This window comes from Diadema antillarum, unplaced genomic scaffold (assembly GCF_040938485.1).
Source record: "Diadema antillarum isolate AM-2024a unplaced genomic scaffold, OU_Dant_1.0 seq00000103_RagTag, whole genome shotgun sequence".
NCBI lineage: Eukaryota > Metazoa > Echinodermata > Echinoidea > Diadematoida > Diadematidae > Diadema > Diadema antillarum.
The window spans coordinates 1,118,757-1,262,935 of NW_027271190.1; the positions used below are offsets into that span (position 1 = coordinate 1,118,757).

The following is a 144,179-nucleotide window of genomic DNA, read 5'->3' on the forward strand; positions in this document are numbered from 1 at the left end:
TTTAAGAGAAAGGATTTCAACTTACGCTTAAAGGAATACAAAGAAGGAGAATTTTTTATTTCACAACTTAATGAATTCCAGAATCTAGGGCCTGTGTATATAAATGTATTCTGAGCCAATAATGTTCTCAGAAGGGGTAGATGAAACTCAGTAGATTGTCTGGTGGGATAATTATGGAAATTAAAATCCCCTTGCAAGAAAATGAAATCATCAATACGAAGTATTTTTTTTCAGTGAGACATGGCATCTCTCTCTGTAAGAAATATATGTTATGGGTCCTGACGCCCTACCACCTCAAATAAAATTTTCCATCTGTAGACTGTCTTCAGAATAGACACAGAAAGGCTGAGATAACCGATGAACACTTTCGATATACAATGTAAATTGAAAAGAGACACAATTATATTATTTTCGACGTAGGATATTGCTATTGACTGTTTTGTACGTAGCGACATTTTCCGTGTTCTCTGCCTTTCTTTGTTTTTATTTTTTTTTCATATATGTATGTAAATACAATTGTATTATGATTGAAAATGTATGTTCAAATGTTGTTGCTAATAATAAAAACTTCAATTTCATCAATGGCATGCACGCAAGTCATGTTCCTCTATTGTTACACCCTGGCGTAAAGATACTTTGGTATGTAATAACAAACTTTGTTCTGGCATGTAAACCTCGGAACAAGCTAGGAACATCTATAGATTCGACAAGAAGTTATCAGAGAATTCTATAATCCGTAATATTCTTTTTCGTTATCAAATTCTTCCAGAATTCTCCTAGTTGTACCGGGTGTAGGCAGTCAACGTGTTATATGATTTATAACTCTACCAGGCAAACAGAAAAAGCAAAACAAAAAACAGTTCATTATGTGCTAACATGACTTCTTCCCCTGACATGTCTCTTCTGAAATGATAAATGACAATAGAATTGAAACACTGAAAAAATATCTTTAAAATGGCTGTGAAAAAATTGTTCCTATCTTAGTTGCATTTACTTGAATTCCCTCTCATAAAGCGTACTGAGATCTTGCCTAATGCTTTTTGTGCAATGTAAGATTTGTATTTTGTTATCAACAACTTAAACAATTCTAAAACGTACTATTTTTACCTAATATCTTGATTGAACTTTGGCTCTCTATTGTATCAGTGGAATCTATGTGTTTACTTCCTGAATGAATGCTTTTTAGCACTAATCACGAGGTCAACTTTAAACGCCCATTTAAAGTGAATCCATGCAAATCGAGGAATTTGTTTTGCCAGTGGCATGTTCATTGAATATTCACCACAAGCTATTTGTGAAATTCGCGAGTTTATTAGGGAGTTTCCATAGGTTGTCAATATACAATGACAACCTATGAAAATCAGCTTCATCAAATCTATTGTGAGTTAAGACTTTTGTCAAATGAATGTCTTGGCTCACGTGAGGGAGATGTATTTGCAGAAAAGCCGTACTCATTTTGCAGATATCCACACCTAATTATGATCTTCATACAAGGCAAGAAATGAAACGGTAAATGATGAGAGAAAAAAAAACCCAAAACAACCTCATCATTGTTGAGGCCATGCTTGGGCTGCCAGACGAGTTTCTAATCTGATAAAGGGAATCAACAATGGGGCATTGTGTTAGGTGCACAGCAAGGACGTTTTAGACATCACAATCAAGCTCATGAATTTGTAAGCGGTGTGATGAACGTTTAAACAATGATACATGGCCACTCCAAATATAAAGGAATATATGAGAAGGGATATTGACAACGATGTCTACAGTGCATGAAAGGATTACCTCAATTACTTACCAAATGCGTTTTTCTTTCATGGGCCTTGGACTGTAACCATTTTTGTCGGGGCTAATTGATGAAGAGTGATGCCACTTTTCGAAGCTGATGAAAAGGCCCATTGTACAAATTAAGTTAATGAATTCAAGTTGGCTGTGAATAGGTGATTTTAGTGGAGGGCGCGGTAGTATTAATTACACTTTTGATATTTTTTTTTCTGCCAATGAATCTTGGACGCCCTGAGGCTTGCCACTACGGCGCCACTTTCCCAAAGTCCACGCGGCATGCGTACTCGTGCATTCGGTGGAATAAAACCCGCACTTGAATTAGCCCTCATAGGTACATGAGGTAAGCGAGGTTGCAATTACAAGAGGGTCCAGAGAGTAACCCCGGACAATACGCTAACATCCCAAATTATACTTCGGATGTGAACCATTTTGGACAAGCACCAAGGCACAGTGAGAGGAGTTCCTTTTGGCACCTGGTTGGTAAGACAGTTTTGCAAATCAATAGAATCCACTTATATCAGAGCCGAAGAATGAGGGGAACCCCTACCCCCATTTGCAAACCCTGTGTTGCATGAACTTTCCTTTGAATAGCTTATACTATCCTTTTGGTTTTGAAAAAAAAAATCTACTGATAAAACTTTTAAAAATGATTGTTCCCTATTTGGCAAAGTGACAAAATATGGTATCGTAGTATAACCCAAATTTAGTCGCATATCGTATATATATATATATATATATATATATATATATATATATGGGAGGTTGTCACACAAGTATTCTTGTTAGATCCTTTGTTTTAAACATTAATGTTTCATTTTGTATTGGAGGGATTTATCTTCTCCTAAGAGTAATTGAATAAATCTTCATACATCTTTGAAATTATAGACAGCCATACTATTTTCATATGCAAACTATTTGTATATACATAGAGGGAGAATCATTTGTATATGTAGTTGTGCGTGTGTGCATATATGTGTGTCTTTATAGACCTATGTGTATGTGGGAAGAGAATTTTCAAGTGGATTTGTTTACGAACAATTTACATCTGTGAATATGTATTTCTTTTTTTTCACGTTTAAATCCATATGTATATATTCATCTAACGAGAGAGAGAGAGAGAGAGAGAGAGAGAGAGAGAGAGTGTGTGTGTGTGTGTGTGTGTGTGTGTGTATTATCATATACCAGACATAGCCAACGCTAACTTTTGATAAATGTCACACCAATGTCATTACCAGCAACAAGGTGGGTTAACTTTTATGTACATATTCATATCATTTCCTGTAGGAACTTATTCAGATAGGTTTCATGACCATTGTTGAAACTATAAAATCGGCGTGAACACTGCACTGAACACTCAGTTTTATCTTGGAAAAGAAAATCTTTCATATTTTGTTTTATTATTATTATTATTATTATTATTATTATTATTATTATTAATTGTGAATTTATATTGCGCAGTTTTTATGAAATATATATACTCAACTGCGCATAACAATATGATAAGTTATAATCAAAAGACAAAAATAATGATAAGGTAACACGATCTAATTCTTAACTGAAGATCGTACAATATAATGAAATTAAAGGACTAATAATTGCATAATCATGATTCATAAAGGATATCTGATAAATGGGAACCATGCAGATAATGCACTTAACTGTGACAATGAGAAACTTACCTGAAATAAATGCATTTTAAGAGTATTTTTGAAACTGTCGATTAATGTTGTATGTCTGATTGAGGGAGGGAGGTTATTTCAGAGTCATGGTACAGCACTTACAAAAGCACTGTCACAGGAGGTAATTTTCGTCTTGCACCGTGGATGACTGAGGAGCATGGTGTCGTTTGAGCTATACAAAGTCTGTAAACTGGGTGGTTTTTATGGTGAGAAGTTCGCTGAGATAAGAGGGAGCCAAGCCATGAATGACTTTGAATGTAATAAGAAGGAGCTTAAACTTAATTCTCTGTCGTAATGGGTGCCAGTGCAGTTCATAAAGTAGTTAACTTACACGTGAAAATTTAGAAGAGTTGCAAATGAGTCTGGCACACGCATTTTGTACACGTTGTAACTTACTTATCTGAGATTCAGGTAACCCATACAACAATCCATTACCGTAATTAAGTTTACATGTGATGAAGGCATGGACCAATGTTTCCATACATGTACTACTGAGATATTTGCGAATATGACGAAAGCTGCCTTGCAGATCTTGGATATGTGTGTCTCCATGCTCAGCTGAGAGTGAAACCAGACACCCAGGTTTTTTGCACCAATAGGCCTCTTGACTTCAGTGTTTCCAATTGTAATTAAATTGAGATTCAGTTTTGACACTTGCCTGGGTCTTCCAATCATCATCATCATTTTGTTTTTCATAGTATAATCACTGAAGAGTTTGGATACGTCAAGGGAGTATGATGTTGGATCAAGTATTCGCCATCTGCGCTGTCATGGTAACTGGTATGTTCAATTTCATTTGCTAGCAATATTATTAGTGCTCTCGCAGTAATTCACAAACCAGCATTTATGGGAAGTGATATTCCCTTAACATAAATTCCAGTTCTTATCAAAACTTAATATTTGTTTTTTATTGGTTTTTGTCATCCCTGTCACAATTGGATTTTACGTTCCCCACCATTCAGTTGTAAAATATCATAAATAGAATACAGTAGCTGAAATACGAGTTACACACGTACAGTATTTAATACAAGCATTTTCCTAGGGCTCATGTGCAGTTGTTTTCAGTGAACTGTCTTTTTTTTTTTTGCTATTTTCCTCAAAAATTTTGTCCTGACTGTCCTGGATTTCACTAGAATGACACTTTACATGTTCGATGTGCTCAAATTTTGTGTACAGATAAAATCTACCCGAAAAGCAAGCTTCGCCAAATTAAAAACCGAGTTATTATAGGCATGTCCGTCTTGTCAATATGAACTACGCACGCCGTAGCTTTATGAGTGTTTGTTTGTTTGTTTGTTTATTCATTTATTTATCTATGAATGAATGAATGAATGAATGAATGAATGAACGATTGAATGAATGAATGAATGAATGATCGATTGAATGAATGAATGTAGAGTGTATATGTACATACATTGTATAAATGAATGTTTGTAGATTGCCATCAGCTCGGATGTGACGTGACATTTAAGAAATAAAACAACCTGAGTAAATAATCATTCTTCCCCATGTTCAAGTCGGCTTCGGAATAAAAAGACAACAACAACAACAACACAATGTTTGAATCTTCTTCAGAAAAGACGTGAAATAAGCAAGTCTACAGACATTTCCGATGTTTCACGAAACAGTGATCTATACATAAATTGAATTCGCTAATGCTATCATCGCCACACGAATCTGACATTAGTATCTTTAAAAAAGAATCAAAGGTTGAATAACATACTTTTACTGAATAAAGAATTGAGAAGAATTATCTTTCGCACCATTCTTCGATAACAAAGCAATGACAATTGTGTATGTGTGTTTGTGTGTGTACAATGTTTGTACGTATACGTACATAATCATTATCATGTGTGTGTGTGTGTGTGTGTGTGTGTGTGTGTGTGTGTGCGTGTGTACAATGTTTGTACGTATACGTACATAATCATTATCATGTGTGTGTGTGTATGTGTGTGTGTGTATTTATTTATCTGTATAAAAAAATACAGAAGGTGATCCGAGAGGATACTCGGATCACCTTATTAACAAACAAGCAATGCCTTATACTGCAATGCATTTGCTGTTAGGGGTACTGTTTACCATTGGATTTAGAAATGTTTGAGTTATCACATTTTGATGCATTGTGTAGGTCAGTTGTATCACGAAACACCACATCACAAACATTTCGCAATAAAGCCTAAAATAATGATATATAAATCACAATTTTCACAATAAACCATAACTGTATGCGGTTTATTCTACATACAGTTTTATCACAACTACCGTTCACATTTTGTATATTTAACAATACTTAGAAAATGGGGAATCCATCGGGAGTCGAACCCGAGGCATCCGGCTTGCTAGCCCGGTGCTCTTCCGACTGAGCTATAGAAAGCCCCTAGTTCAGTGTTCGTCTCAGAAACCCCAAATTCTCAATGCTCGAATGGTCAGAAGCTATAGCAGTGTGTTTACAAATGTGTGACAAACACGTACACACGTGAACCTGGCATAAACCCGAAGGAAAGTTCAACTTGGGAATAAATGCAAGAGATCACCGAAGTGATGCAGCTTTTTGAGTATGTAGCAAATGCATACTGGTTAACATTTTCACATTGGTTGTTTCTATCCCAAACTCACATTTGAAAGCTATTTTGAAGCGCTAAAACTGGGTTTTTGCTTCGCCTGCAAGTGGTAAAAAATGAAGAAGTGAAGAAAAACTTGAAAATCTGGAAATTCACTGAACAGGACTGAAAGAATAGTAGTGGTCTTAGTCAATGTTTGGGCCCTTTTCAACTCTGCCATTCATCTAAGCGACTAATGTATTATCAGTTGTATATCACAGTTTTTGTGTTTATATATTTCAACAATTTTCCTCTTTTGACTGCTTATTTTTCTATGCTTTGTCCGTTTCTTTTCGTGTTGCCTTTCAAAACGCCTTTCGTCGGAAGGTTCCCTTCTCCTTCGGCAGGGAGAGCTGGTGGGAGCGACGACCTGTTCACGAAGCCTCTTGATGAACTGGCGGCCCTCATATCCAGCGTGCACACGAAGAGTCCTGGCTAGCGGCGTCGAGGTGCAGCTGGTGCCCAAGCTTCTACGCGCCTTCTCGAACGCCACTCGCTGCCCAGAGGCCTGGCTGCGGAGACACCCGATTTGCCGAATACCAGGTGATGCTGTCTTGGTTACATGTACAACGTATTGTGGTTTGCAGTAATTCGTTTCCTATTTGTACTTGTTAGTTTGGTGGTGTTTTTGTGGATTTTCTTTTATTAAAGGGATGGTACAATTTCGGTTGAGATGGTGCTTCAGGTTTTCAACTTTTTTGAATGATAATTTTTGTTTTGGAGATAATGTGAAAACTTGATAAATACGAAAGAGCATGTTATTCTCAGTGGATTTCAAATTTTATTTGACGAAAATCGGTTTCGAAATAACCAAGATATCCAAAACAAAGCAATACTAATAAAAGGTGGCTCCCGCTTTTTATTAATTTCGCTTTGTTTTACTTTGTTTCTGGATATCTCAGCCATTTCAAAACCGATTTTTATCAAATAAACTTTGAATTTCTCTTAAAATTGAATGCTCCTAAACATTTCAGGAAATGGTTTCTATCTATCTTTTATCTTGCAAAAAGTTTAAAGCTGTATCCTTAACTCAACTCAACCAATACTATACCATACATTTAAGCTTTATCACCCATGCCATTGCAGACAAACAGAGAGAGAAAGGGAGAGAGATACTTGTGTGAAATTAGTATGATCACTTGCACCCAACTCTAATTCATTTAGTAAAGGTAGGGTAATTAAGGCCTTTGCCATTAATTCGATCGGGTATCACAGTTCGCTTATTGACAGTGTGCTCAAGGCCATGGATAGATGAGCCGTGGAGATATTTTTACTTTAGATTAGCAATGTTCACTGGTGCTCTACGAACAGACCTAACGAGTCCCCATCTTTGGATGTTTTTTTATTGAGATGTGGGGAAAGTCTAGGGATAATGTCACTGTGTCCTTGTTTCGTAAACATGCACTTAGCAGTGGCGGATCCAGGGAGGACCCCACCGTTGGGGGGAGGGGTGCGTGCGTCCCTCCCCCTTTAATTTTGTAAACGCGCCCCCTCTTTACGAAATTCCTGGATCCGCCCCTGCTTAGATCTATAACTCAGTATGTCAACCCCTTTCCTCTTGTAATAGTCAACATTAGTTGCTTCCCATCGCTTTAGAATCACCAAATGCAAGCCAAATCTATACTTTTCTTTCATTTTGTCCTATTTTCATCTTTGATTGTGAACACTTATCTAAACTCGTGAAACTTCTAAACTTATTGGGCATTATTTTGTATGGTGCAAAATTAGATATCTGTACAGTTCCGGTCACTGTTTTTGTTTTGCGATATTATTCAAAGTTAGCCTGTAAATGAAGATCATTTTCAAATTCAGAAAAGTTATAAAGGGGGAGGGAGGTGTGCGCTGTGCCACCTCTAAGATATTGGCTACTAAAATCAAAAAGAAGAAACAAACCAAACAGGAAGAATCACAAACCGTGATTTTTGGAATACCATCCATAAAGAGATCGATCGAAAGGGTGCTGGAGCACGAAGTGTAGTTCTTTAACCAAACAAGGGGCAATAGAACAGAGCCCTCCCCCCCCCCCCGACACACACACACACACACACACACACACACACACACACACACACACACACACACACACACACACATTAAGGTAAAGATGTGATCCCTGACATGGAATGATTTCTTGAGGATTAAAAGAAATACAATCACGTCCGTCGTATTGAATTGTACATTGTGAGATTAAAACTGAAAACAATGATATGTATGTAAAGGGGGAGAACTAAAGTGTCAGATGACGGAAAGACTCTAACGCGCAGACATTCCAACATTCTGTTCATCATCAGACTACACCATTAGCCGGCAAAATTGTCTCAACCGAAAGAAAGTCGTTTCAAAGTTTTACTTTACATCTAAATAATTGCAACAATGCAGCTGGAAGGATTTGATCATTCTATTTAGTTTCGTTTGGCACACATTCATATCTTATTTAGATGTAAACATAGAATGTAAATCGTAGTACTTTGTAGAGTTTGTAAGGGTGTGCTGGAGTATGTTTGAAACTACAGCTGTACATCATAATTTGAGAGGGGTTCGTCTTACATAACAGTTAAAGACATTAGTATACATCAGCCATTGTCATACTTATATCATACTGCGTCGCATCATCGTTAAATCGCTTAATAACAGTCAGAAGATATCTAAAGTAGACATATTTTGACAGATTGCAGGATTTTATTGTCACTCTAATCCCTTCACACGAAATTTCAGAAAATTTGCATATGTTTCCTTACTATTGGTTATGCAGGCAAATCGCCTGAGCGTGAACTCTGATATTATTGCTCTCTTCTTCTGCCTTAATGTGCAGATTGTGCCCTGGACCCCTGTCTTAATGGTGCGAGTTGTGAGGAGACGTTGGACCACTACATTTGTCACTGTTCAGCCGAGTTCGACGGGAAGAACTGCGAACAACCTCGACTGTTTACGGAGAGTAAGTCCGACACCGGGTTATGTGCAAGTAATAAGGGAGTTCACGGTTGTGATTTGCGCATATGCAGAACAAAGGTCAAATGAGAATGTCTGTGTAATTGCCACTGACTTTAAAATGTAAAGAAGTCTCAAGCAACTATGAGAATCTGAATTATGTCAGTACAATGTATGTGTTTCAGACTAAATTGGAATGTACAGGTGTAAGTCATTCATCAACACTGTTTAGCATAATCTCTCCATGCACTTTCTCAACATTGATTTAGTACAAGATGATATGCTTCAAGAAGGAATTCTTGATCACAACACATGTCCATGTTATTTCAAATTCTGTGGTGTAGGGGTCAAATGAGACATGCACTAAACATGAACTCCCTTATAAATGGCGACGTCTTGTTTTGACGTCATGACACACAAAAAAAGAAAAAGCCCCAACTTGTATGTTGACATAATATTAACACTGGTCTGCAGAGAGTTTTAATTCGTGTAATACCTCTCTTAACAAAAATCCTGTTCATAATCACTCTTGTTTGCCTATCAAGGTGCTCATATCTTTATCAAAAGTTTGAGCAAAGAGGCATATTTTGAAAGAATATTATACGTCAGGAATCTTTCGACCAGTAACTATTTCCCAGCTTTAGATAGGTGTCGTATTAAAACACGATATTTCAAACGTTACACATTTTGTGAAAAGTGTATCGAGATCTATATCAATGCATTTCAAGGTTGCAAGTTCTGTCCTTGATTCATGAATGACCAAGCTACACGAATATCTCAAACGGGAAATATTGTTATTCAGTGTCTTAAACGTCTACTGTTGTAACAGCGTGATCGAGCAAGTTTTAGATCTGCGACGAAAAATTCTACAACGACGCGGCCTCTATCCCGGTTGAATAATGGATGCACCTGCCTTACTCATGTGCAGAACGCCATTTTTTAGCCTAATAGCGTTCTCTTTAGCGTGCGCGTCGCAGATCTAAAGCTCGCTATCATACCTCACTACGGGACTGAGGGTAGAACGCAAACTGCTTCTGTGGCATGCAAGGATAACAAGCAGTGAAAGAGAGTAGGGCAGATCTTACTGTAATGGGACCAGTGCGTTATAAAGTATTGTGGTTGAAAGTTGAATGTTTGAATAAAAAAATGGAGACGGTGATATCAAGTGTACACTCATAATGTTACAACCCACACTAAACTTAACAAGTCATCGTGGTCTATTGATTTAACATTATGATCTTAATCTCTCATTCGGACGAGGACTTTGCAAGCACATTACATTCCTTAGAATCTCACATGAAAGTGAAAATAAACGCCCTCATGATGCTGGACAGTGGTAGTTAGGTCTCAGTCATTGAAGATGGGAAGACTTCAACGCTAGTTTGTTCAGTTTAGATCGGTAATAGTCAAGCCGTTAGAGGTTACTTTTATCGTACCCAACTCGATCGAATATTACGTCATCTTTGAAATAGAAAACTTCGTCTCCATATAGCTCACGACCTCGCCCGTTACGTGTGTTTACTGAATTATTGAGCAGGCGTCAGCACGCCACCTGCCGAAACTGTTGCAACACTTCAATCAACTGCCAACGTCACAGAGAACTCGACAGCTTCAACACACACAAGCGCATCGACCACAATGCCTTTGTCAAGGCATGCGGAGCCAACGACCGTAACCAAGGTAACCACATCACCACCAACGACCACCTCCTCATCCACTACCGCCAGCACCAACAGTGGACCTGGTAAGAGGGAGAACCTTTATATCCATCCCACCCATCCCTCTTTAGAATATTTTCTATTTCAAGGACAGTTATAGTTTGTTGATGTGAATTCTATTTCCAAAACATGGTGATTAAGATTAGTTAATTGAAGACGATCATCTTGAGCGAAAACAAAATTGATCGTTTAGATATGATTCAACACGTCACAGATGCGCTGTAACAAATACGACCGCTTGGAAGGTTTCAGAATGGCTTGTGTCCAAAGATGTTATCCTTCATGAAATTAATCTCGCCATTATTCTGATTTATCGCAATTTGTGTTGCATTGAAGTTTTGCAATAGAAACCATGCATTTTTGCGTCATGTTTGCCATCCTGCGTATATGACTCCGAAGTCAGGGACGTGTTACAGATGGAGAAAAAATGATGCTCTCCTTAGAAGTCATACTCGGTATACCTGCGAGAAATCATGAGCTTAACTACACGAGGTTTGACAAAGGATAGGATTCAGTGAGCAAGACGAGCGCTCTCACAGCAAGAAAGGCTCTCCCCTGCTGCAGTTCGCTTTCCCTCTTAATGTGCTGGCAACAATGAATGCATGTGCTCTGTAAATGGAGCAGCGAAGTAAAGTGCACCGTAAAAAAATACACTGACAAACTAGAAATTATGCTGTGACACGCTTTAGTTGCGTACTTTACATTGAAAAAGTAAACATGGTTAATGGGATATCATTTTACTGAGAATCTAATTCAGTATAACTTCATTTCGATTTGCGTGTTACGAGAAGGACGGGATGACTTGAATTCTTTCCTTAACTTTTTCAAATGAATCACAGTACAATATTTCCTTGCATTTGGCAATTTGCAGCTTGAGACTCAATAAAATGTGAAACTTTTTCTTTTCGTCTTCAAATTTCCTCTTAGTGCTTGAGCAGCGCCGAGAATGGCTTCAAAGGAAAGAAGACTGCTAGGAAAAATTTTGCAATGCTTTAGACACTAAACAATCCACGTGTTTGCATAGACATACGACTCTCTGGTGCAACGAAAATATTAATCTTTCGTATTCTATCCTAAAACATCAGACGGCTTCTCTCCGTCAAATCCTATAGCCTAATCTGTAGCAGCATGTCAAACAGTATTATTTCAAATAAATTTAGCTATTTTGATTTGAACTCTTTAATACGTATATAATGATATACAGTTACATAGGTTAAAAGAGTCAGCGTTGCATATTATTTTCTTCTGCTCTTTTGTGAAAGCCTCGACAGAAACACGTCGTTAAGTGAAGCAAGAGGACACTCACAAGACTGTCAAATAATTTGGCATATTTTCAGAGTTCTACTGTCAGGACGCGACGTGGACCAAGTTCGGGAAGAAGTGCTTCAAGGTATCGGCTGGCGGCGCCGCGGGAACGAAGGACTGGCACAACACCCAGTGCGGCACGGACTACGCCATCATAGCGGAAGTGACGTCAAGTGAGCTGAATGAGCTCATAGCCAACGTGCTCGTACCAGCCGTTCTGGGCCCCGAGGACACGACCGATGTCTTTGTGGGATGTACAGGGGCAGGGAAGTCAGGGTATTGGAACTGCCCACACTCGGGAGCCAAGTGGACGTATGGCGGCGAAGACGCCGGAACTAACGCGGGTTACTGGAGTAAGTTCCCCTCATCAAACTAACACCCTCTCACGTCTCCAACTTAATATATGTCTTCCCTTGGAATACTGTTAGTTCCTTATTCCCATCATAATGTCTGATATTTTAGTTCAGATTTAGTGTACGTTATAATCAAGTTTTTTTTTTCTTCTTCTTAGTTGACTATACATTATACATGTTAGTACAGAAACTACATGCAATATGAAATATTATTATTATTATTATTATTATCATTATTATTATTATTATTATTATTATCATTACTATTACTATTATAATTATTCATAACTGTGATTATTTCTTTAAAATCGGAATGAAAATGACACTCATAGTCATCTATTTAGATCGCTATATTCATGAAGACGTGTTTCGACCGAGAGTGGTAACTTGTTTCACGCCAATCGAAACGATGCCACAATGGTTTGTGCACTCAGATTCCGCAAAGGGAAGTATGAAGGCACGCCCGATATGTGAGTAGGCCTATTTATTTCAAAGAAGAATAAGAGACTGTCTATGGGGTACCTTAGAAAATAGAGGGACAAAAGGACAATATGACATATGTACAAGAAAATGAAAGCATCTTCGGAGGTAGGTCTGAGTATGGTGAAACCACGGGATGGCAGTCTCTAATTGTGTTATGGCGTCTGTATTTCGTCGAGTTGCCTGTTGAACGAGGTTGATTCTCTACTCCCGCCTATATAGCCCGCCAACAAATTGATGGTGGAATCAATCCAGGGACTCTATGCATTATGGTGATTAAGATAATGTAACACCCATCAAATGAAAAGTGTAAAACACAGATGAAAGAAGTAATCACGCACGGTATAAATTGAAACCGAGCTCCTTCCCCCAATCAATGTCAAAACAAACTTAAGATTTAGTGCAGCTGTGAATTAATACTATCGAACATTAAAAAACAAACATACACACACACACACACACACACACACACACACACACACATCGAAAAAACTGTTGCCAAGATGATAAGTATGATAATAAATGATGGATACGAAAATATGAAATATTATGGTGCTTGCAAAACAATGATTATGATGAAGGAAAATGCATACGTAATCACGCGACTAACACATTCTAAATTGAATTAACAGTTTGCGAAATTGTGCTTACGAATTTCGGTTGAAAAAGTGTTGATTAGAATGAGCATAAAGGTAATCTGAATGCTCCAAGATGAATTGGAATGAAGAGATCATAAAATTGAAATACCGAACATGTCATCCAGGACAAATTTTGCTAAACTGAATACAGTATAAAGGAATCTGGCTGAAAAAGGCGCTATGATATATAGCACAGCTTAAATAACCTCATTAGTGTCTATACACTACTGCTCTTATAGATGGTCCTGTCGTATCATCAATTCCCCAGTATTGCCTAAATAAAGATATTGATTAGATAAAGTATAGTGTTGGCGACGCATCTTGTCGAAGGATCTTATCACAGGACAGCAAAGAAAATGGGTTTTCATCAGGAAAACCCATTTTCTTTGCTCAAAGTTCTCACTATTTATTATTTGTTTCTGGTCAGTTTCCCCTTTCTTGTTTCAAAATGTATTACAAAAAGCTGCATCGCTTCGGCAATCCCTCGCATTTATTCCAAAGTTGATTTACATCCTTTGGGTTAATGTCATGTTAATGTGTGTGTGTGTGGCACACATACACCAGGGAGGTGATCCTCTCACCTCCCTGCATACACACACTATAGCTTCTGACCACACGAGCAAAGAGAGTTAAGGGTTTGGGACGAACACCGATCTAGGGCTTTCAATAGCTCAGTCGGTAGAGCACCGGTCTAGCAATCCGGAGGTCTCGGGTTCGAATCCCGATGAAAACCCATTTTCTTTGCTCTAAGTTCTCACTATATATATATATATATATATATATATATATATATATATATATATATATATACAATATATATATATATATATATATATATATATGACATTAATGCCATTTTAGGTTTTAATCTCATATATATATTGTATATATATATATATATATATATATATATATATAATGGTATTATTATCCGCGTGTTGGAATAAGAGCATGAAGACGATGAAGACAAACAAGTTGACAAGTTCACTGTTACCCTGAGGAAGATCCGTGCAAGGGTCGAAAATTTGGTTTACAAATAAATGAAGTTGGAATCTAATGCATTATGTCAACTTGTTTGTCTTCATCGTCTATATATATATATATATATATATATATATATATATATATATATATATATACATGATTCCAGTGTGTACAGAAAGCACGAGAAAGAACGGATTGTTTTTCCCTTTCTGTGTCTTTTTCCCCAGTTTCTCCCGTGCAAGGCAAAATTTGCTGTGTCTTTATAGATAATTAGCAACCAGAAATTTAGTTTGAGGAAACATAACGCCTTCACACATTTTTTAGCGGATTGACACTACACATTTTGGATATCATTATGATTGTTATTTTATTACGACATAATTGTCATTACTGATGTGATGATCCAATTTGATTTAACTTATTTTAATTCTACATGGTAAAATAAACACATAAATTTACCTATAACACACATTAACCTGGTCTATAGCCGTAGGGGCGAGTCGGAGCTTGTTTGGTGATAACGCAAAGTTAAAAGACTATATCATTGTTATCGAAGTTATCATTTTCATTAATCATTATCACTATCGTTATCAATCTTGTTGTTATCATGATTAATACTGTTTATTATATTATTACCAATTAACCACGTGCCCCCAGATTGGTACGTGGCTCAGGTGGGAGTGAATTTCGACACCCAGCCCGACTCGACCACCGGCATGATCGAGTGCGTCCGGATTCTCCGCGGATCAGGGTTCAACAACGGGTGGGCGGATACCCCCTGCGCCTCCTCCTACCCGTCTGTGTGCCAGGTTAATGCACTGCAAGTGTACTAACCCTCTCCGGGCCGGGCAGACCACGTCGTCTGATGGCATTTGTCTATTTAAACGTTTTGGTCGTTTCTTTTCGTCAGCAATCTCACTCTGTTTATATGTTCTGGTTCTGTGCGACCCATCGGTACTGAATGTGTAAAATGTGACATTCATAAAAAATTTACATCTTCTACACCTAACGGGCCAAGACATTCGTATACGCTCTATTCTAGGGTTGTCGTGTGGGATAGAAGAATGATGGAGTTGGACTATAGCTGACTAAAAAAAATAATAATAACAGATTAAAAAAAAAACCTGGGTAAAACAATAAAGGACAATTACGATCAGCGTATTTTATGGAAACAAATATGCACATTAATAATTAATAATTAATATCAAATGCTTGCAGTGATTGCGGACATTTACTTTGTGTAAAATCTTCATCATAAGAGGGCACTCTTTTCGCGATATATATATATATGTATATATATATATATATATATATATATATATATATATATATATATACAGGACCCTGTGTATATATATATATATATATATATATATATATATATATATATGGAATATACACGTATACATATAGCCTATATATAATATATATATATATATGTATATATATATATATACAGTTGAACCTCTCGTATCCGGACAAGTCGGGACCGGGGCTCATCCGGATAAGGAATTTGGCCGGATACGGGAGGCTCAATGCTTTATACATGTACCATACATACACATGTACTGATGTAGCCCATTGTAGTACCACATGTAGTAATGTGTATACTGCAACCTTTTCATTGTTACACTCAGAAACAGACCCCAAAATAGAGGTTCGTGTTTGCAAGAATGAAATCATTTTCTTGTATAAATTCTTGGGATGATTTACCTAAATAATTATCAAGAAATGTATCAAGTATATGTAATTCATGTGTGTTTGTGTAGGAGTTCTCAAGGAGTCGGGAATCCCCCTTTCCTCCCGTAATTATTATAAAAAAATCACGGCGAGATTGCGTCCGTATAATAGAGAGATCCGGATAAAGGGAGGCCAGATAAGAGAGGTTCAACTGTATATATATATATATATATATATATATATATATATATGTATATATATGTATATATATATATATATATATGTTTATATATATATATATATATATATATGAAATGTAATATGCATATAAATACACGTATACATATATATGATACATACATACACATATAAACATATATTGTTTGCTATATATGGTTCTACAAATATCACCAGGATTTTTGTTATGGTTTGATACTTCCGCCGGCTAAACGTTCTGTTGTAAAAGTGACTGGACTGACAAGTGGACAATTTTATCTACTGTAATATTGTTTTTCTCCCACAGATAGGAACATTGGAATTTTGGTCCTTGTTGCCGTGTCTATACTTTTTGAACAAACAGGGGAGAGGGCCTCAATGTATTCGAAATGAAATCACGTTATCATGGTTTTATAATGACCCCAGCTATACGTGATTGCAGTATATAAGAGCTAAGTGCGTTTGATAAATCACCTCTTTAAGGTTTTGATTCCACAACATGACTTTTCCGATATTTCTGTCGATGACTATTTGAACGAAATACTTGTCTCACGTTGTTATTCCAGTGATGCAAGGGTATAATAGTTTCAGAGTACTGGTAAATGAGAGTAAGCCAGAGAATAATAAATAGAGACTTCACTACTTTCAACAGGTTTAACAGTTTATCTTGTGTGCAATGTCAAATTACGATACTACATATAGATTACACGGTGGACAGAAGTATATCAGATAAAATTTCTGAATTAATGATATATTTTCTTTTCAAACTGGAGAGTTCAGTGTCTAAAGAAAAATATTTCCGTCTGATTTTCAACTGGGTCATCAAACTCCATAGGGCTGGTTGTTTTATTTTATATTCAATTCATTATTTTCCAGGTTAGTCTCCCTTTAATGATGTTTGAATAATCAAGGCTGAATGACATTTTTTGACAAAAAAAAAAATTGTTCGTAAAAGACACACATTTTAGGGTATTTGACGCATTCTTGAGGTGCCACCCAGTCTCGTAATTGAAGTCCGGTAAAGAATCGATCAAACAACAGGTTTTCCTCCTTTTCTATAACACACTTGATAGTCGAAAATGAGTTATAAATATCTATAAACATGATACAAACTTGTTGGAGTTAATTGAAAGGAGCAAAACCAACGAAGGTTTTATGCAGTTAGTCCAAACGGTAGGCCTATAGATACTAGTGAAGCTTTTGTTACCCCATAGCAACATCGTCAAACGAGAAGGGGTGAGATTTCTATTCTTGAATTTTTGTGTGTTTAACATTATCATGCTGATTCTATTTCACAAATGCCACAGAGCGAATGGTAGATTTGTATTGCGTAGTGCCTTTTCTTATGAATGTTGCTTTTAATGCGTATACAAAGAACGATAGTAACATTTGTGCTGTACTGTAAATAAGATACCTTTGACCGTTGTTTAAACAATCCTATTCAAGTACACAATTCACATATTTGACTGTGCTACCCTGCATTATATACGATGTTTAGTATATCAAAACAGAAGAATAGTATGCCATATATACCGATTGCTTTCTTTTGCCAGTTTGGTAGGGGTCATTCCACTAGACCGACACCCATTAGTCAAAAAGCCCACGAGTTCGACATTGAAAACAGCTGGTCCATGAGTCACACAGTCCATGAGTTCGACACTAGGCAAATAAAGCCCATGAGTTCGACACTAGATAAAAACAGCCCATGAGTTCGACAGATACAACACGGGGCAGCTGGTCCATGAGTCACACAGACCATGAGTTCGACACTAGGCAAATAAAGCCCATGAGTTCGACACTAAAACTAAAAACAGCCCATGAGTTCGACAGATACAACACGGGGCTTAATGTGTCGGTCTCGTGGGCCTCGTTAGCTGATAGTGCCAAACAAATGGGCTATAATACTCCTGAGCTCTATAGCTCACGGGCTGTATGACTTGTGAGCTGTATGACTCGTGGGCTGTATGACTCGTGGGTGTCGGTCTCGTGACGTGCTCCCGTTTGGTATTGAAGTATGACGTTAATAATATTGACCGGCCGTAGCCTTTCTCTCTCCCCTGCTCATGACTAAATTACTGTTTTATCAGAATAAGTATCGTATGTTTTTATGATTCTAATCTTTTTACTTTCGCAGTGTTTCTTCATGTTGATGAATATCACTGAAGTATATAACTGATAGTATAAGCAAGCTATTACAAAGGGGGTATTGGGTTAGATCAACGCTCTTTGTGCAAAGTTGGTCAAATCATTAAAAGAAGAGAGAAAGCAACAATAAGAGATCTTCATGGCTGCTATATAGCGAACAGGTGTAAATTACCATAATGTCTTAAACCGCTTATTTTGCAAATACATGCTCCTGGACAATGTACGTTGTACCAAGAGAGAAAAAAAAATCAATATATACTAAAATAATGAAATGTGTGTTTGCAAAGTAAACTTATAATGAATCAGAAAAATGTACAAGATTTGCGCGTCTTACCAATGGCATAAGACTAATCAGGAAAAACCACATACATTACGATGTTCAAGTTCAAATCAGTGAAAGATTCTTCAACTTGGGATGCCTGCAGTATTTTTTTTTTCTGCAACTTTTTCAAGCTGGAATAATCGATACAATGAATGATCAAAGCAATAAATGATGGACTCAGAGCTCTATACACTATGATTTTGTACAAAGTATTCAATATAGCATGCACATTTATGTTAGATGCAATAGTTTTAAAAAAAATCCTATGTATTATGAGGTTACCATCACTAATTACGAATAAACTTGTATTCAAACAAATATATATTTGTGTGTATGTAGAATTTTCAAAGCTATTATTTCATGTATCATGTGCTCTGATAATTGTTCATATTTAGCACATTTGTAAACTGAGTCTTTCAATTCTGTACTGCTGATCAGTCTTATGTACCAATAAATAAATAGATAAGAAATGAAATAATGAGAAATGGACATGTTGTAGATAAGAAATAGAAAATGAACCTCATTAGTATTGTCAAATAACAAAACATAATTCTATTGACAGGATTTTCAAATTTGCATGTCGGCATCTGTGACGCTATATATATGTATATATAATGTTTCAATTATATTGATTCGTCTAGCTTTCAAATTGATAGCTTTGCGTTTTACTTACGGGAGATGTACATCCTGAAATGATTAACATTCTCTCTTGGCAGAATTTGGAATAGTATTGTATCATGTAATGATCTCCATTTTCTTTTTCACTGTTTTTAGATGCTTTCAATCAACACATGTTATCATGGTTATGCTTGTGTAAAGATAGTTATAACAATGATGATAAAGTAGCAATGATTCTAATGTCAATAAATGGTAATTCATGATAACGACATTGTCAGTTTTAAATAGGGTAGCCTTTTATTTTTTTTACCATCACGTCTCTTAGCGGACCCTGTCATTAATACGTTTGCATTTTCAGGTATCCATTTGAACTCCTATGTCAAGAGGGACAGTATGGCCCGAATTCACGAAGGTGGTACATTATCTTTGTCCATGGTTTAAACCACAGTCAAAGACCGTAGTTTTGTATGGGGCGCCAAGTGTCGCATGGCCTATTTCGTTACGTAATCAGTCATTTCGTAGACGAAAAGATCATTTTGTTAACGAAATGGACATTTCCTTTACCGAATGACTGATTTCGTAACGAAATAGGCCATGCGACACTTGGCGCCCCATACAAAACTACGGTCTTTGACCATGATTTAAACCATGGACAAAGATAGTGTACCACCTTCGTGAATTCGGGCCATTGAGTATGGGTCGAGACATCGCGGTCAGTAAGCACTAAGTAGGTTTCGAACTCCGGACTTTTTATTTAAAATTTCTAGAACATTACTACCGTTTGAGTGTCACTGCTGTTCCCCCTCCCCTCCTCCACCCCTCCCCCCCCCCCCCAAAAAAAAGAGTCTATCATTCTATGATATGCTTTGTGGAAAGTTGATCTCTACACGTTCATTTTCATGCATTCTCCGCGATTCATTGATATTTTCTCCGTTTTGTCCTTGTTAGCATGGATCTTCACATGTGATATCATTTGCGATCGTTTCAACGAATAGCGTCTTTTCGACACGTTCGAAGTGGAAAATGTCCCTCAATGTGTCTTGAAATCATTCTCTTCCCGAGTCTTTGGATTCTAATTACACCTGTACGTAAAAAAAAAAAAAAACAACTCTACGAGCAATCATTGTATGCTCACCACTACCACCGCAAAAACTAAAATATTTCAACCAGAAATAGTCCTTATATTACCGAAGAATATATTATGGATGCGGTTGTAAGCAGTTCCCAGAATGGTACCATCACAACCTTCACAGTGCGGGTAACCTGGACAACTTATTTATGATGTCGACACGTTTATGGCGTTTTTGTAACCAACTCTCACTAATCACAAGTTTGTGATGCCTGTAATTTGGCTAAGTGCATCCCAAGCCTACATCAGTTATGAAGGACTATGGAACGTCATTCGTTTAAAAAAAAAAAGAAAAAAAAATCGGGAAAAGCTAAAGCAGACTTTTTTCTCTCTGCCGCCAGAGGGCGTGTTATGTGATAATACATGTATTTGTGATCACCATCGATATATTACTTACTGGATAAAGTACGATGCACGATGAAGAGCTTTAATTATGCGACGTGAACGTATACAAGACTATACTGTTGCGCTGACCGTTCTCCTCTCCCCCTGTGTCGTGTCGAAAAATAGCTTTAGATTTCTTAGAAGCAGGCCTACTTTTAGATACTGTCACTGTCTTCTGTTGCTATATCCAGTACAGTGCCGTGTAGTTACATACGGCACTGATTTAGTAATCTATCATATCGATAGTGATTACAAGGAGCCGCACATGAGGCGGACTTCTGTCCATGAGTGCGTACACTAACAATTTTACATGGCGTACTTGAACTTTTACCCCTTTTTTTGCGACTCCGCACTCCCTAATGGCTGCTCCTTAGATGCTCGTATGCTAGCATGCTTGTTAGGACTAGGGGTAAGCCTTGCGCCTCGCGTCGCTGCCTTTAATTCGTGATAGAGCAATTACGACGAGACGTATGGCAAGAAATCACTGTGACAGTAGTACCTGCGCATATGTATAAGCTCTTTGGGTAAACCTTGATCAGACATTTAAACTTATTACTGATGAGACGTTTGCATCCTGTAGCTCTACGAGCAACAAATTACTTCTAATCAGAGGCTTCTAACTCTGCACGAATAAAGAAAAAAAACTTGATCATATAGCTTTATTTCTGCACGCTCAGCACGAAACTACTGATCAACAATTCATAATAATTGTAGTGGAGTGCACCGCTGGTCAGTAGTTTTTCTGTTTCTGGAGCTAGGGTTAAAAACCGTTTGTCAGTAGCTAAAATTTCTGATCTCGACTTTTGCAACACATGGTGTTCCACAAAGCACCCAACCATTATGTTACTAGTAGATGGGTTTTTTTTGTCTATGTCGATTCAACGTTTCATTTTGCGCAACCTTGCAGAGGGTTGCTACCCAATACTACGGGAGATCGCTCCGTATTTCTTGACTTTAAAGGAAACTAAAACCCAAAGAGGAATGTGGATTGAATGAAAGCAGCAACATTAGTAGAACACATCAGTGAAAGTTTGAAGAAAATCGGACAATCGATGCAAAAGTTATGAATCTTTAAAGTTTTGGTGTTGGAACCACTGGATAAGGAGACTATTTGAGTTTATGACATCACGTGTGGACAACGATATAAAGAAAATGTTATAAAGAAAATTCAACATGATTTCATTTTTCTAGCGTAATGAAAGAGCAATTGACTAACCACTTTCAGAAAGCATTTGATTTGATTTGATTTGATTTGATAATGGTTTATTGAAACAAACATGCACAGTAGTAGCCCGAAGGCTAAATTATAATGCATCACATCGAGAAACGCATCAATTACATCAAACAACATACAATGTATGAATATTTCAGAAATGACAAATACCGGTTACATTGACATTAAAAAAATATGCAGCATCATATAAAAAAATAACCAATTCGTACCAATTATCAAACAAAATATGTTACTTGGAAATAATAAACAAAGTTATCAACGTACTCATACGCACACATATCCACACACACGCATTAACACACATACACATACGTACACATGCACATCACATCCACATGTCTGTACAGATAAACCCATATACTCGTCTCATGCAGCCGTTCAACTTTTGCATACACACTCACACATCAAACAGGAAATAATTATAATATCTTGCTTAATTATGATAACAATTATAAACAAACAAAGAAACGTATTAAACATCATGCTGATGAAGCTCATCTTAAACATTGAATACATATACTTTAACATTAAAGTTTTATATCAAAATAGTTGTTCAAACATGGAAAAAAATACATGCATCACATTATTCAGAACATACGAGTATTGCACTGTTGTGAATTGCAGGGGAAATAATAACTACCCTCAACATAATGTGTCAGTATTAAGTTGATAGAATGTGTAATTTTCATGGAAATTGAATTTTTGTGAAATTCCCTTTGTCTTTTCTTTATATTGTTGTCCACACATGACATCATGAACTCTATCCCTTAAAGGGGTCCTATAGTTTTGGTTGAGACCTAATTTCAGGTTTCTAACATTTTTTGATGAGATGATGAGAAACCTCTTATGAAATATGAAAGAGCATGTAATTCGATGAAGAATTCAACGTTTATTTGATGAAAATTGGTTTTGAAATGGCTGAGATATCCAAAAAGAGCGATTCTAATAAAGTGTGGGACCCACACTTTGTTTTACTTTGTTTTTGGATGTTTCATTCATCCCCGATTTTCATCAAATAAACTTTCAATTTCTCTTAAAATGGTATGCTCTCTACTATACCATAAGTGTTTTCTTGGTATCTCGCAAAAAGTTGAAAGCCCAATTCTCATCTCCACCAATACTGTACCATTCCTTTAACATGAACTCCTTATCCAGTGATTACAACACCGAAACCTTAAAAGTTAATAACTTTTGCATCGATAGTCCAATTTTCCTCTGAATCCTCTTTCACTGATGTGTTCTACCAAAATACTGCTTTCGTTCAATCCACATTGCTCTTTGGGTTTTGGTTTCCCAATAATTTAGCGGCGGAGGGCCGCGGGAAGAAACTCGTGCATGCAAATTTCGCAATGACGGCTGATGAGTCGAAGTGCCTAACTGAATCTGAAATTACTCAACATAATTATCCAGTAGGCTTTAGTAAAGGAGTAGATTTAGGCTTCGCACCGGTCATGGAAAATTGTAACAATCGCAGATTTCAAAAGGCCATCACGCAGACGCGCCTAGTTACGGTTGTCAATTCTAACAAAAGCAAAAGACCTTGATCTACATAATGCACAGCCCTGGAGATGAGTGGCGAGATGAGATCGAAGTAAATTTTAAAACATTGGTAACTGCATTTTCAAATTTGTTTGGGTTTTTTTATGACAGACGGGGGGGGGGGGGGGGCAAGTTAAATTGGGACCGATATTCTCACATTCATTTTCCTTTTGATAACACATTATGATTTGTCACCCTATACACTTGGCAGGCCTTATCCCTAATTAGGGTGGAAAATGTATTTATGTCTATACACATGCGTACAATCCTCCACTTTGCCTAGAACCTCCATACTAGAGAATCGTTAAACAAAAATCTCCTATGTACAAACAAGTATATATAGGCCCTACGTTCGCTTGTTGGTCAATTTTCAAGTTTGTTCAAGTCAGATTCAGTTGTACCCCTTTGGGGTGATGGGATGGGCGGTGGGGGGGGGGGGGACTATGGTGGATCTTATTCATATTCTTCAAAAGACACGTTGTCAATTTGACACCAAACGTGAGAGGCATTATATCGCAAGGATAGATTTCTTTGACTGGACACCATACCCCCCCCCCCCCAACACACACACAAACAAACACACACACACACACACACACACCACACCTTCCCGGAATCCCAAGGGGACCCGATCGGGTTGGCTGGCGAGGCGAAACGGGTCAAATTAGGGCATAATTTTCACATTTTCTTTTTCTTGAAAACATATATGGTCTAATAATATTTGTCACCAAACTTGGCAGGGATTATTACTTATATATATATATATATATATATATATATATATATATATATTATATTGAAACAAAGAAAGGAAAACTTACCAGAAGCAAATGATGAATAGCAAAAACTTTGAGCAAAGGAAATGAGTTTTAATCGGGATGAAAATCCATTTTCTTCGCTCAAAGTTTTCACTACATATATATATATATATATATATATACATGTATGTATATATATTTGTTTAAAACCAGAAATACTCAGACTAATACATTAGTGAATGTACTTTTGCGGTTATTTATGGTACATCCGGTTGCCGGTCCTAACAGCATGAAAAATGACAAATTGCCATTGTTTTCACTGTGATTCAATACTTCACAATTTGAAGAAAAAAAAAACACAAATCAAGTCAGTATTTAGTCACTCGGAAATTTACTCCATCTTTCATCCCTGAGGAAAAGGGGGGAAGTAAACCTAACATGATACATTAGAGCTCCGCAATTAGTACACGCTCACGTATAGCCTTTTGTCGAGGCCCTCTCGCTGTAATGGGCGAGCGAAGCGAGCCAAGCCAAGCGCGCCACCCCACTCAGCTGGGCTCTCTTCACCATACAGCGAGAGGGCCTTGACAAAAGGCTAGCTCACGTGCGGATTAGGGATTTCTTCCTCAAGGTTCAAGGAGTGATGGGTCCCAACCACCGAACTAAAAAATAGTGGAATGCGTGTTCACCCAGGAAATACGCAGCCACCAAAACTTGCTACCACCGCCATTTTGCTAGGTCAATTTTTCCTTATATGGAGTGCGGGCTGTGTCTCCGCAGCGCAAGACTATTGTCATGTACAAACGTGCATTGTTACGTCATAATCACTAGCCACTGGACGGCGTACTCTTGCTTGCGCGCGTATCAGTGGCCCAGTCTGACCGCGCCTTAGCGTGCACTCCATATAAGGAAAAATTGCCCTAGCAAGATGGCGACGCAACACGGTAATTTGGCTGCACGGTCTCGTGTATGTTGGGAATAGGAACACGCATTCCACTATGTTTAAGTTCGGTGGTCCCAACCACAGAACTCCATGGACCTACGTTGTAGGTCCATGAGAACTCTTACACATGTGGTCCCAACCACAGAAATCTATTCTGTGGTCCCAACATGCATGGCGCCCGCTCACGGCATACGCGGCATCACTTACTGAGCTCTTCCCGCCCGTCCATTTAGTGGAGGTCAGTGGTGATATCCCGTTTCCGAGCATGCCGCGAGGTGGTAGTATTATAAGCCCGGGATTGGAACACGATGTCATATTATTCTCGACCTGCTGAAAGGGATTGGAGACGTCCTGCCCAACCATCCGCTATGATCGGAAAGATAGGATGTGAACTGTACCTCACTCAGTGACAGTTACACGCTCCACTTGTATCGGTATCTCGGAAGGCATACGCCATTTCAGCATCCTCCTCATTCTTCGTTTTTCTCCCATGACTTCTCCTGGAGCTGAAACTTATTTATCACAGGTGAGAATATTATTTCATGGTTAAAGTTTTTCTTTTGACATGTTAATGACCAATTTGATCGGGATTTGGGGATGGTGGAACTGAGAGAGGGTAGGCCTAGTCTTCAGTTTGATTTTGATTGCGTTTTGCCAACCCCGGAAACTCGGCAGGGAAAGCCTGACATTTTGTATTCTTGTATTTTGCTTGTTTTCTTCGTTTATCTGTTATCACTTGTATTGTCTTGCAAATGCTGAATGAAGGAATGAATAAATGAATAAATAAATGAATAATAACAATAATAATAATAATAATAATAATAATAATAATAATAATAATAATGAACGATAATGATAACACACTAACGGCCAATATGGTGTAATAATACTGATGATTATCATAAAATGGTATATTTTCATTTCCATCCATTTCATATTTTGGTTTCTAAAATTTTTCATGAACAAAGAATATGAATATCTATATACAAACTATCGTGAAACTATGAGTACATTTGATTTCCTGAATATACATACTTATTATGAATACCGAGCAATGTAAATTGCAAATGTTTTATTAGATTTGGACATGGGCTATATAAAAATTACTTACAAATAGTTCAGTTTGAACTGAAAAAAAAAAATATTTATTAGTTTAATACCATTCTTTTGTACCTCTTAAGAAAGATTCAGGAGGTTTGACTGTTTGAAGGAATTTGGTATTTGATTTGATTGATTTTATTCTCTGTATGGCATCACTTAACAATTCCTTATTTTTTCAGCGATATCATCAAACATGATATAAGATAAATCTCATCTTGACTTGCTGGTGTCATTGCCGTCTTTTTAAATGATTTATCTTTTATATCTTCTCATTCTTTTGGCCCTTAAATTACCATTAACTACGGCTAAGTCATACATTCATTTGCTGGCCACAATATTTACCTAAAAGTCAAGTATTCTAACTGTGGGTTGACGCATAGATATACAAATGACATATGTTTCTGACTCGTTGTGAAATGTGGTACCTTGGCAAGCCGCATCTACAATCCTCATTATCTATATATAAAAAAAATACACGTACATTTTTTTCTTCTTGCACAATAGGTATACATCACCATACCACTGCCATTATCACTGATTACCTATACGATATTGATTATACTGCATCATGTATTCATAGGCCTATTGTATGAACATCAATGTTCTTTGTGTCATAGTACCAATGGAAAGAGTAAGGGAGGCTGCACAGAAGGGACAAGAGAAAGGGACAGAGAAAGAAAAAGTGGGGAAATCAACTCAAATGAAAAGAGGGATGAGAAATCAGTGTATCCGTAACTTATATCATCATTTTATAGACTCTGATCAGGGCCGGCGCAGTGTTTTCAAAAGTGTGGGGGCCCACTTCCGGGTTTCATGAGCTAACAAGCAAAAAAAAAAAAAGAAAGGCTCATCTCTTCTCCCCATCCACTTCCGGGTTTCTTCAGCTGACAAGCAAAAAAAAAAATTAAAAAAGAAATAACCTTACCGCCCCCATACTTCAAGATCCTTATCTATTTCTATTTTAGTGCCACTTACGTACTTCCGGGTTAAAAAAAAGTGTGAGGGCCCAACGTGATGACACCTTATGTATTCCTTTGTATGGTGCACAAAAAGTGTGGGGGCCCGAGCCCCCACGGCCCCCACGGATGCGCCGGCCATGCTGATGAAGTACGTCGGTCTAAGTTTTGCAGTGAGAGTCATTTTGTGAAAAGACATGTAAAAGTATCACCCAAATTATAGGGAATCTCTATACAAATCTTCTTCTCTAGGACCAGATGTGATAAAGTCAGTGCAATAAGTAAATTTCAAAAGATTGGTAACTGCATTTTCAAATTTGTTTGGGGTTTTTTATGACAGACGGGGGGGGGGGGGGCAAGTTAAATTGGGACCGATATTCTCACATTCATTTTCCTTTTGATAACACATTATGATTTGTCACCCTATACACTTGGCAGGCCTTATCTCTAATTAGGGTGGGGAAAATGTATTTATGTCTATACACATGCGTACAATCCTCCACTTTGCCTAGAACCTTCAAACTAGAGAATCGTTAAACAAAAATCTCCTATACAAACAAGTATATAAAGGCCCTGCGCTCGCTTGTTGGTCAATTTTCAAGTTTGTTCAAGTCAGATTTAGTTGTACCCCTTTGGGGTGATGGGATGGGCGGTGGGGGGGGGGACTATGGTGGATCTTATTCATATTCTTCAAAAGACACGTTGTCAATTTGACACCAAACGTGAGAGGCATTATATCGCAAGGATAGATTTCTTTGACTGGACACGATACCCCCCCCCCCCCCCCCCAACACACACACAAACAAACACACACACACACCACACACCTTCCCGGAATCCCAAGGGGACCCGAGGTCCCCAAAATCACACAATGGTCTTTTTAAATTTTCTTTAAAGGAAAATTTCACCTTCATAGACATGTGGTTTGAGTGAATGCAGCAATATTAGTAGAACACATCAGTGAGAGTTTGAGGAAAATCCGATAATCCGTTCAAAAGTTATGAATTTTTAAAGTTTCTGCTCAGTCATGGCTGGATGAGACGACAACTATAGCTTGTGATGTCACATGAGTACAACGGTATAAAGAAAGTATTAAAAAAAATTCACCTTATTTTCACTTTTCTCGCATAACAAAAGAACACTTGACTTCTCTCTTTCAGAAGGCAAGGGGAATAATATTATCCTTAACATATATCAGCAAAGAGTCCAAGAAATGTGCACTTTATTCAAAAAGTAAAATTTTGTGAAATTCTCTTTTTATTTTCATTATATCGTTGTACGCATGAGACATCACACACTGTAGTAGTCTTCTCATCCAGCAGTAATTGCGCAGATACTTTAAAAATTCATAACTTTTGAACGGATTGTCGGATTTTCCTCTTACTTTCACTGATGTGTTCTACTAATATTGTTGCATTCACTCAATCCACATGTACATGAAGGTGAACTTGTCCGTTAAAACCCAAATTGCTGTGAGAAAATACATAAGTTAGTGTGCTTTATATGTTTGTTTATATGCAGGGGTGACCCCCAACCTGGGGCTGGGACCACATTAGGGACCTGTTGATCTTCACTTTGAAAGAAAAAAGAAAGAAAAACGGTCACATTTTCTACAATTTCGCATGTATTATCGCCTGCGTGATAGGATATACAACACCATGCCCCCTTGAGGTCCGCAAAGCTTCCAAGGTCACTAAGTTTTTTTTTTTTTTTTTTTTTTTTTTTTAGATAATAGTCTGCGAGGATGCCCGGAAAAGGTGAACTCGCAATTCTCGGGAAAGCGCTACACAACATGTTTTTCGATTAACTCCCTTTCTGTTCAAGATGTCATAATGTATGGTACACGCTGTATCCGATTTTCCAGGTTGTCCCCAGCATGTTTTAGTATTGATGTCCAATGCTCACTGCTTTCCGCAATTTCTCTCTCAACAGGATGGTGACAAGCGTTTGCTCTTTGGAACCACAGGGAAAGATGAGGCAGAAAACTTCAGCCATTCTCCTTATTCTACTGTCCCTCGGTATGTGGAATCCTGATACAGTCTGCCTTGCTTAAAGGGGATGGCTAGTAACCGATCAGTGGGAATCAGTGGGAATGCTGAGGGATGATTGTTTCAATCCTTGTGGGATTCATTTAAGAGTACATTATATATCTATTGTTGTGTGAAAATTATTTGCTTCAGAATGGTCTCACATTCAAGTAATGTGCAGTTTAAAGGCCCCGTCACTGTATACAGGCATGCTAACCTGGAAACATTAAACTGCACATTACTTGAATATGAGACCATTCTGAAGCAAATAATTTTCACACAACAATAGATACATAATGTACTCTTAAATGAATCCCACAAGGATTGGAACATTCATCCCCCAGCATTCCCACTGATCAGTTACTAGCCATGCCCTTTAAGTCGACCTCGAATTATCGAATATTTGATAAGTCGAATATCCTCCTACGTCCGAGGTCTTTACAAGTCCTCTTCACTTTGTATTCCATTCATTTTAATCCTCCCTAAGTCGAATTTTACCTAAGTTGTAGCTATTTCTTCAGTCCAAATAGATTCGACATATACAAGGTCGACTGCAATTGTCTATTGTGCAGTTATTTCAGACTTAAAATGCCGCCTTTGGCAAATTGACGTATAACAAAGCATTTAAAACGACAAAACGAACTACAATGCACTAATCCACACACACACACACACACACACACACACACACATTTTGTAAAATTTGCTTGTTATGCGCAAGGAGCTCCTTGCTATGCGACAGTTGCCAATTTGATCACTTTCAAACCACTTTTCGACCCTCTACTGGCCTATGGATGGCCAGTGATTATAGAGCAGGAAAATGCGCTAAACTTCATTTCGCGGAGAAGGGAATAAGCATACGCTTTCAAATTCAGATTCTAATCATGCAGAGTGAAGCTTAGACCTACTTTTCCATCCGTCCGTGCGAAGCCAGCGCTGCATAGCAGATATATAGGCTACTAAATTGAAATGAAAATTTTCGCGAAAAGAGGACCATTGCTGTAAACAAGATTCTAGTCAATACATTGACGTGAACTATCTATAATATTCTTCACTCTGTATATCAAATCTCTCTCATTCTCTCTCTCCTTCTCTCTCTCTCTCTCTCTCACACACTGCCTATCCCTTTCTTTTCTTTTCAGTCCATTATGGTAATCACAATTATTGATGATTGATTATTTGATTGATTGATTATTATGGTAATTCAAACTCACTTGGCCTGCCTGGCAGAGATAATCACACAGTTCCATTAGCTGCAATAACAGATCGTTCCATACATAGAGGCCTTTCGGAACGACCCCAGCTGCAGCGGCAAATGAAAAGTATTTTAAAATGTGAAATGTGCGAGACAAACTCTTCGTGGGTCTGGTGTATTTTTTTTTCACGTGAATGCAATATATATATATATATATATATATATACATATATATATATATATATAGCTATATATATAGATATATATAGATACATATGTACATCCATTTTGGGTGAACAATTGCATGCGGGACTGAAATGTAAATATACCGTATTGTTTTAGACTGCTTCCATATAATATATGTCTCGTGTAAATTGGAGTCCACTTATATCGTATATGATGCATATTATCTATATAAAAGATTGATCAAGACGTGGCTGAAGTGAAATGAATGGAAAATTTTGATGATTTTCTAGAAGCCTTGTTATAAACAACGAATCATTTTTATTTCTTTCTGATTTGTACACATTTGATCGATTAATTCAGTTTAATCTAATCATTCTTCAATCTGTGGTTGAGATTCAAAGGTGCCAGTTTAATGGTGCCAAAATGATAAAATTCCACAAGGTCGTAATACCGAGTTCAAGTTCAAGTTTAAGCTCAAGTTCAAAATCTTATTTCGTTTTTCCGCAAAGAAATGATATTACAGTAGACGTATAATAAATGAATAACTGATTTGAATCGCGTGCAGTACCCGTCATCATATCATCGCGCGAAAGCTCAGTAGTCTGGTGGCAACTGCCTGGCAATCAGGAGGTGGTTTATTCGAGTCAAGCTCGAATAATAATGTATACCCGTAATCATTATATTTTCGATCATGGCTACTACTGAAGAAATTGAATGATCGGTGTTTATCTAAGTCGATTAGGGGCGTTTTGTCAATCAGTTGCAGTAAAAGGAAGAATTCGTTAATTTGAATAAATACGCAGTACCCGCTGCTGATTAATAGACCAATTCGGTTTGGGTACTGTTTGTTTTGTGTGTGTGTGTGTGTGTGTGTGTGTGTGTGTGTGTGTTGATGGTTGTTTCTAACTGGGGGGCTTCAAGTAATATGCCTAACAAAAGATAATTATTTTATACATTGACATAGCAACGCACCTGGTTCATTGCATAACCCTTTGATAGTGTTTTTACCTTCTTTGGAAACCCCCAGCTATCATCAAATTAAATGTTTCTATATTTTTTTATATCTTTCTCTATTTTGCAAACTATGTGGCGGGAGGAAAATAAGATATTACAAAACTGAAAACACCACACATCTAATGACACTTGTAATATTGACTGTGTCAGCATGCAGTGCCAGTGTATCTGACAGTCACTGAGATTCAGGGAAGAAGATAGGTGTAATATGCGTTCCTACATTAAATTTTTGTCTTATATACAGGTATTACATTCTCAGTTAGTCATGGCAGCGTTGGATTTAACGAGCAGGGGAACAAAATGACATGCGCCGAGAAGTTCCAGCAGGCTCGGTTCTCGTCCGTCGGGTCACTGTCAAACAGGACTAATTGCGGGAAAAGGCGGAATATTGCCGGAGATCTTGTGCAACTCGTCCCGAAACTGGTCCCGATGAATTCCAACATGCGTTCTTGCTCTAATAGGCGGTCAAGAGAAATAATCGCCTGCAAAATTCCTGGTATGTTCGCCATCAGTGGTTTCATTAAATTCCCGCACATGACTTTATTTGTCCATGCGCTTGCAAAATTGCACAACGCAGGACGTTGTCCATACTGTCGTCTAGAAATAAAGAGAGAGGAAAATAGAGAGGAAAAATTAGCACAGCTGCTATCAGTCAAGACTGGTTCGCAGTTCTCTGGAGGAAGCAAATACATAGTTTTTCGAAGTCGTCGGTCTCGCTTTTATCTAGCAAACATCCATACAAATATCTTTCTTTCGTAGGATCTGTAATCATTCTGAAGAAATTTCTCACATTTTTTCAATAAACCACTTTAAAAGAATATCATTAGTTTCTCTCCTCTGTTCTTGAGAGAGCCGCGTACGATTTCTGCGAGGGGGACATGCAATATTTTAAAATACTCTGTGATCACTTATCATAAATGTTTCTATATTTCACATATAGACTGTTTAAGCGACCCGTGTGAAAACGGAGCGAGATGTGAAGAAGCACCACGTGGTTTCCGGTGCCATTGCATGCCGGGATTTCGGGGCACCAACTGTGAATCACGTGAGCTAACAATCTCTTTTTTTACGCTGTCTTCTAACTTGATACACTGTATTCGCAATCTGCCTTTTTTTATCATCTGCCACAAAAAGATCTGTCACGTTCGTTTTCGTATGTCTCTTCATACCCTCTTTCGCGCCGTTGCTGATATAATGTTAAAGGCTCATGGACCCGGTGGTAACTCGAATGCTATTGACTCCTCTTTAGCGCTTACGGTGTAACCCATTTCCCCGAGTCCGAAGAAGTCCGATCCACTGTAGTCAACAACGCCCTCTCACCCGTCGGGTCTATGCACCTTTAAATGTATCCAGGAACAATGAGTGTAGCCAGTGTAGTTCCTATCTGTATTGTTGCACATTCATCTCTTATAATTCCCTAAGTGCGTTTGACATTCATTTACTTACAGGGCACATTGACCACAAGTTTTTGTCTTTTACAGAATGTGTGCACATCGTCCCAGGACTTTCAACATTACAATGTATCTCATTGCAATTTGTACTTTTGCATATTGCTAGATGAAAAAAAAAAGAATCAATACACTTGAACTTGAACTTGATTGCTTCATTGTTAATAGAATAGATATAAATGTGTGTATGTTGCATGGTTTTTAAGTTTCCATGTAATTCGTAGTGCCTCTACCATCTATAATGCATTTTGGGTGATGCATTTTTACTGCATCATAGGTGATATCCCCTGGTGGTTAGCGAGATTTAGATCTGGAACGCGAACGCTGAGAGGTCGCAGCCTCCCGGGTTGGTCAATGGAAATAGCTGTCTCGAGCCTGTGCAGAACGCCGTTGTCGGTCTCATTAGCGTCGTCTCAGCGTTCGCGTCGCAGATTTAAAGCTCGCTTTTATCACCATAATACCGTGCCATCAGGTCCACAGATCACGTGAAATCGTGGTGCATACAAGATATTACGCTCCAAATTGAGAGGAAAGTATATTTGGTGTACCGAATGTCGTGATCAGCTTTCTTCGAGCTGTGTACACAATCCCCATGTACACTTCCATCTCCACTCTCCGTCCTCATACAGCCGCGATTGAGACAACGAGGGAGACTTCGACTGACGTGCCTTCAAGCACGTCGCAGTCGTCTGAGCGCGCACCTCCTCGTCGGGAAACCACCACCGATGTCACGTCATCCGTGTCGACGTCCACTGCGCCCAGCTCCGAAAAACATTCTTCGCCGATATCGATGACGACGGATGTACCCGCACTTAAACGTACATGATATTAGCCACATTTACGAAAAACATAAAATCTTGGGATTATTTCTATTTTGGTCCATCGTTCACACAGTTACGGGGATTGGCGCAAATTATTGGAACAATTCATAATTAAGCGCAAGATTTCTTGGGGATTGAATCACGATGCTGATCGCGATAATTGGTGGAATTTTTGTGACCACTCGGGCAAAAATCTCGGGATTTCGATAGCAACGCAAATCTCGAAATTTTCATTCCTCTAATTCGCGTTCGTGTGAATCCCACTATTGGGCGATTTAGGCTGTAGTGATTTATTCTCTCTCTCTTTTTCTTTCTCTCTTTCTTTTCATTAGTGTTTCCCTCCTTTTCTATATCATCCCCTTTGTGCAAACAAAAGTAATGATAACGTACCAATCCCCGGCGAAGACCCGAAGAAAAGTCGAAAGCTCGGGATGATTAAAGGCAATACTAGTAAGTGAAATAATGCAACAATCGCTAACTCTTCCCTCGGCGACATGACTATGGAGCAACGTGTAACATTTGAAGTAAACGAAAATAGGAACCTCGCCGTTTTTTCCTCCACTTGAGGTTATCTATGCATATACTAGTAGCTGGTTTGGATGATATACGGCTATACTGCTTGAGAATGCATCTTGAATACTTGTATGTCATTACTCAATCAATACACCGATCATTAGTTTTATCCCCGAGGACACTCCATTTGGTATGCTCACTGTTGCGATGCGTCACATTTTAAAATTATGCCCATCATTCACGATGCTGCCAAAATTACAATGATAATCCACAATGTTGATAGGGGTTATAGAAATTACGTAATCATAGTGATGATAACAATGTATCAATATTTTCGAACATCTTTGAGAAGCAGGACTAATTATTGGCTTATGGATCTGTATGATATTATAAACATAGATCACAATGTCCATAGAGCTCCAAGTTGGATTGAAATGAGGTCGTATTATATCACCATCAATGCACTACAACAGAACTAATTACGTTACCGTATCGTTCCCTTAAACATTACTGTATTTGTCATTCTTTTCAACAACAAAAACTTGCCTTTGTAGACGGGTATGTTTCAGATTTTAGGTATTTTATCTTAGACAAGTAAATGCAAGAACGCGCGCAGACAAGCACAATACCCCCATTCCACAGATACTTTTTCATTTCTCATCGTTCACTGATCGTAAGCAAAGTTTGATGCTTCCAGCCACCCACCGAAGTGTATCAGATCGCAGTCTGATGAATCCGACTCGTGTTGGTCGACTATCAGGTGAGTGTCAGACATGTCGCGCGTCATCCTCATCGGACGATCTTGCCTCATCGGATCATACCCAGCGTGTCTGACAGTGACTCGATAGTCAACCAACACAAGTCGGATTCATCAGACTGCCATCCGATGCATTTCGGTAGATGGACGGAACAACAAACTGCTTGCGACGAGTGACCGATCGAAAAAATAAAAATCTGTAAAATGGGGACATTATGGTATGCACTAATTGTATTCACATGGTTACATGCCCTGTTTCGTTTTGTAGCATCTTGCCCGCCAAAGTGGACAAAGTTCAACAACAGCTGCTACATAATTTCGAATGGAGGTAAGCAAATGTCATGGTGGGGTCACCGGAACAAGTGTCATGACGAGGGCGCCGCCATGGTGGAGATAACTTCGCAGAAAGAGAATGAATTCATCGGGACCGACCTCGTAGACCGCCAGCGCTATCCTGATGGGGATCATAATATCTACCTTGGATGTCGTGGCAGGGGAGCGGACGGTGACTGGACGTGCACGGAAACCGGCGCCAAGTGGGATGGTGACTTGGCATTCACGGGTTACTGGAGTAAGTCCCCTAGTCGTCTTTACTGCTCCCCCCCCCCCCCGACCTTTTGGCTTGTCCCGAGCTCATTAGAATCAGTTTTTGTGCATATTATTATCTGTGTTAGTGTGTGCGTGTGTGTATGTGTGTGTGTGTGTGTGTGTGTGTGTGTGTGTGTGTGTGTGTGTGTTTCAATGCATGGAGTCATTTTCAACTCACTTCTTGGCCACCGAGGGCTCTGTCTTTAAATTCTTATTCTTTATGGTCTATAATGGTACCAATTTCCTTGTAAGGGTTCTGTATGAGGATTAATTCAATTCAGACAACAAACATGACTTGCCGTGAAGAAAGAAGAATCAGTTTATGTCGAATCAAATGGATTTGAGTGTCTTCTCTTGACGCAGTATACGTATTTGCTTGTCGATGAGGCGCCCACTGACTATGAAACATGACAGTGCTGAATCCTTTCCTTTATACTCAGCTTTCCAGACACTTGCACCTACAGGAGGTGTAATTTTCTCTCGGTTGAAACGGTTATTCATAACAATCTTCACATGCACCATCCGTCCTTCTGATCCTCCTCTTTCCCCCTTCCTTATATCCCACTCCGCCTCGGTTCGTCATCATCCTCTTCCTCCGTCATCCTCATGCTAACACCCCCCCCCCCCCGCCCTATAGCTGGCCCCCTCCTCCTCCTCCTCCTCCTCCTCCTCCTCCTCCTCCTCCTCATCCTCCTAATCTTCCTCCTCCTCCTCTTCCTCCTTCTCCTCCTCCAGTATTCTATACATTCCTTCTATTCACGGTGCTTTATTTTTTTTGTCTTTTCCTAATGCTTCTTCGATATACGAAATCCCTATAAGTACATGATCGTTTTTTGTTGATTATTATCAATAATGATCTCAGAAAACAAAAGAAGAAAATGAATGCCATTATCCTATTCTGTATGCATGATATGGGTCCTGTTCTTTTATCATTGAATTGAAGGACCTACTCAACCGAAGGAACCTCCTGGTATTTACAAGATTAGTTTTTAGTTATTCTGTCATATTTCGGTTTCATTCGTTATGGACTTAAAGTTTGCGTCCGTTATTGATTGATTGATTCATTGATTCATTCATCCATTCATTCATTCATTCAATCAATCAATATATATATAGTCCTGCGAAGCAGAATATTTTCTTCCCGATTTCCTTACGTAACTATGAAAATTTTAACGCACCACCAATTTTCCAGGACCAGGCTCACAGGGCCTACTTCTGTACGTAGAATTGCTCTTAATTTGGTAAGGATAATTGTTAAATCACATGTAGATCATTGCCGCATGCACTTCTTGCATTGCCCGCAGAGATAGTGATGTTTATGAACGCTTTACATGCAGAGTACTATCAACTGACTATTATTATTCGCAGATTGGTACAAAGGCGCTGAATCGAATGAGCCGAGCTTTGTTCCCCTCAACGCGTCCTCCCGAGTATGCGCTGCGCTAGTCCGAAACTTGTGGCAGAACCATTGGAATGATGTCCCGTGCAACATTGCTTTTCTCTCCGTGTGCAAGAAACCAGCTGCCCCGCTTGCCCTACAACAATCTACATTAAGTCCACACATATAAAAGTCAATAAAGGACTAAAGAAAACATAGTGGAGTTTGCCCGGTGTGTTTGGCGAGCGACGATTTGTGATTGAAACCACATGGGCTGGAAATAACACATGAACCTTGTCAATACATGTATAGTGAAACTCTATAATTGATGTTGAAATTTACTGTGAGCTTTTCCTCAGCCAAGTTTCTCAGTCACGAGTATTGACGAGCTTGTTACGAGTGTCAACTCTCGAGATATTCGCGAACACTTGGCATTGTACGAGTGTTTCGTGCGTCCTCTACGAGTACGTCTTTTGTATAGAAGTACAATTGCACAGAATTTGAGCATTTATACCGAGTGTGATACGATTACGAAAGAGTGAGATACGAGTCAGGCAGAGTGTAATGTGAGCGATGGGAAATACAATTAACGCACGAACATGACCCAATTCTTTCTACTGTTGACACGATCTTATCACGAATAGCAAGAGCTTGATACGAGTTGTTCGTAAATTGAGAAAATTATTGAATTCAGTTGTGAAGTTAGAAATTATAGGTGATTACCATCACATCACACGTCATATGTATATAAAGATGGTTATTGTAAAAGGACCATTTCCATTTTTAACAATTATGAAAAGTATCTGCTTTCAAATCTCTAGAATAAATTCGTGACAAAAAAGTGTGGCCAATGAAGATTGTGAGGGTTAGTGAAAAAAAGTTGTTACAAAATAATATCCTTGCTGCCTCTCATTGTGTATAATTATACAATCACGACTAAGATCATATTTGTTCTAAAATCTACACGTAATTTCCTTACTTTCCCTACTTAAAAGGATATATGCTATCAATTCTCTAAAATCTGTGACAAAACGTGTGTTTCAGTGAATATTGTGTGCAGGTTAGTAAAAGAATGATTACAAAATGACATCATAAGTACATCTTTCACATGTGTGCTGCTGGGCATTATCATTATCCATAGCGTAGTACATCCTGGACAAACCTGATCAATAGAACTAGGCTAATAAAACCATGCAAGTGAGCACATTGGTCTCGAATTCGTTGTGCTATTAATGTGTCCATTCTTTTAAGAATTGTGTTTGGTGTGTGTGTGTGTGTGTGTGTGTGTGTGTGTGTGTGTGTGTGTGTGTGTGTGTGTGTGTGTGTGTGTGTGTGTGTGTGTGATTGCATGGTGCGCTTAGCTGTTGGTTTCGACAATATGAGATACAAGTGAATCCTATGATGTTTCTTCAGCGTATCTGTTTATTTGTGCACCGCAAACGTTGTTCTTTACACAGTGTTTTGTGAACTTCCTATACCCACCAACACTAAAAAAGGATGTGACTGCATTGCGACTCAAGACAAACGCACACTCCACCACAACATACGTCACAAACATACAAACATAGCATCATGTACACTATTTTATGTTTGGACGTTGCAATGTACAAAACATACAACTACATTGTATTAAGGGGTATCACACAGTAGACCTTCTTGATTGTACATGTATATTACACATAAAACAAACACATATCAATTTGAGGATGTTTGAAAAATGAACAGAAGAAAATGCACTTGTGCATGGTACACACGCATTTCACAAAGGAGGAAAGTTACGATGCACAATCTACAATGGTTACTATACAATGCCTTAACAATCCTCAGGGCCTACTCGGTTTTCTTTTTCTTCTAAATCATGCATAACATTGCACTTTTTATGGACTTGAGGGCAATTATCAAGTACATCAAGAAGCAAGAAGGACTGTTTTGGTGGAAATTAACTTTGCTGCATAAAGAGCATGACATTGTCCAATGCCAGAGTCAAGATCAGAGGTCTTTGCACGTTTTGTGGTGGGCCTTGTGGGGCACAGACCTCCCTCAATCTATTCTCAGGTATGAATTCTGCGGCTTGCTACTTGTATTAATAATCCTTGGCTGGCTTCGAGCATTAATATTTCAATGGTTCATCTTTTCTGTCTGCTATGCATTGCAGGGGCATATCTTACGTGCTCGGTCACAATATACAAAGGGTTGAAAGGGAAAGGGTGGAAAAAAAAGATTTGATCTATTCCAATGTCATCTACCACACGGATAATAGGCCCATTGTGCAACAGGATATGCGGGTCAATTAATTTTCACACTTGGGACTTTATGGCAAGCCTGTCCTCAAATTTCATCAGCACTAAGCTACATCTCTTTTGTCATACTACCGTGAAAGAGAAAGGATATTTCACAATAATTTTGTGATGGCTTTCCTATCAAGGCATACGTGTAATTAGGCTTTGAGTCAGGGACACTTATACATATTGAATGCAACTGAGAGTACTACACTGTAGTAAGTAATAATATACCTCGTTTATGAAGAGCAACAAGGGAGGGATAAAATTGATTTCTCAATCAATACTGTCAAAATCAGTGAACACATTCGGCAAAAGCCATAGTAGAGCTAACACTCGAGTCAAGTGTTAGCCTCACGAACACATTTTTATGTACTACATGTACCAAGGATTGTCATCCATACTGAGTAGATCATCCGGAATAATGGAAACTTTGGAAGCATTCTATTTTTGTTGTAATTAACGTTTTTAATGCAAAATTGATGGGAATATTCATATCCTTCAGATGAAATATATGGTAAATCTATCTATTTCCTTTAAAAAAAAAAAAGGGAACAGTCAGAGAAACAGATACACATGTATCAGTAAGACTAGAGTTCAATCATACCAAACAAATAGATGTATGTTTGATGGTTTGGAAGTCACATAGTGCAATGACCTCTGGAAAAACTACATACAGCTGGCTGTAGTCACACAGCCATGACATAGTCATAAAATTATTTTTTGCATACAATACCTCCTTTTTTTTCTTCTTTTTTTCATGTCTGAAGGCAACATATTTCACATTCTTCTACTTGGAAAAGGAGATATCTGTCATAGGGACATTGTAACTACTTGTAGTATTATTTCATATTCATAACCCTACACCTCACATTGCTTTCCAAGCCCTTTCCAATCTTAAAGGGATGGTACAGTATTGGTGGAGATGAGAATTGGACTTTTAACTTTTTGCGAGATACCAAGAAAACACTTATGATATAGTACAGAAAATACCATTTTAAGAGAAATTAAAAGTTTATTTGAAGAAAATCAGGATTGGAATAACTGAAACATCAAAAAACAAAGTAAAACAAACCGATCGTGATAAAGTGTGGGTCCCACACTTTATTAGAATCATCTTTTTTGGATATCTCAGCCATTTCAAAACCAATTTTCATCAAATAAACGTTGAATTCCTCATAGAATTACATGCTCTTACACATTTCATAAGAAGTTTCTCATTATCTCACTAAAAAATGTTAGAAACCTGGAATTAGGCCACAATCAAAACTATACGATCCCTTTAATTCCAGGTTTTCATTTCACTAGCTGAGAATCAGAAGGACCCTGTTGTGTTCTTAGACTAGCGAGTGAATAAAAATGAAACAATCAATTTTCATGAAATAAAAGCTTATTCAATCAAAAGTGGGTAGATTTATAAGCACTGTTCCAAATATTGGGTAAAATAGCACCTTTGCGGTTTTGATTTTAACACTTTACTAAAAATCTAAATATATGTAATTTTAAATTGACACCATAGTGTAGAACAAATTGAGCTCTACAACATGATATCAATAACTCGATATCCCCCCCCCCCCCCCAAAAAAAAAAAGAAAAAAAAAATTGCGATAATGTCATTCTGGGTCTCAGCAGACGATTTGTTCTGTTTTTGTTTTATGATTTCCCCAAATTTTTTGTTTTCACTAGGGGTATAGCGCACATTCACACTAAAACAAAAGAAAAAAAAATCACTTGTTGATGTAACGATAATTCACACATGCGTAAGTGCTGATGAATCATGATGCTGTTGCAAGCATGTTTTTCTGTATCTGTATGAAGTGAATATAATGCACATATAATACATGTACATGTACACATCAAAACTGGGACCTAGGTACATTACATTACCTATTTACAAATACTAAACAAGCATATAGTATGTACATTATTCACACTTATTATACGAAGACGACATATTTACAGTATTACAGTTCACAGATGTCTACAAGATCTAAAACAAAATAAAGAGAGAAAGAGGAAAATTATATACAGCTGTATCTGCAAGTTTCTGTGTGGTTTGGATTTTCTATGGAATAAAGCAAACCAAATGGAGGACATCATTTTAAATGGAAGTGATGAAATGAAATGGACTGAGCAATAAAAGTTTCAGCAATTTTTGACAACTCTTGCAAAAGTGGTCGTGTGGACATCATGAACAGCTATGAAACAAGGGAGACTACTGTAAAAGAGGACATTTTTTGCACGAGTAATTTTTCGCGCTCGGCTGTGTAAGATGAATTTCACGTGTTTCTAATTCCGCGGAAACAAGACATTCATTACTGGATCATGCAAAGTAAAAAGATTGTGTGTTTTTGTATGTTTGCACTGGTTTTTGGTCGCACGAAATGCGTGAAAATTAACATATTGTGAAAATTTACACTTTTACACTGTTACAGTATTGGAGTTTCTTGGTCACATGGCCAAATCATCCATAGCTTACAACTACTCTCATGTTTTATACACACACAACCCTTACACGTCAAACACTTCTGCAGTCAATCACAAACATTCACGTTTTTTGTGTACTATAATAGAAAGATCAAGGCCTCATAAAACAAGTTTGCTGCTTTGAAGTTTCCAGTAAACATGAAATCGGAAGATGACCAAAAATGAAAAAAAAAATCAAATATGGTAGAAATTGTGTGAACACTTCTCCTGATTAAGCTAAACATGGTTATTGATCTTTTTTTTCTGTCACTATCTTCATTTAAACAGAAAGAAATTTTATAATTGGAGAGCTTTTCCCTTTTCGAAAAAGAGTGCTCACAAAAGAAGCATGTTTGTGTTCAATGAGGAGAAGTTAACAGTCTATAATGCATACAAAATTTGCCCGGCTACAATATATATACAGATATATATTCCTTTATCTGTCTCGTTCAATGTATTACAAACTTCTGACATGAGTTTGCCAGTAATGAAATGCAAACATGTGGACTTAATAAATATAATTATGAATAATAAGCGCTGCCAAGCCAAGGTAAAGCAGCGCTTTGATGGTTGAAGCTTACAGGGCCTGGTATTGTGTGTGATCACTTCACTGGCTGGCAGCATGCATCCATACTTCATCTTCTCATGGTTGCCATCTATCGGGATCTAACAGGACTGCGGCTGGCTAGGGAGCTCGATGCTTTGAATCGTCTTCACACATTCCTGCGCCTTACCAATGAGACTCTTGACGTGGTTCTGTCCAAAACAAAGGAGAAAAAAAACCATTTTAACAGTAATGATTTAATTTGACATGTATACGTATGGATACAGAAGAGAATGAATGAATGAATGAATGAAGGAAGGAAGGAAGGAAGGACGGAAGGAATGTATGAATTAATGAATGTGTAAATGAAAGAATAAATACATTCAGATACATATAGAAATGAGAAACATTCCATCGCTAGCTTAATTCATGAAGATTTCAAAAATAATTGTCTGTCAATATAAGACTATTGTACTTATATCTTTTATAAATGGTTTCTTCTGAATAAGTGAAATGATTATTCATAAATGTGCATTTCTAATGTAATGTAAGTACTTGTATTTATATTATGTGATGTCAAATAATAAATCAGATGACTCTGAGTTACATCTTATATAAAAAACTATTATTTTCACTTTCAACCAACAAGATTATAGTTTTTCTTCTCAAAAGTGTCAGTGACATCAATTTGAAGTTGACAAAGCACAGTTGAGTGAATATGTATGAAAGAGCCTCTGGCACCAACAGCTTATAAACTGCATTACGCAATCTGCAGATGTGGGCAAACAACAAAATTTGGGGGATCAAGAAAAGTGTTAGAGTCAACCACACCCAAGTCGACCACACACAAGCCAAAATAATTAGGTATGTCGAAGAAAAAGTTATCCCAGATGGATATAGATATGTTGTGTTGATTCTATTGTGCAAGTTACATTTCACATACATCAACAGATTTTCTAAAATCCCTAAGATTTGACTTAGACACAGTTTGATGTATACTGGTGTCAAGATTTTGTGACACCAGGGTAGCAGAAACAATGAAAAACAAAGGAAACTTTGGGGCCAGCTAAACTGCTTTGTTATATAAATTGTGTTAGCGTTCTTCTATCGGCGTTCTTTGCGGCAAGAATTAGTAAGCATGTTGCGATATATCGCAGAGGACTGTTGTGGCACCAACCTGTATTTTGGCCTTGTGCTCCAGGATCATGGTGCAGGCCTGGGTCAAAAACTTGTCATAGTTCTCCTCCTCCAGCTTCATATTCTGCACCGCCTCATCATACCTGAATAAATCAAACATCAATGGGAAAATAGCATCATACACAATGATGTATTTGATACATTTTTAGCTGAGATTTTTGGGGATAAAACACACTATAAGCCTCAGAGTTGGGAAAAGCTCAAACCTACTTTCAAGTTCGAATACATTTTACGCTTCTTCGTACAACTTTACAATATCACAAATATTTGAATATACAGGTGCAAAAAAAATAAAAATGGCATATGATTTTAAGCACAGTGAGGAAGACAAGCACTCAAGTAATGTAAAAGCTGAAAGAAAACATCATGACAGTTGACAAAGACCAGAGTCTATTTCTAGTTTATCTCTATTAGGCTATGTTTACTGATCAGTTCACTGAGGGAGGAAGTAATATCAGATCACACTATCAGTACCTGCTTACATCCCACTGGCCTTTCCGTGAGAGTGTACCATGATATGGCTACAGTAAAACCAGAAATTTTTGCATAAATTATAAATTATGCGAGAGCCAAAAATTTCAGAAGAGGCAGTAATATTTGTGAAAAAAAAATGGTCTACACTACATGCATTGACTGCCACTGGCAATTCACAAAAATTTTATGCCGCAAAAAAAATTGTCAGCTCCAATTCGCAAAAATTTCATGCCGCAAAAACTTCTTCGCTTTACAGTAAGTGTCTTTATTTGGGTTTTCAGTTTAATTTGACTTTACAGTAAGTGTCTTTGTTTGGGATTTCAGTTTAATTTGACTTTTTTTTTGGGGGGGGGGGCGGGATTGACGGTATGTCAAAATAGAACATCTGGCAAATTTTAAGGCTAATTGTTTTGGCACATGGAAGTTTATACTGTTATTGAGTAGCCCTTTAAACGCTAATGCTTCAACAAAATAGAAAACAGAAGAAAGCAAAAAGACACAAAACAACAATTAATGGCTACTGAATAGCCTCCCCCTCCTCAACCCCCTCCCCATCAAAAAAAGAGGAAAGAGCTGAACAGACTTTTGTCAGATTTATTAGGATGCCTTCTCTCGTCACTCCAGCAAACCAACAGACCCAGACGCCAGTGCTTACCTGGACTGCATCTGTCGAATCTGCTCCTTGACTTGATTGATGTCACAACTGCTGCTGGCTCGAATCTCCTCCTTCTTCTGTTCGATGGCTGTCAGGCGGTCGGTCATCGCCTGGACCTCGTCGCGGGTTTTCTGTCCGTCAGGGACGAGAAAGGATTAATTGCATGTTGTTAAATTTGGAAACGTGGCAGCCACCAAAGCAAGTGTTGAACGCATTAAAAACTACACACGGGGTAGATGTCATTATTAAAGTGCAATTCCATACCATAAATAGTGTCAAATTTGGCTGTGATAAACAGAGTAATACCAGATGATCATAATGGTGGAGGCTTAATCAGAATCCAACCAAAGATTTAAAAGGAACATTTTGAGGACTTCCAATAGCTGTGGTCACACTTGCAAAAGATCACAAAGTTAAAGATTGAAAAGTCTTTGCGATCTTGGGTCGTCTGTCCACACTGGCAGTCAAACTTCTCGATCTTTAGTTCTCAAAATTTGGGTCACTTTTGCCAATACACAAGGAAGAAGAAAGAGCACACCGTCTGAGAGCTGGTGATTGTGACGCAACAATGCACATCTGTACATCACAATGACCGCGCGCTTCAAAAACAGATGGTGGACCAGTCACATGACAAACTTTGCGAAGTTTCAGTTGCTTGTGTTCACACTGCCCAAAGAGCAAGAAGATTGGCAGGGGCCCGGGAAATAGCCCTCGTTTGAGTTGAAGGTTCACAATAAGTTTCACAACAAGTTTGAGGACATACTGGCAAAACTTTAAGATCTTTAAGATTGCAATCTTATACCTTGTAATCTTTCGCTAGTGTGACCTTGGCTAGTGTTTCACAATTTGATAAAACATGGTTATTAGTGGCAAACCAATTTGCCAATTAGACTAGGTGATGACACCACTGTCTCAATAATCTCCAAATGACTTTCACATAATTAAATGTCTGCTACATTTCCCATTTTCTTTCTTAATCAATCTAGAAAGAAAACTTGTGCCTACAATAGCTAATTTTGGTTGTGCTACATAAAACTTGTACTGACAATATTACAGGGAATATTCACGGGGCGCCTCCATGCAGACTCAGAAAGACTATGAAGGGGACGTACACCACCTCTAAAAAGGATTTATCATTAAAAACCTGACGAAATATATTACAAGTTATGTAATGTATACAACAAATATTTCATGAGGTTTGTATTTTCGCAAATTTCGCAAGTCAGGTGCTTTTCGTGAAATTAAAGAGACGCAAAAATATTGACTCTGATCACGTATTGAATGTGACATACGCGTGTACATTTCTCCGTTTGGGAAAGGACTCCATGATCGCGAATTTAACCACTCGAGAAATCGTCGGGAAGTTCCAATTCGCAAAAATTTAGACTCGCTAAATATATGGCGTATACAGTAGTTGGCATCTATCTAAACTGGTACCCGCTGGAAGACATTACTCTTATTGTGAAATCATCAGTATAATCTCCTTGGAGTGCTAATCTCACCTCTTTAAAGGCATTAATCTCCTTCTCCAGCCTCTGCAGCTGAGCCTCCAGTTTCTTAATCTCCTCCCGCTTTCCTTCCGTCATCTCTTTGATCTAATCAGAGGGAAGGATAGAAACAAGCAAACAATGTGACAATGCCTGTGGGAATCTCCATGGCAACCAGTCCCACCGTTATGTTGTGTCCAGTTTGCAGGCTCTATGCTGTAACTTCTGTTCTTTATCTTAAAGGGATGGCATAGTATTAGTAGAGATGAGGACTGGGCTATTAACTTTTTGCGAGATACCAAGAAACCACATATAAAATAGTACAGAGCATACCATTCTAAGAGGAATTCAAAGTTTATTCGATGAAAATTGGTTTTGGAATGGTTGAGACATCCAAAAACAGAGTAAAACAGAGGGATCAAAATAAAAGGTGGGTCCCACCTTTTATTAGGATTGCTCCTTTTTGGATATCTCAGTCACTTCAAAATCGATTTTCGTCAAATAAACATTGAATTCCTCTTGGAATTACATGCTCTTTCATATTTAATAAGCGGTTTCTCATTGTCTCATCAAGAATGTTTAATAGAAATCTTAAATTTAGTCTCAGTCAAAACTATACAATCCCTTTAAAGAGCTCACACAAGTGTGGATCAGTAAGTTGCTTCAGAAATGAGATAAAAAACAGTGATTGAGCTGAAGCCAACAAGAGTTATCTTTACCCTGCAACCGGTCATCACAAAAACATTACCCTTCGTAAATTCAGAACTAGCATTACATTATTTTACATCTTCACCCACTTTGGAGCATAACACAGTATACACTCATGTATACAATGTATGTGTGTGAGGTATAACATTTTGCGATTCAGGACAAGAAAGCCAAAGACGTGAGTTTATAAATTCACTACCTATTAACCACAGCAACTGAATGAAAAGTAATGTCTCTCTTCAAGAAGCACAGTTTGTGATTTCCACTGCAGAGAAAATATAGACTTTTTTTTCTGTAAATTAGGGGAGGTGATAATTGAGTCCGTTGTTAAGTCTGCAATAACCTGTGAACTTGTCAAATTTGCTATTACAAAGACATCACAAGATATACATCATGCAATACGTTGTACATGCATACAGTGTACAAATATAACAATATTTGTTTTTTCTGCTTATATACAATATACTGGAAAAGTGGAAATTTTCGCGGTGTGGAAATTTTCGTGCATTTCATGCAACCATAAGCTAGCGTGAAAATAAGAGCATGCAAGTATTTTTGCATGACATATGTTCCAGTTGTTTATGTCCTGATTCCTCAGAATTAAAAACACGCAAAATTCACCTTACCCAGCTGAGCGCGAAAAATTACTTGTGCGAAAATATCCACTTTCACAGTAGAAATCACTCCCAATTGGCAAAAATAGGAGATGACAAAAACAAAACACATAAGGAGGTGGGTCAAATTTTTCCCTTCCTTCCCTGTGGAAAGGTCATAAACATATGAGGTCAAAGGTCAAAAGAAAGTGACTAACCTGGTCAAGAGCTTCCTCCTCATTCAGCCTATGACTGTGAAGCTTGTGGACCTCGCCATTCAGGTTCTTTTTCAGCTGCACGAGGGCAGGCTTCAAGTGAAACAGAAAAATTTATATTAAAAAAAACAAACTTCAAAACTTTCTCATTAATTAACTTTCTCATTAATTAATTAATTAATTAATTAATTAATTAACTTTCTCATTAACTTTCTCATTAATGTCTACCGAGTAATACAGTTTAAGATACTAATTCTAGGCCCTGCTGTACAAAAAAAAGAAGAAACAAAACAAAACATTATTTTGGTTTAAATCATAACATCAAACATACAAATGTATCTTGAAACTGCTGTATTTTCACTGGGTGATTGCAAACACACTATTTATGCAATTTCTGATTGCATGAAGAACCAGACATGGACATTAATGAATATTAGATTATGAAATCTGAAATATTTCTAACGCATTTAAAATGTCAAGGAAATTTGAATGCTTGAAATATCCTTGAGATTCACAGACCAAACACATCAGCAGCGCATTTGATATCTAATAAACCTCAACAGATAAGCTGAAGCTCTGACTTCAAAATATCAGCTCGTTTGCCAGCATTTCAAGGCTCGCAACACATAACAATATTTAATAACTTGTGTTTATTTTGCCCCCCCCCCCAAAAAAAAAATAAATAAATAAATAATAATAATAATAATAATTTGGATTTACCATTTGCTCTCATGAAAAAGACACATCATTCTTAACGGGAACCCAAACCCAAAGAGCAATGTGGACAATTGAGTAAAAGCAGCAAAATTTGTAGAACTCATCAGTGAAAGTTGGAGGAGTATCGGACAATCGATGCAAAAGAAAACATGAAGAAAATTCCACAAAAATTCACTTCTCTAGCATAATGAAAGAGCACTTGACTAACTGCCTTCAGAAAGCAGGGGGAATAATTGCTGCCCTTAACATATAACAGTATCAAGTTGATGGAATGTGTGATTTTCATGAAAAATAAATGTTTGTGGAATGTTCTTTATATTTCCTTTATATTGTTGTCCACTGATACATCATAACCTCTAGTAGTCTCCTCATCCAATGGTTCCAACACCAAAACTTTAAAAATTCATAACTTTTGCATCGATTGTCCACTTTTCCTCAAACTTTCACTGATGTGTTCTACTAATGTTGCTGCTTTCACTCAATCCACATTGCTCTTTGGGTTTGCGTTCCCTTTAAAATCAATAATTTCCACCTCTTTGCTGTCTTCACATACCTTGATGGTGCTGACAAAGTCTAGCATGGGGGAATGCTGGGTGTGGATGGAGTGGAAGTTGAGACGCAGCTCGTAGTCGATGCCGTGGGCATTCTCCGCATCGGCCGGGATCAGTTTCAGCCGGCGCGCCAAGCTGTTGTACTCGTTGACCTTCCGTTCGAGCTGATTGAGGTCAAAGGTTGAGAGATAGTCATTTGGCAGCCATGGAAAAGCTAAAAGTCCAGTTTAACTGTTATGTATGATACTAGAGATGAGGTGTAATGATTTGCATGCAACACTTTCAGCATTGTTCCTAAAAGAAATGCAGTATCACACTGATTCAAATAAAAAATGTAGCACTTTGTTTGCAGCACTGGACTTGAGGATTAACCCTAAAAAGACTGGGCTATTTTGGTAGCTCGAAAGACTGGGGGGGGGGGGGCCTAAAGGGCCCCCCCCCCCCCTTAAGATTTCGGCCGTGGATCGCGCGATCGCCGCGAAAATTTGCACAATAGTAGTGTGCGATGTAATCTACAAGATAGTATATTCAAATTTTCCAAAATAGTCTTCTTTTATTTTATTTTGATTAATTATGCTAATTTATGCGAGAAATCAGACTCTTTGATCTAAATCAGTAAATAAAGCTCCAAAAGTGCTCATTTTTGGTCTAATTATTCTTTGTGGCATTCTTAGCAAATGCACTTGAAAAAAAATTCGGTATCAAAATCAATTTCTTATTTATTTTATTGTTTCATGAATTTCTTATGTATTTCTTTGTTTTTTGACCTTTTGTTTTTGTTGTTTTTTTAAACAAAATTTGTGGCAGACACTATTTGAAGCATAATACTCCTAAAACAAATTGATTTTAGCCATTGAGAGTAAAAATAAGCATATTTATATGAACCATGTGAAAAAACTCAATTTGCATTGACTTTGTACACAAAATCACATTTTTGAGCCATTTTCGGCCTCACATGCATGTACAAAATGTTATGTAACTTCAGAATCGTACCACCGGGCGTCACAAATTTGGTGTCAAAATGTGCGGGAAACTTGAAAGAAAAAAGTCATAGAGCATCGCGGCGAGAGCATTGCGTGTTGCAGAGTAATCGCGCGAAATGTCGAGGGGGGGGGCCTTTTAGGCCCCCCCCCCCCCCAGTCTTTTTAGGGTTAAAGGTAGTTCCAGCTCCTTGCAAGACTAACTAGGAGCATTCTGGCAACACTTTTTTGTTTATTCACTCTAAAAACAAGAATTGTTACCTGAATCATAATGATCATCATCGCAGCAATATCATTATAGGACAGGTCGAGAAAACTTTGCAAATCTCACTGGTTGAGAGCCATGCATCAGTTTTTCCATGCTGCATCATATGTTCAATATCAAATAATCATTTTGATCACTGGGCAAAGACGCTGTTAACATGTTAACATGCAGGCTTGTAGCAAAGAGTTTGCGCACTTAGCAAGAGATGGCTAGCCAGCATCCAGTAATTACTGACACATGGTTTGCATCAATGGAAAGCCAAAGAGAAATGCATCCAGTAAATTTGAAAAGCATCATAAATTGTTGGAACACGATTAAAAAACGCTGTTCTATAAAATACACGATGCAACACTAGGAATAGTGCGCATGCAATAACTATAAAATCTAGTCTACACTCACTCGACTTCACCTTATGGGTTAAGCATTCCACAGTTACCTTATGCACACAATTCCTACTGGCACACTCAGACCCGAGCATGATTTGTATACTATCATTTCATTATCACATTTAATATCCTTTTTCATTAGTACTATCATCATTACTAATATTGTCATATTATCACTTTCAAAAATATCATCATTCATTATTACTGTCATCATTACTATTGTTATATCACTACCTTTCATAATCATCCCTGAATTGGCCAGGCATCACCTGTTAGTCTACTGTCATGGCATTATAGACCACAATACTCACCTCCTCCTGCTTCTTGGCAATGCCTCTCTCCTCAGCCCAGATCTCCTGGTCCAAGGACTGGTTCTCCCGCTCCACCTGGTCCAGACTGGCGTTGGCCTGCCGCAGCTCTGTCTGCATGCGTTCCACGTCCTTGGCTGACAGCTCCTGGTGCTCCAGTTGGTACTCAAGCCGCGAAAGCTCTCGATCCAGCTCCCCAATTTCAAGATCTACGATAGAGAGGGGAAAAAGAAAGAAGATAAATGGATTAAGTTTCAGGGATTTGGAGCACTGGATATCTATTTTTTTTTCTCATTCTAGCAAGTATCTCTTACTATTGAATGGACAAATGATCACCTATCTAACCCAACACGCATTCACTGGGTTGATTGACATTACATCCTATCTAATCCTCCTCTCTCAGATCCTAACCAATTTTAATGATACCGGTATATTTACAATCAAATACCAAACTTCTATTATACAGTGGAATCCCATTATAATGAAGTCCTCGGGACCGGCAGTTTCTTTCGTTATTTCGAAATGTAGTTATAACCGATCAAATAAACAATAAAAAGCATAGGGTGGATGGTGTTGCGGCCTGAATTCTTACTTGGTTGTAACTAGAATTTCGTTATAATTGTATTCGTTATGACAGGAGTGCACTGTATAAAATTAAGTTCAATAACCGGGACAATATTTCTATCAATATCAAATAGAGATTAAATTGCATCAATCAAATCACATTGAATCAATTGACTGAATTTATGTACTGCTAACTTGAACTGAGTCAAATGAATCAACTTTAACAGAATATGAACAGAACTACAGTCACAAAAATGCTGGACAGTGAGGATGCAATTTTTTTGTGAATGCAAACTGTCCAAGATCACTGGACACTACTCGTGGTTGACTGACCAGTATGTCCCAGCTGGATGTCCAGTTCCTGCATCTTCAGGTCCTGGGTCTTCTTGTGGTCCCGCAGGTTGATGAGGTACGCCGAGAAGCGCTCGCAGTCGATGGTCCTGGCCTTTACCTGTTCTTGCAAGCTTGGGATGCGACTCTAAAATATGTATGAAGGGGCAAAGTGGAGTACGGTAGTTCCTTTGATCAATTGTCTGGAATTTCTCTTTATTTCATTTTAACAATACAGGGGTAAATGTGAGGGTTGTTATCACACTAAGCAGTAATCGACATGACCTTTTCTAGCTTACATTCTCAGACATAGATGTATTTTTTTCTTACAAGGGATTCTAATACCAAGGTGTATGTTGATTCAATACAAGGTAACATGACTGCTTATTCTGTGTTAAGGACAAAATTAAGGCACTCCATCTATTTCACCTAAAAAATAAATAAATAAATAAATAAACACAAAATCAATAAATAATGGAATTAATTAATGAACGAGGGATAAACAATCCATGACTAAGCAATCATACACTCAGTACATATATTCATTTAAGAAAAAACAAATAAGGACAAACAAAAAAAACTTACTTCATTTATAATCAAAGAATAAATCACCGAAAAGAAATAAAATTCCACAGAATATTGTCACATACATTGTAGTTTACTACAAACAGGCTAATCAGAAATCCTTTCATTCAACATGGTAAATATAATCATACAATAATGAGAGAGATTCAGAGGTTCAGTTTACCTTTGAGAGCAGTGATTTAAAAAATGTTCAAGATATCACATTTGATGCATATGTGTAGGTCTGTTGTATCACAGAACATCCTACCTTATAAAATTTTTGCAATAAAGCCTGAAATTTTAGGGGATATAAGTATTTTTCTCATTAAACCATAACTATAGACGGTTTAGTCTGGAAGCATTCTTATTATAACTGCTGTTCATATTTTGTGTATTTAACAATACTCGACATCAATTATATGGATTCAAATTTTTACAGTGGTTGTTTCTGTCCCTAACTCACATTTTAGAACTATTTTAAAGCATGAATGTTGGGTTTTTTTCATCTGCAAATGGTAAATTATGCCTTTTACATCTACTCCCAGGAAAACATCAGGAATGGTTGACACATTACCTGCTGCTGCTCCAGCTCCTCCACTTCTGCCTGGAGTCTTTCCTTCTCGGCCGCAATGTTACCAAGATCCATCTCGCCTCCCGTGTTTCTCATATCTAAAGCCAAAACAAATAGACAGACAGACAAACTCACACAAACTGAGACCAATGAGGTTTGAGGTGCAAATCCCCCGCTTCATCCAAGCTGATCTTGAATGGGGCAAACGATTCGCTGAGAAGTGTGGATGCTTCATCAAAATCAGACATTAAATAAGACAAGGCTGCACATTGGCGCCGGTCTCGTGGTCCAGGCCGGTAAAAATCACTGACGGGCCAGTAACTTTCAGGAATGGCCAAATTTACTGGTCTGACCTGACTACTAAAAAGATATAATTGTCAGAGCCAGTTGAAAAAAGAACAGGTCCAATGAAGAGGAGATAGAAAGACAATCCCTTGGTTCACCTACACATTTTACACAAGTGATCACATCACTTTTGTTTGGAATATAGTAGCGATCGAGAGTGCTAATAACCATAACACAAAATTTAGCTAACATGACAATGACATCAATTCACAGCTCTCCAAAGGGTTGCGCACAAACTCACAAAAATCATCCTTATAACATATAAAGTTGGAGAGTATAGTAAAGGGTAAAATGGTTTGTCATTCCATTCTGTAGAAAGCATATCATCAATTAAGGAACAAATGGGGTCATAAAGTCTACACAACCTAATAACCTGTCAATTTCAATAGCAGCCCCATACTTCCTTGTTGCAGCAGTTACAAACATAATCTTGGATATGTATTGTGTTACACATCATATGTTTTTCAAACTGGCTATCAAAGAAGAGGATTAATAAGAAAAACCACAGAAATTTACTGGAGTGTTGCATGTGGATTTGAGCAACTTGATGTAAGAGCACTGTACTAAGGAGAACAGAGGCTTAGCACTCTAAGATGGAAGTTTCTGAATTTGAGTTATGTCTGTCGCAAATGCTTTGACGAGGTGCTCCCCTCCCCTCCCAAACCACCACATCAACATCCTCCTTGCCCAAGGCATGAAAATGTATACCTGGCAATGTTGGGGGTAATAATATTGGCAGGGCCCTCTGGAAGAACACAGCAAACCCTAAAAAGGCTTCTCTAAGGTGGACAGAAACCCATATGATTCTAATAATTTAATTCATTAGTGACGGGCGGTAAAAGGCACTGACTGTACTTACGTATGGCATCTCGCAGTTTCTTCTCGTACACCTCGTACTGGTCCTGTCCACTCATGTACTCTTCATACGTCCCTTCAAGATAGTCAAACAGCATCTGGGTATAAAGACAAAGAGTCACACTCCAATCTGGATTTGAGAACAAGTTTTCATGTAGGATACCCAATGGCTCTGAAGAATGGAAGGCTTGCAAAGAGGCCCAGAGAATTTAGTTAATAATAATAATAATAATAATGATAAGTACAGCATTTGTAATGCGCCTTCGATCTAGTAGCCTATTCTGAGGCGCAGAGGGATATAATTACTAAGAGAATAATATACATTATAATCATAGTTGTACATAAGAAGGTTAACAAAAAGAATTTGTGAAACTACCAGAAGAAACAATGTGCTGTTTGTTTGTTTTTGTTCTGAAAAGAAAATACAAAAGAAAATAAAAGTATTAATTCTAGACAGGACTCTGAGAGTGTGTGGGATAACAAAACACAGCTCTGAGAATGTAAGTGTTAAAGTAAACAGTTCTACAAAATTGAATGTTTTACCCATATAAAAAAAGAGAAAAATGGCTATGAAAATTGACGGTAAAATGTGCCCCTAACAATAAAGGGATTCACAGCAATGTCTGGAAATTCAAGGTCTAAAGACAGGCTCTACTATGCACTGCATTATCTACAGTAGTCAACAAACCTCCGACTCAGCTTGGCCATCAAACTCGCTCTCTTCTCCCTCAGCAGAAAATAGCAGAGTCGTGGTGGTCGTGTTCATTGCATACTGTGGATTCAAACATATCAAAACATATTGAATGGAAAGTCTTCCTTAACTTTAAAAGGATTTCTTCCCTTTATCCTTACTGTTGCCTTCCTAATCTCCCCTTCCCTTCTCCCTTTAATACACATGTAGATGCTTAACCCTATTCTAACTGGGGGGTCAAATTGACCCCCCCTCGACGTTTCGCACCACGATTTCGCAACGCGCAAAGATTTTGCCGCGTCGTTTCACAACTTTTTTTATTAAAGTCTTCCGCATATTTTGAGACCAAATTTGCGACGTCCGGGTACACCGTTCTGAAGTTACGTAATGTTTTGCATATGCATGTCAACCCAAAAACAGCTAAAATTCATGATATCGTGTGCAAATCCAATGCAAATTGTGTTTTTTGGTTAAATTGATACAAATAAGATTATTTCAACTTTTAACCATTGAAATTAATCAATTCTAGTGTAGATAAGCCTGAAAAAGTGCCTGCAACAAATTTGGCAAAAAAAAACAATAGAAAACAAAAGGTCGACAAAACAATAAAATACATAAGAAATTAACAAAACAACAGAAAACAAAAGAAATTGATTTTGATTGTGCTATTTTTTTACACGAAAATTGTTTGTGTCTTGAGGAATTCTGACACATAAAGTTAGCAATCCTCCAGCCTTTTTAATGGAGTTATAGGTGAAAATATGATTTCATACACAAATTTGCACAATCAATTTATTAAAAATAGAAAGGCAATATTTTTCTATTGTATAACCATGTAATCTTGTAGTTGACATCCAGCTCTATCTTCAGGCAAAATTTCGCGGCGATCGCGCAATCGGCAGCCGAGATCTGAAGGGGGGGGGGGTCAAATTGACCCCCCCCCCCCCAAGTAAAAACTTGGTCTCAAATAGCCCAGTTAGAATAGGGTTAACCCATTGAAGACTAGTCCCCAAAGTATCCTACGGCAGGTGTCGAGTATGGCAAATGTGTGTCATTGCAAAATCAGCTCGTCCTCAATGGGTTAATGTGTTCCAAACTGTTACAATCACAGCGAGGCTTTCTTAGTTTTCCCATTGCCATTATATTTCTTGCTTCTCTCATTAGAAAGCTCAGTTATACAATTGATGACACCACACATAGGAAAATCTCTTGCAGAAATTGTACATAAATGCGTCATAGTCAGAGGATGGTGCAGATCATTAACGTGGAAATACTTTAGAAGCTTGAAAGACTAACATACACAGAATTAAACATGTTTCTGCCATTTGAAAAAAAAAAATCAAACAAACAAAAAACAATCACAATATTACTTCATTAACAATCTTTTCTCTCTTTTCATTATAATGGCCAGTTTCAAGGTAAATCCAGTTTCATTGTTGTTCTTTTTCTTTGTGTCCGTCCAAACACATGTTGCTCTCAAACAAGAGTTACCCCTTCATAATAAAAAGCTACACAATACGATCCCTACAACCCAGTTGAGCAGCGTCACCTTTGGTTTGACAGTCACATCTATTGTAAGTACTCAGCTGGAAGCACACCCACAGAGTTTGGTCAGAAAAAAGCCCAGCCAGGAAGGAACAACTCACCTTGACCAGGTCCATCAGCCAGTGCAGAGCCCCCAGGACATGGGGCCAGGCGTGGGGACTCCCCAGGGTGAACATGGAGCTCTTGGAAATGTTGTATGGGTATCTGCAAATAGGAAAAGTAGTCTCAGATGTTGGTTGTGGCATCTTTGTTTGTTTGTTTGTGATTTTTTTTTTTGTACGAGAAATCTCGTTAATTTAACTTGTTTACAAGTTACTAGTATACATTCCTACGGTTCGGCTATGGATTCACAATATCAACAGCACCTACCTATGGCTCTTTAGTTGTGTTTTTTTTAATTTATTTTTTAGTTTAAATTCTTAGTTTTAAGGTGTCAGTACGGATTTCAATACCTTTTCACCATATTTTAAAGCATCCTATCATGCAGACCTCCCAACCTTTCTGACTGAAAAAAGGAATGATTTGGTCCAAAAGTAGGAAAGAAAGAGCAGTTCCCATAGGAATGTGTAGTAAAATTATCCAGAAAAATAGGAAATTCCTGTTGAAACAAGAGCTGGGAATGGTAAAAATTCAAATTCTTTCCTCCAAATTCAGTATGGTTGAGAGGTCTGTATCATGGGTAAACATTTACATTTAGAGAGCCATTGATTACATACACACATTATTTGTTTGTGGTGGTATTTACAGACTTTAGAAACACTCACTTGAGTGCCTTGAGTTTAGCGGGAATTTCCTCCTCAAACTTTTGGCCCACTACGTAGTCTTCGTCCAAGAAGTTGTAGATGAACTGGAAGATGCGGATGAAGTCTTTTGTCGTCGGGGACATCAGCTGCTTGACGGACAGCTGGTGGGAGAAGTTGTTCTCCTGAAGAAACTGTGATTCACAAACAGAAACATAATCATTCGTGATGGCAATGATTTCAGTCAGAAGGGAAAGAGGGAGAAATTATGGTTCTGACAGAGAAATACCTGGGTAATAGAAGAATGTGCATCAAAATGTGTATATTACAAACATTTCCCTAGAATTAAACAATCTAAAGCCTCCCACCATTTTGCGCCCACCCCCCCCCCCCCATCCCCCATCCCAATAACAAGATTTTACCTGGGATCATACTGTTAATGTAGATACCCAAATAGCATGGAATCCGGCACTTAACTCTCACATGACCTCCTTTCTCTCTCGTCAATCTCTCTCTTGTCTCTCTCCCTCTCTCTCTCTCTTTCTTTGAGTAAAAACTATTTTAAAAAATCAATCTATAGGGAAAAAAGAAACCTCACATTTCTTTGTTTGCAATGCTTATAGAATTGATACAGACTGACTTTCTATTTTCATACCCAATGCCACAATTTCTTGCTTACTCACATCAACAATGTTCCTGATCTCCCTCTGCATGTAGGATTTATCACTCAGGGGCCTGCTCTCGCGAAGGACATCTCTGCCCATGTTGGACCGTCCGTAGCCACTAGAGGGCCTGCATGTGCAATGATAGTCAAAGCAAAAATCCTTCAGTTTCACTGTGTTAGCATGTCAGAATTGAATTCAGAAAAAAAAAAATGAACAACGAAATAAATAAACTTCATATATCTGCAGTTCTAACCTTTTACTTAAAAAAAATCCCTAAACATCAACTCACAATCAGCATGCCTGAGTTGATGTTTAAAATGTAAAAAGTAATATCCCATCACAAATGGCCCTTTAAATACTTTTATCAATTCCTGAATTTACTTACAAAGCTTGATTAATCTTGTGTCATGGTGCATTTAAAAGCATGTTATTTTTCAAACTGACTGGCTGTGAAATAGACATGAAATTTCTTTTGGGTCTAATATTCCATTACTGTAAAACGAGGAATTTTCGCGTGCACTTTAATTTCGCGAATTTCGCGAGCGCCAAGATTCGTGAAAATAAAATGCACGCCAAAGTCCTTGTTTACACTATATGCATTGAACACCAGTGGCATTTCGCGAAAATTTCAAGCCACGAAAAAGGCTGTCGGTTCCAATTCGTGAAAAATTCATGCCACGAATATATCATGTTTTACAGTAAAATGACACAGCATTTGATATTATAATAATTACATACATGTACTTGTAGCTGCTCACTTATCAGAAGAATTTGACAAAGTTTCCAGGGCTGATCATAAACATTGTTTCTTTCAATCATTTGAATATTTGTAGGAAAATTACAAATGGAGAATGGCAGTGCCTTTCATATGACAGAACTGAATGAGTTTCAAGACAGAGCTGGATGCAATATAGACAATCTTATTGAGATGCCCACCTCCTGTTATTGCCGAAGCCATGGGACATCTTTGAGGCAGTTGATTTGCGGGAGCCGGCCGACGAACTCGACCCCGATGAGCGTCGGTTGACACTTCCGGGTCCTCGACTGGTTGAAGGAACATCTGCCACAGAGAAACAATTAAGCTATGCATACATCTACCAGTACGTGTACATTTGTACATGCCTGTACAGCTGACATCTTGTTATTATAAATATCACGGAATCAGTGAATTCACATTGTTAAATCAAATTTTGTTTACATGTACATGTGTATATCAGGGATTTACAAAGAAAAACGAATTATACAAAGAAACTTTGGCATGGGGGGCACAAAACATTACTGGTACTTTGTTATGAAGAGGGTTGTCATGTTAATGTTCTTCAATGAGAAAAGTTCACTGGAACATGTCAAGTCCTGGTGAACCCTGTGAAGGACAGCCAACTATGCATTTGAACTCACAGGCTGGTTATGTGATAGATAATACTGTCTTATGCAGACTATCAAAGGGATGAGGACTTTTGGTGGATATTTATTTCTTGTGTAATGGTCTGAAAAAAAAAAATGTAATCATTAGTGAAAGGAACAATTATCAGAAAATAGTGAGTGGTAGCACAGTCAGTTCAGTGGTCAGTACAGTACAATGGCTCATGAAGAAGAAAAAAAGTTGCATGATTAGCTCCATATGCCTGATATAAATTTATCAATATATGGGCATTTCCATGAGTTGTGCGACATGACCACCAAAATTTTACCCGCATATTTCAGGACAACTGATAATCTTACTTTGTTAGCCATAGTTTGAAGTGTGTGAAACCAACTTTACCTTTAAGAAAAGTTCCCTTCTGTGCATTTTTATACCTTTTGAAGCCAGAAAGCATTTTTTGACCTAAAATCCCTAAAAATGCATTTTTGTTGCTCTTTGTGATTATTTTTTATATTTGAGGCTCAAATCAAACTTTGTTTGGTTTTACAAATCAAAAATATATTAATCTAGCAGAAAATAAAGTGGAGACCTCTATATAAGATATGTACTTCGGACACCAGCATGCTCTTACATAGCTCGAGAAGCTGCTGTAACGTGAGTTACCGAAACATGAACTTTTTAACCTAGCAATTTTACTATGCCCAACTGAGACGTGGTATTTTGGATTATCAAATAACTATGCAGCACACATCCAAGAAATATGATGGGACTTATAGTCTTTGCTTCAAATTCTCATAACAGAGGTCTTAAAATTGTAACGTGAGTTACCATGTAACGTGAGTTACCACAATGTAACGTGAGTTACCGACATGATTTTTCTTTCATACCAAGAAATGATATGAAGGTTGTGATTGTAAGTAACCAATGAGTACATGATTACTGAACTCTTGTATTAAGATTCTATTTCCAGTAGATTGTTATTCTCTTGGTCTCTCTCTATCACCAAACCAACTGGTCTACATGTACAATGTATCAATTACACATGTTCATCACGTCATGTTAACTTCTGAAAGAAACTGTTCCATATTTACTATTTAATATTACAGTGCATGTATACTGATCTGTTACGAAAGTTGTTAAAAGACATTTCTTCTAAAGCTGCATGGACCTTGTTCCAGCAAATTATCAACATTTTGTGATAACTATTAATAGCCTCCTGATTGGGATAATCACTGCACGATTACTCTTGAAAAGTTCTTGTTTTTGTAATTCAAGTGATTACTATTTGACATTTCAGAGTTTATGCCTACCTGTATAGACCAAAGCCATTGTTTATGAGGCTGAAACATTTACATGTATGAACAGAATTTTAAGATTGGAGCTCGTTTCCTGCTGTTCTTTCTGAGATTTTTGAGAACTGAACATTGTGAATTTGACACGCTTATGTGTTTTATACTATTCTACTCTGAGGTTTTAGCTATATTGTTGCAAAATCCTACAATGAAACTTTTCCATGTTTACTATAATTTACTTTACATGCTGATCTATTACCAAAAACTTGTTGAACGTGAACCTCATTAATTATCAGACATTTTCTTTAAGAGCTGGACAGTCATGTAGCTTAAAGCAAACTATCAACATTTTGTGATATTAATAGTTAGCCTCCTGATCACAAAATATTTACTATTCATGTTTTTCATTTGGATTTACTGCTTCAGTCTGCTTGATTACTCTAGAAAATACTGGTATATACTTTTTACATGTATGTACACTTTAAATGATGGCTACTTGACATTTAATAGACCAAAGCCATTGTTTTTTAAGGCTAAAACATTTATGAACATGTTTTATTAAACTGATCAATACTGGTAGCAGATAACTAAAATTTATCTGCAGTTTCTGTAATTCAAGTCTAATTTCTGTACCAGTTTTGTATAAGAATTTGTAAACAAATCAAACATACAAACAATTGATTATTGAGTAATTCAAACAATTATCAAATAATGGGAATATAAATTGCATTGTTTAAAAGTTAAAAGATTTATTGAAATATTTCATTTCTGAACCTTTAAACTCTCCACAGACTACATGTACAGGTCTCTAGTCTCGTGACTCAGTGTATTAAATGGAATACACGTTTCTGGATGACTTGTTTTATCTAGATAGCCTGAAATCCATTTAAATCTAGTAAAATAAAAAAAAAATCAAATCAAATTCTCAATTAAATCCTCAATTTCTGATGCATTTGTTAACTGGAAAAGAGTGTAATTTAATGAGATAGACTCTGTTTCATATCATTTTGTTGAATACAATTTTTGTCTCAGTACAAATGAAAGCTTGGAAAACGACTCAATTAAAAATGAAATTTATCTTCAAGTTGGTATTCTAAATGTAAAGTTTCCTGCCTTTTGGTAATCTCATGGATAAAATGGGATTAATTACTGTCAGATCAATGTTCAAATCAATTTAGATTCTTTATTTGTGGAGTTTGTTTGTGAAAAAAAGTTGTCTTGGTAAGTTTTCTTTGGATTATTAAGACAAAAAATCAACTTGTGATCATGTGGACAAACTGTAACGTGAGTTACCGTAACGTGAGTTACCGCTTCACATGACGATACCTGGAGAATGTAAGACAATTTGAATTTTTACCATACTCGGTGATGTATGTTGTTAGTCCATGACTTTGACACAATAGACTTTAAAGTCTCTCTGTTTCTTGTTTGAGGAAACTTTTGAATATAAGACATGCCAAATTTTTGCATGTCCGATTTATGTAACGTGAGTTACCGACATTTGTAGTGTTTTTTCTCATAGTTCTCATAAGAGTCTGTGGATGTAATGTTGCTGTGAGGTAGGATGGAGGTGCATGATACTCATTCACATATAGTAACTCATATCACTAATTAGGTTTTAAGGATACTGATCTCAACAACCTAATTTTGAGTTCAAAATGTAACGTGAGTTACCGTGGAAATGCCCATATACACTTGCTCCTGTCATTAGATATTGAATCGAAAGCAAGAAAAAAACACTCTACTTCTGTAATATTCTGTAATCAAACCACTAAGAATTGAAGTTAGGCCACCAAATTTCAACAAAGGTTATCCTTTGGTGGCCTTAACTGGCAACTTTTACGCAAAATTGATTGTTGCTTTTGCTTTTTATTTCGGACCATCAAAATTTCAGAATGAAAGGTTCGAATGACCCAGCCACCAGAGAGAGAGAAAGAAAAAAAAAACGGCTAGTGTAGAGCCTTGTACAATACGTAGGCCTTACTAACACAATCTATAAGTACAAGTGAAGTGAGGTAACTCACTGTTGTCATGTTTTACTCTGAGCGGGCCAACAGACGACCTTCTGTTGCTCATGGAAGCACGGCCAGCACTCTGGCGATGCATGCTGCTGGTTAGGCGCCACAAACGTTAGATCCAAGTTTTGCCCTGTCGTAGAACAAAAAAGTCAAATTGAGAATATGAGAATATGAGATTTAGGCATAGATCTAACCGTTACCAACATTAAAACTACTGTATACACTAGATTACCTTTATAGTTGAATCTGGAAAATAACTTGGTAAGGAAGGTGCTAGTAAGGTGTGGAAGTGGGTGGGTTCTGAAGATAAAATTTTGATAAGTCTGTGTCTGTACAACTCATAAGTGTTAGGTGCAGTGCAATAACTGCATAATTACAGAAAACTCTACAGCAGCTGTTCTGCAGCCCAGGTCACTGAGATTACCAGGACTCAGCTAAGTAGGACATGCATACAGCAGATGCCTGGAAACGTTGCTTTGACCGAAAGATCAGTCTGTGTATCTTGTCGTCACGCACCAGGGATATAATGCTCCACGGAGACTATACGTTTGGCTTCACAGAATCCCTCCTATACGGGGAGGAGGGCCGTAAAAGTAAAAAAATGATTTTAAAAAAATCCTCCGAATAAAACATATTTTTCTGCCTAACATTTAGATGGTTCTACTGGTAGAAGCTTAACCACATCGGTGACCCCACCCCAGCGCCTTGGGGTTCGTTGCCTTGCCTTATAAGTCTGTATAAAATTAAAACGGTCACTAGCTAGTCAGGCTATTTAAGGCCAAACATTTTTTCTCTAGTACAGTAGAGTAGGGGTACCTAGACAGATTAAAATGATTTTCTAGAATTTCTAAATTCTATGCGAAACGGCAAAGGTGAAGCGGGAAACCTGAAACATACGAGTAAAAACGGTATAGTAGTAGGTATCCAACACATCGACACTGTACATTGTCATTGAAACCGACATCCCTCTAAAATTGTGCGTAAAGAACGAACTTTCACAAACGCTACTACGCGCAGTGCAGTAGAAACTCTACAGTAGTGGTTTTGCATTCTTCACTGGTGATTTCATGATGCCCAAAATATTCCTGGAAAACCCGATAATAAACAACTTTAACAAGATCAACAGCAAAACAATGATACCGTAGATTATAAATGCACAATAATTGGAAAAGCATTAACAGTTAGAACTCCAACATTGGTAGTGCATTTCACACGTATTGTCAATGGAGGGTAGGGGTGTTGGTTTCAAAATACAGTGCAACTGAGTGAGCGCGTCAAAATAACAACCCATGCATTGCATTCGAAGCAGTTATATCAGTCCAGGAAACCCGCTCACTGCCCCGCCTCATGAGGACTGCCCCCACGCCTCATGAGGCCCCCTATTCACTTCTTATTCATCTCACATCTGACGTATAAATTGTCGCAACTTTGCACGGTGATTTTTTGTTACACACACATGTCCACTATCCATGATGAAAAGAAGAAAAAATCCTGTCTGTTGTTTTTTTTTCAAAAATCGAGTTTTAATCAACCGATGCAGAGCGCCCATCAAAACACGGGCGCTTGCGTGTTCGCACAATGCAAGACTGCCGCACCTAGCGGCCTGATCCGACTCATACACATGACATAATTATTTTGTCGCCCGCTACGATTGTACGAGTTGAAGCAGAAACGAGAAATGAATGTGAAAAAACAAACCGACTCATCTAATTGTTACAATGTAATTTATTTCAATTACGATGAAAAGTTTCCTAATCATGCTAATGAAAATCAATTCAAATTTATCAAACAGTCCTTCAAAAGTTATAGCGAAGGATTCAAAATATATTCAAATATTATTGGGGAAAAAATGACGGCTAGAAAAAAACAGCGGCCTGTCGAAAAAACGCATTTAAGTGCCCTTGATACGTTTTGTCAGGGTGGTCGGTTGAAATGAATAGGGCAACTGAGTGCGGGAAAAATTACACTCCACGCGTTCGAAGCCGCCATCTAGAGCGCGTACCTCAGATCGCATTTTCAGTGCGCTCTTGTGAATCCGGAGTATTTTCTCCACACGTGAGTAAAATTTCAGGCAAATTGTGAGATTTTTCACGTTTCTATTGATAGAAAAACGTTAGGTGGCCGGTATTGAACACCCAACCATACTCTATGTTATTAGTAGGCAGGCCAGCGTACATAAATACACTGTAACTCTAACGTTACACGTTCCGCCTCACTCTGGTTGATGTTTGGCTTTTAGCTTGGACTGGTTAAAGCTTGTAGCAGCTGATGACACATAGTTTACCGCAGCAGCGACCCCATGCATACGAACAAACCTTATACGTACTGTGTTACAGCGCCCCGCGACGGGGTTACTTTTATAGTGGACGTTTCTACATGAACGTCTTGCTATTACCAACACAAGCATATTTGCAATAATTTAACGGTTTGAATTGCTTTAGATTTGAGGGTGTTATTTGTGCTCACTTAATGAAAGCGCTCAACTTACATTACAATCGCAAATATAATTTGGAAAGTCTACTTACAATCCAGGCAGATCAGAGTCTCAACGATAACCGATTTCTCACGTAGCATAGGGCCTACGTTTGAATTAACCGCGGCCGTTCGTTTCGCGAACGAAGGGTCCATAGGCATGCATACGATGTGTGCAACACATACAGCTTGCCCGCTCTTAACGTAGAGGGCGCTTAACTATTGCTCGCTCCGAAAAGTGTATCGGCCAAAATGGTTCTCCACGGCAAACACGTGCGGAAGAGAAGGCTTGCTAAGAAACGTAAATATCAGGTCTTAGCAAAGGACGATGAAGAGGAGAATCAAAATTCGGTGGAGAGCAGTGTGGGAAAGAAGCGGAAGACTCCGTTTGATCCTTCAGATTTCATCATTCAATTGAAAAAAGATGGCATTTCGTTGGCAGAAGGTGAGGACCCGGCAAAGGGGTCGTTAGTTACCACCATGAACTAGAATAGACGGGACTGATGTTTAGCGGCTGGCGTGCGCGTGCAGACGACTTTGACAAGTTAGAACTTCGAATATACTACGCGATAGTAATAGAGGGGATGCGTTCATACGCATACTTACATGTATTTAGAATAAAGGAATGATGCACCTAATAAAAATAATGAGACAATTATTTTGTTTCATGCATGTCCAGTGTACTGTCAATGGTTCAGAAGTAGATGATCTAGAACTAGAGTCTAGTCTATTCAATTATTTATTATTTAGACTCTAATATTCATCGATAAAAATATGAGAATAAGAAATGAATATAAACTGTAATTTAAACTCTCATTTTTTAACGTTCATATGATGTTAGAGTTTAGACCTCATTAAGATCTATGTTAGCTAGCTACTAACTTACAGTGTATGCGCTTCGTGGTCTAAGAGTAAACAAGACAGTCTTGAGTCAATAGGCAGTAGATTCTATCAGTGCAGTAACGTTAGATGGTATTGGTAGACTTCTGGCTCTAGTCTACACAGAATATTTTGCAAGGTTTTTATTTTCGCGAGTCGGATGCCATTCATGAATTAAACACGCAAAAATATTGACACTGATCCCGATGTGAATGTGGCATACCCATGTACCCATGTACGTATTCTCCGTTCAGTAGAGGACTCCAGGATTGCAAATTTAACCACTCGCGAAATCATCAGGAAGTCCCAAATTCGCAACAATTTAGACTCGCTGAATGTATGGTGTATACCAGTAGCCGGTACAGTTAGTATACTGTATAGAGTTACTGCGGCAGTAAGCAGCCGTGCGCCTGTTCGCGGCAGGTACAACATACTCGGTAATATACCGCTAAACACAGCATTGCATTGTTACATGCACACTACACATATACTAACACACTACCAATCAACAAAAACCAACCGATAAAATGGGCACAATCTCCGACAAAAGTCAAATTTTCTCACCTAAATGACAATATATCGCATCCAAAATTTTATTTTCGGTACTTCTTAACATAAAAGTTAAGAAACAATGGTCCAAGAAACTGGATTTTTTTGTCGTTTTCCCGATGTTCATGGATTTTGAAAACATATCCTCACGTAAAATAGAACTTTCGCGAGCCGATGTGGGCCGCCATTTTTTTTCGGAAAGTGGATGTTACCATCGAAAAAAATGATAAAAACACGAGAAAGACATCAACAACACCGCCAGAATTGCGATCCTGTTTGCAGCCAGTGCATGTACGCCAGCTATTTTCACATGCTTTCGCAATGGGATTTGGCGCTTACGCAATGTTCGCGAGACATGTGAAGGCGTTCAGCTGAAGATCGCGGAGCACGCATGTATTGCATAGGGATTGTACATCGTGCCTTAAGCAGAGCTACTACGGCGCATATCGGCGAAAATTGTGCCGGGTTTTGCCCTGGTAAATCGTGAAAATTGCGTTTGTCATATTGGTCAAATTTATAGCGTTAATGAATAATCTTGTCTATGATATATGAAATGGTTGAAAATGATTTGCCTGATTTGTTTACAGTGTGGGAAAAACCCTTCAATAAACTGCCGCAAACAGGGTATTTTACTCTAGATCTAGTAAGCACTAGTAGTCTTGGTCTAACCCCGGGGCGCTGTAACCAGTAAAAACAGCCACGTACATGTTGGGTTCGCTGATGCAGTTTAGTCTAGTCTAGATCTATAGGAGACCTCTAACATTAAAGTTATTATCAACAGTAGATATACAATGCAAGAAGTCTAGATAATAGGATAGAAATACTCCTTCTTTTTTTTTTGGGGGGGGGGGCTTTTTGCAAACGCTTGTCTATGATCGACAAGTAGGCCTAGAGATCCTTTCTGCCGTTCTTTTTTCTTTCAAGCATATCAAATATTATTTGTTTGTGTGTGTGTGTGTGTAACAAGCTAAAAAAAAATGAGAGCTAAATTTCTATGTCTACATTAGCATTTAGACCAATAAATCTGACTCTGAATATGCATGTAAAATATAATGCAGCTGTTGCACAGTTTTGAGGCATAATGGATTGGTTGATGAAAACTAAAAGAGAGAAAGTTCTCGGTCCTCAAGCCAAAAAAAAAAAAAAGACTTGTAAAGAAAAACAAAGTTACATTTAAATTCAATAGTTTACTACTAATTGATAGACATGTAGCAGCCGGTCTGACGGCATTATGGTCGAATTATGGATGGCTTGCTTTAGTCATGTCTTTTTCATACATGTATAAATTTGCTTATTACAAATAAATCATAAGAGTAGGAGTGGTACTGTTATTGTTAAACTTGAAGGCAGTTTGGTATTATTTTTTAGTATTATGAATGTGATTGTATAAACTAGGGGTTCTACTCCTACATTGTATGTTGTTATTTTAATTGAAGAGAGAAGACATATTCAGTGATTCTTTTCATCATTTGTCAGTTATATGCTTTAGTCATTGCAGTGGTCATTCATGCTCTTCATTCGTTGTCAGTTTTGGGAGACTTCTGGGCATACACAAGAGAATTTGCCCAGGGCCAAGGCAACACTGATGCTGTCCAGGAGTACCTGCAGCACTCTCCACAGTGCACCGAGATAATTGACCTGCTGAACACAGACAAGAGACCAAATGCAGAGGTAGGTAATTTGTTCGAGGTCATCCCACGAGACCAGGCTTGAGTTGGACATTGAAAAAAAGGTCCATGAATCATAGAGCCCATGAATCATACAGTCCATAAGTTTGACAAAAGGCAAAGAAGGCCTGTGAGTTTGATACTTTCTAAAAACAGCCCACGAGTTTGACATGACAACACGGGACTTAATGTGTCGGTCACGTGGGCCTTGTTTGCATAGTGTTGAACTCATGGACTGCATGACTCGTGGGCTGCATGACTCGTGAGCTGTATGACACATTGATGTCAGTCTCATGACGTGCACCCAATTGTTTCACACACACACACACACTCTGTGCTACACGCATGCTGCAGATTTATAAAGTGTTCACATTGCAAAGGATTTATGTGACAGAAGAGATAACTTCAGTGGTATCTCATGAAGTTTTAGTCTAAGGTTGTGTTAGCATCTAGAAAGATATTTGTTGAAATCAAAATGATGCTTTAATATGTACAACAGCTGATGAACTGGTATTGCATCTGTTAAACCACTGCCTTTGACCCGTAAGTGTTTTGTTTCACACTCTTCTCCCTTAACAATTGTGAATGGGTTCTATTTTGTAACAGTGTGCTCTATCATCTTCTGAGTAAAATCTTTTGACTGCAATTGTGTGGAAACATCTTCTTTCCTAAAAATTGAGCTCCTTCGTTTGCTACTAAAGACAAATTCATAAATTTAGACCATCATTGTGAGTATGGTCATATGTTCAAGTGGAATTGGACCGGTACATGTTTAGCATGAATACAATGTATGTGCAGATATTATGTTCTTTTACCAATACCAGGGCCCCGTCGTAATTTAACACTGCCAATATTTACATCATGAAATCGTCGGCTGAGAATGATAAGGGCGTTAAGTTGCCACTAAACCCATAGTGTTCACAACCACTTAACGCCCTTCTCATTCTCAACAGACGAAATTATCTGTTGTACTGTGTCATCTCGTTCTGCAGGATGTAAACAGCAATTCTTTAAGAATCGGTACCATTACATGATTGAATAAAGATGTATTTCCAGGGATCGTTACTAAAGGTACCGGTAGCCCGATGGCCTGTGGCCACTAATAATTGATGTCCTGCCACCAAATATCCAAAAAGGCTATCTTTAGGTGGCCTGATCAGGCATTTGATATCTTTTATAATATTGTTATGTTTCCTTTTATTTTGGGCCCCTACATTTCTTTTTTGGGCCACCAAAATTTCAGCTTTAAATTTAAAGATTTTAGTGGATAAAAAAGTGGAAAAAAATCAGAAAAAGTTTGTGTTGAGCCTGATTACCTATGTTGCATGAAATCCCCAACAAGGATGTTGATGTAGATTGAATTCCAAAGATACTGCAGCTCAGAGTTTTTCGTATGTTTGTGTCCTTCTTCAATCCATCCAGCTTCAGCTTATCTTCAACTGTCTCACATCCATCATCCTGCGGCTGGCGGAGGACCTCCATCACTACCGCACCCAGCTCCTCGGCCCATTCCAGCTGCTCCTCCGAACCCACATACGCCACGTGCAGCGCGCCCTCAACCCCAGCCAGTCGGCCAAGGTCGTGATGTCGGCCCTGCGTCTGCTGACAGCCCTCGTTGCCCTCGATGTGGCGGCCGCGCAGGAGGTCCTGAACGTCTTCAGATTTGACCACGGTGCCCTGACTCCGCTTTACAACAGGAGCAACAGCAAGGTGAGAGTCTCTGTGATAGGAGCCCATTTTGCACACAGAGTTTGAACAACCGAGTTTCCACAGTTTCCAGATACTGCAAGTCAAAGAGCAATCCAATATGAAGTGATGTACTGAAATGCTAAAATGCTACAAAAATCTACAGTAGATGAATGAAACATTCTTGTGTGTATCTAATATTCTGTGGAGGAATTAAGGAGAGGTAATAATGAGTTATATTTTATGAATCACAACTTTGATTTGATTTGATTTGTTAATTAATGGTTTATTGAAACCAACGTGCAAAGTAGTTGCCCGAAGGTTGAATTGTACTGCATCACATTGAAAGACATATCAGTTACATCAAACGACATACATTGTATGAACAATTCAACAACAAATACCGATTACATTAACATAACAAATATTACAGCATTGTGTCAAAATGATAAACAGTTCATACCAATTATTATACAAAATATAATACTGTTAAAACGTACACGTACGCACGCACATGCATACACACATACACACACGTATACATGTAAATACTGCTAGCTAGAGTCAGGTTTCGTTGCAACGATGTTAACAAACAGAATAATTCTTTCATGCCTGGAGTGAAAGTTCACTGGAGATCAAAGTCCAAAACTCCTTTACTTTATGAGAGAGCTTCAATGAAAAATGTTAAAGATGCACTTAAATATTATACAGGCATACAGTATGAAAAGAGTTATTATCGATGTGATTCTTTGCAGTACATGTCAGAGATTAGGGGTCAGAGATCACAGGGTATGTTATGACAAATACATTATCACCTTCATTTGGAGACAGCTGTTAAAAGATCAAAGGTCATCAGTCAATATTCAAGTCAACACACATTTAAGAATTTTTGAGTAATCACTTGCTAAGTTGTGAGAAATAGGTAAATAATGTTCTATCATTGTAATCTATTTTGATTGTTTGGAATGATTCCATTATGTGAGCAGGCTGAGGAGGATGTGAGGATATGTCTGATGCGGTTTGGTCTGGCCTTCCTCATCACGGGAGACAATCACGTCATCGGGCAATTCTTGTCCCACAAAGGTATGGTGTCGTGTTTTGTTTTAGTGATTACTGCCATAAGGAAGATACGAATGTATGTATGTGTGTACATGTGTGTAAGAATATTATATTTTTCACAATTCTATTTTGTTTACTTCTGTTTTACTAAAGAACATTTGTAAACTACTGTATGTAACTCTATATCTTCTTAAAGGACAAGTTCACCTTTATAAACATAAGGATTGAGAGAATGTAGCAATACATGTATTAGTAGAACACATCATTGAAAGTTTGAGGAAAATCAGACAATCCGTTCAAAAGTTATGAATTTTTAAAATTTTTGTGCAGCAACCGCTGGATGAGAAGACTACTGCAGTGTATGAATAACTTGCGTACAACAATATAAGGAAAATATAAAGAGAATTTCACAAAATTCCATCTTTTGAAAAAAGTACACATTCCCCTGACTCGTTACCGACAAATGTTATGAGCAATATTATTCCCCCTGCCTTTAGAAAGAGGCAAGTCAAGAGCTCTTTTATTATGCGAAAAAAGTGAAAATATGTTGAATTTTCTTTTACATTTTCTTTATACTGTTGTACGCATATGACTCACAAGCTGTAGTAGTCTCCTCATCCAGCGGTTCCAACACAAAAATTGTAAAAATTCATAACTTTTGCATCGATTGTCCAATTTTCCTCAAACTTTCACTGATGTGTTCTACTAATATTGTTGCATTCTCTCAATCCTTATGTTTATGAAGGTGAACTTGTCCTTTAATCTTACAAGCATTGCAATTCAACTCTTTTATAAGAATGATGAAAGCAAAAGTTATTAATCTCTTTGTCTATCTATCTATGTATCTATCCATCAATCTATCTTCCTATCTACCTATCTTTCAATCAATCGATCTATGGTCAAATTAACTAGATAGATGTATAATCCATCTGCTCACTAATTCAGGCAGCGGAGCTAGCGATACAAATAGCTTTCACAATGTGTTGTCCTATTGATCATTGTGTCAGCAATGTTTTCTTGGTTTCTTTCTCACTAATGTGTTTCTTTGTTTCCATGGCAACACCCAGAGTTCTTGAAGAACTTCTTCAAGGGGCTGGTAGAGGACAGGGCATCCACCCTCCAGGCCTTTCTGGGCACCCTCCTAGCACATGTGGTACGCAATCCCACAGTGACAAAGACCCAGAAACTAGCTCTTCTCAACGAGTACACACTGGGACAAGTCGCCACTCTGTACAAAAACTGGCGGGGGAACTATGACATACAAGACGAAACAGTTGAGGTATGTTGCCGGAAATATTTATAAAGAGTACTGTAATAGTGGAAATTTTCTCAGTGTTGCAATTTTCGCGCATTTGGCGTAACCAGAAACTAGCACGAAAATAAAAGCACACGTTTTTTTGCGAGTCATATGTTCCAATAGTTGATGTCATGATTCCATGGAATTAAAAACATGCGAAACTCTTTCTACCCGGTCGAACGTGAAAAATTAGTCGCGCGAAAATATCCACTTTTGCAGTAGTCTCCTCTGTCATGTAAACTCACGTAGTACACTCAAAGATTTGTTACTGTGTAAGGTTTAAAGAAATGTAAATTTAGCTTTCAGAAAAAATGTATAGATAAGAATGGTAAGAATTATAATTATGGTAATGAAAATAGCATATAGCCTGAATGAGGTTGGATTTTAAGTTTATAGTTTTATATCTTTTAAAATTAGTATTACCCGGTATGTTGTCATGTTTAACTGTTTTGATAATGTGATCTGCACCATGTCTCAATCGCTCTACAGCACTTCAAACTTGGGACCTGGGTTTTCCGTGTCCCCTTCTTTTTAATCTACGTTGAATAAAGATTTATAAACATTTATCATTTCAGACATATTCTTTTTCACAAGTGAAGTGATTGCAGTTAGTGCCTGCAGGCACCAATCAAGTCCCTGTGCAGTTTGTCCATTTTTATCGTATCTCACTGTTTCCTTGTTGAATGATTGTGGTTGAATCAAATTCACTGAACTTCTGGGATGTAGAATGCAGAGAATCCATCCGAGGCTGGGAAGCAGGCTGTAGTCAACGTGGCACACAACTTTCTCCTTGAAGTGACGACATCCACGAAGCATGGCATCACCTTTCTGGACAAGTCGATGGGACTTGGAGGAAGGTAGGAAGTGGATCCTTCCTCTCATTTTGTCATTAAAAGTCACAAGCAAAATTAAAGTCAGTAATTTAGGTTCTTTACAGTTGCTCACAGACACGTTTACCAACTGCAACATTTGGCTGCTCTTGTTTGTCTGTGTACAATGTCCACTGGCATGAGGAAAAAAAAAAGCATTGGATTGACATTATAGGTGGGTAATCTTGAAGTATTGCCACTTTGGAGTTCTTGTAAATGATACATTAGAAGATATTTCCAATCTTTCCAATAGTGCTTTTGAAGGGTCTTTCTTTTCTCTTTTTCTTTTTGAAATTAATTCCTTTAAAAGTCATCACTCATGCATTACTGTCACTGGAATGCCTTGTCTCCCAATAAGATAGTGTGAACTCATGCATTTTAATTTTTGCAAATTTCACATGAGCCAAGATTCACGAAAGTACAGAAATTCTTGTCTACACTATTATGCATTGAATGTTAGAGGCAACTCGCAAAAAAGGTTGTTCTCTCCAATTTGCAAAAATTTCGTGCCGCAAAAATATAGTGTTTTACAGTACCTTACAAAAGGGATGTTATTTGATCATGGCACAGAAATCAAAACAGCGCCCTCTACAAGTTCCTGCTGACCTTGAAGACAGCTACGACGGATGATCTCGTCTGTGACCTGGTGGTGAATATCCTCAAGACATGCCCAGACTTGCTCAACAAGTACCTCACGACATGCCCCTTCACCTTTGCCCCCCGACCCTCCACGACCTGGCTGGCCAACATGAAGCTCATTGAAAAGGTTAGGAACTTCTTTGTACCTGACACAAAGTCTTCTCCATTCTTGCTGAATGGTGTCTACAAAAGGCATACCCTTAATTTTGATCCCATTTTCGTAACATTGATTTGCTATTGAATATTTGCAAACAAGTTCCTGATATTTCATTTCATTTTCATTTCATTTTCATTTTCATTTATTTTCATATTTCTCAATGAATAATGAAAATACATCAAATGTAACAAAATTGAATAATAAATGATATCCAGCTAGGAGGCATAATATTACAAAATGAAATAGGGCCTATACATGATATCCACCTAGGAGACATACATAGAATATTATGTGCATAATCAAGCACATATAGCAATATTTATCCAGTTACTTAAAATCTCCCTCAGTTTTACATGGATTTCAAATCCAATCTGCATTAGCCATGGAGTATTTTGGTGAAGGAGTGTTGCTAAAACCTGAAAGAAAAATACATCCTCATCTATGTGTATCTAATTGCAGTAAGGGATTTGTCTAGTTCACTATCTGCTCAGATCAATCAGTGGTATTGAAATCCTTTCTCATGGTTATTCTTATTCGCTGCTCAGATATATGCCGCACAGCCCAATGTGAGTCCTACCCTCACCAGGCCAGAGAGGATAGGCGTGGCCAAACTGGTATCTATGGTGATGGTTACCACAGCACCAGCTACTGCCAATCACTCCTTTCTCCAGCAGTGCATCAAGGTAAAAAAACTCATCAACATTATTCAAAGTTACTGAAAGGATGGAATTGAATTTTTTTCTTTTTTTAATGTTGCCACTAAGGAAGCATTAATGCTATGTGTACACCATGTTCTCAATAGCCACAACAGCCCTGTTTGCCCAAAACATAATGCACCATTGGTAGATGGGATATTCTCCTGTTTGTTTTTATGCCTCCGCCACGAAGTGGTGCCGGAGGCATTATGTTTTCGGGTTGTCCATCCGTCCGTCCGTCCGTCCGTCCGTCCGTCCGTCCGTCCGTCCGTCCGTCCGTCCGTCCGTCCGTCCGTCCTTCCGTCCGTCCGTAATGAATTTTGTGGACAAGGTAACTATCAAAACCTGTTGAGGTATCCTAATGAAACTTGGCATGTATGTGTATTAGGGGGTGAAGTTGTGCCTACCAACTTTTGGGTGCACATGCTCAAGGTCAAAGGTCAAAAGGTCAAGGTCAAATACATAAAATTTCACTATTTCCACCATATCTATGCAATGCCTGAAGATATTTTCTTGAAACCTAGTGTATACATGTATTACTCAGTTCAGATTTTCTGGTGAAAGTTTGGGTCATGAGGTCAAAGGTCAAAGGTCAAAAGGTCAAGTTAAAATATTAAAACTTCTTTTTTTTTTCTCCGTACCTTGGAAAATTGTTCAAGGTATCTTCATGGAACATAGTATATACATGTACTGACTGGCAGTGATTAAAAAGGTCAGGGGGTCAAAGGTCAGGGGGTCAAAGGTCAAGTGCGACACTTCAACATTTTACTATTTCCCTCATGTTTATGCAATGCCAGCAGGATTATTTTTTTTTACACTTGGTGTATGCATGTGTAACCGAATAGAAATTCTCTGGAAAGTTTTTTTTTTTTTTGCCTCAAAGGTCAAAAGGTCAAAGATCAAGTGAAAGTGCTGAACTAACTTTTTCCTCCATATCTCTGAAGTGGCTCAAGTTATCTTGAAACTTACTACATATCTATGCATGTTCTACCTGAAAGTGATTATCTTATGAATTTTAGGGTCAAAGGCCAGATGAAAATGGTGACAATTTACTATTCAATACAGAAATTACACTTTTTCTCCATACTTCTTCCTTGAAAATTACTCAATGCATAAATGTATGAATGGGTCAAAGTCAAGTTAAAGTCCTTAAATCCCCAAATACATGCTCTCCTATTCATCCAATTAAACCTAGGTCAAGGAAGGTGAACATTCAACACATTTGTGACAAACTTGTCATTTCAGTATTTTGCCAATTTTGTGAAAATGTAATCACACATTGTCCACATGTACTATCTAGACCTACATTAGGAGAATCATGCATTATGGCGGAGGCATACCAGTCGCCATAGCAACATTTCTAGTTTTCTCATCATTCTAGTCTTGTATGTTCCAGTCCTCGTTCCAGTGAACATGTAGCTCTCAGATGCTGTTTTCACGGCTTCTGATCAGGGTAGACTACACAATATTTTCAGTGGCATCCCACTACAGACCGCCTCCAAGTTTTGTTATGGCATGTTATGTGTTGTCACACTTTGTTGCGTTCACCCTGTTTTATTACGGACTACAAGGTTTCTCATTAGTTCTGGGACTGCCTTGGCAAATATTAAGGACAATTTAAAAATCTGACACCACACCCACGGCAATCACAACCTATTCCGTCCCAACGCGTTGTCTCATGTCCATCCCGTTTTGTCCATGGTGGTCTGAAACATGACTGCCGTGGCCACCAGGATATGGTGTAAACACAGCATACATCCTTTTAACCTGTTGAGGATGGACTGATTTTGCTACAACACACATTTCCCATAGACACCTGCCTGAGTATACCGAGGACTAGTCTTCAGTGGTTTAAGCAAGCACTCCGGGACCAATGGCTTTATGTCCCATCCAGAGAACTAGGCACTGAGGATTAAATGCCTTCCCCTATTAAAAGGACACAACCACTGCAGCCAGGGGACTTGAATCAAACACCTCAGGATTAAGAGCCCATTGACTTAACTGGTGGGCTACAGCAACCCTAGTATTTACAATGAGATAACTGTGTTTTCTTTTTTTTTTACTGAGATGGTGTCAGCAAATATGCACACACACACACACACACACACACACACAGTGTGCAAGAGAGGAAAGTTTCCAATATATTCTTTAACCTTTTTTATTTCCCTTACCTGTTGTACGTGCAGCATCAGAGCTCAGTCATCTGTCTAGTGGGTCTGGAGATCGTCAACCAGATGATGGTCAGAGCGAGATGCAATCTGGACTACGTGGAGAGTGACGGCAGCTGGCTGTCAGTCAATGAGAAGAGACAATTCGCCAAGCAGTACCAAGATGTCTTGAGCAGGGTTGGTCATGACATTTCCTTATTCTACAGAATCTTGTGTCTTTGCTTTTTGTTTTCCCCTACAAAGGTGCAACTGATGACTGTTAGCAGTCATCATTCAAAAATTAAAAGAAACATTTATGCATTTTGCTATTAACTCATCAAGTTGAGGTAAACCACATTTTAATTTCAGCCCAGAGGTTCTAGAACATTCTGTGTGTTCCTGACAACAAAAGTAATTGTCTATTTTATTACAAGGCTTAAAGTGCTTGAGAAAAATGCAGTGCACCATTGACTTGAATCTCCCATGGTAGCTGTTTTGGCACCATCACCACTAAGCCCACAACATGCACTGCACAAATTTGTTCCTCATTCACTCAGTGAGTGCATATCCAATGTCATAACACCCCACTCCCCCAGATACCTTAATATTTCTCTTTACATTTCAATTCATAGATCACTCAGTTTCTGGTATTTTTGTGCACAATCAAATTCATTCTATTGTTGCACTGAAAAATATCATAAATACAGCACTTGTCATGCATTATTGATCTATCACAGATCAGTATCATTGTTTTATCATTTATTTCAATTTGCCAGTGGGAGCATATCCCAGAATCTTTTGCCCTTGGGGAATATCACAAATGGGTCACTTTATCTTAACCTGTTGAGGACAATTTGATTTTGCTACAACACGCGTTTCCCATAGAGACTTGTCCAAGTATACTCGGGACTGGTCCTCAATGGGTTAATGTTTATACACAGGTGCTTGCTGGTATTCTACGAACGTATGCATTATATCTGTATGGTGTTCACTGTGCAGGACACATTTAATATCGTACATGCATTGACCTCTGCAGTCATATTGAAATGAGAATGTTTAACGCTTTGTCATCCAGCTTCTACCTGATGTTGACACTTTTCTTGCCTGCTGGGAGCGGTACCTCGCCAGAATGAGAGGGGTTGCCAAGCAACAGAACAAGGAGAACCACCACACTGAAGAGGAGGAACCAAAGGACAGCCAGGGTTCAGAGCAAGCAGGTTGGTCCTCCATCCCTCATTTCTCATCTTATGTCAAGAGGAAAATAAATAGATGACACAAAAGTGATGATTTTAAGAGTATCAATTATCTCAAGAGGGTGTGAAGTTATTGATATCACTTTTGGAGCTTATATTCCCAGTAGCTAGCCTTGCATTAGAGTTATCCTCACAATTTGTCGGTTGAGAATGAGAAGGGCGTTTATTTGTCTTGAACACTATGGGTTTAGTGGCAACTTAACGCCCTTATCATTCTCACCCGATAAATTCTTTCAATAAAGCATGAATTAAGAAAGGAAGGTTGATCACGATGCTAAGTTTACAAAGCTCTTTTTCCTGTTTCTCTCCCTTCATCCTTTTCGTTAATTATACACATGGTACTTTGTATCGTCACTCGAGTATACGCCAGGAGTATCACTCACACATATCCAAGTACAACAATAATCTACACGCAAACCCAAAACACTACTAATGTTGGCTACCTCGTCTAGACTTTGAAACGGCGCAACGATAATTCTATAATAAGTCCTATCTACATCCATCTATATCACTACAATTATAATATTATCCAATCTCAAATTTCCAATCGTCGCCTAGTATGCGAATGATGCGGAAAAGAGGATGTTACAGCCTGGTCGGCAATACGGAATATCATCGTTCTTGTTTTCATCACTTTGACACGAGGTCACATATTCAGTCAAATATCTACACAGAGAACAGACAACACCTGGAAATTACAGAGAAAATCAAATTCGATTCCAGTTGCTTGCCTTTGTCGCTACCAATGGGTTCTGCCTTCTACTAATGCGACAAGTTCGTCTAAGAAACAGACTTAACGCCTTTAACACTATTATAGGAGAAATGCCAATAATTTATAGGCCTAAATGTTGCAAAACAGTACACCTCCACACTGGTGGGACTGGAATTGCATGTTATCAAACTGGTCTGATAACAGACCCAGTTGTCAAAAATTTGGTTATTATTTTATACGGAATACAAACTGAGTCGAAATATACTGTCAAAAGACGTTGGTACAGCTAAAAAAAAAAAAAAAAGAAAGAAAGAAAGGAAGGTTCGTGAAGCTCTTGACGGCTTTCATCTGAAATGGGAGACCTTTTACACATATCATGTTGTTGGATGGAGAGCATTTATTGGTAAATCTCACAACCCCTCAGTTTATCCCCCCTCTTAAAGCCCAAGAAGGGCACAAATTCATGGTTGGAACACACCTCCCTTTTCATTTTTTAATTAAATTAAAGGGGGATCATATTTTCTTGGCATTTTTCTCCCAGTCATGCCTGTCCTGTTTTCCGTTCATGGTGTATTGAATATGAAAATATCAGTCTGAGTATATTTTAATTTCATTTTTACTTACCTACATAGGTACTCCATAACTACCCCCTCATCTCGCCCATTCTTTCCTAATGACTTTCCCGACATAGCGATAACTAGTTCAAGCAAAATGCATGCCATGGATGGATATGGAATTTAGTAGATTTTGCAAATATTTGTGCATCTGCTCAGTGAGGTAGGAGAGCCAAAAAGAGATACAATGTTGCCATGGTGACTTTCATCCTCCAGCTGGACTTCCCATCCCCAAGCCATCATCCATTCTGGTACTCATCTTGAAGATCCTGGGGGCCCACGCCCACATCCTTCCCTCCGCTCTGCTCCAGACATCCTTCGACTTCAGCCGCCTTCTGCACGGGATATTCCATCATGACAGACCTGAGCCCGATAGCGAAACCATGGGTGTGGGTGGGGCTTCCAAGGCTTCCCAGCATGCCCTGCTGCAGTTTGAGACCATGAACTTCCTGTTGGGTTTTGATGTTGGGCACTTCCGCTGGTTCAAAGAGGTGAGCTTTGATGTTGCATTGTTATTTGATTTAGTACAGCCATCTGCATGTTCTTTAGTGTATGTACCTGGTGCTGTAAACACTTAGTTCTTAGAAAAGTTACCAGAATATGAATTCATTGCACTGACAAAGAGTGGGAACAAAAAATTAGGGGCAACAAAAACTTTTTTGATTATAGCCTCTGAAGATAAAGCAGTTTTTTGACATAAGGCCAGGCCACGTGTTGTAGCATTGCATTGGCTTTTTTTTTTTCATCGTCTTCTTTAGGAGATGCATTGTGTTTTTCTCAGATTTTTGTGGTTGTTTTGTTTCACATCAGCGCCTGAACAAAGTTGCCCTCAGGATAACTTTTCCTTTAACTTAATATTTGACAGTTCCAGATCATAGTTTGTTTACAAATTTAGTTTTGGACACAGGAGCAGACTAGTTACGTAAATGTGACCATCTCTTACCATAGTTTCCGGAACAAGATGGTAATAATGTTATTCTCAGATATTGTGTTGCTACATGTCAGCATGTTTGCTGCACTCGTGATGCTTTCAGTATCTAGGATATTCTTATAATATCATGGTCATCATCAAATATGTAAGTTTGATTTTCATGCCATGCTATAGTACAGCCTACAACTGTACCTGTCCAAGTAAGTGAGTAAATTATGTAAAATTGAGAATACAAGGAAAAGAACAAAATTGTTATTTACTATACTTGGAATTGGATGCTTACAGGTCAAAGGTGAAGGGTCATCCATGGGTCAACTTCTGAATGTTCTGATGACATCTGGTGACCCCAAACTTCAAAATGTCTCCAAACAGCTGATATGCAAGGTGAGATATGAAAATGATTTTTATCTATTTTTTTAATGCATATGATTTTGATGGCATGCAAGGACATATATTGAAAGAGATATTGTACAAGTGTGCAGGTACCTAATGATTTTTATCTGGTATAACTAGTCGCTGGGGTGACAAGACCTTGTATCTCAAATTTTGTTGAAAGTGACTTTCTTTTTTATTAATGGTCAGATAATCAGTTAAATGATGTCCTCTCCAAATCCTAGCTATCTTACTCCAAAAATGAAGCCACCATGGCATGTCGAAGGAAAGGCTATCACATTTGAAATAGTGCTTTCATTGTCATGTTTTTTTGCTCTCCTGATCATTTGACATTTTGTAGATAAAGTTCTTGTCGCTCCAGTGATGATATAAATTGTATGTGTTTTGATTGGGAATGGAAATGAAGAAATCCCACATAGCGATTGCTTCGTGACCTTGGATCAAATGTTACCACATTTTCACAAGACTGGCCACAGTCAGCTAACGGATGGTCAACTTATGTCCTTGTCTCTGTGTGGTTATGCTCTGAGGTATGGTTTGTTTAAACTGTAATTCTATGTGGCGATCACTGGATGTTCTCCAAGGCCACACAATAATGTGCACCATCTTTCCGTAGTCTTTCTGACTTGCACTGGAAACTTTTGTTCAAATCGTTTGTATGATTTTATAAGTTGCATTCTTGGATTGTTGTGCAGGTGCTGAGGCACACTGGTCAGTTTGACCAGTGCCCCAAGGAACCTTCCATCTGGCTAGATGCGTTGTCAGCGACCTCTGTGACCTCTGACCCCATCCCGGCTGCCGCCTTCCTGCAGCGCTCGCTCACGAAGGTGGTGAGAAACCCGTATCCTCTCAACGACCGCATCATGGAGGCGGTGGCGGAGGCAGAGATGGAGAGAGAAGGAGCAGAAGGAGAAATGGAGGAAACAGCGAGTGTGTCGGAAGCTGGTATCCAAGGTAAACAGGATTTGATGGTTTTGCATTCCCCCCTCCCCCCCCCCAAAAAAAAAAAGAAGACTTTGACATACCTATCAACTCAGGCATGTGTCATCAAACAATTTTATCAGTTTTACAATTTTGTGTAGTTGAAGAAGCCAATATACGGTGGATCCTTTGTGTATAATGTTATATGATTTTGCATACCTGCATTCAATTTTCAATGATAGTATTTTTTTTTCACTGGAATTCACAATAGAACTCACATTAGAAAAATTCCAAATCACTGAATGTCATAATGGAAAGTTTAAATGACTGAAGATATCAAGTTGAATTCTTTTCCTCTGGCAACATACACACAAGGACATACATTCATACACATGTTTTTGTCATCATTGTCTAATATTGCTGAATTTGAATTTTACTTGCATTAGTGGGTACCTGAATTGAGTTATGAAAATCAATGGGTTTTTTTAATTGTTTCTCATACTTTCCAAAGCAAGAAAATTATTTGTAACTGTGTAGTGATTATTTGATGATAAAATTACATGAGAGAGAAAAGAAAATCATTACCATAATCTTATAATCGTAACATGTTATTATTATGCAATAAGATATTGTGCGAGCAAAAGCAAGAGGAACATAATGAAACCTGTAGGATAAAGTATACGAGTAATCACCAACTGTGGAGAGTGATGTGTTGATTTACAATAGATAGTAATAATGATGATGTTGACAGTGACAACAATGATTAGAATAGTGACAATATTGAAGATTTTGATTTTTGACATAAGGAAACAGTTGATTACAGTGAGATGCTCTTGTATCATTGACCACAAGCTATTCTGGACATGGACGACATTCTACCAGTCTGTGCAAGTGACCGAGGGAATGACTGTAATGCTGACCAATCAGAGAGTCCTGTCAGGGGTCGTGACCCAGGTCAAGTGGGGTCATTGCCATGCAGTGCTCTCCTACCTGCAGCTCTTGAAGAATTTTATGCAACAAAGGAAATGCAAAAAGGTACATATAGAGTGCAGTTTATCCTCTGTTGTTTTTCAACACTTGAAGACCAACGAAAGTGACTTCGGTGGTGTATATTAAATGAGTACACCAAATAACCAGTCTAGAAAATGCACACAACAAATTGAAAGAGGTAATTTCTTTTTCCTAGTACAAAGAGATCGGGGAATATGTGTGTTGCGTTATGAACATTGCTGCAGAGTGATAGAACCTTGAAGACAAAATGCTGCAAATTACCGGCATGAAAAGGTAGACTTCATCAAATGAATGAAAAACATTTTGTGAAATGCCTCGTCTCACATTAAAAGAGCTGTGCAAGTCATCATAAGTGCAATTGGTATCCAGCAAATGTTTGTCATTTACCAAGTAATCATTTTTACCAGTCAAGAGCAGTTTGCAATTATGCTGTGTACTCCATATATTTAGTCGATCTAATTTTTTGCAAATCAGGACTACCCGACAATTTCATGAGTGGTTAAATTTGCGCATCCATTCACACACTAGGTGCGTTAAGACGTACGCCTACTTTAACGGCTTTATCATGCATCTTGTTCGTGTACTGTGTATTGAGTACTGCGTAGTAGTACATGTCGCATTCGTGTCAGTATCAGACTTGATATTTTCGCGTGTTGTTAGATTCGTGAATGGCTCCCGACTTGTGAAATTCACAAAAATGTAAACCCTGGCGAGATATACAGGTCTGTGTGGCGTATACAGTATTAGATCATACAGGGGAATCCCCGGGTATAATCGATCATAAGCAATTGTAAACATTTCTCTGTAGATGCTGTTTTAGCATCAAAATTACTCCGAGCATTCAATCTTTGCTACCTCCCACACACAGTTTCAAACTACCTCTCGCGTGTGATCGAGTCCATCATCCACACACAACACAACCCCACACCAATCTGTCTCCTGGTACGACACGCCTCCCAGGCCAGGATGGAGACCGCCAGACCGGAACTGACCGACTGGACGCAACTGTTGTCCTACTGCAATCTCTGGCTGCCGGGGGCAAAACAGATGAAAGTGGCCAAGGTTTGCAAGCAACTGACCCCCTCAATCTCACAGTCTTTTTTTTTTTTGCCACTAAGGTCAGAGGTCAATGAAAGAAACTAAATATTTTTCTTTCTTTTGAAACTGTTGGAGCGCTGATATACATGTATAGGCAGGTGTTGTTCACAAACAATTTACTGCTTTTACTACAGCAACAAATATGTAATCTTTCAACAGCATTGGTATCAAGAAGTACAATGTATGTTTATGAGGACCAATCTGCCTGTCAGTTTTGAAATTCCTGCAGTACCCGAGTCTTTTAGGTATATTTACCCAGTTTTATATATGTCACCTAATCAGAAGCAGGAGAGAGGATAGTAGAAGGTTTTCATTTTTGCAATACCAATAGGTATCTACATTCATTGATGTGTGCTTTTCTTGGACTTACTGTCTGTCACAAAAGGTAGGCTGTATGATACATTTGGCAGCCATTGTCCATGCCTTGCTGTAGCTATAGATGATTTATGTGAGAAAGATTCTAGTATTCATGAAAACATTTGAATACACAGTGATGTCGCTCTAATTTCAGTGAATGATACAGTCACTTTGTGTCAAAGTGATGGTCTTTGTGAAGTGAAATGGTGGAGTCAGGCATAACTGAAAGAATGAATGGGAAGGTTAACCCTCAAACTTTGTGATTGTAATTTAACGGTACTATCTTTGTAGTGCATGTAAGAAGAATTTGAAAATGTGTGTTCATTAGGTTTGATGTACTGTACAATGTGTCCATGCTAATCTGATTTTTTTTTTTGCTTTTTTTTGTCTGTCATTTGAAAAATTAAAATCCAGGAGGCACGTAAGACTCCACCAGCAGCAGAACAGCCCCTCTCGCTGTCTTCATTCGTTCGTGAGTCATTCGTGATGAGGTCAAAGGTCAAGTCTTCGGCAAAGATGAAGGGAATAAAGGAGAGGCTGCCTCTGACACCCAGGGCAGAAATTTTACCCACAGTGCAGCAGTGTCTCCTATACATGCAAACCTGCTTTGACCAAGAGGTAACTTCTATAGGCCACAAATCCGTTTAAAATTTCTCTGTGCTGTGCTTCCAACTATTGGTCTAAATCTGTGTTTCTCATCGCTGTGGAGACTCAGTATTTCTTCCTCCAAAGCCAATTTCAGGAACCTCTTCAGAGATAAAAGCCCTCAAGAACAGAGGCTCTGTTGAATCTTTTCGTTTTCTTATATTGAAGATGTAAAGATTTTGTCTTTATATCAAATCTGTAGTAATGAATATGTAGGATTCCTGAGCTGGTTTTGCAATTGCACTATTATTATTCAAGTTTACTAATATTCTGTGGAACTTAGAATATGTTTGTACACTATGCTTTGTATCTTTTGTGGGTTTTTTTTTTCAGTGTTCCTTTGCATTATATTTTCATGTTGGGAGATGAATTCCATTTCATTTCAAGTTTTGTCAGCATTAATATCAATTGTGCTCTCATAGGTCAAGAAGTATAACTAAATAAATAAATGTTTTTCATCGGTTTCATTGCGATGTGTTTTGTCTTATCCTAGAGGTGATAAATCAAGGAAGATAACATACAGTCTACCAATTCGAACACTTGTCTATATCCAAGTACCCACTGAAGGAAAGAGTGAAGGCAGTATTAGAGTTTAAATGTAAATTTTGAAAATTTTGTACACCATTCTTCATAGCAATAAATTGAGTGTGTGTTCCTCTCAAACAGGGTGACTCGAGCTCTGTGTCATTCTACGTCGACATTCTTTTGGCCGTCCTTCACCAAGCCGAAACTTCTTCATCAGAGATGGACATTAGCCTGAACTCTGCGGTGGATACAGAAGACAGAATCAGAGAAGAGAACAAAGTTGGAGGAGGCCCTCATGAGGCCAGTGAGAGTGAGGTTCCCAGTGAGGCCAGTGAAGTGAAATCAGAGAACATTGACTGGCAGAGCTTGAGCCAGGTTATTCTTCACCACCCATTTGTCTACAAATTGCAGTCAGATACACTGTGTTCAAGACTGGGGGAAGTCGTCAAAGTCTTTGAAAAATTTGTGCCGCATCGTGCTTTAGAGAAAATGCTTCACTCCCTTCTTGAATCAGTGGAAGTCAATCTTAATACAAACCTGATACCCGTAGCACGAGACAAGCAACGTTTACATCGAGTGATGAACCTCGTCGAGAGTCTTCTGCAATTTCTTCCCGGCAAGAACTGTTCCAACATCCTAAAAGAAGTGGTATGTCATCTGTGTTCGACAGCCATAAGTCGTGACAGTCAAACATGCAGCCTCCTGAATCTCACGAGTCACCTCATATCAAGAATGCTTATTATTGAGACGTTGGAGTCGAAGAAGGACACTGTGCTGTCTAGAAGGACTTTAGGGTCAGGTCATGGTAGCGCGCCTTCTTCGGAAACACTGGAGTCAGAGATATTTTGTAAGGCAGACATTAGCAACATAGTAGACATTGCAGTGCAGGCCAAGTGGGGAGCCCTATTTGATGCCATTGGTCGTCTCTTTCATAGACACCCAAGACTTGTGGAGGCAGGGGATGTGAAAAGTCTGATGATGGCATGCCTCAGCACGGATCTAGACCAGCAACAAAAGGTACTCTTTTTATAAAATGTTTGCCTATTCTGAAATTCAGACTTCAGTACTAGAATTTTGCTTTCAGGCCATGGCAGGTACATTTTTTTTTTTTTTTTTTTTTTTTTTTTTTTTTTTTTTTTTTTTAGGAAAGAATTCCAAGATGTGTTAGTGTGATTTTTGTTGCTATGGTAAATAGAATAAGAACTGTGTAAATTTGTAAAATTATATTGGGAACAAGACAAACTTTGTAGTCTTATGGAAATTCAGTCTCAAATTGTGAAGTTTTATCTTTAAAGAGGAATTCCAGTCCAGTTATAAGTTACTCTGATAAAAAAAGAGTAAAATCTTATGAGTACAACAGTGAAAATTTGATCAGAATCAGATAAAGATAAGGAGTTACGAAATTGTAAAGTTTTGCTAATTTCAGCAGAAAAGTTCTTGTTCAGTTGATATAAATATGCAAGCCGAGATACTATGCAAATTCTTTCTTTCTCTCTCTCTCTTTCATAAAGATTTCTTCTTGATTTGTTATCTCTTTTTTTTTTTTCTTTTTACATTTCAGATGGGAACAACTCTTCTGCCAATTCTTGTTAACAGTAATCCTTGCCAATTTGAGGAGTGCATCACTGATCGTCTAAAGCAAGCGAACAAGGAGACAGACTTGGAGCTGTTGCAGCCTGCTGTAGAGGCTTATCTATCAAGGCCCAGAGAGGACTCTAAGAAGAGTATGTTTTGACCTCGGTAGCAGAGGTCAAGGATTTTACTTTGCACCATGTTGAGAATATTAGCAGTCAGATTTGTTAACTCTTTATGTGCCATGGTGGAAACCCCCTGTGTGCCACGTTATTCCGAGACACGAAGGTTGTCATGCTTTGAGAAAGAATTCTGTTTTTCCAATTTGTATAACTTCTACAAATTTCTATTAGGATGGGCATAATAGTAGGCAAAGTTAAAGAGGAATGCCAAGCTTCGTTTCAACATAAATTGTATGACGAATCTATTTTCAATTTTTCTTTTGAATGACCAGTTGCTACATTAGTATAAAGGCATGACTTTTGCATATAAAACCGTGACAGAAACTTAGAATGTACGAGCAAATCTAGTTGGGAACATCGCTTGATAGTCGATCTCCACATAGAATGCAAGCCGTATATAAGAGGAACAAAAGCACGAGAAACGCTTTCATTGTGCCGCGGGATTAGCAGTAATTAGCGGTTTATCGATCGGTCTTGGCGGCTTTATTTGTTGAGCAGAATATACGAAGTTAGCACGCCGTCGACTGAGTTGGATGTGCGAACGTGGCACATAAGAGAGTTAAAGGAGACCTGTAGATGATTTTCAGACTTTTACATTTGAACAACCATGAATTAGTTATACTGAGTACAGAGTTTCAGAATTTATGGTGATTGGGATGAGGAATAAGAATGCTTTCAAAATTTATTAAGTTGCAAGGAACAAGGATGATGACTTGGCAGCCTCACCATAAGAATGTATGAGTTTGGGCTCAAGGAAGCAGAACAAAAGAAGAAGGCATGCATAGATTCTACACAGGTGAACTTGTTAAGCAAGTGGTATATAATTGTAATGGAATTACACTGCTACATTTCTGAAGTATGTGAGGCTCTATGTCATCTAGACTGTTCAGTGTAATTTGTTTAAGATTTTTCAGAGTATTGATTTCTTTGCTCGAGGAGCACAATAAATTCCACAAATCTACACATGGAGCTGTTGATTTATGTTCTACATAATATGAAATTATGAAAATTGTCTGGAATGCTGCTTTAACCTTTTCTGTGCCAGAAACTTTGGACAGAGTGTAGAAAGCTATAGGGTTTACTGTGCCAGTTAGCAGTCAAAGCACACACAGGGTTAAGCCAGATTTGAAATTAAAGGGGGAAGTTATTCCACATTGACACATGCATGTGGAGTCAGCGAGTGGAAAAATATTTGAAGAACACATCAGTGAAGTGTGAGGAAATTCAGACAATCTGTTCAAAAGTTTCTGCTAATTCGAAGGTTTGATTATGTGATGTCACCGTAGAAGAATTATGTAAAGATATTTAAAGAGAATTCTTTTTTTTTTTTTTTTTGTATTGAGCATAGTGAAAGAACACACCAACATACTGCCTTTCAAAAGCAGGGGGAATGATATTTACCATTAATATATATGTCAGTTACAAGTCAAGGAAATGTGTGCCTTTCATTTTTTTTTAAATGGTATTTTGTGTAATTCTCTTATATTTTCTTTGAATCATTCTCCAAATGTAACAATAAAAATTATTGTAGTCTTCTCATCCAGCACTGATGGCAAATAGATTTTACCAAAACTTTAAAAAAAATACAGTTGGTGCAAGAGTTGAGAATTTTAAAACTTTTTGTGAAAGCCATGATCCTGTGGAATGTGTTTCATCCTGCTCTTGCAGCATGCATCTTTTTAATTCTCTTTTTCCATGCACATTGTATCTCTTTTAAAAAAATCAGGTACAAAGTGTAAAAAGCTCCTCCACAAGGTGTACTGGAAGATACTGAGTGAGAAGGTGCTGAAGGATACACCTCCTGATGCAGACAGTGTGACGGATGGTGATGAACCCTATGACAAACCCCGTGACGCACCCTGTGATGAAGCCCACGACAAACCTGTGGGTACTGTGCCTCGAGTCTTGACGTTGCTGCTGCCGAGTGCATCGCTGGCGGAAACGACAGACCTGTTTAATGGTCTGGTGAAAATTCCTGACAGCTCATCATTCACTGGGTATGTTGACTCTCTCATACAATGTATGTGTCAGTTGTAGCTCCTCTCTGCCATTCATGGGATATTTATTATCAAACTGCATAGAGTAAAAGGTAAAACATAGCTTCCACATGACTGCAGAAACTGCTGCTTTTTGCTCTAAAATGGAGACATGTGGATGAGAAATGTGTGAAATGACGTTGTGATAACACTGTTTAATTGGATGACAATGGAAATATGAAATATTACCCAAAAAGGTACACCGGAAGTATTAAACTCTGAGAGCATTTCTGATCATCATTGTTACTTGATGTTTTATAATTGATTACATCAGTTACAGTATATCAGGCCATCGTTATTGTCATTGTTATTGTTATTGTTGTTGCTGTTATTATAAGTGTTATTATTATTATTATTATTATTATTATTATTATTATTATTATTATTATTATTATTATTATTATTATTATTATTATTATTATTATTATTATTATTATTATTATTATTATTATTATCATTATCATCATCATCATCATCATCATCATCATCATCAGCATCATCATCAGCATCATCATCATCATCATCATCATCATCACCACCACCATCATCATCATCATCATCATCACCATCATCATCATATTATTACTACTACTACTACTACTACTACTACTACGACCACTACTATCATTACCATTATTATTATTACTATCATCATTATTATTGACATCATTATCATTGTCATCATCATCATCATCATCATTAGGTGATACGCTTTTAGCGTATCACCTATTGTGATTGTCAAAATCTGTCTTTTTTCTTATTCTTCTTTCTTTCTGCCACATTTTGTGTCGTCAATATCTCAAGAATGACATTACGGAGTAACATGACATTTTCAGTCAACATGTCTCATGACAATATCTAGCCACAATAAGGTTTTCATGACAGTAACTCTCTATGACGTCATCTAGGCGCCATTTTGTGATTTTCGGACCATGTTACATGATCGATCATAACTTCATAACTAAAGGTCATTTCTGTATCATTTTTTGTGGACATAAAGTTCAGGTCACGCTCTATCTTTCTTTCTCTGATGCTAATTACCTAGGACGTCATCTAGGACGCGTAAGCGCGCGTCAAACTTTTAAAAGGCTCAAAACAACTTTCCAATGGGAAATCTCGAAGTTTCAGACAATTTTAAGCGTTTCAAACAATTTTGCGCGTGCGCGTCCGTCCGCGCGTTTTCGCGCGCACAGCGCGTCAGTAACATGAAAATGCACTTTTTTTGACTGATTTGGATTCCTGATACTTTGAGTAACAATATCCATTGATTTCTGATCGATTCTGACAAATAACAAAGCAATGCACTGGCGTCAAAGTTGAAATTTCGCGTGCGCATCTATGTGCAAATATAGTGAAAAAACATATCTTTATTTTCGCCATAGCTCTTTAAAACGTCAGGTGACCCTATGTTTTTATTGCATATTACAAAAGCATATAAATTGGACATAACGTTTCAAGTATCATTATTTCCATAAATACATTATAACGTCATCATATTGTCATCTGAAATCAAAAAAGTGGAATTAATTTTTTTAAGGTACTGTTTTTGACATTCATTTGCTCGTATCTCTGTTGTTTAAGCTCAATATTATCCCAAATTCAGATATGTTGTACTTTGAACATTTGCCTTTTAAGTCCATGTCATGGTTTTGATATTTGATGACGTCATCATACCTTAAATTGTGATTAAAGGTAAAGACGCAAAATCGGACAAGTTTACGTGTATTGTCTATGGGAGGTGATTTTTTTTAAAACCATGCATTGACTTAACAACGTTTAAGCACCTTTATCTCAGCTGATTTTACTTCATTTCCTCTGAAACTTTAGTATGTTGTAGCTGAAACAATAAGCTGCAGTAATCATGCATTTTATTCTTTGAAATCTTCTCATCAGATTGACAATTTTGCAGTTTAAAACTGAAAATGAAAATGGAATGTGGACAAAACGATTCCTCATGTATCTTTCACATACATAAGTTTACGTTCCCCATATTTTCTCGTCGAGACGTATGGCTGAGTGGATAAAGTCGACGTCTCAGAGACGTGAGGTTGCGGGTTCGAACCCCACAAGATCACGAAATAAAATACTTAGCTATTTTACTTTTTTTTTCTTCAATTTTGTATTACATATTCGTCCATGTAGAAATCACGTTCGTATATAAACGCACCAATACACACACACAGACACACACAAGCCATATCCCTCTTTTTTGTGTGTTGGAGACCACATTGCTTCGACTGCAGCAAAATTTTACAGGTTGACTTTGTCAAACCGATCATAGTATGTAATGACGACGACTGAGGTGTTGTACTTTGAACAATTGTCTTTCAAGACGATGTCATTGTTTTGTAATTTGATGACGTCATTACACTGAAAATTGTGATTAAAGGCAAGGTATCAAAACCAGCCGATTATAGGTTTTATGTCTGCGGGACGTATTTTTCCCAAGTTGCCAGAAATGGCATAGCGACCTCAGTCGTTACAAGGCCGATTTTCCGTCTAGCAATGCAATAGATGTTCACACGGCCACGTTAGTTGAGTGGGCATTGACTTTCCCCCTGTTATATCTATACATTGTTGTTTTTTTTTTTTGTCTTACCATTTCCGTGGATGACCCGTGGCCGAGTGGTTACAGAAACGGTTTCGCATGCACGCTCAATATAACTTCAAGGTGCCTATATCACATTCTTTTCTTGTCGATCACAGATGACCGTCATCTGATGACCACAAGCGTATCACCTAACTCGTCCTCAATGTGACAAGTTTTCATGTCTCGTTATTATTGATATTACCGGTATTCAGAAATGTGTGTTTGCCTGCCCTAGCCCACAGCTGGAGGTTCTCACGGCCGTCACCAGCCGGCTCCTTGACCTAGATCCGGACCAGAGGGATGACTTTCAGCACCGGGCCCTATTGGCCTGCCTGCAGAGTCTGGTCCCCTTGCTCAAGTCATCCACTCAGGAGGAGGAGGGCAGGCTCTCGGTCCAGATGGAGCAGGTTGGGGGATTAGTGGAGGTGAGCTTACAGTGTGATGTAACAGGCCATGGTGTGCAATACACAGTTGGTAGGGGGGGGGGGGTAATAAATCCCCTCAGTCATACAAAAATGATTACCGTGAGGACATTTCTTGAAAAAAAAAATGCTTCGTATTCAGAAAAAAAGAAGAAGAATACTATCAGATTTTGAAGGAGTGTATTTTGATAAGGATGTATCAACAGGTAGACTGGTTAAGGCAAAGTCTTAACAGTTCAGGAATACCACGATTGCCCATAATTGTTGAATTGATTGCTGTGTTTCACATCAAACTACATTCGTTTTTAATGACAAAACTGTTATAGATGTTTGGCTTCCCTTATTTATTTCAGAGAGTAGTTTGTGAAGGCCCTTGGTTTCAATGGATTAATTGGTCTCTTTGATTTCTTTTTAATTTGTTTGTTTATTTGTTTGTCTGTTTGTCTGTCAGCTCATGAAGGATTTCCGTGCCATGCCAGCTATGAGCAGCGCATGGAAGAAGTTTGTCACCTCTGGTCTCAAGGCTAGGTACCAGAATGCCGGCTTCCTCACGCTTCTCGCCAGTCTCATCGGGCTAGTCTACTCTGCCAGCCACTTGGATGCTATTCTCCTACCCCTGAGCAAGCTGTACCAGGCAGTGGCAGGGCACTCACTGTTTCTGCCCACCATGCTGCCGTCTGATCAGGAGACTAGAGACTCTCTGTCAGTAGTGAAGAGTATGTCCTGTAATTTTCTTTTTGTCTCTAGGTAACTGAAATTTAAAACAAAGACCACCTCTTGCTGTTGACATATGGAGTCTTGACACAGGAAATGAGACAGAGAGAGACAGGAAGAGAACTAAGGAGAGTTTGTCTTCCATTTATACATTACATTCTTGAAGATGTCTTTTAAAAGAAAGGATGAAAATTTGCAAGTAGTTGAATTTTTCCCAAATGAAAGTGTGAATAGGGTATTTGATGTACCAAATTGATACTTTACATTCTGATTTCATTCAAAATAGAACCTCAGGAAGATGTTTATACATTGGTGGCATTTACTTCATGAACTTGATGAGCATGCCTGTACAGTGTCGTTACGATCGTTAACGGGCCGTTAACGATCGCCCTGACACTGTACAGGCATGCTAACCTGGAAACAATAAACTGCACATTACTTGAATATGAGACCATTCTGAAGCAAATAATTTTCACACAACAATAGATATATAATGTACTCTTAAATGAATCCCACAAGGATTGGAACGTTCATCCCCAGCATTCCCACTGATTTCCACTGATCAGTTACTAGCCATCCCCTTTAATGAAGGTAAAAGCATTACTGAAATAGTACAGGTTTCAATACTGTCCATGGATGTCTATAGTAGAGGATGAAGAAGTGTGATAGTATGATTATGTCTTGACATTGATAAGTGCAGGAAGTAGATCCCACATTGACAAGCTACCCCAATGTGCCCCCTTCTACCCCCACCCCTCCCTGGTTTGCTTCAGACGCCCTTGTCAGGCTTCTGGTGACCATGTCACAGCGAGAACCATCCTGCTGCAATAGGGTCCACTTTACCGTGCTGCTGGGTGCCTACTCGGCCACACGGACAGAAATTGACAGGGGACTGCTCACCCTGATGCACATCTATGAGAAGAACAATGCAAGCATGTCTGAATACAGGTAAAGAGCAAGTAACTATTTTTTTGTTTATAAATGCAGTAAGTTCCGTTTATTCTAGAGAATGTTTAATACACCAATAGTTGTCTCTGCATAGCAAACAGGAAATCAAAGGTAAGGTTTTTCATCATTTTTCACTTAAATGCTAAATTTTTCACAGAGAATAATGTGAACCACTGATCTTTTGAAGGATAGCAAGAGATAACAGAAGACTGCAAGGAATGCCCTATTTCGTAAAGTTGCCATATTTTAGTAGTTAAGAGTAGTAATTCCCAAGTGTATATGTCTGACTTTAATTATTTTGTTTTTGTTGTTATCATTATTATTCATAGTATGAGTAGTAGTAATTTTAGCATAATGTTGATGTCATTATTATAATTATTACTAGTATTATTATTGTTCATATTATCATCATTATTATTCATAGTATTAGTAGTATGCAGTATAATGATAATTGTAGTATAATGTTATTGTTAATATACTTATAATGGTTGTGATTATTTTTATCATCATAATCATTATTACATGATTGTTATCATCATTGTTAATACTATCAGTTGCATAGTGGAAGTAGTTGTGATGGCATTGCTGTTATTGTTGCTGCTACTCCTACAATGACAATTACAATTGCTATATGTGTCATCATCATTATCATCATCACTTCAATTCTCCTGCAGGCCCTATATCTGGGGCAGTGAGGCGGTGTCCCAGTACTCAGCCAGGAAGGCCCTGGGGAGGACGCTGTGGAAGCAGCCCGGCGTCAAGGATGTCCTCAAGCTTCTCGACCCCAAGCTGCTGCTCGACTCCATGCTTCGGTTCCCACTGGACCAACCGCTGCAGGTATGGGGGGGGGGGGGGGGGCAATGGAGCTTTCACATCAGCTTCAGAGCCTGTCTTTGGATATCATTCTTACCCTTAAAGGGATGGTACATGTATAGTTTTGATTGAGGCCTGGCTTCAGGTTTCAAACCTTCCCCCCCCCCCTTTTTTTTTTTGGTGAGATAATGAGATACCTCTTATGGAATACATGTATGAAAGAGCATGTAATTCTTAGAGGAATTCAACATTTAGTTTAATGAAAATTGGTTTTGAAATGGCTGAGATATCCAAAACAAAGCGATACTAATTAAAGGTGGGACCCACCTATTATTAGGATCACTTTGTTTTACTTTGTTTTTTTTTTGGATATCTCAGCCATTTCAAAACCAATTTTCATCTAATAAACTTTGAATTCCTTTTAGAATCGTATGCTCTGTAACATGTCATGTGTGGTTTCTTAATACCTCGCAAAAAGTTAAAAGCTTAATCCTCACCTCCACCAATACCATCCCTTTAACATCTGTTTCACTCTGGCAAAAGTGCCCCCTAGACTCACCTGTTCCAAGTAATCCTAGCTATTCTAGGAGAAAAGCAAAATTAGGAAGCTCTTCAGCTTCATTTCGTCCTTTTAGAGGTCTTACACTTGTAGTTCTAAGATTGGACAGCTGTTAGATACCAGAGCTCTGTTTCACTCAGTGCATGGCAATATTGCAACTTGCAGTAATTTTATTTTCCGTAGCAACAGCTGGATATTTACAAAAAAAGGACTGGATGTTTCCTATTGATGAACCTGTAGATGTTTACCGAGGATTATGGATGACGAGGTGGCTTATTCGGTAGCTTATCCATCTTGCAATCAACTGTTTCAGGTTTGAACCCCAGTGAGTCTAACTGAGCAATGTTGTATATGTTATCATGCCGTTCCCTCTGGTAAGAGGCAAAACACTTTGTCCCTCAGATAGGAAAAAATGTGGAGGTCCCTTGTGTGATAGAGTCAAAACTACTGTATGTAAAAGGTCCAGCCTCATTCATTCATTCATTCATTCATCACAGAAAGAGCAGGGTACGAACCTGGTAAAGTGGTCTGCCACAAATATGCAGGGGAAATATTTGGACGGGAAATGCTGACCCCTCATGGGCTACCCCAGGTGACCAGCAATAGACAGCTACTGGTATCAACCAGGCACATTGAGCCAATAGAAGAAGAATTATATATAGGATTGTTGCCTTTGGAGAATAGCAGACAGGGAGATTTGGTAGAAATACAAATTAATTGTGCAAAGTGCAGTAAAAGTGCATTTCTGCCTTCTTCATCTCTTACATCCAGCCTGACCTGAAGGAGGGGGCCACCAGTGAGAGTCTGGAGGATGCTGCCCTCTACGACCCAAGCTTTCTCCTCCCGCTGTTCAGCCATCTCCTCAGTCCAGGTATGAATCTTCACAAATCTGCAATGTAGGACTAGAACCAAATCAACTGAACCTTGAACATATCCGAGCTTTTGCAATTTTTCGTAGAAGGTGTAGAAATACAGAAGTTTGGCTCACATATTTTGTGTTCAAGGATGCACATTTCCACGGAATGGCACAGAAATCTCATTTGCATCTGAATTGTAGTTGGCACTGCTAGAAGCATAGAAACCCATTGCAAGATGATATTTCCCTCTTCCTCGTCATCATCATTATCATCATCATCACAAAGATGAGAGGGGTAATTTATGATAATGGGCATGGTTGATGATGTCATCAAATTCAGGGACAGATCGAGGAATTCCGTAAAGGGGAGGTGCATTTACAAAATTAAAGAGGGCGCATGTACCCCCCCCCCCATTTTTTCTTTTTATTTCTTTTGTTTTAACAAAAAATACAGAGGGTGTGCGTGCCCAGTGCGCCTCCCTCTGGATCCGCCACTGAAATTATTACTATTTGACATTATTTTCAACATCATGATCACTATCTGCATCACTATTCAAACTAGAATTGCTCAGAATATAATCATTGATTCCAGTAAAATGACACAGACATTTTAATGTTTGCTCTATTTTGTCACAGAAAACCTTGTTCCCTGTGAGATGTTTGTGGAGTGCAACGCCCTGGGCTTCACCCTCGCATCCCTCTCCAGTTGCCATGGCGACATCAGAAGGGCTGGATACCACACCCTCTCCTCCTTCTGCCATCACCTAGAAGGGGCAAGGTTCAGGGGTCGGCGAGAGGTCAGTACAGATGCATGAAGACTTGCACAATGCCTAAATCATGATTAAGTTCTTTTTTTTCTCTCACTTATTATTTTTCTTGTCCAAAGTTCCTGCCTCTAGTATGTATCAGTAGCAAAGGAGCAGGTTGTCAAATTATAAAGAAGCAAAGGCTAAACTATCATGATTTTCCACTTAAGTTGGATCATCCTGACCAGTCTTTCAGCATTTTAACTTACGTAAAGTGTTGATGAAGTACAATTTTGTGTGTCATGACTTGCCATGTGTCTGCTCAGTAGTTATTTCATTGTCACAACCTAAACTCTAAATTATCCAAACCAACAGGACGAGTTCTAAAAATCGTGTAACAAACCTAAATGTTAGTGGAAAAATGAGCAAAGAAAGTGAGATTCCATCAGGATGAAACCTAAATGTTCATTCCAATTTTGTGACTGTCCAGATTTTTCTTTTTTCATTAGACTCTATCGATTTCTCATCTTCCCAGATTGCCTATGTCCTGGAGATCGTGAAGAATTCTGTGACCACCACAAACCAGCTCCTACCCTCCATCCTGACGCTGTTTGTCGCCAAGGCGATTCGGTTGATGCTACAGCCGGAGAGCGCCCTCTACCCAATTGTCATCTCCTACCTGATGCTGAAGCCACATCTCAACACCGTCGTCGTGCCACTTTTCCCGAGGTTATTTGTGGGGTCTGGCATGCAGGTTGGTGTTCATCAATTGATTACCTGAATTATGTTCAGAAGTTTTCAGTTGTTCAGAGCTAGAAATGTTTGATAGACAGGTACTGTACGTACTCTCACTCTCTTACAACGTACTGTTTCAAATGATTGCGTTTTCTTCTTGTCTGCCATCTGTTCTCTTAACTTATGATGGAATTGTCAAGTCTGTTGCACGTTGATTTATTAGTGGTGTTGTTGTTGTTGTTGTTGTTGTTGTTGTTGTTGTTGTTGTTGTTGTTGTTGTTGTTGTTGTTGTTGTTGTTGTTGCTGTTGCTGCTGTTGCTGTTGTTGTTGCTGTTGTTTTTGTTGTTGATGTTATCGTTGTCGTCGTCACTATCGTTTTCATTATATTGCTAATAGTTGTAGTAGTAGTTGTAGTAATAGTAGTAGCAGCAGCATCAGCACTGGTACTACTTGTATGACTGCACCAGCATTGACATCCTTAGCAGTAGAAGATTTTTTTTCTAGCAGTAGAAGTTGAAGTAGTTGCATCATTCATCACTGCTCTTTCTCCATGCCCCAAGCAGCACAAGGAGGAGAAGACATGGATGCTGCAGCTGTTGACAGATGGACTACGCAGTCCCGCCGACTTCCGGATGTGTGAGAAGGTCGGCGTCTTCCACACTCTCCTTGCCTTCTACGCATCACCGCTGTGCGAGAAAGCAATTGGAGTAAGTCATTCTCAGAGAGTGCCGTACTCTTGTTGTAACCACAAGCTTCAAGACTATGGGAAAGATGTGAGGAGTTTGACTGCAAAAGGAGTTAACTTCATTTTTCGTAATTTCATATATTTGCAATTAAAGCTGCTAAAAGACAACGCACCTGATAAGAAAATATATGATAGTTTTAATCATAGCTTCAAGAATATTCCTTTTTGTATAACAAGTGGGATATCACTGGTAAGGCTTCATTTTACTCCGTCTGATGATGGACTTACTTTACAATGTTTAAAAATGGTGTGTAACCCATTTTGCAAGCAAACTCCTCATGTACAAGTCGTGTTATTTCTATACCATTTTAGGCAGAGCAGCTACAGAGTCAGACACTCATTGAGGTACTGTAAACCTAGAAATATTTATGGCACTAAATTTATGCCAGTTGGAGCGAACGGCCTTTTGCTTGGCACAAAATTTTTGCCAATTGCCACTGGCATTCAGTGCATGGAAGTGTAGACAAGAACTCTTTGTGTGCATTTTAAATTCGTGAATCTTGGCTCCTCGCATAATTTGTGAAAATTTCATGCATGTAAAAATTTACAGTTCTACAGTAGTGATGCCTTGACCGTTAAAAGCAAAGATGGTGGAACCTTGTTATAAAGAGGTCAGATGTAACAAAACCCTCTTACACAGGGGGGTTTTGCATTTCCCAACTGTTTTTATTTCTTTGTTTTTGCACCCTAATATAGTGAGAAGCTTGATGTAACAAGGTAATTGTGATGGTTTTTGGTCCTTGTAATAACAAGCCTACCCTGTATCACTTTCATTAGTGTTTTAGCCATATTTCAGAAGCATTACAGCAATGTCTGCCAGATACGGCTACCCTCATTTTCGGCCAGTTTGACAAGTCACAAGCTCACAAGCTATCCTTGATTTTGATACCTTCCCAAACGATGAAACCTATTAGAAACAACACTTATTGTGCTTACCTCACCCTCATAAAAGGTGGAGGCAGGAGTAAGGGATCCAGATTTCTATCCACCACCAATCTTTTCGTCACCTGTTCATCATCCATTAGAAATGCAGAATTCGACCTGCACAACTTCCTTGTGGCAAACGACTTGCAACTCGTTCTGCAATTAGGACCGGACTTGGATTGGAGATTGGCTTAGGGGAGCATTATGTTAGGGTGATGTCCACAATCATGTGCTCAGATTACAGGTCAAATGCATTTACATGCTGTGATGATGAAATGTTGATCATGTGACTTGTAGGTAAACTGTTAGCATCACTCCTCAATTGCTCTTTCCACATCTACTACTGTCCCTTACCATGACAAATGTAACAAACCCTAACTAGGCCGGGCTATTTAGAAAGATGCTAGAGCATCTCCCCCTCTAGATCTCGGCCGTCGACTGCGCGATCACAACGAAAATTGGCACACACATTGCCTATGACGTAATCTAAAGTACCATGAAGTTAATTTTTCAAAAAATTATCATTTATGCTAAATTATGCTAATTTGTGAATAATAATGCATGAAATCAGACAATTTGTATAAATCACTAAATAAAGCTCAAAAAAGGCACATTTTTTGTGTAAATATTCTTTTTAGTGTCCTTAGCAAATATGAGAGAAAAAAATTGTGCCATCATAAAAAAATTTCTGAAGTATTTTATTGTTTTTTGGAATTTCTTATTTATTTTTTTTGTTTTTTCGACTTTATGTTTTTCATTGTTTTTGCGATGAAATTTGTCTGCGGTATTGTTCCAAACAAATTAATATGATTAATTGATTTTAATCAATAAAACCCCAAAATAATCATGCTTTGATGAAATTTGCCTGTTAGCACAGTGTGCATTGAAATTGTACACGAATTCACGTTTTTGTGCAATTTTTGATCTGACATGCATGTACATATTTATGCGCAACTTTGGAACCGCGCACCCGGGCATCGCAAATTTGGTGTCAAAAGATGCGGGAGACTCGAAAAAAAAAAGGCATGAAACGTCGCGGCAGTAGCTTTTCGCGATAGCGATACATCGCGCGGAACGTCGAGGGGGGGGGCCTCAGAGGCCCCCCCGGCCTAGTTAGGGTTAAAGACGTAACAGTACTGATTTTCTAGTAACCTGCATTTCCCATTCACCCCAGCTCGAAAATAGTCGGGACTAGTCTCCAACAGGTTAAACTATCTTTGTGAAAAATTCTTTGCTCTAAAACATTAAATGTTTTTTGAACGTGGCACTGTCAGCATTTTAGCAGTGGTGTTTCTTCCTCTATTTTTCAATCTTTGGAACATAGGAGCTGATCCTTGGCGTGATCCTGAAGGCATGTGACATTGCAGACGGAGCTACCTACCTCATTAACCAGAGCAGCATCCTGGTGTGGCTTCACGCCCGCCATCAAACCAGGTACGTATCAGCTCCTCAATAAGACCCCTGGTCAACCTCCAGGACAGATTGAACTATTTCATCCCAGCCAACTATTGCTACTTGATAAAAGCATTCTTATCCTTACAAGAAAGAAAAAGCTTTATTTAACCTAGCATTCCTATATTTTGTGAACACATGCCAATGGTGATGTCTGGGGGATGGGTGAAACTGAAAGTTCCTTGTTTTGCCCTATTTTCTCCCATTTATTCATATTACTACCAGGGTTGATGGGTGTAGTATTTACAGAAGTTAAGGACACCTCAAGGCTTAAGGCAGAGCAGGGCCTCTCTTCAGCTGGTTTACAGTCCTCTTCCTTGTCAGAGGAGGACCAACTGAGGCACGATAGTTCCTCATTGGAGGATATCCTGCCTCAATTAGGGGAATGTGAAATCTGAAACTTCTATAATTGATGGTTCAGTTATCCTTTAATTGTCAAAGAGAAAAAAAATAGTATGGTTTTTGTAATTAAGCACAAAAAGAGATTAATGTGAATTAAAAAGAAAAGATAGAGTTGAACTGAAAAACATAATTACAGTGGAAACTCGATATAACGAGATGGTCGGGACCGAGTCGTTTTCCTCGTTATAGCCGATATCTCGTTATATCAGTAGGCATAAAAGAAAGCATAAGATAAAGACATTAATTTGCACACGTGGGACTACCCATCATCTTTATCTACTGTTAACTTGGTAATGTGTGTGAGGTAATTACTCACCTTTATGGGTAAGAAGATGTTTTTTCGCCAATGAAATCCGATATCAAGAATGTTTTTCTTATTAATTGTAGATGTTTGAATTTGTAAATCTATATAGCTTGCGATTGTGTGAAGATCGTCTGTGGATTGGTACGTGGTTATGGTATGGGTGTGTGTTGTGTGTGGAAAGCTTGAATATGGTCTGCACAATGCTGTGTGTGTGTGTGACACATTCTGTATGTACATTATGACTGCGTGTGTGTGTGAAGATGGGGAATTCCCTACGTAGAAAGCCAATCACAGCATCAGATTGCCTCACACTTGCTAAATGTCATAATGATGTCATGTATACGGCCGCCCCACCACATTTTCTGCATGTATCAGTGCGCGCACACGCACACACATACACGTACAACATGCGGTGCTAGCTGTAGAGTGAACTGAAGAAAATATGTGTGTACAAGACAGTTTTTGGCGCATCGAGCTTTACAATCTCGGAAAGTGATAGCACAGGCGAAGTAAAGTTTTACCCGAAGACATTTTGCTTTACCTCGCTATATCAGGGTTGATTGGCTATGTTTTTCTTTGTTTGGAAATCACAAAATTTATCTCGTTATAGCAGTTATTTCGTTATAGCCGATCTCGCTATAAGAGTAGCATTTTACATAGACTTGTGTGGAAGGAAATTTGGGACCGGGAAAATTTCCTCGTAATAACCGATATCTCGTTATAGCAGTGTTCGTTATACCGAGTTTCCCCTGTAGTATGCTTTCCTCCTTCATTCGATTCAAAATATGAAATGAAAAGGAAAACATACTTTTGAAATATGTGATTACAATTTTGCTAATTGAATTCACAATCCCCCATTTTCTATCCAAGCTACAATGTTGTCCCCTGGCCACTATTTGTTTTTAACTGTGTATCACTGTGTAAACAGATTTATGTGTGTAACAACCAGAAAGAAAGGAAGAACGGAAGGAACAAACACACACACATCACACACAGACACACAAAATTGCTGCAAAGCTTGAAGTAGCCTCTCTGTATTCTTCATTGAATCACTTCATTTGAGTTCCTTATATTTTGCAGGTAACAGGTACCTTGACTGAGGAAAGTGTGTACATGTGATTAGCCATTTCTTGAGAAAAACATTCGTTTCTTCTCATAAATATTGTTTACTGCTATTTGTCTGCTTTTGCAGTGGCTGGGAGAGCATGGACAAGATTATTGGTGCGATGGAGAAATCCCTAACCAATCAGGAGGCAGGAAAGAAGCTGAAGGCTGAGGGTGTGAGGGCGCTACAATCCTTGCGATCTTTTCAGCTGGCATTACAAAGCTAAATTCTAGGACTCGGACACAGGGTGTCATAGTGATATCAAAGAACTATAGCACATTGTAATGAAACACACTTTTACGTAGTGATTTCCCCTGTGTTTCCATGTTTACATGTTGTCTATCTTATTTTTTCCCCTATGTTAATTTATTGATGTATGATTATTGTGATGGAATTTGTCCACATGCAATGAAAGATCTGGGATCCCCTTTTTCTTTTCTATATCTGTTTTTGTCTATCATTCAGAATTAAATGACAGCTGTAGATGAAAACATGTTGTTGTTAATATGTACAAAAATATTGTGTCTTCCTCACAGATAAAGGGCTGTTTAATTAAGGCTTTATATACCAAAGTGCATGTAGGTAGCGTCCTACTCACAAAACCTCAAAATATGGATTTGTCTGGTTACAGTACTGTATTGTGATGTCAGGATTTTTTCATTTCCCCTGTGCAGAGACCATAGATTTGACATCTTTTATTTCTCCTTTTATTCAAAAGGAAATACTGTTAAAGTGGATATTTTCATGCGTGTAATTTCTGTGCTCGGCCGGGTAAGATGAGTGTTACATGTTTTTAATTCAATGGAACTGAGACATCAACTACTGGGAAAAATGACGTGCAAAAATATTCATAAGCTTTTATTTTTGTGCTAGTTTCTAGCTACGCGAAATGAGCAAAAATTTCCACTTTGTACTAATATATTTGTAATTTGGCATGTTGCTAGAGTTAAAAATTTTTGTATGTAAAAAAAATAAAGTTCTGTCATCATGTTACAAATGCATTATGAACAAGGCTTACTCGACAATTTTTGTTTAGTAGAACAAAGAACAAAATGTTATATGGCAGAAGCCTTCATTGTACTCTTTCATTTAATATTTTCATCTCAAGCAGGTCACAAGTCTTCTTTTGCACATTTGCATTCAATGATGATAAATGACTATTTCTCCATTTTTTTTTTCACCCTACCTGATGTTTCTTTGATTCAGAAGACATTAGATATCGTTACACTAAGAATGGACTATTTTATGTATATCATACCTTTGACATTCAAATTTGTGCTGCAATATGAAAGCTGTGTACAAAAACTATAATAAATGTACTACTGAAGTACAGATGGATCTGTGTCTGTAATTTAGTACTGTCTGCACATGTCATCTTTTAGATTGACCATAAAAACATCAATCTGTTCTGTTGGTTGGTTTTGCTGCTGTGTTTGTATTTCTTAGTGAGGCATTGTATACTCATGTTTTTGTAGTTTGTAATAGTTAAAGGGATGGTATAGTTTTGGTTGAGACGGGGCTTCGGGTTTTCAGCTTTTTTTGTGCAAGATAATGAGAAACCTCTTATGAAATATGAAAGAGCATATAATTCTGAGAGGAATTCAAAGTTTATTTGATGAAAAGTAATTTTGAAATGGCTGATATACACAATCTAAAACAATGCGATCTTAATAAAAAAGGGACCCACATTTTATTAGGATCGCTTTGCTTTACTTTGTTTTTGGATATCTCACCCATTTGAGGACCACTTTTCATCAAATAAACTTTGAATTCTTCTTAGAATTGTACGCTTTTAAAAATTTTTTTTTAGTGGTTTGTTAGTACATATATCTCGCAAAAAGTTAAAAGCTGTATCTTCATCTCAACCAATACAGTGTACTATACAGTACAGTGCACTCCCGTTATAACGAAATGCTCGGGACCGGCAGTTTTCTTTCGTTATAACGAAATTTCGTTATAACCGAACAAATACAATATATAACGAAAACAAGGAAACCACGTACGTATATCATATTCTGTTTGCTGAATACTCATCATACACTCGAAAGCTATGTGAAATGTGATGGGATAACTGTATTACAATAATAAACGCAAGTTCCCCTCAGAAACTGTGCGTGACACAAGGAGCAAACACACACAGTGATGTGAAGCGTTCACCAATGCAGAGACGCTATAAATGCTTGTTTCGCTCCGTATTTTCGAAAGCAATTCGCATTTCGTTATAACGGAGCACATTTCTTTTGTTTTTCTTTGTCTGTTGCGCTCGGAAAAGACTTCGTTATAACGGAAATTTCGCTATAACCGTGTTCGTTATAAGCGAATTTTGTGCCATAGACTTTAATGGTGATAATTTTGAGACCAGAAGATTTACTTCGTTATAACGAAATTTCGTTATAACCGTGTTCGTTGTAACGGGAGTGCACTGTACCATCCCTTTAACATGTGGGATACAAATATTTCCCAGAAATTCATATATGGCATCACTCTATGTCACAGCTAGAAAATCATCAAGACCAATACCACAACATCTCACTGAACTCGATATCATTTTCAGTGCATTGTTTGTTAGTTTTACTTGCTGTAAGGATATGAATTTACAGGTAAATTTACATTGTACATACATGTATTTACATTCTTTAGCACTGCTTCTTCATTACAATGTATTCAAAATAATCTGACAAAAAGAGAATATGCGAGGTATCAGAAGTCTTGTCAGGTCACAGAACTGTGTGAGATCAATTTCTAAAAAGAACATCTCGTTTATAGTCACCCTTCGAAGCACTTGAGCCATTCACTGCAAAGTAAAAATTTGACAAGCACCTGTGCATACAATGTGTAATTGGGTGGATGTTGGACTTGCACGAAGTTTACTCATGACATCCAAGTTTTACTGCACAGGAACTCCGAAGAAGCACTTTTCTTCCTTACCACCTCAGTACAGGTGAACCCCATTGTAACGAACATGGATACAAAAAGATGTCAACACGATACAGATTTTACCCAAAAATTGTCATCAATTGAATTCCCTTCTTTAATTTGTCCGTTTAAGCAAGGTTTCATTATTAGGACAAGAAAATCCTTGCAGTCCCGACTATCTCCTCGTATTAGTGTTTGCTTGTACTCATACAATGTACAATGTACAAGTAGCAGGAAGTTTCAGCTTTTATGTTCTGACAGTTGTAGACAATTTGTGGCACATTGTGCCAATCTGGAAAGGATCTTCATTTTTTTTTTTCTTCACGGGGTAAGTTCTCAAACCAAATTAAAGGATGATTAAATGCTCACTTTTACAGAATGCTTCCACAAGGGAATACTGGCCAACAGTTCTTTTAACCCCTGTAGCACTTTAGTCATTGATAAGCATTCATGCTAGAGGGCTTCCTTCACTGATTGGCAAAGATGTCTAGAAATCAATTGTCAATGAACAGAGATTACTTAATCCTCCTAATCTCCATTGTGTCACAATGGCCTTGTTGAAGCTGAGGCACATTGCTACACCTGAGTGAACTTGCTAATCTCCAACTCGGTCAAGTTTGCAGGAGTGACAAAATGCTGATGAAAAAAGCTTGGCAAGCTCAGCTACATGACTGGGTACATTCCACACATGACATACTTAATTAAAGGGGCATTCCAGACGATTTTCATAATTTCACATCACATAAATCAACAACTCTATGTATAGATTTTTGTAATTTATTGTGGTCCTCGAGCAGAGACACCAATGCTTGAAGAACAACGATGATGACATAGGAGACTCGCATATTTCAGAAATGTAGCCGTGTAATTCCTTTACAATACCACTTGCTTAACAAGTTCACCTGTGTATAATTTATGCATGCCTACTCCTTTTGTTCTGCTTCCTTGAGCCCCATCTCATGCATTCTCATGGTGAGGCTAGCTGCCATGTCATCATCCTTGTTCATTGCAATTTGTTATAAATTTTGAAAACGTTCTTATTCTTCATCAAAATCACTATAAATTCTGAAACTCTGTACTCAGTGTAACTAATTTATGCTTGTTCAAACGTAAAAGTCTGAAAATCATTCGGAGGTCTCCTTTAAAACTGCCCCAATCAGTAAATCTCATATCGCAAGAAGCAGTCTGCAAAGAACACCGGCATTGTCTACAGATCATGAGATCTTGAGGGCCTGCTCAGATGGGGCTAATGCTATAAAGGGCACCTTCAACAAATTATGACTGCATTCCTGTATCCTACGTAACTGACAGCCATATATGGTGTAAAGCCACCATCATATAAGCTACATGGTAACCTGGTACATCTTATCTTTGGACTTGATCCACTAATTTTCCCTTGAAAAAAGAGTCAGTTGCATTGAGAAAGTAAACATCAATCCATGGACAAAAGTGACAGTGATCTTTCCTCTGCATTTGCAACTCAAACACATACAGAATGAATTCAGCCAGTGTACAGAGGTAAATACTTGTCAAATTGTAAGACTACAAGGCTGTCAATGTGTAAGACACATAATCTGAATGTCTGTTCTAACCAGCATCAGATAAATTATGATAATGAGGTCTTGCAACATGAGAAGCTACTAAAGTCACACCACAACCATCATTCTGAATGGTTATCTGAAACATAACATTGGTCCACTGATAATACCAAGTCACATAAATACTTTGGAGGTACAGTTGTTTGTATGTTAAGGACAAGTTAACCCTCATTCTTACATGTGGATTAACTGAATGCAGCAACATTAGTTGTGAAAGTTTGAGGAAAAATGGATTTAATCCGTTCAAAAGCTATGAATTTTTACTTTACTGATGTCACTGTAGATGAGAATACTCCTACAGTTTATGACGTCACATACAAAGAGCAAGATAAGGAAAATATTACGAGAATTTCACAAAATTTCACTTTTTTTTTAAAAAATTCCTCAACTTGTCACTGACGTATGTTAAGAATAATATCATTCCCCCTGCCTTCTGAAAGAAGCAAGTCAAGCATTCTTTTATTATGCGAGAAAAATGAGAATATGTCAAATTTTCTTGATATTTTCTTTATATCGTTCTACACATGTGACATCACAAGCTGTAATAGTCTTCTCATCCAGCAACGGCAGCACTGAAACTTCAAAAATTCAAAACTTTTGAACGAATTGTCAGATTTTCCTCAAACTTTCACTGATTGCTGCATTAGCTCAATTCACATACATACGAAGGTTAACTTGTCCCTTACAGTAGGCTCACTTGTACCAGAATGATAGTTTGAGTCTACAATACTAGCACAAATGTGAGACTATCCTGTCTTTGGACTCTATGGCCATATGGATAGCTTAAGCTTGATTGTTCTTGTTCAGATCGACCATTGATGGGATGGCTTTCAGAAGATGAGTTCTATAACCAGGCATTCAGAGGCGGCATTCATCATAATGTTCCCTCGTCTTCTAGTTCTGCCGTATTCACCTTTTCATGGAGCACCACATATTCCCTCGAACTGAACCCAAACTTTAACACATCCTTTTCCTGGAGTTCATAGAATCTCTTGGGCTCTATCTGCTTGTTGTTGAGAAAGGTGCCATTGGCCGACTCGAGGTCGATGATGTAGGGTCTGACCCTCTTCCCCCGAGTGCCATCGTCCCTGTCGTACTCCACCAACCTGTACTGGATGACCGCGTGCTGCTTCGAGCAAGAGGGATGATCAATGGGTATGTCGGCAATCAGACGTTCCCTGCCCAGGAGGAACGCACTCTGTCGGTGGATGTACAGCGTTGGGAGCTCTTGCTCACCCTTGAACACGTAGAGACGCCAGCGGAGCTTGGGCTTGCGCGCTTCCGGTGGTTCGTTGTACTTGATGACGATGCCGCGGAATGTGTTCGTGTCCTCGGTGAGCGCCCCCGAGAGACCAAAGTTTGGTCCTTCCTTCTTGGCCTGTGCATCCTCACTGTCTGCTGCTCCCCCGGCGGGGGCATTCACCGCCGCCGCTGCCGCCGCCGCCGCAGATTGGAATGGATTACCATCGCCCCTCTGCTGCCGATGTTCCCTCCTCCTCTCATCATTGCGATTTCTCTCTCGCTCCTGTTTGATCTGCACCTCCTGCTCTGGCCTCCTGTCTCTTCGATCTCGGTGCCTGTCTCTCTCCGGCCTGCCGTGGTCCTGCCTTGGCTGATTATCTTGCTCTTCTGCCCACCTGCTGGGATTCTCGTACTTCCGGTAACCTTTATCAGCGGGTTCAGTTTTTATTTTCCTCTGGACCACCTCTTCTGTTGCGCCCCTCTTGTGATAATTTTCCTGAAGTGACAAAAACATGACATTGAATAGATTCTAGATAGATTTTGAATGAGTGGCAGTTGCTGTATCAAATAGTAAATGGTTTCTAGGCCAACATACAAACTGGAACTCTCCCCCCCCCCCCCAACTAATCTACAAGGACATGGAACAGCCTTCCTTGCTAAAAGTATAAACTCAAAATTTATTCAGTCAAATTCAAGATGGCCGTTTTAAATTACTTGTCTCTCAAGTTATCTTTTCTCAAGTTATCTCTACTGAGTACACCAACTGCTTTCATGGGTACAATTAATTTTTTTTAATTGGAGTTGTCAATTACTTAAAGGGTCGGTTAAAGGGTCGGTTAGATCGTAACATTATGGTTAGTAACATTAAATTTGTCCAAAGAAAGTACACATGCACATCATCGTTTCACTCTTTTATAGATAACCGTTAACTGTAGCCAGACGCTGTGCGAGAGTGTACAGCAACAGGGCTGTGTGGTGTGTAGTTATTGTAGATAATGATAAAATATCACATTACATCCAGAATATCAAAATGTATTCATCCTTTTTTACTCTGTAGCAAACTTTGGAGGAAAAGACATCAAAGGAATCTACAAGTACTGCAGGGATGCCAAGTTCAAAAAAATTTTATGAGTGAGATTTTCATGACTCGGCATCTCGGCATGCAAATGTGCGCGCGAGCGAGGGTGTGGGAGGGGTTGTCCCCCCCCCCCCCCCCCCCCCCCCCCCCCCCCCCCGTGGCCTCCCACAGTAGGGGGCTTTTTCAATTTTAAGCTCTTAAAATGGTGCGATCAGGTGCATACTTAAGTTACTATTTTTTACTTATTTTGAAAGACAAAAGGGAAATATACCTTCAATTGCAACTGTCACTATAATATAAGCTTTTGAGCTATGCTCATTTTGACATATATTATTATAAAGGCCCAAGTTGCAAACTTCGCCCGATGCATGAGAAAAATGGGTGTCATGCGTGAGATTGTGAGATGGCCCCTAAAATGCTTGAGTCTCACGCAGAATGCGTGAGACTTGGTAGCTCTGTCTTCTGTAATTTGCATTTAAGTGAAATTTATCGTTTCCAGTCCCACATGTAACAATTTTAAATGATGGCTTAATAAGATCTAGCAAAATCAACAAAAATGAAAACTAATTTTTACTGAAATTGGAAGACCTTTGATTCCGAAACACCCATGGCATTAGTTGATACCTAGTGTCTAACATAAAGAGGCACATTTCTTTCATTGTTATTGGTGTCATGTCCACTAACTGCGGAACTGCCCATCCACAATAATCAAATGCGTACATGTTAAGTACCTGAGACTGGCTGAGTACTGTGAGGTGAGTGAGTAGGCTGTATACTATGGCGACTAACGTTAGACAACTTAGTTAATGATTATGATCGTGGCAAAAATCACAACGAATCTAAACTTACATGCTTCTCTGATCGATAGGATCTTTCTTTCTTGTGAGGACTCCGACTTCGTGACCGTGACCTATGTGATCGCTTTAGGCGGTCACTTTTCGACGACATCTTCACGATAAAATGAGAAAAACGGACGAATGGTTCCTCCACACGCCGGTTACAACCAAGACTTATGTAGAATACTGCTCAGAGCTAGCTAGCCAACGATTGTTTGAAACCCTCTACACGTTAAAATAGCATAGCTGCTATAGCATGCACGATCACGATGTGCGCACACTGTGACTGCAGCAGCCTAGCTAGCAGCTGCATGATATGCATGCATGCATGCTGAAAACGACGATGACCGACTTCTCAGTCAAGCAGCTGTGCTGTGCAAGTGCCAACAGAGGGCGCGCCTTCTATTCTTTAGAAGGCTCTGAACGCTTTCACTCCTTGTTGAACGACAGTAAACAAACACAAATCAATACGTGTTACAGTATCCTTCTTATTTTATTTTTTTTCGGGGGGGGGGGTGGGGGGAGGGGGAGGAAAGTGATTCCCTCGTCTTGAAACTAACTTATGTCAAGGATAATGTTCCTCCTCCTACCTTCTGAAAAAGTCACGTACCAAGTGCTCTTAGTTTGATTTGATAGAAAAGTAAAAATCTCCATTGATTCCGCATTCTATAGTCCACTTTGTTCACCGACTTCGTTCTTCTCTTTGGTTTCATGAATCTTCACTTCTCTCTCTTATCTCTCATGATGACTTTCCAACCTTCAACTCCTTCATCTTCCTCTTCCCTTCTATTTCATCTTTCTCCTCCTAAAGATGTCTGAACATTCGATTCTTCCTTACCACTCTCTCTGTTCCCTTCTCTGCCGTCTTCACGGGTGCAACTTCAACTTCCAGCCCATTACAGACTGTCCCCCACTCTTCACTTTTGCCCTCCTTACAACCCTCATAATTATGTCGCTTCCCTCTCCAATTCTCCTCTTTCTAGGCTCTTCTTCTGCCAAGCAACGATCCAGTTAAGGACTTCATACACATGGTGTAACCGCAAACCTTTCTACCTCAAAGTAAAAATATGTTAAATTTTCTTTATAAGTAGGCATATTATTTTCTTTGGTATATCGTTGTGCCCTTGTGATATCGGGGTGTAATGTCTCCATAGAGCTACTAACTACTCAGTATAACCGTACACGTAAAGGCAATATATGAAATAGAAAAAAATGCCAAAATCTTTGCAATATCAAGCCGAAGACTTACCGCGAGATCGACGAGTTCTAAACTCTAGTTCATTAAATGCGGAGCTTCAATATTCTACGTCAAACTTACCGTTCACTGTCTTTTGTAATCTGTGCCAACCTCGATTTTCTTGGTTTTATGAGATATCTTTAAGAATTTTTTTTTTTTGGCAAAAAAATAGATGAGCTACTTACAGGGGATATATGACCCCCCCCCCCAAAAAAAAAAAGAAGTTTTGTTTCGTTTAGTGTATCACGTCATTTAAATTTGATAATTAAGTTAATAACAAAATAACATTGAAACATTTTTTCTTTATTTAACAGAGCGAATTAACACTGTAATAATGTCCAATGCAAAATTCACAATCTTACAGAATATACAATTACCTAAATTTTGATTTACCCAAGCCTTTTTATGAAGTCACTTGGCAAACGCAACTGCTTCAAATTAATATTATGAAGAATTAAACTGCAAATATATATCAGGGCCGGCGGAGCGTTTTCAAAAGTGTGTGTGTGTGTGGGGGGGGGGGGGGGGGGGCACTTCCGGGGTTTGATGAGCTAACAAGCGAAAAAAAAAAAAAAGTCCTCAGCTCACTCTCCTCTTCCACTTCCGGTTTTTTCAGCTGACAAGCAAAAAAAAAAAACACCCAAAAAAAAAAAAAAAAACAGGGTCTTCAGCGGAAAAACATAATCTTACCGACCTTACCGCGATCACACTTCAAGATCTCTATCTACTTCTTGTTTAGTGCCACTTACTCTCTAAAAAAAAAAATCGAGTGAAAAGTGAATACAAAAAAGAGTGAATTTAGAGTAAAATTGGAGTGAATCTTGAGTGAAAATGTTCATTTTCACTCATTTTGGAGTGACCTCAGGGATCACTCGAAGATTTTTGAGTGATCCCTGAGGTCACTCTAAAACGAGTGAAAATGAACATTTTCACTCAAAATTCACTCTCAATTCACTCTTTTTTTTGTATTCACTCCTTTAAGAGTGAATATTTTCACTCAATTTTTTTAGAGAGTATACGCACTTCCGGGTTAAAAAAACGTGGGGGGGGGGTGCGGGGGGCAAAGTGATGGCACCTTATGTATCTTATGTATTCCTCTGTTTGGTGCACAAAAAGTGTGGGGGCCCGAGCCCCCACGACCCCCATGAGAATGAAATTTTTCTGAATCTGCGAGAAACGAAGAAAAATGGACTCATGATTGAAACATAAATATGTGATGATTTTAATAATATCTATAGATTCATAGTATAAATTATATCATGTATATAACATGAATGTTCTTATAACGTAACGACTGCAGTATTATCATGAGATATTCTTTACCATGTTTTAGCATTTAGACTCTTCGTATATCTATAATAGTTCTACCTTATCATAGATGTGAGTGCGTGTGTGTGTTTTTGTGTGTGTGTGTCTGTCTGTGTGCATGGGAAACGTGGTATACCACACTTACATTTGCCATATCCCGACCACATGATAACAGGAAGGTAACGAGGGAAAGATTGATAGCAACAATAGTAGTTAATGACAGAAGAAATAAAAACTTGTTTGAGAATCTGACACCACACTGCGAAACTCATACTTTTGGGTGCATGCAAGTAAGGTTGAAAGTGAAAGAGTTGTTTCTGTGAGTTAAGAAAATGTGGCTTTCGACCACAATATCTTAGTTTCTTTCACAATCATCATCCCTTGCTGAGGGTAGATACATGCAGCAGCTCATGTCTTCACTCGATGTAAAACAATGGGTATTTTTTTTTTAAATTTGAAGTGGTAAATCCTAAGGGCTTTTTACACTTGTAAATTTTTGCTTAGCCCCGGACCAACGGTGGGGCTAAAAGGGGGGGGGGGGGGGGGGGGCCTTAGCCCCACCGTTGGTACGGGACTATCCTTAGCCCACTTTCTGTTTACACTCGTTTTTGCCAAAGTGGGCTAGCCCCACCGATAGTACGGTACTATCTGGCCCTGCAAAATAGCAGGGGTTAGCACCGCAATTGCGGTGCCAAGCAAGTGAGTGTAAACAGAACGAAAAAATAATCCTGGGCCAAGCGACGGAGACGAAGTCCGACCCTCACTGACCAATCAGAAACGAGGTAATCAAGTGCTGCCGGTGCGTGCGTGTACGTGTACAGTACACAGCGTATACATTATGAATATTCATGTAGTTTGGAAAGTCCGGGGCTAAGAAATACGAGTGTAAAAAGGTCAATTTTCTCCTTAGCCCCGGACAAGAGATAGTACGGGACTAATTGGCGAGTGTAAAAAGCTGAAAAAAAATGGTACGGGACTAACGATAGTCCTGGGTCAGAGAAAGTCCGGGGTTAAGAAACGCAAGTGTAAAAAGCCCTCTAGTTATTCATGACGTGATAACCACAGGTAAAGGATCGATGAATGGAAGTGAAGTTCATTCAACAAGATATTTATCTATACTGAAAAAGTTTGGGAGAAATCATGGTAAGTTGATAGGAATTAATGCATTGTCGATATTTATCTGCAGCAAGGGAGGGTGGACACATTTCACCCCAAAACAAAAGCTGCAATAAACCACAAAACAGTATAACATTATTCCTTCAATTTCCTCAAGGTAAGGAGTGTATTTTTTTTTTCACCATCTAGCATGTCTGGAATGTTGGATCGACTATAATATCGTGATACATGCATTTGCTTTGATCGTTCGTTTGATTTATTGTTTGTTTTTTATTTGACTCGTTTTCCTTTGCGCCTATTGTAGTGATGTATGTGAAGAGTTTGTTTGCAAAAACCGATAAGTCCATATTTCCCAAAAGGAGATATTTGCGATTAAAGGTCAAGAACAATGAAGAGAATAATAAGAAAATTTTTGCTTCTTTTGACCATAACTTCAAAAATATACCTTTATAATAGTAGTGACCAACATATCATTTAAAAGGTATTATTTTGTACTTTATGACAGAGATCGTACTTTAAATTCTTCAAAAATGGACTTATGGTTTTTGCAAACAAACCCTTCATGTGCTCTTGGAAGCATTATTCTCTTTATTTATCAAAATGGACCTAAAAGGCTCGCGTAAAACTATGAGATGCACTATTCTGACCTTTCCATGCAGCATCAAGTAACGTGTGACTCATTCCTTTGGATTCTAACTTTTTTAGTATTGCCCCTCCCCTCCTTTTTTTTTCTTTGGGGAGGGTAATTGCAAGCCTTATAAATTGAGTGCGTGCTTGCATGTGTGTGTGGGGGGGGGTGCGGTGGTGTTGTATGATTGTATACAATTCTTGGAATGGAACTTTGGGCAGTCAAACGAAAATGCATCAAACAAATTTGCAGTTGTTGCTTTATTTTGAAATGTATACAGGATCTAATCGTTTGACTGAACATTCCGTTCTGTGAATGGAAAATTCTAAAACATTTGTATGCAACTGACTGCAGAATTTGTGTTTGCAATATAAATTTACAGTTATTATTATTATCATACATTATCTTGAACGCTTTCTGAAGCACGTATTTATAGCTTTAAAATATCATTGACTTTGCATATAGTGAAGATCTTTAAACAGTGGCGGATGGGGGGGGGGAGCGCACCGGGCGCCCCCTTATTTTTGTAAAAATATTAGAAATGACAAGAAAAAAAAAATGAAGCGGGGTGCTTGCGCCCCCTTGAAAGTATGTAAAGGCGCCCCCTTTTACGGAATTCCTGGATCCGCCCCTGTTACAGAGTAAAATGAATCTTGAAAATGGAAGCGGTGAACAAGGGGGGGGGGGGGGCGGGGGGAATTAACAAATCTATACCACATAACTAACACATGGTAAATGCAAGAAGACGAACAATTAGGAGCATCGTTGACATAAAGCTCTATCATCCCGGATTTCACAGTAGGCCTATTCTACTCTGCAAAATCCGGGGTGAATGAACTCAGTTCGTCACGCAAACGGCTGTCAAAATGCCATCGAGCACTAAAACGCATTAAATCAAAACCACAATAGCTATTAAGACTATTATACAAACAAGAGACAAATTTCAAAAGGAATACATTCAGCGTTGCGAAATGGGGACATGTTTTACCTGCCATATTATTTCCCTCGTACATCCCTTCGGAGTTCAAAAAGATGGCCGGGGATATTGTATAATAGATATCATTTTGCTCGAGTGTATGAGTTGTCATTAGCTCTGTCACTCGTCTTGTAATATAATTACAATCCATATTGCCACCATTTTCACACTTAATGGGGTTCCTAAAAAAGTACGCCAACTTGAACGTTTTAAGTGTGGAACTGTAAAACCAGCCAGTAGACGCCTCGAGCATATAAAAACATTCAGAAATGTGAAATCAAAATCTCATATATCTCCGCCCAAATGCCTGTACATGATATACTGAAAATGTATAAGGGTTGAAACGAAATTTCCTTGGATGTGCATCTCATTGGTATCCTGAAACTTGACATCCAGGAAGTGAAATAAAAGAAACTCCTCGGTACAGACCACATACTCCACCACCACCACCACCACCAATTACGGTTACAGCTCGTTATTCCGAAGGTTCGTTATTCCGAAGGTTCTTTAATCCGAAGGTTCGTTATTCCGAAGGTTCGTTGATCCGAAACACACAAATTCCCTATAATATACCTAGAGGTTCGTTAATCCGAAAATGAAAAAGGGTTCGTTAATCCGAACATTTGTGACGTTATTCCGAAGGTTCGTTATTCCGAAGGTTCGTTTATCCGAAAATGAAATAGGGTTCGTTATTCCGAAGGTTCGTTGATCCGACAATGAAATAGGGTCCGTAAAGAATCTTCGGAATAAAGAGCTTGCTTCATTTTCGGATTAACGAACCTTCGGAATAACGAAGCTTGTTTCATTTCGGATTAACGAACCTTCGGAATAACGAACCTTCGGACTAAAGAACGTTCGGAATAACGAACCTTCGGAATAACGAGCTGTAACCCCACCACCACCACCACCACCACCACCACCAATTACCACCACCGTCGACCACCAGCTCCTCTATAACGTGTGTATAATACACGGAAGAACCCCTTGCAAAGATTGAAAAGAAACGTTGCACACAATATCCTGAAACCAAATGTCAACTTTGCCATTGCATTTTAGTTACCTTTATGTTTATTATAGAATGGAATAGAATAGAATAGAATAGAATAGAATAGAATAGAATAGAATAGAATAGAATAGAATAGAATAGAATAGAATAGAATAGAATAGACATGTATGAACATTAAACTATAAGTAAATAAGTCTGCATGGAAGGATTACGATTGCTTGAATTCTCGTCGCAGTTTTCGCCAACATTACAAGCATGTGACCTCACATGACAAAAAACAAAACAAAAACAAACAAACACCAGTGTTGTACATGGAAAATTCTGCCACTTTTCTGACATAGACGTAAACGTTTGTATCGACTTCTAAACCACAAGAATTAAAGGAATTAAGTCCCGGAATTTTTAAATTGGTTAGATTGTGTATAGAGAAGTCAGTATCCTGATACAGCTAACCAGCACCCCCGGAGTAATTGTCCTGAATTTTGCGTCTCCTTTTTCTTTCTTTATCTTTTTTTTTAAATAGATAATAAATGCATTCTGTTCAGCTTATTCCGTAGAGTATATACATCCGTGAAAGTTTGAGGAAAATGTGACAATCGATTCAAAAGTTGTGAATTCTATAAGTTTCGGTGTTGGAACCGCTGGATAAGGAGACTACTTGTGTTTATAACATCAAGTGTGGACAACAATATAAAGAAAATGATAAAGAAAATTCAACATGCTTTCACTCTTCTAGCGTAATGAAAAAGCACTTGACTAACCACTAGCAGGGTTGATAATATACCAATTACTATACCCTTAACATATGTCAGTATCAAGTTGATGGAATGTGTAATTTTCATGAAAATGATCTGTTTGTGGAATTCTTTTTATATTTTCTTTATATTGTAGTTGTCCACACATGACGTCATGAACTCTAGTAGTCTCCTCATCCAGCCATTACAACAACAAAACGTTAGAAATTAATAACTTTTGCATCGATTGTCCGAGTTTCCTCAAACTTTCACTTTGTAATGTTCTCTGCTATAATAGTGTTGCATGCCTTCACTCAATGCACATTGAACTTTGGGGTTTGGTTTTCTTTAACGAATAGGCCTTTAATTGCCAATGAGTCAAATGTGCACAAATTTCACATAAATGCCTATATAATTGACAAGAAAAAAAAAAGCTGCAAGCAGAGGGTTGAGAAAGAGTGCAACTATTGAATGGTTCAGTGGAGATTTTTTTTTTCTCTTTTTCAATGATTCTCGCCGACCTTGCGTATTCCAAAAGGTGACATTTCCTTATTCAGGTTCCGAACAGGAACTATTCATTATAAAGTATATAAGAATTATACGGAATAATAGGGAAGAGATAGGGAAAGGACGACACAAAGTTTATTCCTGAGAGGTGAATGAGTCAGTAGACCATTAGTTCCGATCTTACCATCATAGTCCAAACATCATACAATCACACGGTATTAGAAGATCATAGTCTATTTTATAGTTCTTACCACTTCTGTGAGAATACAATCCTTCTTTTCCTCTTCAGAAACCGAAACACATTATTATTCAACCACACCGCACTGCGCTTCCCTGAGGTCTCCAAGGGAATTCCACTCCTCTGCAACTCCACGGATGTGTTGACCAATAAACAGAGAAAGGTCAAAAGGGCAATTCAACGAACAACACTTGTTTTCACCGAAAATTGAGACTAATCGCAACCACACTAGCAATTTTTTTAGAAGAGGGAGAGCTGCCATTGTCTCACAAATCTCCTATTTTGTTTTCACACAAAATTATGAAGATCACGACTGTGTTTGGTTGATAACTTAGCAGCTATGTTATACACAGTGACCTACAATCCTCTTATACCACCTTTGTAATACAGTAGGTCGATATACAGGACTATTATGATAATTTCATACGTATAGAATACCATGCATTAAAAGCAAGAGGACAATTTTTAAAGATAATATGGTCAACAGAGGGATGAAGATGCTGTGACAGATTTTATTATTATTATTTTTTTAATCTAATTTGTCATCCTCAGTACAAAAGTATTTTTCGGTAAGATGCAACTGCTAATCTACATTAAAACAAACATGTCGCTGAATGCTTGGAAAGCAGTATCTATATATAACAGGTTCGATTCCCTCTTATAATACTTTTTCCGACATGTTTGTTGAGATGTAAGACCAGCAGTTGCGACGTTACAAAATACAATTGCACAGAGGGTGATAATTTATATAAAAAAGCTGTCTTGGCAAGGATATACCATGTATTTATTCTTTCTTGTTGATTTAGTGTCAGAAGACTGAGAATGGATGACGTCATCACCTCCTAGAGGTTGTATAAACTTGTTTACTTTTAAAAAAGAATTCTTTTTAGCGTTAATGTCCATCTTTCTCTTTCAGCCATAGATGGCGGGGGGGGGGGGGGTCGTCAGCATGGCTAACAATACTCGCTTTATGCCCTGAAATATCCTATAGCAGATAATCTTACTTTATACTGCATTACCCGTTGAATAATCTTTTCTTTAATCTCATAATAATCATATCCTCATCCCCTTTGAAAAGATTATTATCGCTAAACCAGTATATAATTTGATGCGGAGGATACGATTTTCCCTGAATTCCTTAATAAATGTCATCCATAACAAGACATTCATTCGAAATTTCTTAGATATGAAAAGCCGTAAGGAAACTGCATTCCTTTTCACGAAACGTTTACGCCTATCTGTTTGTTAAAGTTTACCTTGCTTGATCCCCGGATACGCGATGCTAAAGAGAAGATTTTTTTTTTTTTCCTGTGGCCTAGATTATGCATTGAATGACTGCACTGACCGGAAGTGACAAACTCAAATCGCTGGTGCCTATCACCCGGCAGAGCTTTTGTCGAACTACGTCTGAAAAACAGAAAAGTAAATCATTCTTGTTAATTCTCCCCGCATCACCTCTGAGCATTATAAAATAAGTCATGTTATCAAACAAGGTTCAAGTTCATGTGTAAGAGACTTCCGAAGAGAAGTTGTAAAAATCGCATTTCCAAGAATTTTCTTCTACTGAGTTCAAGAATGTTCTATTTTTTCTCCCTTTCAACATAATCAATGATAAATACACACAATGTGCATGAAAGTAAAGAAACATTAACGTAATCAAGTATCGATAATAAAGGTGTTTAATGTATTATTTTAGATAGAGATTGCAGAAATAGGCATTTTGGTGATGAATAAAACAGAGGATGGAGATAGGAGACCCACTAAAAAAGCAAAGCTTGAATATGGGGTCCCATCACACAATATAATGTCCATACAAAAAGCAACAAATGCGTCGCAACTATATAAGCCCGCAGTTCACATTGCTTTAAACAGATTAAAAGGGAATGTGAATACATTGTAGATTTATATTGTTTTAGGGGGTTGATAAAACTATGAATTAAGTGTATAAATGAATCTTGTATAAAATACAAGGAAATGTTAATTGTTGAGAGAGGTCTCCTAATTATTCTAACATAATTATTCTTCATATCATGGATAAATCAATGAAAGAGAGTTTCTAGATAATATGACTATCTATAAAGAGAGAGAGAGAGACGAAGAGGTTTACATATAAGTCCTTTATAAATCAGATACTCAACAGTATTTACCAATGTTACACTATATCTATTCATTCATTCATTCATTCATTCATTCATTCATTCATTCATTCATTCATTCATTCATGCATTCATTCATTCATTCGTTCGTTAACTTTTCCTGCACATGCACAAATTACATTTGTAACATGGGAACAACATCTCTTGATTTCAGATCAATGAACAGTAACGAAAAATATTTGAAAATTCAGTGACTGCAGAATGAACTTTAAATAATATTTCGCAATACAAACTAGTTTTAACTTGGTAGAAGTATATGTCATGTTCATATTGGAAAATTAAGATAATGTGCAGGGGAACTTACAGAAAAGCGAAGACATGTAATGATGCTCTTTATCAACCAATGGCTATATATGTTAATCAGTTATGTTGATGAGGCTAAATCATGCCGCTTTTTCCTCTGTTAAATGTTCAGAAATCGTAATGCGCCGAGCAGCACTCGGTGCATTTCGATTTCTGATACTAACTTCGATTTCTTCCAAAAGTTCTGTTGTTGTAATTTTCCGGAAAATATCTCTTGCTCAAGTATATTTTAATTTTGGAGAGTTGGCATAAACATATTCTTCAAAACAAACAAACAAACAAAAAACAGATAAAGATACAAACTTTATGTTGCACTATATAAGATTTTACGTATAGTAAACTGTATCTTTTCATAATTGCAGTTGTAGTTATTTTTACTGTATCTTGATTTCCTTTTTTTTTTCTTATAACATGTGAACATGAGGCCCACATAGGTTGGTATGAACCATCATAACATGCCCTGTACATTATTAGAATTAAAAAGAATGAATCCCAGATTCCCAGAGTGTTTACCCTTTTGAAATGTGCAATGACCACAACACATCATTCGAATGTTACCCTTAGTTTGTCCGACATTTTGTCATGCTTTCGAAACTATAAACGTTTTTATGCTTGAATTGTGTCTCCTTCGCAGGTTCTCGGTCCTGCTTGCGTATTATCGTATATCAGGACACTTACAGCGATACTATTAACCCCTTCCATGCTGAATTCTGAAATCCTCATAGACTTTCAAAATTCACAACTCGTCATATTCCCGCAGTGGTCCGTATGTTTTCACGTTTGTTTGATTTCCTGCTGGGTATGCACGACAAGGTGCGTGACGAAGAGGATCATGTCCGGATAGCTATAGCGGCAGCGGGACGGATTGTTACTGTCCGGGAATCCGGGATGACGGAGCAGTTTTGGAGAGTCTCATTCCCCCATGACTCCTTAGGGGTTACACTGGGTAAGTTTACCCCGGGATTCGTCCTGTGCAATATTTAAATGCATCAGTCACTGCTGTACATGGTGTTGTATATACGCACACGGACAAAATCCTATCCAACAACCATTTGCGTTCAAGTCCGAATGTCTTAAATCCATCTCTCCAAATTACTTAGATTGGAAATCAATCTATAGACAGGACGATAGAAATAATTGTGGTTAGGGACACATCCAAAATCAGCCTTAAAATTTAGATTGACTTCTAAATCTATCAGATTGAGATTTTCAATCTAATTTTGGATTCCTCCCTCATCTAAATTTTAGAAACCTTTAGAGAGATGCATGCTAGTTGCAGGGAGATGACCCTCACTTATTCATGTGTAAAAAGCTATCCGCAACCACATAGGGTCCATATTATCTTTTTTAATGTTCAAGTTAACGTCTTTATAGGCCTGTTATCCTGTTTTCAGCGAAGAACCCCAAACTTAATTCACGTCCATGTATACATTGTGTGCAAAAAGCACAAAATACATGTAAAAGCCCGGGGTAAAAGCATATTAGAACGTTCTATTAAGTCATTGCCATGCAGTCAGATAAAAGAACAAGTATCAAAACAAATCAAACAAAGTAAAATAGAGTGGTCCTAATAATAATGATGGGATCCACATAGGACCACTTGATATTTTGCTTTATTTAAGTTGGTTTCTTTCTTTCTTTCTTTGTCCGTTTTTTTTTAATATCTCAGCCATTTCCAAACCGATTTTTCATCAGATAAAAGCTTAATTCCTCTCAGAATAAATGTATGCTCTTCAATATTTCATATAAGTGATTTCTAATCATCTCGCAAAAAAAGTGAATCCCCATCTCAACCAAAACTATACCATTCCCTTTGACTGGCTTAATACACACACACACACACACACACATTTTTACGCTCTCGATCTAACTGAAAATAAACAGATTATTCCATATCAGTTGTGGTAAGAATGTAGTTCTTAATGTAGGGGCAATATGTAGAGTTTGATTGTAAGAGGAGTTAACTCTATTCCGTGGAATTGTTTTATATATATATATATATATATATATATATATATATATATATAATATATATATATATATATATATATATATATATATATATATAATGGTAATAGACTTAGGCTATACTTTAAAATGTTTGAGAATTGCACTTAAGAATATTTTAGGATCACGTTCTCCATAGCTATATTCTCAATAAAGCATCTAATGCTTTGGGTATGATGTATAATGAAACTAGCTTTTTGTATCGTTTGAGGAAGCACATTTTGGTTCGATTTTTTGCTTCTTTTTGATGGGCGCATAAGACGTTGCCCCAGTTATGTTCCTCATATATACAATTAATTTCAGCAGAAGGTTACGATATGAATTATCATTATTATCATTATTGTTTTTATCATTAATTTTGACATTAATTTTGACATCTTTATCTTAATTATGATCATCATAATAGGGAGCCTACACTGATTTGCCATCTTCGTTCAGATTTACATACTAATATTTTGCATTATCATGTGTGATCCACATGTAGTCGTTTCCATTCAATGTCAAAGCACATTAGTGGGCATAAGCTTGTGCGAACCTGAATTCTTTGGACGACGAGCTGTCGACAAGTGGAGACGGAGTTGAATAACCGTTGCTTAAAATGTATTCACATTCCATGTTTTAGAATGCGCAAATGCGACATCGGTTGCTGAATTTGTCAATTTGAACGAAGAAAAAAGATCGAATTACGGTATTTCGATGCCTGAGCGAATTTAACGAAAATGAATGCTTCTACTATGAAATTTAATGACGAAAGAATGAAATTGGCCAGGAAAACCTATAAAAGTATTGTTGTCATTGTCATCATCAGTATCATTATTGTATTTACAAATTGATTCATTTGTTTCATTTTCACATGCCTGCCCAATGCGCATATCTTAAAGAAAAAATCAGGTCAATGCTCGACTTGGAGTTGCAATAACATTTCAAATTCTTGTCATTTAAACAATTTTATGTTTTGAAGTGACCAAACGTTGATTTTCACAAACATTAATTAGTAAGTAGGGCACAACTGATTGTGTGTTAATACACTTTTGAGGCGTTTAGAATATGTGTATTTTTTTTTGCATGTGTTTTGTACCCTTATAAATAAACATGAAATAAAATTATGAAACAATTGGAAACTTGGAAATGCATTCACTGTCTATTCGATTTCTAATCTGTTCTCTAGTCTTCGTTTACTTTTTTCAGTTATTGAAACCAACTTTGAAATGTTTTGTTTTCCCTCAAATTGATTTTTTTTTCTTAATAAAGATTGTGTTTTGACCTGATGGTCTCAACGTACTGGTAAGGAATTGTGTGAGCTACGGTTTAACCGTGCCGTTACGTTAGGAAGTAGGACGAGAAAAAAACAATACGATGACATCATTTAGCACCCTTTCTTTTGAGAGAAAATGGGGGTATGTCTAGATTATTTAATCGTAAAAAACGTTGTTAGATATTTCTATAGCAATATATTCTAATAAATTGTATCTTTTATATATCATACATACTAAAAAGATTGGTTAATAACTGGTTTTTGTGGTGCAAAAGAGAAAAATATTATACCATTTATTCAAAAAGTACCTATAAAAAGTGGTATAGTCCAAAAAATGCAATAGGTATGGCAGAAGGGAAATCCCCGTAAAAACTCGCCCGGTTTTGCCGCATACATAACGTATACACTATGTATGTGGTAGAATGCGTGTTGCTGTATGCCTTGTTTACGTTCGAATTCATCTGAAATTTCCCCACTCTCTTTCTGTTTGAAAATTAACCGGACGTATTTCTCCAGTTGGTAAGTTTGTGAGTTTAAATCCTGATCATTGTATGTGCGATAGGCGAAAAGAAATGTCTGTGTCCTTTGCCACTGCTGAGGATTTAGATTGAATGCTAAGTTCCAATATGGCTAATGCAATGGCAATGTATGTGGTAGACTGTGCCAACGTTGCAATTGGCAAAATACATCATGGCTGTCTACTCGTGACAGTGCTAATAATATTCATGCAGATACGTGTCGTTACGTCGCGATGTATGCGACATCGCGACCATCAGCAAGACTTTAGACGTAGAAGAGCAAGTCTCATACGATAAGAACGAGGTACTCGAGTCGTACTCACAACAAGGCGATTGCACACATTATTCAACAGTAAGGTACTGCAACTTGCAAGCATGTGGCACAACCTCGTACCTCACAAACAAACCTCTCTAACCATTCATTGACATTGTCACTGCGTTGCAGTTGTTGATGTGGAAGCAGCAATTAGATAAGGCAAAGTACGCTATATAGATTTAAAGGACAAGTTCACCTTCATAAACATAAGGATTGAGAAAATGCAACAATATTAGTAGAACACATCAGTGAAAGTTTGAGGAAAATTGGACAATCGATGCAAAAGTTATGAATTTTTTAAATTTTTGTGTTGGAACCGCAGGATGAGGAGACTACTACAGCTTGTGAGTCATATGCGTACAACAGTATAAAGAAAATGTAAAAGAAAATTCAACATATTTTCATTTTTTTCGCATAATAAAAGAGCACTTGACTTGCCTCTTTCTAAAGGCAGGGGGAATAATATTACCCATAACATTTGTCGGTAACGAGTCAGGGGAATGTGTACTTTTTTCAAAAAATGGAATTTTGTGAAATTCTCTTTATATTTTCCTTATATTGTTGTACGCATGTGACATCTAAGTTATTCATACACTGCAGTAGTCTTTTCATCCAGCGGGTACTGCACAAAAACTTCAAAAATTCATAACTTTTGAACGGATTGTCTGATTTTCCTCAAACTTTCAATGATGTGTTCTACTAATATTGCTACATTCTCTCAATCCTTATGTTTATGAAGGTGAACTTGTCCTTTAATTGTATGGAATTATTGTCTGAAAATATGGATTTTAACACTTAGTGGAATGGCAGTGTTAATGCCTAACAGTTAATACTAAAAAAAAAAGAAGTAAATTTACCCGTGCTAAGTGTACAGTCAATTTATACTCGGTCACAGGTATGGACGTATGGTAATTGGTATTACTGGACAGCTTGGTATAAATTCAGGACACGCACACTTTTGCGTACTGTTAAACTATAGTCTATTACTACAATGTACTAGTAACGTTCAGTACACAAGAGACTTCATAGATTAGCCTCATAGTCAAAGAGCAATGTGTGGACCAAAATCGCAAAAAAAAAAAAAAAAAGTGACATGAAAATTTAAAAACGTGAAGAAATTCACATTTTACCTCAGATTTTAAAGTTGAGTGACCTGCACCTCGTCATAGTTAATGATTATTTATGCACGTTTGAATCACATTTCATCACCGAAATTCTATGAAATGCCACTCTCATACAGGAAAAATGCTGAAGATTCCAATTAATAGAACCACAAGTTCACTGATTGATGCAAGAAATTTGCAGCTGTTGTACTCAAACACGAATGATGCATTGATTGTGCGCTAAGGAAGGGGCCTACAACTCGTCACCTGCGCTCCCATAGACAAAGCATGTAAAATAGAAGTCAATTTTTTATCGCAAGAACTGTTCAAAATGTTCAAGATAGACATTTTACCATTATATTGGATGGCAGTAATTCATGGAATACCAGGGAATATTGCACTCATTAGGGTCAATATTGCACTCATCTTCGATTCATGCAATATTGGCCCTAACTGGTGCAATATTCCCCGGTATCCCATTCATAGCCATCCAATATTTTAAATATAAATGTTTTTCATGGATGAGGCATCTGTGGTTGCTTCTTCTAAAAGAGAGAGAGAAAAAAAAAAACAATGACATACAAACAAACTAACAAAGTTTACCATTTCCATCAGTCAGTAAGATCAGTTCTGAGTAAAACGATATGTGAGTGTTTAGATTTTGGATAAAAAACTGCAGCTTTGACAGAATTAAAAATCTTGTGCCATTTCTTTCAACAAACAAACTCACTAATTTTCTACCTTGGAGATTTCCATGTTATTTTTGTACAATGCATATTCAGGTATATTTTCAGGGGGCAATTTTTTGACATCTTGTTTGTTGCTAGAACGTCACGTGACTTGCAAAAATTCATGAAAATGAAGCCAATATATGAAAATTATGACTGACAGCATTTGACAGTAAAGAGAAACTTTCCTGGTCAACAATTGATGAGCTGATGCCATTATAGAGTGAACAAGGAACAAGGTGTACTTGGTTTTGTCCATGAATGGTTGCAGAGCTATTACAGAAGATTTTCACTTCCTAGTTCTAGTCATGAAGAGTCCTTCCTCGGGCGTGAGACTAGATAATGGCAGACATAGTTACCGTCTTAATACTACTTGTACCATTACTATCCAGGCCATGCTTTTTTTGTTGTTATTTTGCGGGGACACACCACTCCATACACGCAACTTTCATTCTGTTCATGGTAGCACATGTATAGCTATTCACATTATATTTAGCATAATCAACATTGTATAATATAGGATAGCGAGGTGCATTGTTGTAAAGGGTCACATGCAACACTTTCATTTTTAAAAAAAAGAAGAAATTCCAGGGCATCCCTCCCCTAGCACATGTGTCCAAGTGGAAGAAATCAACAGTAACGGAAGCTGACTGTTATTGTGATAACCACATTCACCGAAATGTGGTAAAGCAGTTTGGAATGCTTCCTAATAAATCATGATGAGTGCAGGGCTGCCATGTTTCCTGTTCCTGAGTCTGCGGAATTTCAAAAACATTATTTTGTATCTTTATGTTCTAACAAAAGGAATGTACAGCAGCTTTTGTAGAACCCGTTTACAGTGCAGGGCTGGCCGAGCCCGGGCTGCGCCCAGGCCGAACCTGGCCTCAATTGCAGTACTCAGCCCTGCAATTCTGTGTGTTACATCGGCAAGCTCAGCACAGGCTAAATTCAAACCTTTCAATATTTTGTTGCAGTGGTGCTCTGCATGTAAACAAATAGTTACAGTATTTGGGGGCGCGGCAAGGTCACAATGCGTGAGGTATTTCCCTTTGTTTTGTGTTGGAGACTCTATTGCTACGATTGCTGCAAAATTTTGCAGGCGTATAGAGTTCACCGAACTGATCTGATGACAAGATGAGACATAGTCGTCTTGGTTGAAAATGCAAATTAAGAGTCAAAGTTCATATTTGAAATGCTAATTAATGTTAAAGTCAGGGAGACCCTTTATAGACTTTATTACCATATTTTTAATTTCTTCATTTCAAAGACCTCTTAGTAAATAATCAGTTTGATAGCCTCTAAATTTGACTTACTCGCACACGCAGACAAATGCAAAGAATTTCCATTTGGTGTTGCATGACAGAGACAATATGATATGAATTATGTAGGTATAAAGAACTGGACTTCAGGAATGTATCTCAATATAACTTAAAGTTGCTATCCACATCCTTTTCATTGTCGATCACGGGTGACCAATATGTGATGATCCCCCCAGCGTATCACCTAACTTGTCATCAAGTGACGAGTTTCATATGATATCTCATTTGAGTTTCATTCCTCTATAGATAATATTGTCCAGGAAATATCAGTGCAATGGTAGCAAGAGAAAGGCCCACCATTTGTAAGTCATACACTCACTGCACTCTCTTCACCTTGATACATGGATTGAGTGAATGCAGCAATATCAGTAGAACACGTCGGTGAAAATTTGAGGAAAATCAGACAATCTGTTCAAAGTTATTGGTTTCTGATACCAGTCACTGCTGGATGAGAAGATTAAGTGCAGATGATGATGTCACATGCATCTAGAACAATATGTTTATAAGGAAAATATTTAACAAGAAAATGCCACAAATATTTTGGAAAAAGTACACACATTCCCCCAACTTGTTTGTGATGTGTGTTTAGGGTGATGTTATTCTCTTCTTTTTTTCTTCTTTTTTATGAATGGGTTCCATACAAAATCAGGGCTCAACACTAACGGTGGTCCGGCGGCCCAGGGCTACCAAAAATGAAAGTTGGGCCACCAAATTTCAAAAAAGGGCACATTTGGTGGCATGCCTCTGGCAACCCAAAATTTTTTTAAAAGTATTGCAATAAATTTGTAACTTTTTTGGCCGGAAATGCATGCAGCGTGTGTGTGACTCATTAAAAAAAAAAACAGGACTTTTAATGTTTTTCATTGTTTCTTTTTTTCGGGCCACCACAAAAAAAAAAAGTTAGTGTGGAGCCCTGCAAAAATACAGGGACCATCATGTATAAGTTTTAAAATTATGGCTCTGTAATATCTGAAAGTGTGCAATGACTCATCAAATGAACTGTGTCTATCTTTGTATTTTAATCTCTTATTTTTAGCACAGTTAAGACCCGAAATAAACCTTGTATGAATTTTGACGCACCAAACTATTTTGAACCTCCTGAGAGAAACCAATTGTGGTTTCAAAGAATGCCCAACTACAATATCCTACTAGCTTTGACAGTGTTACCGTGTGTATCTGAATGAATGTTGATTTTCAGTGGAGTGCATACAATACAGGTAACTTGTCCCCATATATGAACTTCTTCTTTTTTTTTTTTTGAGTTGTCACCAGTCAGACGTATATTTTGAATTTTATTGATCTCTGATACATATGAATGGGTATATAATCAGAAAATGTGCATTATTAAAAAGGTATTTCCCCGATATTTATTCTTTATGATAAGAATCAAATTACAGACATTTGAATATATATCTCCGTTTCTAGTGGGAAAAAGGCATACAATGTAGATTATGGTACAGTTGCTCTTTTCAATATGTTCTTATGTAAAATGTAAGGGTCTTTTACTCGTATGCATCTGATAGAACACCACTTTGGCAAACCTCATACGTCTACTATCAATTTCGTCTAATGCCTGTTTTGTCTAGTCCTCACTTGGTCTAATGTCCAGTTTGGCTTATTATCATTTTGTCTAATGACCAAATGGTCTAATTGCAATTTTGACTCCTTGGATTTTTTTCCCCATTTTGTCTAATAAACTGGGGGTATTAGACAAAATGGGCATAGCCCATTGGAAGTAGACCAAATGGTAATGAGGCGAAGTGGCAATTGGACTATTCAAAATGGTCATTATTAAAACAAGCTGGTTATAGACGAAGTGGGATTAGACCATGTGGGTTGAGACTAAATGGCTATTTAACAAAGTGGGAGTAGACTTAAGGGCTTTTTACACTTGTGTTTCTTAACCCCGGACTTTCTCTGACCCAGGACTATCGTTAGTCCCGTACCAATTTTTTCAGCTTTTTACACTCGCCAATTAGTCCCGTACTATCTCTTGTCCGGGGCTAAGGAGAAAACTGACCTTTTTACACTCGTATTTCTTAGCCCCGGACTTTCCAAACCACATGAATATTCATATTACGCTGTGTACTGTACACGTACACGCACGCACCGGCAGCACTTGATTACCTCGTTTCTGATTGGTCAGTGAGGGTCGGACTTCGTCTCCGTCGCTTAGCCCAGGATTATTTTTTCGTTCTGTTTACACTCACTTGCTTGGCACCGCAATTGCGGTGCTAACCCCTGCTATTTTGCAGGGCCAGATAGTACCGTACTATCGGTGGGGCTAGCCCACTTTGGCAAAAACGAGTGTAAACAGAAAGTGGGCTAAGGATAGTCCCGTACCAACGGTGGGGCTAAGGCCCCCCCTTAGCCCCACCGTTAGTCCGGGGCTAAGCAAAATTTTACAAGTGTAAAAAGCCCTTAAGGGATATATCACCATTGGGTATGCCATAGACTTTATGTACACATTGTAATAAAGTTTTGATATTTTTGTCCAACACTGACCTGACCCTTTAAATGCGTGGTCAAGAATCTGCCATGACTGCTTTGTCTTATCCCTGTGTAATACAGATCCGATGAATGGATGTTTTTTGTTTTGAATCATGTCGTGCCACTTTTTCCGGCTGGCGGCCAACACACATGCCAGGGAATTTTAGTTGCTGTGTATACAAGCAAAATATGTAAATCCCCGTCTGACCCACTGATACTACGTATACGTATCGGAATACATACTTGCGTCAAATATCCCTGTAGTGTCCAAGCCAAGACACTCGCAACTTCCAAGAAGTGTGATGTGAGAGAATTTCAGAGCGCTTGACCAATGTTGCACGTGGGATTACGTATACAATTTACAAAGTTCATGGAGTTTGGGTAAGAAAAGTTGTATCCTGGAGTGTGCTTTAGTTATTATGTCACAGGAAGGAAAGGGAGCCTACAATATCCCAGCATGCACCTCCGTGTGTTTTAATCATTACACAGTAATAGCGGAAGCATAATATTGGATGAGTTTGTCTGGTCAAGTTGTCAAAGCGATATTTCTTCCAAACTATTCTGGAGCTCTCGTGGGCCACTCAGAACATTGCAAACAAGTTTGTGAATACTACTTGCCCTCAGAAATATTTATGGTATATTAGTTGTAACATTTCGTTATATTTCTTTTTTTATATTCTGTATTGGAGAAAGATTAGATGGAAGTGCTTGAATTCTTTTTTGCCCCAAATCAGAATAACAATAACATTTGCTAATTCAAAACAGAAATATGCAAAGTTTTTTTTTTTATTTTTATTTTTATTTTTTTTTTTTTTTTTGGGGGGGATGTCACATTTCAAGGAGACATTTTTAAAGAAACCTCTAGCTCTTCTGCAGTGCATGAATTAAAACTAGAATCTCTGTGGTTACAAAGTTTGTTCTCTAAAGACCCATGGTGAGAAGATTGTTGACACTACAGGCTGGTAAACATTACCCACTGTTCCCCTCCAAGCACATAAACACACACTCACATAAACATACACTTGAATGCAAAAAAAAAGTGTCCTAGTGCATTGTGGGCCAGTACCTGCCACAGGAGACCCTTTCTTATCCCCCTATCCCAAATTATAGTTCCTTTATTTACAAAGGGACTCAATCTACCCCAAATCTCCATAGTCCCCCTTCTTGCCCCTTTAATTCCTACCACCACCACCAACAACAACAAGCTGTGACATGTAATGACAGTTATGGAATGTTGTATAAAATGGCCCCATGTACATGCATGGTATGTACCCATAGAATAAGGTGATTAGTTCTGTAAGAATTCTAGACATGTGTGTTATACTCTATTATAAAATGGGTTCAAGAATGTAGCCAATTGGAAGCGCTGAAATGAGTCACGTGTGCGTGCATTATTTTCTTCAGGTATGCACTAAGAAGAGTCTCTCTTCCACCTCCCTGGCCTGACGTACGTCACAATGTTTTACACTAGCAGTGCGCACTCAATCAGTTGTTACAAGTGCGTCACGCGCTACTATACGCGCTGTCAATCCTGTAAACAACTTCTAGTTCGGGCCGCGGGCTGCCACAACAGACGGCGGCCTTTCTTGTGCATAACAGTACGTGGCGTACGTATACTCTTATACGTACGTACAGTACTTATGTGCGGGATTTCCGAGTGCGACGTGCGTAAATGTTTGGGACGAACATCTTCGGACATCTTGACTTTTGAGCGAGTGCTACATGTAGCTGACTGGTATTGACCCACAAAGGTACGTGAATAATGCTGTTAGTTTTCGACCCATTTTATAAAACGAATGATGCACAGGATTATTTCGTGGCGTTAGTGAAGGTGCGGCTCACTCTCGAGTATTGACAACGGTTGCAAACATGCACTCGGCTGCGCCTCGTGCATTTCGCACCATTGTCAATACTCTCGAGCGCGCCGCACCTTCACTAACACACTCTATCCTGTGCATCATTAGTATAATCACTCACAACCCCCACCCCCCACCTCCCCCCTTCATTTCCTCAGTGATGATGAATAGCAGACACATTTCCTGTAATTCCTTTCCGACCCACCCCCATGAACGTTATTCAGCAAAGCACGCGTCTACCGATCGAACTACTGTGACATCACAATCAGGGAGGGTATTCCCCCAAAATCTGTTGTGCGGCCTACATGTACTTAATCTGCGGGGCAGCGCACCACTTACTATGAATGACAATGTCAGGCTATATTTAGCACTATTGCGGCATGCTGGGGAATCACCAGGGTGCATTATGTATGAGTGCTACATTGTATGCCTGCAAAGTTTTTTTGGAAAGAAAAAGGGGCATTTTGTTTGTTGATATTTGGCACAAGTATATATACTTCTTTACACTCAGTAGGATTAAACAGTAATGGCACGGTGCATAGAAGACCAGAAACAAGTTTTGTCTGCTTCCAGCGTGTGTTTGCAAGGAGATTATAGTGACCAGTGTGTATCACCTACTAAACAATGGCTTAATTCAATTGGATCTTGTCGCTCAGGCTATATCATGCATGATACTGTATGGAAAGTGATGATTGCTGTGAACATGTGTTCAGTGTAAACTTACCAGTGGAATACAAATGTACTTGCCCCTTTTTGTATCACATTGGACCTTCATACATGCTTTATATTGGTGTTGTGCCGGATCATTCATATGTACCTTCTGTAATCCCAATCATCGCCGTGCTTTTCTGGTAAGAAAATGACATAAACAAATGTCGGATAAAGTGACTGAAAAGCTTGTCTGAGGCTTTCATGACATGGCTATGACTAATGCATGAAGATTGGATTATTAAAGTATTAAAGGGAATGTGTAATTTTGGTTGAGATGGTACTTTTATGTGAGATAATGAGAAACACTTCTAAGAATACAATTCTAAGAGGAATTCAAAGTTCCTTTGATGATAATCAGTTTTGAAATGACTGAAATATGCAGAACCCACCTTTTATGAGGACCATGTGCACTTTGTTTTATTTCTTTTTGGATATCTCAGCATTTCAAAACTGATTTTCGTCTTGTAAATAAACTTTGATTTCCTCTTATATTTGTATGCTCTGTAATATTTCATACATGGTTTTTAATTATCTCGCAAACAGATAAAATCTAACCCCTCATCTCAACCAAAACTATACCATCCCTTTAATGATCAAATATTTGCATGTAGGAACATGTTTGTTGAAAAGCTTGTCAGTTGCGATGCAGTTAGATATACAGTAGTAGTGAATTTGAAAACATTACTAAACCAGCCGTTGTCGTCTTTGTGGTAAAATCTGTCATACAAGGTAACTCAGCTACAGTCATTATGGTTCGAAATGTTTGAAAGGTTGACCTTAAAATAAAGTCTAGATATATGCTGCACAAAAGGTGACAGATTGTAAGATATGGGTAAAGCAACTTGATCTTGTAGGCCACTTTTTTTTTTTTGCATGAATGGTAGTCAGTTTATGGCTATTTTCCCCTGTGGAACAATTACTGATTCTTTCAACTCGCCTGTTCTTAGAACATGTGATGCTTGGAATATAGTTTGGTGACTGCGATGTTAGACATCGTAAGGCAAGATTGCAGCTTTTGCTATGAAGCTGTGCTTGCACATATTTGATATTTAAATAGTAACCTTTTTTTGCTATCTACCATACAAACTAGGCATGCAAGGATATATACATGTACATGTTAATAGATTGACAAAGCTCATAACATTATTATAGCTAAACTTCATTCATTCAAAGGTTGTAATCCTGGCTTGCCTTCCAAAATAATTGTATCAATAACAAGTAAGTGAAAATTTGTTAGGTTTTTATAGATTTTAATATTCAATTCAGCTGAAGATGACAAGCCGTATAGCTTTTGCAACTTACACCTGTTCCCCCTACATTTAAGTGTTTCCATAGGTGTACCTTTACTGTAAAACAAAATTTGTGGGCAGGCATGAAACTTTTTCAAATTTGGCGAGAAGCCCAGATCTGCAAAAGTTCTTGTCTTACACAATACATTGAATACCATTGACAATTCACAAAAGTTTCATGCAACGAAAGAGGCCATTCGCTCCAGTTATCAAATGCTTCATTGTAAATATTTAATGTTTTACAATTATATAATGTGAATCTGCTTTGACGAATGATATTACTTTAAATTGATAGTATTCTCACACATTTGAAAAAAAATATCAAAAGAGTTGTGAAGTGATATTCAACTGGTTAGTGTGATGTTGTAAAGTTTGAGAGCTCAACATACATTTAAAACAGATTATCTTCACATAACTTACTTCTTCTACTGCGCCTTGAGCATGTTAACTATGTGGAACTGACGCATCATAAGTACCCTGTATTATTATTATTATTATTATTATCTGAGAGAGTTTATTTTTTGTGTAAATATAAGCATTAGTAGGTGGTTCATTTTTTTTTGGGGGGGGGGGGGGGGGAGAGATATCAGGATGAAGTAATATTTTATGTCAAAATAAATCGACTGTAGAATAGGATACTGGCAAAGCTATGTACATTTTGTATTATGTATAATACAGTGAGTTACTATTTTATTTTTTAGTTCTCAGCAGCAATGTAAATCATATTTTATTGCTCTTGTTACCATCATCTCATCACAGTCATACTGTGTAAGTCATTCTTTTTCTCTTTTTTTTTTGTATTATGCCAATATTTGTTTAACATGTTTGTTGTAATCTCATCTTCTGCACAGACAACATCCCAGCTATGACGCCACATCCAGAAGATAAACCGTCCGCTCGAGAGAAGCGCTCGCCTCTCGGTCTTCCACCCAGGGTGGGGGACGCCGACCCGCAGAAAGTCGTGAGGATCTGGGACCAGGTCAAGCACAGTGTCCACAATGCCCATGGCCCATTCAAACCTTCCTATTTGGGGGTAAGTGGAGCACAAAAGACTTGCCTCAGAGTGGCAATAATTTTTCAGTTGGTTTTATCTTACTGTAAAAGTGGAAATTTTCGCGCATTTCACTCAACCAGAAGCTAGCACATAAATAGAAGCACACGAATATTTTTGCTTGTCATAAGTTCCAGCAGTTGATGTGTTGATTTCATGGAATTAAAAACATGCGAACCTTTTCTTACGCAGCCAAGTGCAAAAAATTAGTCACGCAAAAATATCCACTTTTACTGTAACTTGTTGAAGACTAGTCCCGCGTATACAGTCCGACCTCTACGTATCCGGCCTCCTTTTATCTGGATCTCTCTATTATCCGAACGTGATCTTGCCATGATTTTTTTCTTTTCTTTTCAATCTAATAATCATGGGGAAAAGGGGAATTTCAAACACAAACAAAATTTACCCAAATCCACTTGAATTGGATATCATTCCCAAAATAATTAGCTCACATGGAGTACATATATTTACATCAAATTTTCATCAAAATAACATTCATTCTTGCAGAGAAAGAATTTCAGTGTGTGTATGGTTTGGTACCTGCAATAGGTTACATGTAGCTACGTGTACCATGGGTAGGCAGTTGCATTAAACATTGAGTCTCCCATATCTGGCCGAATCCCTTATCTGGATGAGCGTTGGTCTTGACATGTCCGGATAGTAGAGGACGGACTGTACTCGGGCAGGTGTCTACGGGAAATACGTTTGGAGGTCTTAATAGCAAAATTAGCTTGTCCTCATCCTCAATCTCAGTAGGTAAAACAGACATTTTATCTCTTTTAAAGAAAGGAAAAGAAAATATCTATACTGTCTCCTCCAACTTTCTAATTCAAACAATGCTCAGGTTATCATGCCAGTAGTATGTTTGACTCACTTTGTAATGTTTTTTTTTTTTTTTTGTGGCGCAGGAAATGAACTCCTACACAGCATCGCTTCCATACTTCTGGGATACCTACTCGCAGGACTTTGTTGCGTATCTGAAACAAGAACTTGTGGATCTCACCTTTGAAAGTGTCTTGACATACCGCGGCGTTCTGAACCCACTCCCCGGACCCGTAGCCCCTCTCTACCCTATGGCCACCACAGGTCAGTGATGGTCAGTGTGGTCTGGAAAATAAGACCCAACCTGTCCAAGCATACATCTTATTTAGTACTTTTGAATCTTTTTGACAGTGGTTTCGAAACTATTTTCTTAAGTTTCAGTTTTAAATGTGCCAAAGCTTGTTTATTCCAGTATCTTACGTAACCTGATGTGAAAAAAGCAAGCGCATTCACAGTTTTATGATACTTTTCTTAATATCCTCATGCTTGTTTTTTTGTTTTTTTATCTTAAGACACACTGATTCAGAACAACTCAGTACTACTTCACTGTGGTTCTGTCTTAGTGAAGATTAAATGAGTATAGATTTTACTACATATTTTGGACTCATACATGGCAAAGGTAGATTTGGGAAAAGTTTTATTTCCCTTGCCTTCCGCTGCTTCCCTTTCCTTGAAGCATCTCAGTCACTCTCAATAGGTTTGTAGTAATGTTTTGTGTGAATTATGTAGGTATCTGGTGGTCAATAGATCTTTAGCACCAAAGTAACATGCCTGAGCATGTTGTGTATGCTTGCCAAATAATTTGATAAACTCTCCAAATTGACTAATCTAGATATTGTTTAAAGAGATGGTATAGTATTGATTGAGGTGGGGATTCTGGTTTTAACTTTTTGCAAGATAATTAGGAACCTCTTATATGAAATATTAAAGAGCATACAATTCTAGGAGGAAATAAAAGCTTAGTTGATGAGAACTGGTTTTGTAATTGCTGACATATCCAGCCTTCATCTTTTCATATTTCTTATGAGTGGTTCCTAATTATCTCATAAAAATTTAAAACCTGAATCCCCATCTCAAGCAAAACTTAACCATCCCTTTAACTTTAGAAAAGATAAACAACACAGCAGAAAAACAGCCAATGAATCTCAAGGAGCGTTAGCGAGATACAGTCAAACTTTCTGGTTCCTGTGTTTACAGCCAGGAGTCTTTTTTATTCGTGACTGATGACAGTAATTGGACATTTTTGATCACGTGGTCTCCCTCTGTCAGGTGATGGTAATTGTTTGCTTCATGCGATCTCGCTGGCTTTGTGGGGAGTTGAAGACACCGAGCTCCACCTTCGAACGTTGCTTCATGAGGTAATGATGGGGGAGTTTGCCCGCAACAACGAGGCTCGATGGAAGCGCGATCGCAGCCGATACGACACGGCCAACATTCCAACCAGCGGGTTCCGCTACAACTCTACGGTAAGCATTGCTGGGTTGGTAGCATGTGGGTTGGATTTGATTGAATGGTGGTAGCATGTATGTCTCACATTTCTTGTTTCTGTGAAGAAATACTAAATGAAAATATTGGGCAAGAATGAATATTTCCCTAACGATATTTTGTTTGTTATGTCCCTATGTTATGAAGTGTAAGAAAGTGTATTTGATAGTGATCACATCCTTCCTTGCATGCACGTCTTCCCCTGTAAAGTGGATCATGCTGTATGACAATATCAAAATATGAATATGTAGAAAAAAAGTAAACATAAACACAATGTCATGTAATATTGTACTTCTATTCTATTCAGGCCAGTAATATTCAAGGTCATCTTCGTGATAAGGCGTGTCTTTGCAGAGAATGGCTAATCTTTAACATCATTCTCTGCTCTTATTTGACTACAGGAGTGGTCCACCGAGTGGGACATTGTTGTGGATATTTCCAGTCCCGATCGCAGGATGGACTCGCCAATGGGATTGCCATACGCCTGCCTGGAAGAGTTCCACATCTTTGTCATGGCCAACATCCTGCGACGGCCAATCATTGTCCTGGCGGACAACATGTGGCGGAATGCTGTCGGCGCCTCTCTTCAGCCCCTCAATTTCTCTGGTGTTTACCTGCCGCTTGCCTGGGAACCAGAGGACTGCTTCAGATACCCCATTGTCTTGGCTTTCCACCAGATGCACTTCACTCCTCTTTTCTGCACTGCCCCCATTCCTTACGGCAAGGGAGCCCAGCAGTGGAAATATGTGGTGCCCTTGGCTAACTATGGGGCGGCACCCCTGACCGTCCATTTCCTAACAGAAGAAGAGGAGGTCCATGAGGAGATTCTCCTGAGAAGGTATCTGCAGCTTGAGTCCATACCAGAGTTTCGTGGAGTCCACTTTGCCAAGCTGTCCACCGAGACGCTACCGCCGGAGCTGGATGTGTTTGATGCGTACATGCGGCTGGCAGATGTGAAGTACAGATTTTACGCGGAGGAGCAGTTCAACCCGGAGAACGCCAAGGTGCTGAGGGAGGCAGGCGTTATGTCGGCCTGTAATGGCAGACAGCTACGGGAGAAGATGCTACAAGCTGATGCTAGGCACTCTGAGACGAGCTGGAGTGACAAGCCCCCTGCGTCACCCATCCCTGGACAAACCTTCAGCAGGGATGCCCTAGGGCCACTTGCAACATCCATAACTGGCCCTCCATCAACAGGCCTGCACCTTCCAGAACCAGCAGTACACTCTAAGCAGAGTGACACTGCCTGTGCAACAGCAGGGTGCCGCTACCAAAAGGCAGAGCCAGGTGATGAGTACTGCCTTCGCTGTCTCGCGCAAACGCAGTCAGGCGTGGAGAAGACTAGCGGTGAGAGATGCCTGACACCACAGTGCCTAAACAGTGGAGAGAGGGACTACCAAGGATACTGCAAAGTGTGCTTTGAGCAGACAAACTTCATGAACGACGAAGCGCCTTCAGCACATTCTCGAAGGAAAGCCAATATTGTTGCCCAGGTACAAACTTCAAGCTTATCTAAGCTGCAAGCCAGGGGACCACCTGATGTAGACCAGTCGTGGCAGCAGACTGGAGATCTGAACACAAACATAATCAATAAACTTACCGTAGGCAGCAAGAAGTGTGTCCAGCCAAACTGTGAGTTCACTGGGCATCCGAAATATGAAGGTATGTGCAGCAAGTGCTACAAGGCAAGCCGAGGAGAGACGAACTCTGGAACATTTGTGTTTGACCCGAGTGAAGAAGTGGGGCAGAGTGAGCTGGGAGCTGCTCCTGCTGTTGGGCCTCTCATGACAGAGCTTATGCCTGTGGTTGGAAAACAGAAATGTCTTGTACCTGAATGCGAATTGACAGGTCGTCCAGACAAGGAGGGATTATGTAGTGGATGCTACCTGATGCAGGCAGAGGTGTGTAAACAGCTTGGCAAGGATGAAAGCAGGAAGAGTTCCTCATCTCCAACGGTCCTAGCCCCAATAAGTCCCAGCCAAAGCCATATTCAACAGCAGCACCTTTGGAACCAGGCCGTTCCCAGGAAATGTAGGACAGAGAGGTGCGAGATGTTTGCCACACCCGCTCAGGACGGTCTCTGCTCCAAGTGTTTCAAGGAAGCCATGGCAGAGAGGGTTGGCCCACCCAGCCCATCGCGGCTGCCTCCAAGCCCATCTCGGCTCGCCCAGATCAAGGACCGGCCGAGGGGAACCGTTCAGCCCCAGGGCCCCTTGTGCTTCACTGTGAAAAAGAACATGTGTGCGATCCCGGGATGCAGTGGGGTTCGCATTGGACTTGGTGAAGGTGACATGTGCATGAGGCACTATGAAGAACACTACACGAGAAAAGCTTCTGGGAAGCAAACCCCGTCACCTCTTCCTTTGGCAGCCATGCCTGCTGCACGAGTGCAACCCACTGCTCCACCGCCCAGCATCTACTCCCATTCCTCCGGAAATGCACACACCCTGCCCAAAGTAACCAAGTCTGGACAGCGCTGCCTGCACCCCAAGTGTGATGAAACAGCTGCCCCGCCCAACTTTGTTGTTTGCCATGGTTGCATGCTGTTTGTGGCACGCGTCAATCAAATTTTAACAGGCATCCAGATGACCCAAAAGGAACCCTTGGCAGAAGAGAGATCTTCATTTACCAAGTATCGTCCCAATGGAGACAGCCATGCCAACCTGGGTAGACCTCGGCACAATTCAGATAATCTGATGGTGGAAAATCTGAGTGAGTACTTGCATTGAATGCTCTTCTATGATATTCATATTGTGGCAAGATGCTGAATATATTGAAAACATTAAAGGATTATGACTGTCACTACAAATAGTGGCTTTTGTAGTAAGGAGATGTCTATGTAATCGTAATGCCTCTGAGGTTACAGTAATGCGAAACTGAATTGAGATGAACCACAAAGTTGCACTGGGGGCAAAGTTAAATAGTTAGTTTGTTTTCACACACACACACAGAAATTGGTGGGGACCAAAAGAGTGTCTGTTGTTTTGTATGGCTGCAATGACATTAAACAATTCAGTGCATCGAGATAACCATCATTTTTTTTCCCCAAGACTTTGGAATTGAATCAGGATTAACCCACTGCTTGAATCTAGAGTCTCCAATATGTGTAGGACTTTCATTGAAGGAGATTTCTTGATGATTTTCAGATTTGTTTGTTTGAACATCTGCACATTGCTTTATATACTTTGTACGAAGTTTCACAATTTACAGTGATTGGGATAAGGACTAAGAATGCTGTCAAAATTCATAACAAATCACAATGAACAAGTGCGATGATGTAGCAGCTTCACATCAGAATGCGTGATTGAGTGTTGAAGGAAGCGGAACAAAAGAAGAAAGCTTGCATGAATTCTACACAGATGAAGTTGTCAATCAAGTGGTATTGTAATGGAATTACACAGCTACATGACTGGAATATGTAAGCCTGCTATGTCAACATCCTTGTACAGTGTATTGTATTTTGAGTTTTTCAGAGTTATGGTTTACAAAATTTTATATCATTCTGCTCTAGGACCGCAAGAATCCACAAATCTCTACATGGCTGTATGAGTTTATGTACTACTCGATGTGAAATTAGAAATTGTCTTGAATGTTCCTTCAGTGCTTTCTTTTGATGCTGATTTATCAGAAACTTCTTGCAAGTTAACGTGATAGAGCACTGAACTGAGGAGTCACAACTTAGCAGAAGGACAGTGTGAAAAATATCACTTGTAAACTACATATGACGAGTTTGTTTGCAAAAACCGATAAGTCCATATTTGTCAAATGGAGATATTTGCGATTAAAGGTCAAGAAAAATAAAGAGAATAATAAGAAAATTTTTGCTTCTTTTGACCGTAACTTCAAAAATGTACCTTTATATGTAGTGACCAACATATCATTTAAAAGGTATTATTTTGTATTTTATGACAGATACCGTACTTCAAAATCTTTAAAAATGGACTGATCGGTTTTTGCAAACAAACTCTTCATATAATGGGTATTAGATAATCTTTCATTCTGTGTGTATTATTTTGTCTACATCTCCATCTGTCTTCTTGTACATCTTTCACCCTCTCTCTCTCCTTCTTCCTCCCCCCCCCCCCCCCCCCCCTCTGTATATGCTATTTTTCCATCCACACAGATATGGATATTTCTGAAGCTGAGAAAAAGAGTGTTAAGATATTCACTGGAAGCAAGAGGCCCTGCAAAACCCATGGAGGTAAAACTTATTGTCATTTCCTTTAAGTTGTTTGTTTTCTTTTTTTTTGTGCTTGAATTTATCAAGAGCTGCTATGGCTGGGTGGATGAGAATATAATCCAGAGGTTCCTAGTTCAAAGATGATTATAATGATATTTATATGCACATTCAGTACAAGAGGGTGGTAATATGCCTGAGTTGGTTGCACGCCTGCCTCCAGATCCAAGGATACCGGTTTTGATTTCCGAGTCTCACTGAGTAATGTTTTGTGTAAGCATTCTGTCCCTCTAGTAAGAGGCCCAAAACACTCTGTCCCTCGGAGAGGACATTAAACGGAGGTCCCGTGTGTGAGTTACATATACCCACAACTCACAAACATTAAACAAAATGATCCTGCTTCATTCATTCCTTGTAAAGAGCAGGGTGCTTACCTGGCAAAGTGGTCCTCCTACCCACCCACACAAGAAAACGGGCAAGTAATGCCAACCCAATGGTTTACCCGAGGTGACTAGAAATAGTTAAGCAAACATTATCAACCAGGCACAGTGCACCATATGCTTGAATGAATGAATGAACAGTAATAGCAAATGTGATATACTGGGTGTATAGTTTAGTCATATTATGTTTAATGATTATTGTCATATGTGTGATTGTCATACTTCCAGTAGTGAATTAATGATGATAAACATTTTTCTTTAAATCTCTTCAGGCTGTCCATTCCAAGAGTATGGCAATCCCAGATATGATGGCCGTTGTGAGAAATGTTTTGATCGCGACGTGGTTGCCCAGTACAGCCAGATCGGTCACAGCAGGACGGCCCCTGTGCAGAAGACAGGACGCCAGACCCATCTCGCCCCGAATTCACAGTCTGAAGTCATCATCTCGACTGGGACTGTAGCTGGCAGCGGCAAGCGCGCTGTGTCCCCGTCCAACTTCATGGAGTGCGTAACATTCGGCTGCAAGAAACAGGCCAATCCGCAAATTCTAGACGGCTACTGCAATGATTGTTACCCCACCTACAAAAGAGTGGAGGAGCCGAGCTATGGCACAAAAAAGAAGTCTGCAGCGCCGAAGTCCGCAGCACCAAAGTCCGCGGCTCCAAAGTCCGTGGCGCCAAAGTCCCAGCAGCAGGCAGCCAAGAAGAAGACATACAAGACCGAACTGGGTGCCAAGGTTGACCTTTGTAGGATGCCCGGTTGCAAGAACTACGGCAATGAGCAGTGCCAAGGCTACTGCAATGGTTGCTTCAGGGAACGGTTTGTCGAGGATTGAACGCTTTGTGTCGTCATCAATTCATACGAGGATTTGAATCTAGATTCTATGTCAGATTTTGATTGCTTTCCTTGTCCTCCTCCGCAGTGGTGTTTGGGCTTTTTTCCTGCAGACTTTGGGATTTTGCGTGACAGACTATGCAAACGTGAAGATACAATGTAGTAGCACTTACGTTTGAGCAAAACAAAATTCTTACCTTCGCACATTGCCACGAAAATGAGGCTTAGTTATCTAATTAAATTCAGTATTGAGTGGTCTGTAGCAAGAAATGCTTTCTGTTATCAATTTTTTTTTTTTTCAGTTTAACTTATCTTTGAATGATTAATGGTTTGGGATTTTTTTTAGTCCTCTTAAGATACAAATATGCTATTGCTAATCCTTTGCTTTCGGCAAATAACCCGAATCCCTTTTATTGCATCATGCTTGCTGTCCATAGCTACATCTAGCCACCTTTTCTGTGTTTAGTCTCAATTCTAAAGCATGCCCTTGTGTGTCAAAGCAGGCAAGCAAATCATGGCTCAGTTGATACGACCCCACCGTAATGTGGCCCAGAATACGTTGCAACAGCTGCTGCCTCAGCCTAAGCCATGCTGCAAGCACGCCATGCTACATTGAGCTTGAATGCCCTTTGGCCCGAATTTGCAAAAACTGTTTAAATCAAATCCATGGCTTGAATTTAGTCCATAGACTAACACAAACACAAAAGGTTTACCTTTTTTCATGTATCTAACAGCATTTGTTCGATATTGGATTTCTCTTGCCATAGGTGATCTGTCATACACATTCACACAGAAAGCATTGCAGAATTCATTGGCTAGATTTAAACTACCTTTGATACGTAAAGAATTTAAGCTATTGTATTTTCTTGGTTGTAATGGCCTCTACTGTAAGTTTACAGAATGCATTTTTCATAAATTAGTTACCTTCAAGTTTTGTATGTTGCAGCAAAGTGGTTAAAGGGATGGTACAGTATTGGTGGAGATGAGAATTGGGCTTTTAACTTTTTGCGAGATACCAAGAAAACACTTATGAAATAGTACAGAGCATACTATTTTAAGAGGAATTCAAAGATTAGTTGATGAAAATAGGGTTTGGAATGACTGAAACATCCGAAAACAAAGTAAAACAAAGCGATCGTAATAAAATGTGGGTCCCGCACTTTATTAGAATCGCTCTGTTTTGGATATCTCAGCCGTTTCAAAACCAATTTTCATCAAATAAACATTGAATTTCTCATTAAATTACATGCTCTTTCATATTTCATAAGAGGTTTCTCATTATCTCAACAAAAAATTTTAGAAACCTGAAATTGGGTCTCAACCAAAACTATACAATCTCTGTATTAACACATTAGTGGCAATAATTTTCTTGATGATATCAATACAAGAATTTTCGTCCATCAGAAAAGGTGAGCAGAGTTAAAAGAGGGG

At 38.4% G+C, this 144,179-nt stretch overlaps 4 protein-coding genes and 1 non-coding gene across 5 annotated transcripts; 3 read left to right on the forward strand and 2 right to left on the reverse strand.

Moving 5' to 3' along the window:
- Nucleotides 1-14,142: 14,142 nt before the first annotated feature.
- Trnaa-agc (transfer RNA alanine (anticodon AGC)) lies at nucleotides 14,143-14,216 on the forward strand. Its single transcript has one exon. It is a non-coding gene; the product is annotated as a tRNA-Ala (tRNA).
- A 28,514-nt stretch (nucleotides 14,217-42,730) lies between these two features.
- Nucleotides 42,731-62,915, reverse strand: LOC139726895 (kinetochore protein NDC80 homolog). Its single transcript, XM_071637887.1, has 16 exons — nucleotides 62,794-62,915; nucleotides 59,051-59,174; nucleotides 58,133-58,241; nucleotides 57,474-57,643; nucleotides 56,811-56,913; nucleotides 55,162-55,245; nucleotides 54,474-54,571; nucleotides 53,277-53,364; nucleotides 52,142-52,286; nucleotides 51,248-51,453; nucleotides 49,308-49,469; nucleotides 48,041-48,130; nucleotides 46,537-46,629; nucleotides 45,035-45,165; nucleotides 43,886-43,988; nucleotides 42,731-42,920 (listed from the first exon to the last, which is right to left on the reverse strand). Exons 1-16 carry the CDS (start codon nucleotides 62,873-62,875, stop codon nucleotides 42,831-42,833), a joined length of 1,878 nt encoding a protein of 625 aa, XP_071493988.1. The 5' UTR covers nucleotides 62,876-62,915; the 3' UTR covers nucleotides 42,731-42,830.
- Nucleotides 62,916-65,511: 2,596 nt separating this feature from the next.
- On the forward strand, nucleotides 65,512-102,694 carry LOC139726883 (nucleolar pre-ribosomal-associated protein 1-like). Its single transcript, XM_071637877.1, has 29 exons — nucleotides 65,512-65,704; nucleotides 68,216-68,358; nucleotides 69,777-70,064; nucleotides 71,027-71,123; nucleotides 72,167-72,378; nucleotides 73,123-73,253; nucleotides 73,836-74,031; nucleotides 74,607-74,744; nucleotides 76,943-77,101; nucleotides 77,979-78,120; nucleotides 79,699-79,973; nucleotides 80,699-80,797; nucleotides 81,502-81,760; nucleotides 82,580-82,762; nucleotides 83,607-83,800; nucleotides 84,608-84,811; nucleotides 85,505-86,380; nucleotides 86,925-87,087; nucleotides 88,844-89,114; nucleotides 91,979-92,168; nucleotides 92,617-92,881; nucleotides 93,653-93,827; nucleotides 94,502-94,664; nucleotides 95,971-96,070; nucleotides 96,692-96,852; nucleotides 97,337-97,555; nucleotides 98,100-98,243; nucleotides 100,530-100,639; nucleotides 102,556-102,694. Exons 1-29 carry the CDS (start codon nucleotides 65,512-65,514, stop codon nucleotides 102,692-102,694), a joined length of 5,889 nt encoding a protein of 1,962 aa, XP_071493978.1.
- Nucleotides 102,695-107,856: 5,162 nt separating this feature from the next.
- Nucleotides 107,857-110,300, reverse strand: LOC139726896 (smad nuclear-interacting protein 1-like). The gene is made up of 2 exons (XM_071637888.1): nucleotides 110,152-110,300; nucleotides 107,857-108,720 (listed from the first exon to the last, which is right to left on the reverse strand). The coding sequence occupies exons 1-2, from the start codon at nucleotides 110,248-110,250 to the stop codon at nucleotides 107,857-107,859; spliced, it is 963 nt and encodes a 320-aa protein (XP_071493989.1). The 5' UTR covers nucleotides 110,251-110,300.
- A 13,724-nt stretch (nucleotides 110,301-124,024) lies between these two features.
- On the forward strand, nucleotides 124,025-143,423 carry LOC139726884 (tumor necrosis factor alpha-induced protein 3-like). The gene is made up of 7 exons (XM_071637878.1): nucleotides 124,025-124,128; nucleotides 134,791-134,972; nucleotides 135,899-136,076; nucleotides 137,082-137,278; nucleotides 137,699-140,009; nucleotides 141,421-141,498; nucleotides 142,187-143,423. The coding sequence occupies exons 2-7, from the start codon at nucleotides 134,805-134,807 to the stop codon at nucleotides 142,747-142,749; spliced, it is 3,495 nt and encodes a 1,164-aa protein (XP_071493979.1). The 5' UTR covers nucleotides 124,025-124,128; nucleotides 134,791-134,804; the 3' UTR covers nucleotides 142,750-143,423.
- Nucleotides 143,424-144,179: the final 756 nt, after the last annotated feature.

Excerpts from the sequence above, each read along its gene's own strand:
- LOC139726883 (XM_071637877.1), top strand. The coding sequence starts at position 65,512 with ATGGTTCTCCACGGCAAACACGTGCGGAAGAGAAGGCTTGCTAAGAAA. Across the intron at positions 87,088-88,843 it reads CAGAGAGGACTCTAAGAAGA|GTACAAAGTGTAAAAAGCTC; the intron begins GTATGTTTTGAC and ends TAAAAAAATCAG. Across the intron at positions 96,853-97,336 it reads GGTTCAGGGGTCGGCGAGAG|ATTGCCTATGTCCTGGAGAT; the intron begins GTCAGTACAGAT and ends TCATCTTCCCAG.
- LOC139726896 (XM_071637888.1), bottom strand. The coding sequence starts at position 110,250 with ATGTCGTCGAAAAGTGACCGCCTAAAGCGATCACATAGGTCACGGTCA. Across the intron at positions 108,721-110,151 it reads CCTATCGATCAGAGAAGCAT|GAAAATTATCACAAGAGGGG; the intron begins GTAAGTTTAGAT and ends TTGTCACTTCAG.
- LOC139726895 (XM_071637887.1), bottom strand. The coding sequence starts at position 62,875 with ATGCATCGCCAGAGTGCTGGCCGTGCTTCCATGAGCAACAGAAGGTCG. Across the intron at positions 49,470-51,247 it reads TTGCCAAGAAGCAGGAGGAG|CTCGAACGGAAGGTCAACGA; the intron begins GTGAGTATTGTG and ends GACCTCAATCAG. Across the intron at positions 42,921-43,885 it reads AGCACAAGGCCAAAATACAG|AACCACGTCAAGAGTCTCAT; the intron begins GTTGGTGCCACA and ends TGTTTTGGACAG.
- LOC139726884 (XM_071637878.1), top strand. The coding sequence starts at position 134,805 with ATGACGCCACATCCAGAAGATAAACCGTCCGCTCGAGAGAAGCGCTCG. Across the intron at positions 134,973-135,898 it reads TCAAACCTTCCTATTTGGGG|GAAATGAACTCCTACACAGC; the intron begins GTAAGTGGAGCA and ends TTTGTGGCGCAG. Across the intron at positions 137,279-137,698 it reads GGTTCCGCTACAACTCTACG|GAGTGGTCCACCGAGTGGGA; the intron begins GTAAGCATTGCT and ends ATTTGACTACAG.